Source organism: Anopheles nili, chromosome 2, assembly GCF_943737925.1.
Source record: "Anopheles nili chromosome 2, idAnoNiliSN_F5_01, whole genome shotgun sequence".
Classification (NCBI taxonomy): domain Eukaryota; kingdom Metazoa; phylum Arthropoda; class Insecta; order Diptera; family Culicidae; genus Anopheles; species Anopheles nili.
Window position 1 is genome coordinate 18,671,183 of NC_071291.1, and position 141,460 is coordinate 18,812,642.

Genomic DNA, 141,460 nt, shown 5'->3' on the forward strand with positions numbered 1-141,460 from the left:
GGCTATGGCGGTAGATATCATAGAGGTATCATCTTTCACGCTTCACTTGTTCATGTTTTCCCGCTCACTACAAACACGAAACCTGGGCGGCCTCCGTTACATGGGGAGGCGCCTCACAGCACTCACTCAAACAGAGGCACTCCCTTGTCCTGTTATGCGATATTTATTTTCCTGATAGGTGCGTCCCCCAAGCCGCAGGATCTTCAAGGATGATTCAGGATGCTCGAGTAACGAAGCTTCGATTTGCTCGATTTAGCATGCTTCCTGATTGATTGATCCTTCGTAGGAGGCGAGACGAGGGAAACGGGAGTGCTCTGGCACTCCTGACCTTTCCTCTCTCTCCCCTCCACGCCCACGCCATTCGCTAGGGATGGCCGCGGGCCGCAAGTTAGGCTGCTTTCCCTATCCATGCCCCAACCCGATTTATGGTTTGTTTTTTTTTTTTCTTTAAAAACGTTCACTAGGCAAGCAAATCTCATCTCTAGAAACCGTAGCGAAAGCAAACACTTGTTTTGTCCGATCGTTTCCGTTCCGAATGTGGCACCGTTTATCGTTAGCCGTAGCTAAAAAAAAACCTCTCTAGATGCTGTATGATGTGCATTTTGCTGGCGATGCTTAGAGCGTTTCTTATCCACCACCACACGTTCGATTTCCAACTAACAAACCACCCACACACAATCACACACGAAAAAACCCCGGTTGCCCGGTGTTTCTCGTTCCCTCGGCACCAACAAAAAAACCCACCCACCCACCACCCAAGCCACCCAAGCCGGGTGGTGCCACACGCAGGGAACGAGAAGCAGGAGGGCAAACGGGACCGGATCTAGCGGAAGATCGCCCGATCGATCGTTTCCGTGTTGTCGGATTGCATCGGATTGGATTTTGAAATGGTCAACAATAGTTCAATAGTTCGAGTGCGCTTTCATCGCAAGTCCTTGCTAAAAAACAAAGTAACAAAGTAAATTCTTGCTTCCCACCGCATGAAGGTACACAACCCGTTTTCTTGGTAGATCCCTTCGCACACGGGAACGTAGTTTTGTGGCGTTTTCCGCGATTCGGAAGCGGTGCGCCACAGGAGCGCCGAATGCTCCGCGCGAGCAGTTTCGCAGGATCGCAGGACCGACCGGTCGGACCGAGCGTGCGAGTGAGAAAAAGAGAAGAGAGCGAGAGAGAAAGAGAGGCAAATTTGATCATGAAAATAAATATGACAAACAGCAAAAAAAAAATACACACGAAAACACACTGTACATAGATTTGACATTTTGTAACATAAAGGTTCCTGGTCCGTAGCCACCAGTCCGGCACGTTCGCCCTCGCCCAGTCGCTTGGATACGCAGATCAGTGCCCACCACCGGTGCAATCGTAGAATACATCCGTACGGTACGACTAGTCTCGGTCAGCGCTCACGGTCCCCGAGTCCGGCACGGCTGCAGGAGTGGAGAGAACGGGAACGTGACCGGTATCGCGAAGAAATCGGTGACTATCGATCGAGTGAACCGCCCCACCGAACAAACTTTCACTAACATATCTCCTTCCACCGCCCCCCCCTCGCCTCCTTCCACGATCCTTCATCCAACCCCCACCCCGATGTCGATTGTACTTGTGCTCTTGTCCCCTCTCAAAAATCACCCGGAACCGGAACCACAACCAAAAAAAAAAAAAAAAAAACCACCGAACCAAATACCAAAAACCAAAAAACCACAACCGAACCACCCCATGCTGCGATGGCTTGCCCGCCTTGTCCCGCCACCCCGGGTACGGTACGCTTGCCTGCAACGTTTTTTCTCTCTCTCCCTTCCGATCCGCAGTGTCGCGCCCGTACATCCAACACACGTACCCAGTATTACAGTCGCACCGCGACTTTGGCCGCCGGTTACCACCGAGACCGATCAAACCGACGACGCTGCAGCTGAAGTCCACCAACATCAACTTCCCGCAGCTCAACACGAGCCCCACGCACGTAAGGGACCCACGCAGCGAGCGGTGAACTAACGCTTCGTATGACCTTCATATGACCTTCGTTCGAATGTCCTTCCAGCAAAACCTGCATCTCGCGCTCAACACGCACACCCTGCCGTACAGTGTTCACTCGCTGCCGGGTTCCCGGGGCGACATCCCGCGGGATCCTCGCATCTATCATCACACCGAGAGCGAGCGTGATCGCGAACGCGAGCGGTTACGCGAGCGCGAACGCGATTACGGCTCGCGGTACGTCTTCCGGGACACCGAGCGCGAACTGTTCGAGATCGAGCGGGAACTGGAGCGGGCCCGCGATTCGGCCCGGGATACGGAGTACGAACGGTAGCCTGCCGGCGCAGCAATCGCGCAAGGATGCAGCCAGACTGACTCGCGTTCTTTGTCCTTTGTTCCTCTTGCAGGGTGGAACCGCTGTCCTACGAGCACCTGTACACGCTGGGTCGAACCGGGGGCAGCTCGTTCGGTGCGTCGGCCCTGAACGGGTACAAACCGAAGGTGGGCATGCACTCGATCTACTCCGAGTCGGACGAGGGCGATTGGTGCTAGCACCGGTTAACCGACGACACCACAACGAAACTACTGCAACTGTCCAACTCCAGCACTGCCAAACCGGTGGCGATCGATGGGCACAACCGGTACGGTGTCCTGGCCGCAGGTGCAAACCGGGTTTCGGTCTGCAAGGGGTCACCAATCTTCTGGTGGATTCGATGCAGCCGATGGGCGTGAACTGCTACGTGCTAGGCGAAGTGAGCTTAGGCGCACACCATGCGGCAGGGGCTTTGAAACCCTTCCGAAGGGTTTTCCTTGCTGATGGAAAGAGATCGATAAAGAGAGAGATCGACAAAGAGAGAGAGAGAGAGAGAGAGAGAAAGAGAGAGAAAGAGATAGATAAGCATTTGTTCCATCCATTAAAGCATTGTGACGAGAGAAGCTTCCAGTAGATTGGTGGCGCTTCCGCACGGGAAGAGTTGTTTGAAGGGCGAATTGAAGGGCAGAATCACAGACAGTCGGTTGCCGCCAAAACGCCAATCAACGAAAGGCAAACTGTGTGTAATATAGCAAGCGTTGTAAGCGTCCATCCTTTCTTCGAGCATATTTCTTTCGAAATCACGAGCGAAAACCGTGGCGCAAACGTTACGGAGGGAAAAGCAATATTGAAACGTCCGGAAGCGCTGGACGCGGAAGCAATCTAAGTTTAAAACGCACCAACGCGGCTGCTTAAAAGCTCTTCGAAGGGTATTATTTTTTTATTTACCGTTCACTGCAAGCTCACCCTAATCCGCCATGGTGGTAGCACATCGAGAGGAAAAGTATTATGTCCAGCTTTGGATTCCGCAGGCGCTGCCAGGACGCACGGTTGTTGTTTTTTTGTTTTACTTCTGCGGTGTGGTACGGAAACACTGGGATCGTAGTTTGTAGCTTTGTTATATTGCGTTGAGGGAGACAGAGATTGCGATATAATTAGCAATGTTGAAACTGCCCATCACAACTCACACTACCCAGCTAGGGATCCTTGCGTTCGTTACCATAGTTACGTTCGTTCGATGCCACCCTGGATGGATGGCAGAGGAAACACCGTTCACGTTTGACTATCATGCGTCAGCTGAAGAAATCTGTTCAAAAGAGTGGACCTCGTTTCGACGCGTTGTTGCGCGGCCACGTGCTTCGGAATAGTATTTTTTCTCCGTTACAACCTTAGCGGCAATGCTGCTCCCGTCGGTTTTGTTTGCAAAACATGTTCACAACCAACCGTTGGTGTCTCTTGTTCTAGGAATCAGTTGGCGAGCGAGAAAACGCGCGTCTGGTTAGCGTTAGGAATTGAGGAACGTTTACATATGTATGTAGCAGCGAATATCACACTAGTTGACTGTTTTCCAGTTTGTTTTTTCTCTAGCAAAACAATCATATCAATCAAACCGTTCGTTCAATTTCAATGCCAATTCGACATTAATCGACGTTAAATACGCTTGGTTCGACGCTCGTGTCATGGTTGCTTCAGTTAGCAGCTCGTTTTAGCCGAACCTGTGAACGCAAACCGTTGTTCACGGTCCAACCGAATCATGCAGCATTAGTGCTTACGCTTAGTAGTATGAAACGCACCGTAGCCTTCGCACTCATAGAATACTCGAGGCAGAGAGACATAAACGACTTTGTTTATGCTACCATTATGCGTTTTGTAGATAGTTCATAGGTCTCGTTGCAAGGCAGAGTTTAAATAAAGCTTTAATAATGAAGAAAAGAAAATCACATCCATAACCATAATGTTGTAGACCGGTAATGCGTGAGTAGTGAATTGAAACCGTGAGAGATAGCAGCAGCTGAAGCGTTTGTCGATACAATCAAAATCGATTGCTTGAAAAACAACATGAGTGAAAACTTTGCAAATATCGGATCGGTTATAGCAATAGCAGATTGATTAGATCAATGCCCGCACGCTGGTGGACCATTCCCGGCCACGGTTTTGCAATATAGTACTATTAGGACGAGCGGAACAAGGGAAATGTTTATAATTTGGTTTCCTTTGCCAGCACCTACGCAACGCTCGTCAGTCGGGCGATTCAAAGCCAGTTTTGATGTTTGTTACGTTATAATATTATACGCGTACATTTATCTACATGCCAGCCAAAGTGTCCGCTCAACTGGGCCGAGGACACGCACGTACATGAAAAAGAAGAACACACATAAACACATACCCTTGTGCGAAGCCATATAGCAATGGGCATGAAATAGTTCTATTACTTTCAATACTCACGAATAGTACGACGTACTAGAGCAAAGAGAAAGAAAGGGAAAGTTAGAAAGAAAGGGTAAGGCGAAAATGTTATAATAGAAGCAATTGAAGCAAAGTAAAAAAAAAAGTTGAACATGAAACAAGCAACAACGTCGGCAACAGTTTAGCAACAAAACAACAACAAAAACACAACAACAAAAACAACAACTGGAAAGTGATAAGATAACATTTAGATATTAGCTAAAACAACCAATTTAGTGCTAGTTAAACTAAGCTAATTCAAATCGACCTCCAACTTGCCGCAATTTAGGATAAAAGATAACTCATAATACGAACCCTCAAGCGAACCTCCCGGGTAAACACAAACGAAGCAAGCAAGAAAGGAGAATACAAACAAATCAACTCTCAGCAACATATTTCAAGCATTACAATACTACGCGAAAAAGGATAACATTGCAACAATGCATCACATGCGCACAAAACACACTCACAAAACACACTTATGTACGCAGAAAACCTGAAATCATGATAATATTTAAAGATGCCAGAACATAACATTTAATACGCAACAAAACCAATTGAATTTTCACTAGCTAAACGAAATTCCAATTTCTCATTACACTATGCCGTAGAGTCGCGAATGAACTGTACATACATATAGGCAATCGAGCTAATCGTGGGTAGTCGTAGATTGAAAGCAGCTGCTAGACAAAGGTACGTTAAATCTAAAGGAAATTTATTCAGCAAAACTTGCAAATACCTAGAATGATGACGGGCGTGAGCACCGCACGATGGCAAAGGGTACGCATTTGACGACATATTCAAGAGTCACATTTATTAGACATTTATTCACGCGAATGCTTACGAGATATAAAATCGAGTCCTTTAGCATTTGCCGGCGCATGGCTTGGCCCGTTAGATTAGGCTCGTTTCGATTGCTCCATTTCCGTTGCCTTCTTAAAGGGACGCGTAGCGGTTCTGTTTTCCTTGTTGTTTCGTATGATGAACTCGAAATGTTTAGAAGCGTTAGTTCGTTGGCATTTCTAGTGTTATTTCAACCGGTTAGCAGCCGTTAACGTTCGATCATGGGCTATAATAATAGCTGACATGAACTGTTCACTGCTTGGTGTTATAGTGAGTTTACGAGCTGGTATGCTGTTCATCACTAGCGCAACAGTTTGCTCTCGAAAATGTACACGAGTGTTGCATACTCAATGTACAGACGAGCCAGAAGAACTAAAACCCCTACCATGCGATGCGGGGTTCGAGACGGAATAGTCATTCCTACTGCCACTCGTCCATAGTGTAGTATCATTTTACCTTCGAGTTACTACCATCTTGTTTGCATCGAAATCGTTTGTTAGGGCGCGGAAAATCAAGTGAAGAATAGTATAAACGTAACCGAAGGTTTTAAATTTGTAACGAATGGTATTCTTTTGCCTATGGGCCATTGTTCCCCTTTCAGTGTTTATTACGGATATTGTCTGCAGAAACTTGCAATAAATTGCGTTCGAATGAGATGGTGCCACTGGCGCTACCAACATAATCGCAATCGTTTAATGCTCACACATTTTAAAGGATCACAATACCAAGGCGTCAAGCAAACTGAGAGAAAAGGCCAGAATACAAAATTACGATGTTAAGGAAATCATAAATTGTGATGATCACTACAAAAGTTGTAATCTTAGGTAGCCAAACTACACCTCGTAGGAATGGGCAACAATGTTGAGTAGGGAGCGATTCAAAAGCAAACAAAAAGAAAACCGTTATATACAAACAGCTGACACTAAATACGATGGGGCAGTAAGCAATTCGCATTTGAGGTTGATTATTAGTTGCAACTGTATGCAAGTGGTAACAGAGAAGAGTTCTTAAACGCGATTCGGACGCATTCACAGCATTTGTACATTTTTTCACTATTTTATATTTAGCAATATTTCTGATGAAAAAAAACCGTCGAAAAAAGAAACTTACAGAATAATAAAAATCAATTTGAAACGACACGTGCTTGTTTCGGAGACTTCTACTTCTTTGACACTCTTATAGTTTGGCACATCGTGCTAGCTAGGTTCCAATCTATTTCCAGTTTGCTCGGTCTATGTCTGTAGCTCTCCAAGTCCTGTAATCTTTTCAGGATTTACTGTAAGGATATTCGGCCAGCAAAACAGCGTAACAAAGTCGTGATTCATTCTTTTCCGTTGCACAAAGAGAGAGTCTGAGGCAGAGGCTGATGATTTGATCAAAAAACCACATCGCTATGATGTGCATATATGAACTCTTTTCCGTCTATTTTAAAATCTTCTTTAATATCAGCATTTCTATCACGCTGCACCACATGTCCTTTTTCTTATTTCCCGCGAACAACAAAGCGATGTTTTGCATTCCTACCCCTCTGTCAGTTGTCAAACCGATACATCAGTCATCGAACGTTCGACGGAAAACGCAAAAACTTTATGAAATAGCACAACTGTATAGTTTAAAATAAATGCTAGCTGCATTGACATATATTTGTTCTCATTCTCAAGCCGTTAAACCAAAACAAATCAATAACCATAGATTAATAATAATTTACCATCTGCATGAACTTATTGTGCATGTTCGAAAAACTGTCCTTTCACATCTGACGTTTGTTATGCCAAAGGTTCGAAATATATGTGTATGTGCAGGAATTGTTTTGATCGGTGTTTTTTTGTTGGTAAAGCCTTTTGCCAAATTGTTAATAAAAAAGGCTAATTTGACCTTTTGTGATTGTTGTTAGTTCGACATGGTGCTAGAAGATAAGAGGTTCAGTAACCCATCATTCAGTGTAGAGCAGCGGCATTTTTATGCACGGGCTCTGTGCGACACAAGTGTTCGAAAACAACTTTCTTTCGTTGTTCCTAATTGTTGCATTTTACATAATTAATTGTCTGTATTTCGGGTTGGGCATTCCCTTGTGTGTAAAATACACAAATCAAAAGTAATTTCCAGCGATAAATCATTAGCTAAACCATGCGGCATCGCTTAACTGCCGGTGGAATAGTTGTGTATACAGGAGATACAAAGTATCCGAACTACAGACAAACCCCACTCTCACTAGCAGTTTTAGGTCAGTCGTATGCCAACAGCTTCAAGGGTAAGATCTCCGGGCCCTTTATTCGGCCACTGGTTGCAAAGGTGCTAGGAATCTTCGTGAAGGGCTTCGTGACTGGCTCGTCTGTGTAGCAATTATCAACGAGCACGGCAACGGAAAGGGCCACAAATTCAACTACCGATCGTCCGTGCGAAGAACAAAAAAGAAACAGGTGTTTATTCGTTGCTGTACTGCTACCGCTGCTAAACCCTTTCAGTAGTAATACCTCTCGGTTGTTTTCCTAAAGCGAACATCAACTGTACCCGTTCTGGTACACCGCGATTGTGCCGTGATTGTTACGACGCTCAGCCATTATCAGTTGTGAAAAGTGCCACCATGGTGTTTCAGTGCGACGCATCAGTGATCCAACGTGGCCAGCAGCCTGGTAACGAAACGGGTGTGAAATGGTGCTAAATTAATGATGTGTACGCTGAACGTGGTTTACCAAATTGCATCCAATAAACCCGCCAATATCGTGTCGCCATCATGGCCATAGTGCGCGTAATGTAGCCTCGGCATCGAAGCACCGCTGGCACGCTGTCATCGAATAAAAAAAAAAGGCCGTGTGATTAGAAGCCAGTCGTCTCGCGTCACCCATGCGAAATTGAAATCAAGAGTGAAGTTACCGGCCCTAGCAACCGGAACGGGCGCGCCTGCTACCATTGCGAGCCGCCCTACCAAAGGTCACCGTAATTTTCCACCACACAATCGCACCAGGTCGCATCGCGTGCATCGTTGCTTTTTCTTGCATACCAAGTGCACGGCCTCGGCACGGCGGTGCTTTCACGCCGGAAACAATGGACTTCGTCAACCTGCTGCTGTTTTGCCTGATGTCGTGCGTGATCGGCGCCGTCGTGATGCTGCTGATCCAGTACTACGCGTTCGTGCGGTACTTCCGGCTGCCGGAACTGGACCAACAGGAGGAGGACCAACGAAAGTCGGCCTTCAGCGAGCGATACGTTCTGCCTGACGTGAGTAACCGACGACTATTTAGGATTCCCTATTTCCGGACCAGTTTTTTCGCGGGGTTTCCCTCGACCCAGCGGAGCGAGCTTTCGTTTCGGGTTTCTTGGAACCCTCTTCTGTCCCAGGGACAGGGACAGAGAGAGCCATCGGACCGGAAAGTGGTGCGCGCAAAAGCACGCTTTTATCGGCGGCAGTGGCGGACGTTCGTCGAGGAAAAACACGCACGAAAACTCGTGACCTACTTTCGCCGCCCTTACACCGGAGGCCTAGTGCCTGCTGGGGAGGTTGATGGATTGGGTTTTACTGCTCCGCGTGAGCGTCGTGAAGACACACATATTTTCGGTATCGCACTCGTCGCCGCCGGGTCCGTTCCGGTTGAATGACGGCACATTGGTTCGATGCTGATTGTCCTCCTGATTGCACGTTGTAAGCAAGCTCATTCGGATCCCTGGAATCTAAACGGTGTGTTTTTTTTTCGTCTTCCATATCTTCTTTGCTTGTTTGTTGCCTGTAAAACGCTGTCCCTGGGCAGATTTGTTACTGCCCTCGAAAGGATCTTTTAGCTTGTCTTCTTCCAAAACGCCCGAAGGTCTTAATTTGATCAGTCACCGTCGATTGCGTTGCTTTTTCGGTTGGATTTGTGGATCGTTAGCTTTACGATGTACCCATTGCTTGGATATGAATTAGAAGCTCGGGATTTCGGGATCATACGTGGTACTCCCCACAGCATGACGAATTACACAGCTTGAGCATTACAACCGTTGTTTCAGAACCGCCCTTGGATGTGTGTGCTCTTACCAAAAGTTGCGTCCGTTTTTCTTTCGTCGGTCGGGAGCAGAAACAAAAAAGTTACTTGCGGTTACTTTCTCTCAGGCTGCTGCGATGTGAATTATGAATATGAACCTGTTAAAAGGGCCCGCGGGTAACGCCACACACTGCAAGGGCGTTAGGGTGGAGTTTAGCCACGTGGAGCTCGTTGCGATTTAATGAAGCCCGGGATCGATTTTGCACGTACGCCGGTGCTGCGACGTCATCATGGGTTTAAAGTGAAGCATTTGCGGAGTGGTCCTTTTGGATACGTGCCACTTGGACTCATGTAAAAGTGGCACTATCGTCGCCATGTGCCAGTCAAACACTCACTTTCATGCGCCCCGAGTGTCTCTGTAGAGGACACGCGGCGTTTAGGTTCCGTGCCGGCGTGCGCAAAATTTATTCTGTTTATTCAGTTTTGCAATTTAATTTAGAATCGCGGAATTCGTAATGGAAAGCCAACAAAAAGTAATCCGAATCCGGTCCGTTCCCTGTGCGGGTGTGGCGCGAAAGTTCAAAGAACATATGCCGAATAATCCGTACTGCTGAACGCGGGGCCGCGCGCCGCATCATCTGCGGAGAAGGAGCGAGCAAATATTTATGCTAATTTATATTCAACACCGGACTCCACCGGCAACTGATCAACAGGACGGCTTTAAATCTCGTTGCTCCGGGTGCGCACCGTGCCACCGTCCCTCGAGAAGGGTTCGAGAACTTTTGCCTTTCGCCTTTCGCATATTTCCTGCCCGTCCGATATGGGCCAAGGGTTTTTCCGCCCCCGCGCAAACCCGGTGGTGAAAAGTTGGACGAAAGAATGTTTTTATCATGCCACGCGGTTGGTTGGAAATTTCTGACAAATCCCAGCCAAACGGAACACAAACCGAGGAAAATGGTGGTGAACCAGCAGTCGAGTGAATCTCATCTCATTGTCACACGGCGGTGGCTTGTGCTCGGGTGATAAGACCAACCCATGTGTGCCGTTCAATCGTGCGACGAAACTCGTCGTTTTGGTATGGCTAAAAACACGGTCAAACTTTGCACACGAGACCGTGTGTTGAGCCGAGTCGACGAATTCCTTGGGATGAGATTAAAGCAAAAAGGCGATGGGAAAAAAAAACAAATAAGTTTCGCTAAAACCACACCCACCCTGGGAGCGGGCATAGGTTATCAAGAAGTACGAATGGGTACGGCTGAACGGATGAATGAGTCGACTCATCCTGTTAAAAGCTACTACTTGCCAACGGTGTGCCAACGCACAGTGGGGCGGCTAAGAACGAACCGCGGTCATTAATATTTTGCGACGGAATTTTGTAGTGATTTGCGTCGGATCACTTCGAAAGTTGTTGTTGTACATAAAAGTCATGATTCTACGTATAAGTATTAACAGAAAGGTTTACGATTACTATGTTTTTTTTTTGTCAATTCACACGAATGTTTAGTCGGATGTTATTCTAACCAGTGGTAATTCATTGGTAAGGATGTATCCCTTGACAAAATGGTCTTAGAACATTGAGCAGCACCAGGCGCCTCCACCCATAATTCCTAGGAATGTATAAGAGCTTATTTTATGCTGGATGTTGTTGTACAGTCGATGCAGAAGGTGTAACATATAATATCAAATTCAATTTAACATGTTGCATAATAAAAATTCTCGCAAATCAGTTTGCTTAGCAAAACAAAGTATGAAACATACTCTTTAATATTTCGATTTCTTGTATAACAATTTATGGTTCAAACCGATGGGATGTGATTGATTTTTTTCAAACCTTTTCGACCATCACCGTCCCACGGTGTTATGGGCCTGATGGACGCAAAATCTGTCGTCCTAGTTGCGATGAAGGAGGAGGCACTGTTGGTTCGGAGAGCGTCCCGGTTGCTCAATTTAGCTGATGCATGAATTGGAAAATATGCTGAACAAAACGGAATGGAATGAAAGGAGTTTTCAATCTAAAATTAATAAATCCCCCTCAGGTACCAGCAGATTAAAGCCGCTGCTCCGCCGGTGCACAGATCCCCCTTTCTCTCCACAGAAAATCATCTCCATCGTCTGGAGTTGCTGCATTGTTGCGTCCTCCCGTCCTTTAGGAAGCAGGGCGAGCGAGTTCATTTTTCCATTCGAAAGGATTGAGAATATCCTTCAGCTTTTGTTATTCACGACAGGAGCTTTGCCAGCGTAATGGTGTGTTTTTTTTCTTCTTCACTAATATCGCAAAGCCTTTTCTTTTCGAATTCCGCACCTAGTCATGGTGGATAATGCAAAGGGCATTAATTTTCTTGAATTGTAGTTGGATGCCGGCAGGTACTTGGTTCATTCGTGATTGCTTTTTAATAGCGGTGACACCATCGCGAACCATCGGGTGGTATGGTAAATCCGCAACTTTATCGCTGTCCTTTGCTGGGTTCGCAGGTTGAACACCTTCCTGACGTCATAGAGAAAGATGCGTGGTTCTGTCTTACATAACCTAGCCTAGCTCTGGGGGCTTTTTGTCAGGTGCAGTTTCACGAACCGACCGTTGCTAGCTGGCGTTGTTGCGTTGTTGCGCTGCGAATGCGAACCCCAGTCGAATTCACAGAATTTCCGAAAGCTCTCACAAACATTGCAGCTCCAGTTCGACAAACATCATTAAAAACGGGACACATCATTTATGCGAGCGGCAGTTTGGTCGCTTCGCTCATTTACATCGTTCATAATTTGAATTTCTGCCGCCGTCTCGCCATTCCATCCGGAAGGACCTGCGGGAATTGCTCCCTTCCCAGTGGAGCGGAAAGCAGATTTAATGTTACGGCGTGTTTTTTCTGCCCTCCCCCGTTATGCTTGTCTCGTTCTCTCTCACTAGTTCTAGCCGTCCACGGTGAGGTGTTGGGTTGAGTTTATTTCCTGTCGCCTTCTGCTGCTCAAAGTCCGGCTCATTATCACTTTGGTTTTATGGCGGTGAGATGTCGCACGAAGGACGTTTTCGTTTCTGCTGCTGGAAATTTAACGATTTCCATCTTACCCTTTTCTTCCGAAGTGGTTTCGAAACGATGGCCGCCAGTAAGGGGTAGTCGTTCGAAAGGAACCTTATGTGCCCATGAGGCGGACCGATGAATGCCGCAGGGGTGTAAATTATATCAATTTCGTGCCAGAGGCATGGGCAAAAAATGTCACACATATTCCCGCTAGCTGTAAGCTCATGGTCGAAAGCATATCTTTATTCTTGAACGTTTTGGCCGCTCTTTAATGTGCTTTCACAAGAACACGCTTTTTTTTAAGGTTGAACTCTCGCACCTAACATACAAATGTAAAGCGCATTGTGCAACGGATAGGAAGTAAAGGAACAGGCATTGCTGCAATCGGTAATGTGTGTTTGTAGACAAATGATGTCGTATGTTTGCTATCAATTATTTTACCATCTAGCACAAGTTGGATCCACGCACGATCACGAATTTTATCGAGAGGTGCAACATTAGTTCAGATTCGAGCATTCCATGCTTCAGACCTCCGATTGGTGCGATGACTTTGCACGCCACGCAGAGATTGTGGGCTTTGCTCACACTGCTACATCTATCGATGGTGTCCTGCCGTGGCTTTGGGATGAACATCGACAACAGCATACAGTCATCGGTCAACAAACCGCCATCGCTCACCAAACCGACGGCTGCTTCATCGCACATTTGCTTCCTTCGAGTTGTGGTCGATACACCGGCGAATGTTTCACTCATCATACCCAAACGCGTGTACGACATGGACAGTAAGCTCGCTGGGCACGAAAAACTTCCCGAAACGTTTAAAAAAATTGTAGAAACCGATAGCTGCATTTCCGTTCGCGTACAGTCACAACTGCAGCAAAACTCGTCCAGCATCGTCGAAGCAGAGGTGACCATATTCTGCGGTCTCAAGCACGTCGTCCAGTTCCGTGCGTGGGTGAACCTGCAGAGCGGGTGCGTGGACCTGTTCCTGGAGAACATTCGCGTGGACCTAGAGCGCTGTGGTACGATAGATCGGAAAGATGCCAAATCATTCTACGAAGTACTCTTCAAGCAGGCGAGTTGCGTTGGTTTTAGCTTTGGGTTCGAATATACGCAAACACTGAGCGAATCAGTGCGTATTCCAGAGCATAAAGCAGAGGATGTAAAGCAGTCGACTGCCTCTATCGAACATATGTCGAAATGCAGCTGCACCGTGGTGAAGGCCGCGTTTAACAAACTGCAGCAGTGTGTCGTCAACGCTGACGGCAAGGTTACGAAGATTGCCGTCAGTACGTCGATCATTCTGGCGATCGGCGTCGGGACTACCTGTTTCCTCATTATCGTCTTGAAGATGTTCAAGAAACTGTCGAAATTTAACTAGGGAAGGCAGTTCTGCAATAATCCGCTCAATGATTGATTCGATGCGAAAGGGGGGGGGGGGATATTATTTCTCTCTTTTTTTTGTTTGAACAATCGTTCAAATTAAAGATATTCGACTGCGGAAAATAAAAAATAAAGATTAACTGACGGTTCAACAGTTCACGTGTAACTAATTCGATTGACTCGACGCACTCATGCGCTTGGCGGTAATTTATCGCGCTACCGTGAACAAGTTCATCATGCCCACGGGCGGGCTGAATTAGTGATGAGCAAACGTGCGCAACATTGCGCCTGAAAAGCGCCGGCCAACATCAGGCGACGCCAAGCGAGAACCACCCCCTTGCCGTATTGATCTTTCTCCTGTGTTTGCCCGCGTATTGTTTCGTCAACCAGCAAAGCGATCTTTTCATCCGAATTGAGCCTTCGAGCACAAATTTCATAACGGAGATAATTCACTGAGCCCGTCCTAATTAATTACCGTCACTCGTGAACAACGGCAGCCGCTGCCGTGGCATTAGGCGCAAGAATTTCCGGAGGCGTTCAAACGGGTCAGCGGAAAGCAAACATGTTGCTTCCCGGAAAATGTGAGCTTCATGACGCGCGTGTCCTTGGCGAGCTGCCCGAAGCCATCCGATAGCACGGCGGGCTTCTTTAGACGAGAGCGTCTGGGGGCGTCTGTGTGGGAGAATTCAAAGAAAAATCTGAAGCGAAAAAAAAAACAGCATCAAAATCAAAAGATGCCCTCAGATAAAAGTGGCTTCTTCCCAGAAGGGTGTCTTTGGGAGGGAAACTTCAGGCAAGCTTTCTCAGGGACATGGGCGTATTTAGACGGCCAGCGGTGTTGAAGGTTCTTTCAGGCGAATGTTTTGCAACTTTAGAACAAAACTGCGTGCAATATTTCACCTTGTTGGCTCCCACGCCATGCGAAAATGTTTGTAAAGTTGGTGTAAATCCAACCCCAGCAGGTCCGGTGGGTGCCACCAACATGACGTGTGATTAATTTCCGTAGAGTTATTTTTGGAATTCAGCATTCACGAACTGCTTGCCAGCACGAAACCCACGCGTAAATCTGTGTGCTTTTTTTTTGCCGCACCTTTTCAAATTGCACGTCCTTTTTTGAAATCACACGTAGCCCGTTTCCTAAGCATAGATGCTGGTGGTAAATCCTCGTTCGGTGGTTAAGTTGAGCGCAAACAAAACTGACTCACGCCACGTGGAAGAAGATATCCTGCTGGGTTGCTGGGGCATTATCGTTGCGTGGGTTATCCCTGATAAGGAAGCAAGCGCGAGCGAGAGAGATAGATGGAGCGTAAGAGTTAGAGTCCTGTCGTCAGGGCGGCTGTTACATTGTGCCTAGTGATTACAATCGTTGTCGCTAGGATAGTTAGCGTTTCCAGCGTGCACATACGAGCAATTTGTGTTGCGTGTTTCTAATTGGATTCACTGAGTTTCCCTTTTGCCTTCCGCTCGCTTGCTACAGACGTTGCTGGAAAACATCAAGGCGCCCGATCAGGAGAGCAAATCCACAATAATGGCGATCAATCTGATACTGCAATTTCTGTACTTCGAGCTGCGGCAGTCTAATCGCGTACGCAAGTGGTTCCATCGGAAGCTATCACTGGAGCTGGATGAGCTGATAAGTAAGACGACGACGGGCAAGCTGTTTGACAAGCTTACGGTACGGAAAACCAGCTAAAGCGTCTAGATGCATTTGTGCCAGCTGTCGTCAATTTTTCCTTGTCTTTACAGATCCGAGATCTCGATTTGGGTAGCCAGTTTCCGGAGATAAAAAACTTCCGCTTGCATGCCGTCGATCTGCACCCGGACGAAGGACACATCGAGAGTTTGGACGTGCTGCTGGACCTGCATTACGAGGGTAACTTCCGGCTGACGATCGACGCTGACATGGTGTTGGGAAAGAAAGGCTCGTTGGCGTTACGCGTGAAGCAAGTGTCCGGTTTGGCGCGGTTACAGTTCACCCGCAAGCCGTACACACACTGGTCGCTAAGTTTTATCAACGATCCGAAGGTGGAACTGGACGTGCAATCGCACTTCCAGGGTCGCCAGATGCAGTCCAACATTACTAGCCTCATCTCGAACCAAATAAGAAAGGCGATCCGTAGAAAGCACACGCTTCCCAATTACAAACTAAGGTAAGGAATATCCTTTTTACTAGAGGCTAATCTTGACTATCATGAATGTGTTCTCTCCATCTACGTTTGCAGATATAAACCATTTTTCCACCGCGTGGAAGAGGATTACGATATGAACGAAATCATTCCGAACGGTACGCTGGAAGTGACAATCGCGGAGATATCGCGACTAAACGCTCCGATACGTACGTTGTCCCACGTCTACTGTACGCTTACGTTGGCACACATGCCATGGGTAGTGGCACGTCAGCAAGAGGATCAAAACGTCATGATCGTGTCACTGGATGTCGAAATTCACAAGGCCAAGAACCAGCAGTTTGGGATCGTGTTCAAGCAGATGGAACAGACCGTGCTGATCGACGCCGTCATACCGAACACGCCAGCTTCGAAGGCTGACCTACGGCGGGGTGACGTGCTGCTGTCGATACAGGGCAAGCGCGTGACCAACATCAGCCAGGTGCCGAAGGTGATTAAGGCCCTTAATCGGCCGATGTTTGTGTTGCGTATCGAGCGGTTAGTTCCGGGACAGATCAAAAACGATGCCCTGCTGGACGATATCGAGGCTGATTTCGAAGAGATAGATCCTAACTTAAACATCACCTTTGTGAAAAACGTGGAGGCGGTGCAAATCGGAGGTACTGTCAGTAGCGGCAGTAGTACGGGACTACGCGAGAGAAAGCTTGTGCGCCGTAACTCAAAGGATAACAGTGGCGGTGAGTCAAGCCACTCGAACACTCCAGGCACGACGCCAGTGAAAAAGGCGTCCATTGCACCAGTGAGCCCGCTAGAACCAACGCCCAGGAGTAGCTTCTCCGATCCGTCAGGTAGTGGCGCAGGAAAGACGAAAGCGAACGTGGACGGCTACCCTCAACATTCGTCCATCGACGCGGAATTCAATTCATTTATCCGGTTGGATGATCCGTGCACCTTCCAGTTGATGGAAAACTACTCCTACCTTAATTTGAGCGTGTTCGGTAAGAACAGTGACGAAAATAGACTGCTGGGTTATCTCAACATCCCGATCAACAGTATTCTGCTGGAGTGCAACGAATCTCACCTGGGCCATCACTTGAAAAAGTATCCCTTGCTGCCTCCGGAAGCAATCGATGTGTGAGTGCATTTCGTGGCTGCACAGTCACGTTCTGATGCGTCAGGCGCATTACCTAAACGTTTGCGTCTGTCTCCTTTCAGCTCGAACCATCCGCTTTCCATGCAGTCAGGATTCGATCAGAACTACTGCTATGGTGATGTGCTGCTGTCTTTCGTGTGGAACGGAAGCGCGATCAGTCTTGGCAGTTCTTCGGGCAGCAAAATGACGAATGCGGATGGAAAGAAGCAGAAGCTGATCACCATCAGTCGAGGGTCGGCTGATAGGTTGGATGACGATCGAATGGATGGTGTACTGGATGGGAAATCCGCTGGAATGGGCTCCGCAACCGCAACAGTTCAAGTTCAGCAACCGCAACCACAGCAGCAGCAGCAGCACGATTTCATCCGAACGCATTTCCACCGCACGACGCAGTGTGATTACTGCGGGAAGAAAATATGGCTGAAGGACGCCGTGCAGTGTCGTGATTGTGCTATGTGCTGCCACAAAAAGTGCATCAACAAGTGTCAAAGCTCTACCATATGCACCGCTAACGAAGCAGCCACGGCGGCGGCGGCCGATCGGCCGTCGTCCTCGTCGTCGGCGACAACTCCCGGTGGATCATCCGGTGCGGGTGTGTTACAGCCGGAATTCAAACTAACCGAGCCCGAATCTCCCACAATAGAGGTGGAGGACTTTGTGGACATAGTCGAGGAGCAACAGATGGTGCCGAAATCGAAGCTCGAAACTCATCGCCAGAGTTTTAGCGACCTGCTGGTGCAAGGCCTGAAGCGCGTCAATTCGGCCAACAACCTCTCGATCCCGACGATGGCCGGGTTGAATCCGAGCAGCAAAAGCCTACCACCGACACCGCAGCACACGCCACGCAAACAATCGCTGGCCAACGTGAATGCGAATCCTTTCCTGCTGGTGACGCAGCGTCTCGAAAGCTTGCCCGAAGACGTCGGCGAACTGAACATGGAGCAACTCGTCGATTTGACGGCTCCCCTGATCGAGTACGGCCCGTCCGACACGCTGATGGCGCTGGCGAAGAGCACCAGCAAGACCATGTACGGCGAATGCGAGCCTGACGTGCGAACGGAGAAGATCAACAAGCTGGTGAGCTCCGGCAGTGGTACTAGTGCATCCCCGGTGCGCCGTACTCAATCCATACCCTGCACTCTCTTTGCAGCTTTCCAAACTGCACATAGCGCTGGATTACGAAACCATCAACCAGTCTGTGCTGAACGCGACCAAGGACAGTAGTAGTAGTAGTGGTAGTAGTGTCGGAGGTGCTAACCCAAACAGTAAAGGTAGGTCGAGAGAATCCTAGTTTTAACCACTGATATTCAATGTGACGTGTAGAGCAATAACTTTAGAAAGGCTTTGAGGAGAAGGAGAAATGTAAGCGTTGTGATCAATCCGTACCATGGCATGTTACTTAGGACATTCGAATCAAATTTTTTTAACGATCAAAAGATCATCATTGACGAAGTGCATTGTGATAAACTTATAAAGGCAACGGCGCGCAATAAGTTAAGCTGCAATAAATGTACACCCGGCTTTAGTTGATGTTTGTGAAAGTATGTTTTGGTTTATTGTTTCATTGTACTTTTTCCAACGCATCATACATGAGAACACCATTTCACAAGCCTTAATTTGTTTAAATACAATTATAGCCTGTGTTTTCGTTTGGCCATTAAAAAAACTTGTTCATCTGCATGCTCAATATTCGATTCAATTTTTCATAAGATAACCCAATTACACAAACATACTATAGGCGTAATTTTAATCTTAATTTTTTTCTCCTTTTCTTTCTACTGTTTTCGTTCGGCTGTCCCGACCGGGACTTGCTAGATATCGCCGATGGAAAAGCGAAGTCTGCAGTGGAGCAGCAACACGATGGCACAAGATCGGCCTTTCTGGCGGGTCAGTCCGAAGAACGGGTCCAAGCACTGAGCATCATCATGCTGCACCTGTGCTCTGGACTGCAGTACGTCCAGGGTAATCTAGGTCAATGAGAATAGCATTTGCTTCGGCAGTACTCGCTGGGCTCGGCAATGCTAGAACCGGTCGGTACTACCAGCGGCAGGTTTCCGATTCGTCGCCAACGAACGCAGTTCGACGCAGGTCCGGACTTGGAAGTGGACAAGTCCGGCTGCTCGCTGGCAACTGTCGGCACCGGAAACACTGCTGGTAGTAACGGCGGTGGTAGAAAGAGCCCCTTCCGCTCGCGTCGCCTTTCCGTCTGTCGCAAACGTGCCCTAGGTATTTTCCAGCGCTCCGCCAGTGTCAGTGCGTCATCCAACGCCACCGGCTTGAAACCCGAAAGCGCCAACTAACCGTTTGCTTCAGTGCATTGCCTTGGTAAAGCTTTTCCATCACACATTTTTCGCATGATCGCATCCTCGTAGAAGCCATTCGTCACATTCGATATTGATGTTTACTCAACGTAGAACTCTTCACCACGCTCCTGGACGGCAAGTTTACACACAGCTTCTAACGTCTCCCAACGCAGACGATTGGTTCGAATAAAAGATGCTAGTAGTTGCTAACCAGACGGCCAAATTCAACGACAACTCTTTTCGAAATCTCTATAAGCTGTGAGCGATTGCAATGAGTTTGTAGAACACATCAGCCTTAAACGTGCTCTCTAAACGAAAGCTAGTGTAACTTTAAGTTAGAAATTGATACGAGTTTTTCCGCCAAAAACGATTTTTTCACCCCCCGAGACAATGATCTTATTGGTCGCAGTAGATATATCGGCACAATAGTAGAACGTGTATGCTAATCTTTCTTAAGACTGCTAAACGTGTGACAAAACTAATCAAGCACCGAAACCAGCACAATCTCCTTACGATGGAATTGATCACTTGTGCGGAAATGTGTCCTTTTCCATTTCTTCTTTTCGCTGTCTCTCTCTATCTCTGTGTCTATGAACGTGTATCTTCCAACAATAACAAATCAAATTCCCTCAAATTTAGGCGAAAATCTACTCACACTGGCGACGTGGGAAGCAGAGCTACTGCAGAAGCTACTAAAGGCGATCGGTAAACCACCGGTCCGCCGGCATTCCTTTTGGAGAAGGAAATTTAAATTGAAATAAGGCTGTTGTTTGACTTAGCGGTTAGGTTTAGGTTTATGCTAGGATAAAACAGTTATGGTGCACTGAAAGCTACGCGGAAACAAAATGTCTGACGCAGCAGTTCTTAAACTTGGTTCCTTTGATGGTCCTTTCAGTTGCTTGTGCAAGGATATGCTTTAACAAAAATATACGTTATAAGGTATGGTGATATGAATTTAGCTTAAGCAGGATGCCACTGGTGCAAGTTTTTTTTTATGTTAGATGGTCGGAAACGGCACTTTCACAGTACAGTATCTTGTTTCGTTCATTGTCAACGGAATGGTGGGACAAAAGTTGATCTAAACATGAAAACAAACACTTAAAAAAATCGACAACTAACTGACATAATGTTACCTTTAGGTAAAATTTAGCACGTTCGTGATGATAATAGCGAAGCACCGTTCATTTTAATCTAACGTTCTAGCTAATACTTTCATCATCTCTTCCGCAGTACTATATAAATTTCGTGTTTTGGACGTGTTGTGTAATTGTGCTAAAATCTTAAACTTTCTTGCAATTAAAAAAATGCCAAACCGTAACGTTTTATACCGTAGGGTTGTACACTATTGTCTATTGTGAATCTGACACACTCTCGTCGTAAGGACTCTCATCGGTGAAGGCCGAATTAGCTAAAATTACCGTGAAACCGGTGGCCAGGTGTACGAACATGAATCAAAGAATCATTCAGCAAGACTAATCTATTTGAAATATTAGCTCCTTCACTCAGCCGCTTCGTTAGCGCAATGCATCACACCACAAGTTACTATAGGCGTAAATAGCGGATCTTTTACATACGATCGATCAGATAGCACATGCACCGCGGTTATTGAATCTCTCTAATTGCATTGCCAATCGGGTTGCGTCACATTTACTACCGCCGTAAGATAAGTGATAATGTAGAACGAGCATAAGATTACATACACCTAGCTTCCGTCCGGCTGAGCGTGTTTTGCTCATCCGGGTTGGAATGATTTCATCACTGTTTTAACTGTAGCTGTGCCCTGATGGGGTTGAAAAGAAAACAATTACCATCCTCGTTGTCGGTTCGTTTCAATCAACGTACGTGGTTTCATTTCGTGATTACTGATTCTACAACCCCCCCCCATAGTGATACCGACGGTACGACAGTTTTTAACAGATCATAGCCACTATTATAGGAGTAGCACTTTTACCACTATACAGACAAAAAAAAGCACGTTCCCAGCTATGTTTGAAGATGATTTATGTCTCTCCTGACGTGATTTAAATTCAAGGATGGTAGCATCAGAACGAACGTGAAATGGGATGTGTTTGTATTCTCGTGATGTTTGGTTGGTGTTTGATTATTGACTTCTATTGTATCTCGTGCATGGATGATCGGACCTAATAACCCCGTCGACATTGATCGGGCACCACTAGCAGATTAATCTTACACGCGCGTTAGGATTTGAAAATAAACTAAATCTTATACAAAGAAATCTCCCCATCAAGCGCACAATTGTACCGTGAAAGAAAAACACAGGCACATCTTTTGCATGGCTTTATGCCGGCAATGGTGTGGGCAGGTTCGCGAACGGAATCGAAACAACCCCTTAAAGAAATGTTCGTCCCTTCGTGCAGTTTTGTCCACATCGAAAAAAAAAAATAACCACCCGCGCGCGAATGCGTAACATTCCGTGAGCCGTGTCGCATGACAGCGCCCATGCGAACCGCGTTCGTCCATTCTCATTAACAATGCGCCCGCGTTGGGTGTTTTGTGGTGTGCATTTATGTGGCATAACTCGCATTCTCGAACGAAAATGCACCACACGGCCAAAACGGTTCGCGGACCATCGATTCCCGGCGCGCCGTAGAGCATCTTTTCCGGATCACGCCAACGTGCGATCGCGCACGGGTACACGCGTAAAACCGTTGCCAAACGAGTCGCAAACGCGCCTGGTAACCGTTGGACCTTTCGGCGTTCAATCTGGTGCGTACGATCGACGACACTGTGGTGGGAAAAAGGTGAAAAGCGTAACACCTGACCCACCGGTGACGTGCGGTTATGGCTGCCGTGGGGTTTTTTTTGGCGCAAATAGACCACGACGAGCGCGTGGTCCGATTTATCGGACGAATGGCGATGTGCTCAGTCGGCACGCGACATGAAGGACGAGCCAGCGGGAAAGCAGCGACGCACTAGAGACGTTCTAGAAAAGAAAAATCCCCCCACAATCACGAAACCGACGACAGACGTTGGAAGGAGTCTATCTCTCCAAGTAAAACCACCTCCTAATTGCTCGTTAAGGAGCTGCTTTTAATAAGCTAGATTTCGAAACGTATTGGGTCGCGTTTAAACTGGAACAAAGTAAAACAGCGCCGCTTGTCGACATGTGAGCAGCAAACAAAAACCCACAAACAATGGCTTTCTTTAGCGAGATGGGGAGGAAAAATCGCCTCTCCCACACGGTACATCAGTCGAACCTTGGTTTTCCCTGAAAACGACACCCGTGAACAAAGAGCTCGCCGGGGAAATATTGTTGGAAAATTTTCTCAATCTTCCTATGGCGACGCTGGCGGGTTCAAGGTGCAACCCGGTACCGGATGTCGCAAATATTGCAAATGGCTGGGAAATAATCGATGAGGTGTGCTGACTACTGTATGCCTCTAGCATCCTACCGGTCAGGCGTCATCGTACCAACGTGGGTTTCAAGGTGATTTTGGTACGATTGCAGCGAACCCGTTAATACGTAGCAATCTGACCTTGCAATCGCTCTAAGGAAGCGTTGCATAAAGCTGATAGAGGCCCATAACTGCTGGTGTTTATCGCTCATTTAGGTGCTTCGACTGATAAGCCACGTCTATTTCAATTCGTTCGTTACAATATCGAAGAAAGACAAGTATAAAGATGTCTTTTCCTGCGGTTAGCTCGATGGGAATTTTAAACTCAATCGCTCACAGTCGCGCCACTGACGCGCGGTATTTTGTTCCTTTTAATATCTCGTCCCGACGCGTCTCCATCCCAGGGCCCATGGTTCGCTCAACAAGGAAGGACACATAGGAAACCCCAATCGGAGCGTCACGCTACGAAACCGTTGGGTCACTTATCTGCCAAACGCGTCCATCGTTAATTAGTACATAGTAGTCGAAGCTGTCATCACAACTACTAAGTCACCAGCCGCAGCGCAGTACAACCCGCCGGCACGTCAGACACGTTTGTCGAACACGAGTCTGCGGAACCAAACAAAGATGATGGCGTCCACGCACGCACCCCACCAACCCCAATCGCAAACTCAACCCCCCATCCCTTAACGCAATGGGCATGAGTTATCGTCCGGCAGTCGCAGTTGGCCATGATGCTCGCTTTGTTTTCGTGCTATCTCGCTCGTTCGACTTGTGCGCGTGCTCTTTCGCACTAACGGTCGCACCTTGCGTGCACGATCACGCGTTCCCGATCGCGCGTTTTCCGCCTTGCGCTATGGACCACTTTTCGCTTTTCTACGCGGGCGTAAAATGACGCAAAATAAGTTTCCATTTCGCGCGCACTCGCTTTTCTTTACGGCGAGCTATGGCGTGTTATTTGTTGTTTTGTTATTCCCCTCCCGTTTCTCAAGGTTTTCCCGTGGTTTTTCCTTTCGTCCCGACGGGGCGGAAATCTCGCGAGAGTCTGGTGTAGATCGCAATTGAAACCCCCTTGTGGTAGGACGGTGACCTGCGGTCTGGGGCCGTCCTGGAGAGGAGTTTTTGCGCGTTAAAACAAAGAGGGATTGCGTTGGCTGCAACGCAAAAAAAAACAGGCGAACCTTTTTCGGATGGACAGCTGCTGATTATTGGCATCATGTGGCACGAACGTCTAGTGGTGTTTTTCCGGTCGTAGTTTTCTTTTCAAGCATGTCGACAAGTTATCCACCTTCTCAACACGCATATATTATGTAAAGGCAATTGAGCCCTTGCTGCCCTAAACACCCAATGCCATTTAACGAGTTGCGCGCCATTTAATTAGAAACATGTTAGCTGTTCAAAAATGTCCCATGTGTCAATGTCGATCCAGCTTTCGTCCTCAGACGTCCCAGGTGGCAACCCAGAACAAAGTTTTCCACCCAAAATGCGATGCGCAGTTTCCTGTGCGATTTTTCCTCTCCATCGCCCCGGGAAAAACCACACATGCACGGGAGCCTGGAAGGCGGCAAACAGACCGAGGTGAGACGGATTTTCCACCACACACACACGGTGTGCAAACAACCCACCCGAGGCCAACCAGGCAGCCAACCGGCCCCGGCTTTGTGTCGGGAGTGTAATTTTGGAGAAGAAAGGAAACCATCTCGCCGTCGGATCGGGATATGTGCGCAATGTAGCTCCCATAATTAATCCTTCACCCGTGCTAGTTTCTAGCGACGGTATGATGCCAAACAATGACTAATCGAGCGGCAACCATACACACAGCCACAGCAGCTTGTCCACAAAGCGCCCCCACCCTGCTCGCGCGCGTGTGAGTGCATTGCGCTAGGGGTAAGTTTGGGGGTGTAGTAAACATGCTGCTAGGGCTTCGAATCCAACGGCACGCGAGAGCAGAAATCATTCGCGTTTGAGCGGTGAAGCAGTGCACATGGTCATCGTAGTCATCGTGTCGGGATTAGCAAAAACCGGAGCCAAGTGTCGAGCGAACGTTACTGTTTCGTTTATCTGTCCAAACTCGTAAACCCGGTGCACCGGTTTTTTTGTTTTGCTGTGGCCAGTGGCAAGAGAGAAGCTTGGTACGGAGCCAAGATTGCGCCAGCCAGTGTGGCAGTGACGAGCTGAGAAGTGGTTCCTGTGTTTCCCCATTTTTTTTGGCGACAAAGAGCGATCGCGTGCTGAAGAACCGAGGGCTTTCGCAGAAAAGGGCCAGTATTGTGAGAGAAAAACAAAAACTGAAACCGCGAAGAAAGCTAAACAACCGAAAATGAGGCCTCCGACGCATTTTGGTAATGATATTACCAACACCGAATCGAACGGTGATGAGCAGAACAACAACAACAACAACAACGGCAATGGTGGAAACAATGGAGGCAACAATGGTAATACGGGCGGAAGCAATATCGTCGAGCGGTTGACGCAGATGGGGGCCACAATTAACTTCCCCATTATTACGGGCCGCGGTATCATACGTGTCGTTGAGCGGTGTGACGATGCGAAGGAGAACAACAATCTAGGTGAGTGGATGGATGCATTTGCGGGAAGATGTGAGTGAGTGTGGGGTGCAACAACGAAAAGTTCAAACAAAAAAACATCAACAAACACCAGGAAAAGAATCGGTTTTCAGCACGGAAAGTGTGCAATGGAGAATACTACCTCAAGATACTACAGTTTCTTGATCACGAATGAGCTTCCAAGACGTCAGTTGAGAGAGAGACAATGGTCGAATATGCATACCTACGCGTATGTCTCTTTCTCACACGTTCATGTTTGACGCTTTGTTTTGTCTTCCTCCAAAAAGGACCCCATTTTGCTTTGAAAAGGGCTTAGTTTTTCTTGGAATTTATTTCTCAAACCCAGCTGGTGCTGCTGCTGCTGCTGCTTGCGGGTTCAGAGTATACCCATCTCAACGAAAACACGTCTTATCGATGGAAAGGGATTGCACAAAATTCGACCGGCTCGAAGCCTAAAATTTCATCAGCCTGCTCTAGACAGCGGGAGCTCTAGCGTGATAGCACCAGTTCGTCCAGTTGCGTAGCGTGGTTGCGTAGCCACGCAAGCCATCCAAACCGCAGTTGCGCATTGCTCCCACCCCATGCCTTGCCCCACCCGTGGCCGTATCTGTGTTCTTCGCGATCGTGCGATCACTCAACCGTCCAACGGTCGTCTAGGAGTTGTGCTCGGTTGGGTTGAATTTTGGGCGCTACTCTTCGAAAGGGTGGCTCTGGAAGGCTGTTAGTTAAGCGATCACCGTTTCTCAACGCACGCCTGCCACCCGCTGAGGGTGGTGTGACGTTGGTTTTTTGTGTCCGCGAAGCTCTGAAGAAAAAAAAAAACATTCCCCACTGCCTAGGGGTTTCCATTTTCGAGGTCAGTTGGGTTGGACTTTAAATTGAAGATCGCGCGAAACGTACGGTTGTTTCGGTCGCTGGTCGAAGGAGATTAGCTTTACATGGAGGATTAGGACGTTCGCAAATTAGCCACTCATCTGTTCCCTTCATTTGCTGCTGACGAGAGGATGAGAAAGCACATCCCTATTATTGTACCAGCTATATTTATATACGAGCCCGCGACTCTCTCGATGCCGTAACGGTGTTAAATTGTAATCAGTGGAGGCAAGGCAATGTTGCCTTCTTAAATCGTGTCCGCATCTCCCCACACCCCGTCCGAAGGCCCTTTTTCACATCGCGTGCCAGCCGGGGCGTTACGTTGGCAAACGAAAGTGAAATCAATCCCATCGTGTGCGCGCTCATCCCACCCCAAAGGAAGCCCGATGGGCGATGAATCACCAGCGCGATCGCGCCCGCCCGGATGTGTGTGTGTGTGTGGTTTTCCACCTTTCGCTGGCTCGCACCAGCGCACGATCACTTCCCGCCCAACAGCCAATGTGCATTAGCGATCGTGCTTCGTGCCCTTTTTGCTGCGAAATAGCCACATGTTCGCAGCGGTAGCTTATGCTGACTCGGTTGAAATTCGCATTCCCCCGGCTGAAGCATTAACATAACTGGGTCAAGTTGGACCGCGTTCGAGGTGAGCTTTTTTTGGATGGAGCGCGATGTTTGGAGCCATTTCTCTCGCACTCACCATTCGGTCGGGTATCTCCACACGTTTGGTAACGCCAGCCCGCGAACGAGCGCGCATCCGGTGGCGATCGGGGCGTAATTTGTTTGTTTACAAACAGCACCCTTCATGCGCCCAAAACGTCCAAACCCCCACGAGCGGCAGTGGCATTAGCGAAAAGCGGCGCGCATTGCGCAACGACGAAACACCAACCATTCGGTGTAGAGAAAATCGCCTCCAGCCGAACGTATGGCGCCTTCCTTACTTTGAGTAACGGGTTGAGCTTCCTGATTGCGACCCGCTCGCGAGGTCAGTACGCTCGCGATCGACGAACGGTAGGTTGCCCCGTGTTGCCAACCTCATAAGAATTAGCCCTTATAAGGCGCTACCAGGGCCGCACACGCGGAATGGTGACCGCTGGGTCGGGTGATGTCGCAGATCAGAGAATCGTGAGCAGAGTGCCGTGTGCTGTGGTGCTCATAATTCAGTGCCCCTCCCGGAACGGGCGAAGGGTTTCACCGGACGATTAAGACATCTCGGGGAGCTTCGTGTGCTGGCGTGTCCTCCAGTTTTCCTTTTACGGTGTAGGACCCTATGGTGATGGCGGAGGGATGCTGAAATAGGCAAAAAAACACACACACACAACCGGCTGATGATTTATGATGATGAACTGACGGCCGGTCGAAAGCGCCGTATCGTTTGGGCGAGGTAAACGCTATCGCCACCTGTTATTTAAATTTGCGAAAATTTCAGTATTTTCTTTTCGTAACACTTAAGCCGGAAATCGTTTAAACAGTTAGCGGCAAGCGTAATAATGCTGCAAATAAGCTCCCTAACCCATGTGTATGAAGTGTCGAAAAGCGATCGCTACGGCTCTCGTGGCGAGGTTCGAGCTGAGTGAGGCATTACTTATTTATGATCCAAATCGAATCGTTGGTCATTTGGATTAGCGATGATGCAACTCTCCACCATCGATCGAAGGCCAAACCCTGCACCCTGTGGATGTCGAACTGCATCTAATGAAGCTTGCCGGGGGATAATTTTCTACACTGCAACGACAAGTGCTTCCTGAAACTGAGGTGGCGTTGTTCGAATGACAAACCGAAGTGCGATCGCTCCGAGCAGCGGTGCAGAAATCGAATGGAACAATAATCGCGTTTGTTGTGGTGCTAATTTTAAGTTATTAACAGACCATTTTAATCACACTTAGAAGTGCAAAATAAAACACGCTAAACGCTAAACTGAGGAATAAGCTAAGGTGTGTAAGATTGACGTTTGGAGGAATAGGGTAGCTTTTCACTTGCTGCTTACACAGGCCAATAGATTCCAACACATTCCCATCGCTGGGAAGTGCATCGAAAAGAGTCCACGATGGGATCGCTGGGAACGGCACTTTGGCCACATTTTCGCAAACGACCTGCTCACATTGCTCCACCGCGACCGTTGTGCGATTGTTTTCCCCTGTGGCGTTTTTCGCTTTTCAGCTCTCCGCCGGACACAATGCACCAATGAAGGGATTGCACCAGAAGTCGCTCCAGATTTTGCGGTCCATATGCACGCGCGTGTGCTTGCGTAATTCACGCTGCACTCCGATGCGCCACGAGCCCTCCAGCGCACAGTGTGTGTGTGTGAGTGCACACGCTTTTCTTAGCACGCCACTCGAACCCCCATCGAGGCGTTTGGCATTCATTTATTTATTTATTGGCAGCACTTTAGCAGCAAACCCGTGTGCCATTGCGCGGCTGGTTTTTGGCTGGCCGGCGAAAATCCGTCGATTGAATAAGCCTGATCGGGAGCGCCATTTTCCACCCCAATACCCATGCCCGGGGTGGTGTTGGTGCCGCGTTACATCAGCGACAGCAAACGCGCATCAAAACAGAAACGGAAAAACCCGCGGTTCGGTGGTTGGCCTAGTTTTCCACCGCCGGTTTAAAGCGGTTAGAAGGGTTTAACGGTGCGCTGCTGTCGGGCAGTGGCAGTAATTTCGGGTCACTTCGATAACTGGTGGCATTAGGGGTCGTCGATCGAGATCGACCTTAAACCAGTTGTGGCTTTTCTCGTGCACCTTTTCCTGATCGATGGGCTAGCGCGGAGGCTTTGAAATCGAACCCATTGCTCCGTGCGCGCCGTGGGAGTTTTGAAAGCACCAGCACAAAGTAGGCGGATTTTTCTTTCGTCTTCTGTTTCAAACTCAATAAATAATATGGCACGCTTGGTTTTTTTTTATTCATCCATTTGCCACCGCGAACAATGGAACGGTGAACGTTTCATAAATCGCTGAAGAGCGCGTAAAGTTATTTAAGAAATGGGAATGGTGTTAGCCATCGCAGGAGGCAATGGAGGCTCGCAGATGGATTAGTAACCTGATGGCAATAAAAAATGACAGCATTTCTTATAAATGCGCTTTGGCGCTGTTGGTGACTCAATTCTTCAAGTCGTTTGCACGATACTTTGTCGGGGTTTGCTGATGAAAGGCAAGAAGGAAAAATTGTAAACACGCCGTCAGAGAGAACGATCATCACATGTATCCGCAAATGCCCCAGCGCATGGATTGTGCGGTCAATCTATGTGAGGAACGTCGCTTCCTAGACCCAGGCGATGTGGTTTATCTGATGAAGGTTTATCCCGTTCGAAGTCGCTTCTCCAATCGGCTGAGGGATGCTATTTTCCCCTATTAATCAGTCTAATCAACCATCAGCATCGCTGGCGCATCGCAGGATCGAGCCCGCGTGGAAAGGCGTGATGTCTTAACTTGCAGATTGTCCGCAGATGTTCCATCTGAGGCTGAGGCGGTGTCACGCCGCAGACTTTGGACGCGGTTTAATCGCGATCCAGCCCTTGTATGCTCGATGAAATCAACACACGGTCCATGCCATGCGGAGCCATTCGCTTAATTTCACTTTCCTCCTTTGCACCCGGCACGCGACCCGGTGGGGGATTTAAATTTAAATTTTCCCTTTTACGAATGTAAGCCGTGCGGTTTGGTGGCTTTCGTTTTTTGAGTAGGGCGCCTCACCATGCGCTAACACGGCACAACACCGATGGCGATGGTGCGATAACGCTAACACCGTGGGGCTGATGATCGTGCACGATCAGGATTTGTTTCTTTAAAAAACAATCGCGAGCAGACTGGTGGATATGAGCGACCACGTGTTACAACATGATAAATTCAAAATAAAATTATGATGCACCGGTCGAATTACGCTCGTGCATTTATCGAATTAATCGAATAGGGCCAATGTAACAAATCGAACGTGAAAAGCGTGTGTCAAATGGTTGAGGCCCGGTGCCGAGCGAATGAAAAGTTATCGAGGTCATGGGGCTGTTTTCCATTGGAACAAGCACAGTAGGCTGTTTTTCTTGCGATGACAGCGCGTGAAAAACATGCGCGAGTCGGGAAAATGTAAATGTCGTCTTTGTAATGATTCGGTACAGGGACGCGAGAATGAGCAAATGCGCTTCGCCTTCCGGATGGGATGCTGTGCCAATTTACGCTCTTTCCCAAGTTCGTCTTAAGCCGTAACGGGCAGCAAAACCTTTGCGCCGCGGATCTTGCGTTAGTGTAAATAAACTCACTCCTTCTCCCAGGGGGTTCTCTTTGTGTGGCGACTTCTCTCGAAAGGGCGGAAATTATTTTCCCGTGCGTCGTCACATCCCAGAGTTCCTTCTGGTACCCCTCCCTCCCCACGGCTCACCCCAACGAGGAGGTGATTTATAAATTTTCCGGTGACCGACCGCCGGCGTGATGATTGCGCACTTGCGGAAACCCGACGGTGAGCCCCATGGCCGCCACGTCTCTTGACGCAGCGGCTTCGGAAAAGCGGCTTTCCCGCTGACTGTTTACCACACTCGCCAGAGAATAACGCATCAACGGCATCCAGTGCGCATCGCGCGATGGAGAGCTGCGCAATGCGCGGTGACTGATGCGCGTGTGCGTTATGGCACGCCAACGGCTTTGTGTGTGGAAACACATTCGCAGGCATTCGGTGCACGTGGAGCGATTATAGGCTGGTTTTGTGCTCGGTATCGCGTTGATGTAACTCGGACAATGTTCATGTTGAAGCCGCGATGTGCGTATTCCTCCACACTTCATGCACCGCGGCTGCCACAAAGCGCCGATGGCCGACGCTACTGTAAACCGTGGATATCGGAAGCGCCACGGCCGGATGATGGAAATGCGCGGAACATCCTGTTTCGCGGTGCGTTTTCGTCATTGTTATGCCGTTGCTTTATTGCCTTGCCGGCCGTTACATCCAATCATCTGCAAATTCAACTTCCGAGTGTTCCGGCTTCCGAGCGAAGCAAACATAAAGAGCAGCGCGGAAAAACATGCAGCCATCGCGGTGCCCAAATCGGATGCCTCGGATTGCAGCGTGGTTGTGGGTAAACATTTTTGGAAAACCTTCGAGCACGATCCATGGGTACTTGAGCTGTTGATACGTTATTCCAATTCGTTAGATCCGGGTCCGGAAAAGCCCTTCGTGATCGGATTTTCATTTAAGCAAACTCATTTACCGGATGTATGAGATTGGCGCGTGCTTTCCGATGGCGCTATCGGTTGGACCGGAATCGAAGTTTTATAAGTCATCAACGCACGTTGCGCTGTTGAAGAAAACACGCAGTATTACGTTATCGCAGAGTATCCTAGTCCATCGTATCGAGACAGTGTCGAGTGGGTCGCTTCGTGGGTAACAACGTGTTCGATCCGCGACAAAGACTCCGTCCAGTCTGGTGGACAGTGAAATTGTAAACAATCCACTCGCAATAGGTCGTTTCTTTGCGCGGTATCTTATGAGGGGTAATTACGCGCCAAACAATTTTTTTCCGCAGCGGTCGTTGAAAAGTCGGTAGCGGCAACAGCTCTGATAACGGTTGGGATCTCCAACCCATTTAACACGGCTCAGATAGATTGGCTTGCGATTGTGGTATCAAAGACAACAGACAATTTGCTTCTGCTTTGGTAGACTAAGACATGACTTACAGACTTGTGTTTACTGCTGCGTTAGTGCAGTGAGTCATGGATACGCACGAGAATGCTATATAGGTCACCGGGAGCATGATAAGATGAAGGGTGCTTCTAACAACATCCCATCGATTTCATGGATGCGTATCATTCACGTATCAATTCGACAGATGTTTTAATAGATGAGTATCCTGATAGTTCAAATAACAATCGATACGTGATCTACGAGACAAAGTGGGATATTATATTGTTTAAATCATAATAAAAAATTGAAAATACAATCGTGACACGTGTTCTTTGTCACCCAGCTTAACATGAACAAAGCTTTGAATATATCAACCTTTAGCTATAAACACAATAGCCCGCTCAATGTAACTGTCATAGCTGGTTCTGTTTACAACATCAGCTGTTCGCGAATAATAAACAATTCGATGCAACAAGATCGTGCTTAACGTAAACAGCTAAGCAACTTTAGTTTCTAAACAATTGTTTAGTTTAAAAGTAGTAGAACTGACTTGTAATTGAAGGTTGTAGCTATGGTGAAGAAACGTGCTTATAGTTTAATCAAAGACATGTCTTCGTAATTCAAAATACAACACCTCGATAGGTCCTAAAACTAGTTCTTTGCATTATTCAAATATTTTCTAAAGCAATTTTGTTTCTTTCGCATAGAAATTATTCCATCGGAGAGCGTGCGTTAGCTACTTCTCCAATTGCATCATCGCCTGTAATCTTTTTAACGCGCTCCGTGCGTTGCCTGGGCTAACGAGCTCTATCTGATTAGTGGGTGGAGTAGTCACCTCTATTTTTAGCATCACTTTCTTCGGCGCTCTGTCAAAATCCTGTTTGATGAAAAAGTGAATCGGTACAGCGACATTTTTAGAAAATTGAAGTTCTTGAGCATTAAGCAAGTGAGGATCGTTTATCGGTGCTAACGGGTTGTCGATTGATATTACACTGAAATGGCGTCAAGTGTTGCAAAAGTTGTAAACCGGTGCGAAGAGGCCGTAGAATCTAAGAATTTGAGTAAGCCGTGGCAAATGGGACTCAAAGCGACGTACAATTTCGTTCACTTACAAGTTCTCTAATGCATGCTCTATTTTTGCTTCGCAGATCTCTCGGAATGTGAGCTGATCCAGGTGCCGGATGCTGTCTACCATCTGATGAGGCACACCGAGCTGAAGACGTGCGATTTGAGCGGCAACGTAATAACTAAAATTTCTCCCAAATTCGCTGTCAAGTTCAACCTTATCACCGGTATGCATGGGACCAGTCGAAAGCAACCAACAGCTAGCTAAATTTCGCCCTTTCCCACTCCGCAGATCTCAACTTGTCGCACAACCAGATGGCCAAGCTGCCTGACGAGCTGGCTGACTTGCAGTCGCTGCAAATGCTGGACATTTCGCACAACACCTTCATCACACTGCCCGCCGTCGTATTCAAGATGCCAAAGCTGCGCGAACTGAAGGCGAACAATAATGCGATCATCGACATCGATGGAGACGAAATTATCACGTCCGAGTCGCTGGAGGTGGTTGACCTGCGGCACAACCCGCTCACGCCAATGTGCCACGACTTGCTCAAGCGGGCTGTCGTTTCGTTTCGAATCGAGCTGTCGGAGCGGGAGAAGGAGGATTGGGAGGATTTGACTATTTGAAAAGTCGCTTCGACGGGGTGTTGTATGGGAATTCAAGCGCTTTTCCTGCCTTCAAAACTAGCTTTAGCCGCTAATCGTGCATACGAAACGTGTGCATCCGCAGAGAACGTTCGGTGCTTAGCAATCATCGTGGTATTACTATCTATTCTGTGAGAACTTTGAGGGTAGTCAGAACACTTCCGGCTGTATGTACTTATGGCAATAGTGGAGAAACACTGCACCACGAGGCCAAGCATAACTCCGCGTTGTGCTCGGACGCAGCTCGATTCATGCGTTACTAACCCGCCCCACTCTCTCCCATACGTATTGTGTATCGATCTTAAGAACAAATGTATTATACAATATTTACAAATTAACCATCCACTAGCGAGTAAGCAAACGATTACGGATTCCTTCTGCTCGCGATCCCATTCCGCCAGGAAGTGTCCTCGTGTTGGCACGCGCTGTTGATTTGATAGAGATTTCACGAGTGCATCGAGTGCCGTGCGTCCGGTATAAAACTGTTGCATTCTAGGAAGAGATTTTGATCTAGTCATTAGTTCACTTCAGTCAGCTTGCAGAAATCCTCGCACCACGTGCTCTATCGCTTGGCTGTGTGTTACCGTTAAAGCGATGAGCACGAAGGACGAACGATTTGGCTGTGGGTGATAGCAGAAATTGATCAAATATTTTCTCGAACCGTGGCGCGCTTAGTATCATCTCAGAAAAATGTGGATTGCAGACAGAAACGTGATCTACCCCGTTAGGAAAAAGGGGAAAACGTGACGCGAGAAGGACATCCCGAAATGCGATAGGTTGTAACGTATGACCATGGTGGTCATAATGAGTGATATTAAATAAGTCAATTCGTGTTTACGTAAATTCACTTTCTAGATAAAAGAAGGATGCGTGACGGAAGTCATGGCTGTCTTTTTATATCGTTTTGAGATTGAAACGCGATCAATTAGAATTAAAAAAGGGAATTGAAATTCGTGCGCCCCAGTGCTGTTGATAGCCAAAAAGGAACGGGTATGTGACCCTTTTCAACCCGGAAAAGTGCTCACATTTACTACACCTTACGAACGTCAGCCGTTCCTGCCAATACGTCATCGGATCAAAATGTGCAATAACTATGGCGTGCGTAAATTGTGCGAACATGGAATGATAAAAAAAGGAATAAATTTTTTGCTTTGATATAAAACAAACAACTTGGGCTCGGTGTATTATCTCCAACTCACGTAGGGTGGGTAAAAAAGAACGCGAGAAGCAAGTCAACTGTTTAACTAAACTAAAAACTTTATTTGTTTGCTTGCTGCCACCATAAAACGATCCACTGTGGGGAAAACGGTTGTAGGCTCTAGCGAGTGTAAATAATACGACGGTAGTAGTTTTTGCAAGTAAATACAGCTCAGTATAGTATATATATGTTTGCTTTGTATCTCTCTTTGGTTTGCATCATTTCAACCATGTAACATTGTGTGGAATCGGTTATTTCTGCAGTGTCAATTCTATGTGTGTCACCGTCAGGGTGCTGTGCGGTTCCGTTTGCGACGATCCGGTTCTGTTTCCCTCACGCTTTCTGTATAGCTTTGTAAATCTCATGTCAACAGTGTTCGACGGAACGGAACAAATAGTTCTCTGGCTAACTGGTAGGGCTAATCTGTAAACCTCCTAAACTGTTTCCTGCCGCCCTTTTTTTCACGTTTTCACAGCGCAAGAAAACAGCAAGAACAACACGGTGCAAAAAAGCTCCTCGAGAGAAGACAAAACGTGCTCGCCAACCTTGCGGACGGCGATCTTCTCCTCTAAGGAAGCTGAAACAACCGACCGACCAACCGAGTGGTGGCCACTCGGGATGTGATTTCTACTGCTCCCGACGGATCGGTACCTACGCATATGTATAACATTATGTGCCACCGTTGGTTCGGGTTTCTGGCCTCTATATCTCTGGATACCGTGGATAATGCCAGCGCCACGTTGGCTAAACTCCCATCTCACTACATCCTATTCGCTAGCATCAACTGCCGATGCATTCTGAGCTTCTACCCTGCCCGAAGAATGGTAACCCCAAAAACGATTTGTGGCAAATTTTCCAACGCCGTGGCATCGTTCCGTGCCACCAGCAGTTCCTACAGATAACAGTTCTGATACAACACTTACGATGCGGTATATTTATGGTCTGTTAATACGTAATGTGAGAGTGTGATTATTTAGGGCCTTCGCATCATAACCCATCGCTATGCTGTAATATGTATCGATAATCAACGTTTCCTTCCGTGCACCTCGGTCTTGTGCTCTTGCGTGATCAGTCATGTGATCAGTCCATACAGTACGTCCCAAGTACGCTCGCATATATCCAACCTCACTCGTTTGGCGTAGAAATTGTCTTGGTTCGGATGTTCCGCCGGTACTGGATGTGACCATTTCAAGGGGCTCAGTTGAATTGGTCCTTCCCGGTGGCTGTGGTGTCCCTGCGCAGCCACGCAAACCGAACACCGGAACCATAAAACCATTTCATGGTGGGCCACCCCCGCAAGCAAGGGTGTTGCAGTTTGCAGGACCCGTACAATAAATCTGCAATCTGCGTTCGAGCTGTTCGGGAAATGAGTGACGATGAGAATGATGAATACCGATGCTGTCGCGAAATTGTACGTTAGAAAAGCCTCTTCTCAGGCGTATCAGTTCCTTGTGCGTTGAGACGATCCATTCACTTGCGTCGCGTCATTGCGCCATCCCTTTCCCATGTTTCAGCCTTTAACTTATCTAACATCAGCAATGCCTGCCTTCCCGGGTTCCGGGAGGAAAATGCACTCAATGATGAAACCATTTGCTAGGGGTAGTATTTTTATAAATTTGTTCCTTCTTGTACGTGGCAGCGCGAGAGAAAGAGAGAGAGAGAGAAAGAGAGATGGTCGGGTCACGTCGAACCGCTCTACAGCGGCGTCAGAACGGAACTACGCAACTCGTCCTGCTCGCCTTTATCCTTCATGCTCAGCTCCTGTAGATCCTGCTGGATCTGATCGAAGATGCTCAGTGCTGCCGGAACCTCAACCTGCTCAGCTCCCTCGGCTGCTAGCTGGCCGTGTGGCGTTTCGTCCGATGGTGACAGACCATCTTCGTCCTCCTCGTTTGAGCACTGCAACTGCCGCACGCGTTCCTGAGCACTTTCGCTGGGTCGCGTGATGACGGCAGCCGCGATGGCCGCACTTGGGTGCATCTTTGTCGCGATCGCGATCGGTTTCTTGGCGGGATCGTTACTTGGGTAGTGATAGTGGTGTGATTGGACGTGTGTTCCGGTCAGATTTGTCAACGGGATACGGTACACGCGCAATGGTTTCCCATTTGTGGCCCCATTCGAAGGGGACGTTTCGCCTTCGGTTTGTTGCGATTTTCCGAGGTTCAGCGTAGGCTGGCGGATGAAGGACTTGCGCGTTGGTGAACTCGGTGACGTACCCTTCACGATCGTGCTGTTGCGTGGGGAGTTGGGTGGAACGGATGCTTCACCAAAGTGCCGACAGAGGTCCTTCGTGTTCGGCAGTGGCTGTGCACCGAAATGCTTGGCCAGATCCTTGCTGCAGGTCGTCGTCGGTATGCTGAAGGATGATCCTGCCTCACCGTACGAGTTGCTCTTCGAGATCGGGCGCTTCAGGTCGTCCACAGAGAGTGTGACCTCTTTCGGTTTGTTGGGCTCCGTTTCCGCGGATTTGGGATTTTGTAGCGATTTTGCCCGCTGAATCTGAGGCGTTGCCAATCCACCAGCACCACTTGGTGTGTCAGCGGAGTCCTGTTCCGTGGTCGGCGCACCGGCTGAATTTTCCTCATCCGAACTCAACCGGCTCCGGCCAGGACTGGTTGATGCGTCGTCCTCCGGAGCCACACGACTCTCCTCGATGCGCGGTTTGTTCATCTGCTCGTGGTCTTCCGCGTCGAGACCGCGCAGTTTGGCACCTTTGGGAATGAACTCGGGGGCGGTTGTCACGAAGAAGATGTCCTTCTTGGACGTGATGAGCTGCAGTTCGGCCATCGTTACCGTGTGCACCAGATTACCGTTGACCAGCAGCCGGATCTCCATCGTGTCCGGTGTGAATGCGATAATGTACGGAAAGGCGCACACAACTGATGAGGGTGGCGTGTTGAACTGGAAATCGAACTCCGTGCTGTTGTTGCACTCCTCCGAGAGCTTCTGGAAGTGGCAGGTATCTGTAAATCAAAATCGATCGCAGATACATCTGAAATCCGTCTGGCCGCTAACTCTCTCTCATTCGCATACTTACGGTTGTAGCACAGCAGAAGCTCCGTGTCCTGACCATCGTACAGGTCCAGTGCTGCCACCAGATGTGTTTGGGAGCGCTTGAGCGTGTCCGTTTCGTGCAGCTTAGTCGCGTGTCCCGTCAGCTCAGAGACGATCTCGAAATGATGCCGATAACCGACGCATATAAGCAGCCCAGCGTTAGGACAGGACCCCTCCAGGACGGTCATGATCGTGGGTGAATCGTGCAGGTGGATCTCCTTCAGGAACAGAAACCCATCCACGGTGTCGTTATCGCTGTTCGGACACCAGGACGTCCACGCTGCCGTATGTTTCCACTGGTAGATGAGCAACTTCCGGCCAACGGCCACTGCCATCCGAAGGTGAGCCTCACCGGCGCGGGAAATCGCATACATATGGCACCCACGCGTTTTCTCGATCCGGCGCTCCTTGACGTCAACTCGCGATCGCTGCACGACTCGATCGTCCGTGAACTCGTTCAACCGAAACACGTGTATCCGGTGGCCGTCCTTTTGCACGGCGGATCCACCCCGCACCAGCATTATACCGTGATCTTCCACCACGTTCATCTGCTTCACGCACAGCGTCTTGTCGAACACGACCCGGTGCGTTTGGTCCTCCTTGATGAGATATGTACCCTCGTCCGATGCGAGGAAAAGCTGATCCTGGCCCCAGCTGTCACCGACGAGATCGTTGCGGGGTTGAAACGTCGGGTAGAAGCAGTGCGGCTCCCAGGGTGGACGTTTGAACACGGTCCCGGCCGATGCTATGCTTGTCGGTGCATCGCCTCGCACGATGGCCTCGAGCTTGAGCGCTTGGCCGATGCGCACGAACTCCACCTGGCGGGCGTCTTCCTTCAGCTTTGACGTTCGTGGCGCATCGTACAGGACCTCCGAGAATGCTCGCCTATTTAGCATATTCTGCAAGGGGAGAACAAATCTTACAGCTACGTTCATAACATCAGGTCATAGAATCTCCGCCATGTTGAATGGCGTGGCATGGCCTACTAACACTCAAAAAAGTCAGACATAACCTCACACCATTGAAAGGTTCGTGCATTCGCTAAGCATATTATTCCGCACAAGGACGAAATGCTTGTTTGATAACGGAATGGAATGAAAATATTCGTGCCTTTTGCTGCCCATCGAATGTAATACTTTCTCGTCACATTCAGCCACCGTGAGCAAAAGCAATCACGCGCTTCAAGGCCCGTGGGAAACCTCGTCCAATCTTACCATTTTATTGTCGTGCACATATTCCTCGTACAGGTCCTTTATCAACATTTCCAGCGTCCGTTCGCGCTTCCTGGCGAAGGTCGGCGTTTGAAAGGTGGCCTTCTCCCCGTTGATCAGCTTCACCAGCAGAAAGTCCCGGAAGACGGCCGGGTCCTGGACGGTGATTGCCGCGTTTTTTCGGAACCGTTCGTGGCCGTGACGGTTTACGATGATGAAACCAGTGGAAAGCAATAGAAAGAGAGAGAGAGAGAGAGAGAGAGAGAGAATGAGAGAGAGAGAGCAGAAGAATGAAACAAATGGTGATTCCCAGTGAAGTAGTTTGATGGTTAGATGAGTTTTTGGGATCGCGAGGATGTTAGATAGCGTCCTGGTTTGGGTGGGTCAGTTGTTATTTCCGGAATTTATTTTACTTTTTGCCCATCAGCAGCCCCTGAACGGGAACAGGCAGTGATGGAGCTGAGCTCCGTGATGTTAATGGATCGGAAGGGGGACGTATCTAAAACCATAAGGAATGCCGCGATTTGCAGCCTGTTGTGCCGATGGCCTTATGTAGCTCTTTGATAGGTTACGAAAGTGTTACATCATGTCCATTCCTACTCTCACAAAAAAATAACCGTGTGCTATTATGTACCGTATCGATCCTGCGGAAAACCTGAAATATTTCAACTCGCACTTGATGCCCACTACACGCTCAAGAACGCTGCTCTGCATGATGATTTACTGTTTTGTTCGCGTTCGCAAAATCAAATTTTCATCCTTTCCTCAGGACATTCGTTTTCATTCTTTTTTTTTTATTCAATTAGCGCCTGTTGCCGAAGAGTAATGTACGTGTAGCAACGCAGCCCCGGGCACTAATGCCCAATGGTTTCGGGATGTTTGGACCCACGGGAAAGGTTCTCCGTTTATTACACTATATTTATCACCCACTTCTTGTTCATTTGTTTTTGTTTTCTTTTTCGGCATGGCTTTGTCTTAGACTGTTCCATATTCATTTACGGCGCGGAACCGTTCTTTTATCCAGCGCGAAACCGTGCCTTAGGTGGCGAATGTAACAAAGGCGAAGGAAGACCTCCATTATCGTTTGTTGCGTCGACGTTTGACCGCTGTTTCGTGTGCTTCATTCCGAGCGTCTCTCGTGGAGCCACTCGCTCTCTCTCTCTCAGGGCAAACCCAACGTCCTTGCTAGCCCGCTGACCGGAAAGCAGCAATAATCCGTAATAATCCATCAGCCAGTCGTACGGATCAGACTTCACAGACGGATTGCCGTGGAGCAGAGATTCCAACAGCCCGTCGGAAGCCCGCTTTTCGCGCATCAACCCTCATGACGAGGGACAGCCACCGCTTTGTAGGTGTCAGTCAATTTGTTGCGGTTCATTTTGCTTTCCCCTCTCACCGATTCCCACCTGTGTTAGGGCACCCTTACCAGCACCCTCACCGGTGTCCAAGTCACGTGATGCGTAGTTTTTTCGCCCCCACAACGCGTGGTGGTGTCCGCATTTTCACGCCCGCCCTTGTAACCGGTCTGACAGGGACGGCCTTGAAATTATAGCGAGGACAATTCCGCACGAAAAATGGCTGGAAATGGTCAATTAGTGCGAATGAGATTTGCATTCCCGGACACCCGGGGTGTTGAGCCCGGGATTTAGTGGCTTTCACCACAATGTGTTACATTGGCACCTGGCGAAACAGACACGACGTTTTTGTTACTGGTCACCGGTACAAGCAAAGCTTGGAGGAATTTCACGGTTTTCCCGAGCCGGTTGCGTTACGATCCGTCCGTAGCTGGGCGCCCGCTTCGCAGGGAAATCCCTTTTTGAATAGAATTTAATTACCAAGCACCCAGCACCAAACGGGGTCATGGTGACGGTCGTAAAATGGTAACGGCTTAACCGAGGACCAGGCTCGCTGACTTACCTCGAACTCGGGCGGATTGGGCAGCGTTGGGCCGAACGGGGGAACCGTTTCATCACAGTAGACGGCCAACCGGTAGCGCGTTCCTCGCCTCGTCACGACGGCAAACACATCTGCAGTGGCACAGGGAACAGGACATTAGGATGGCGCCGGAAACCCTCACCGTAACGAACATGATTTATGAGAAAGCGATGCGTGTGGAATGATTTGTGTGCTCCTGCCGGGGAGGGCAACATTGCTGCTGCCCGTTGTAACCGGGAATGGGTACAAATTCGTTCCCGTTACATCCGGGCCGTCGTTGCGATGTGGCTTTCGATATGGGCTCAATAGCTGGGGTTATGAAGTGTGCAACCCGTAAGCCTCGGCAAAATGACGACGATCGAACGATCAGCCACGTGGCACGAGTGTAATCCACTTGATGGTGAGATTCGAGTAGGCTATGGGAAAATTTAATTACGTCACATCGGCAGTGACGCCACACATCAAAGCAACCGATGCTTTCGCTTGTACTTACGCGTAAATTGACTCTTTACGTTGTTCGGTATGAACTCCGTGTCCTCGCCCGTGGCGGCTTCGTCGATGAAAACGATGTTGACGATATCGTTGCCGATGTGGCGCTTCCGCTCGACCTGCGTCCAAGATGGCGGTGCGTAAGAGTGGGGGGAGGAGGGCGGGCGACGAGATCCGATCGGAAAATGTTACAAAACGCCACCACGAGGGAGGTGCGGATGTGCGAACGATCAGACAAGCATGAAAATGGCGAGAGAAAGCAACGCGCGTTAATGACGATGGTGTTTTACATTAGTTTGCAATAAATCTCCCGTGCATAATGACGTAGGCCGGCTGTCTGGATTCGCATGCAGATGAGGCTTTTTCGGGAGTTTTTTACAAGAAGTGAGAAAATTAGCAAATTATGCAAGGTTCTGAATAAATTAGGCAATAACATTAGTGAGCTTTAAACCAGATAAATGAAGATTCTACAACTTTAAAACTCTGAATTATTTTCAATACAAAAAACGCAATAATAGGTGTGAATGCTAGTGGAAAACTGTTCCTTTTAGATCAGAACACAATTCGCCCAGCACGCACGGGAAAACAACCCACTGTAGCCGTTCCGAACGATCGTGCAAACGTCGACACGAGACGGTGTTATCGTTGACCTAAGGGCAACAGTATTAGCGCATAAATTAGCTGCTCACCTGCTGCCGATTATCTCTGCTGAACGGGAGCAGCGTCGATACGTGGAACATTATCTCGTGCCCCTCGTACAGCGTGTAGGTCGAGTACCTTCCCGTCATGTCGCCTGAAATACGCAGCCAAGATAAGCCCCGGCGACGGGTGACGTTGGTAAATTGCTCCCACTGTACGGCCGATAGAGCGGACGTGCCTGAGTCCTGGCACCCGGGAGTGTTTAAATTTACTTACCCTTCACGTCCAGCCCACCTCGGTACCGCTCCCAGTCCTTGAGGCGAATTTTTTCACCCAACAGCGCGAGGAAATCGTCGAAATCCGCACTTCCCGTTTCTGGGGCGAAAGGGCAAAGGAACAAACATGCGTGGTTGCTATTTACTGGCACACCAAAGGGCCACGAGCTGTACGCGCGGACACCTACCATTGCTCAGCATTTCGTCGTCCAGCTTTTGGCCTGCCTTCATGTACACCACGCCGAACTTGAAGTTCACCGAGCCCTCCTGTTCCTCGAGCAGGAGCAGATCCTTTTGGATGTCGGCGGAGAAGATTTCCTTCGGTGATTTGTTCGAGTCCATCAGCGTGAAGTTGGAGAGGATCTGCTTCACCGTCAGCTTCTGCTGGGGGTTGTACGGAAGTGCTAGCTTCTGGGCGCCCTATCGACCGATGTGAGAAAGAGAGAGAGAGAGAGAGAGAGAGTGAGAGAGAGAGAAAGGATGAACGTTAGCACAAGAACGCATTAACCGCATTTCGTCGTGGCGTGTGTGAACATCGCAAACGGGGGTTAAAATTAAAACACGTCCCTTCCATAAAACGGGTCGACGCTTGTACCGAAGAAACTCCCAGAGACAAGGGCTCGTGCAGGCACGCGTGGAAAAACATTGGGCTTCAAAAATTGCTCGGCAAGCGGAATGGGTGCATAACGTGGAAAGCGGACCGGGGGCACATCAAAGCAACGGAAACATGCGAAAAATTCTATCTCCTACGTCGAACGGTGTGGAAAACGCCTTCGTTTTCGTAGGTGAGCAACGGTTTGTTACAACATGTCGTTCTCGGGAAAACATTCCGTAGGAAATCGTAAACAAATCGCCTGGCAGCGCATTCTTATTCTGCTTTCCGGTGGCGGTTTGTCGCAGAACGCGATATGCAAAAATATGGAAACGTGCGAAGCATAAATCAATACACGATTACGTTCTCCTTGAGAAAATCGTACGGATGTAAGCGTCACCGGTGGCGTTTTTTTTTCTCCGTGGGAAAACAATTTTCTTCCACACCACTCCCGTTTCGTTCAAGCGTGATCGTACAGCTTGTTCTCAAAGCACTCCCATTAAAAATAGAGCCCGTGCCATTTTTTTTTCAAAACACAAAGCCAATGGGCTAGTTGGTTTGCAGCGGATTTAATGTGCCCCACATCGCCTTGTTCCATTCACCGGAATGCCACCCTAAATGGGATAAGTCATTCAAAAGCTTTTCATAGCGCACCTGTGAGCCGGATGTTCCTCACAAAATAGACGTCCGTTGTCACCGTTGTTCTCGAGATTTAAACCCATGAGACATCCTTCCGGCTGCGGGTGTGTTTATCGTGTCGCTTTCGGTCGTTCTCTTTTTTTTTATCACCAACGATCAAATGCGCAAATAACCGCTCTGCTATTTCTGATCCGTGAGTCCCACCGGGACCGGGACGGCTCTGCCATCGTTGGTCCGAAACGGAACGAAGGAACAAGCACACGAGCACCGGCAAACGGACCGGAAGGGATGGAAAAACTTTTCGACAATGCACAGCTTTCGGCCCTCTTCTCGTGGGCGAACAACCGACAGCCAAGAAACCCGCCCCAAAAGCTTGCGACAAGCATCATGGTGGCAGCTTCGGGAACTAATGGGCAAGATAAGAGAACGCGTATGAGTGAAAATGGCGTCTTGGTGAAAGGGGGGTGGGGGCTTCCGGTCATGAAGTGCCACCCCCGTAGGATTGGCTACCTGGCTCTTTGCTCCCGGGGTGCGTAAGTACGCCACTCGTGCCAAGTCTCTCACTATCTTTCCTTGGACTCCCGAGGTCTACTTGATAAACGCTGACGTGAGGGCTCTGCGAGCATAATCATGCTTATCACGAACGTCTGCATCGACGAGGGGTAGCCTCATTCGCCGGCAAAAAAAAACCAGCAGCCATTGTGTATGTGCGCGCCTGGTGGCTCGCCTGCATTTGGTTTTCTTTCCGACAGCGATTCGCATTAGATAAACACTAAGCTCGGAATAATTAGTTTCTTTATCCGAGCGACCCATAAGGCGGGATGCTGGCCCGTTTTGCATACACCGCAGCTGCCAGATTCACTCTGTGTCCCGGTTTTGTGCAAGAAAAATCCTCCCAAATGGGAAGGCCGATTGTATACAGGAAGAAACAAGCCTCCCTCACGAGAGGATCCAACTTTCGGCGAATGACGATAAAAGAGAAAGCCCTCCATCTGAGCGTCTTAAGGACTCGCGTCCTGAGCTGACATAAGACTTGGCTGGTCGAATGGTTCAATTACCTGCTTCCGGAACAGCATCACGCGGTACAGTGGCATGCACTTGCTGCCGGAGTCCTGTGAGACGATCGACAGAAAGTACGGATTCTTTTCCGAATCCATCCCGACGTAGTTTTGATGCACTGAAATGAGATCGAGCGGAAAAGGGTAAGCTGCCGGATGGTGAAAGTATCGCTGGGATTATTGAATGTGACCACGCCAGTGTCGAGCGAACGTGTTAAAAACGAATCACAACGAATCGAACTCAAAAAGCGACGGACTGAATCTAATTGAAAATCAAAACCATAAAAGTCGCCCGCTACCTTTTTGCTCCGGCGGGCCATGGGGCAGTTTTGAATGGTAAAATAGACTAACCGGTTCCCATCCCATGAATACGGAATTCACTTCAACCGAAGCGCGAAACGGAAGAAAATTGAAAAAGAAAAAAGCAAAATGGAACGATAAATGCTGCATCATACTTACATTTTCCCAGAAAATACTTGAAGTACCATCGTGTTTGATGTTCGGGATTCTCCAGGATCGGGATGCTGGGCGACCCGAAAACCTTTTTCGTGAAGGATATGGTTTTTGTTGTTGTCGATAGATACATTTTCCGTTCGGAACGTAGTTCGTGTTGCCCGTATCGATTGCGCCCGTAGTTTGTCGATGGCCCATCCCGGCAGCACATCGGGTGAAAAATGTTGCAGTTGAGTTGTTGGGCCGATGTTGTAATGGCGAACGAACGTCGGTTAGGGATCGTGTATTTTGTTGTTGTTGTTCAGGCAGCACGACACGCGCAATGAAAAAAAGAACAAGGAAAAGCAGATGGAGAGAAGCAAAATGAAAATTGGAAATTATTCATCCGCACCATTCGTCGTGTCTTCAGGCGAACCGGGCAGAAGCAACTCCGAAATTTTCCCGCGCCTTGTCAACTCTACAACACCCCACGGTGCAGGCAGGCACTAATCGATACGAGCGGCTACCGAGGGAGCACTGGGGCACACTTTCGCGTCCTTTCGTCCTGCGTGATGTATTGCCTGTCACGGGTGGTGGGAAATTTCTTGTCAACGCAAAGCCTCGCGCCGGAAGTTTTCGATTTGTTCTTTTGCTGGCACTTTCACGGTGCCATCGATGCCAATTTGTTGACATCCGGCAAGGGTGCGATACGTAATTCATTCAAATTACTGACAAAGTTATGGGAAAATGTTTCTTCGTGTCGAGATTTTCGTCCACTCTCACACACCCCTCCACGCGTAAGTAAGAGAGGAGGAATCGAAAAAGATGAACAGATCCGCAACATTCAAAAGCTTTTCACGAACGAAGCATGGTTTGGGATTGGGCATTGGGTTAAATTGATTTAAATCGCTTGGGATCGGCTTTAATGTGAAGTGATAGAGTGCGGAGAAGGTGGTTTATTTTTGGATTAAAATTTCTCGCGTCAAATATTGACATTAATAGAGCAGCATCGATCTCGAGTTGTTACGGCACGCGGCTGCTTGGGTTGATAAAATGTAAATGTTGCTAGTAAGTTAATATTTAATCCGTACAAAGTTTAACCTTTCGCTTTATCTCTCATACGACAATTAATTAATCATGACAGAGAGGATTTTGGAAAGAAGGAGTACCGTTGGTCCTTGCTGCTGGCAATCGCAAACACATACTTACTTCGTCTTTTTCCGCTAATGATTCTCCATTCTCGAGCCGAAAGCGACGGCAGTTGGGATCCAAACCATCAATCTCTGACTGGGGCAGCTGTAAGTGAGAGCAGTGAGAGTGGAGCGTTAGAGTAAGCTACCCAATTTCATTATGCCTGATCGTCCATGTAACCGTAAAGCCACTTTGCGATGGTGCCCAAGAACCCAAACCGCCCGACACAATAGGATTCACAAATTGACTATGAGTCACTCGAGTAATCATCCCTGGTAAACCACCTCGCAGGCGTATCCTTTCATTAGAATCCATCCCAACGGGGATGGAAAAGAAAAGTAAACGGGCAAAGCACGTCGTTTGTCGTCCCAGTGAATAATTAAAAACTATTGTTCTAATGCTGCGCGAAATTGCCGCTTCAGCAATTATGATGTTGAGCTACCCTCCAGGTGGGGGCTTTAAGCAAACGTTTCCCCAGCCCTGAGAGAGGTTGGTACACGCTGTCGTCCTGCCAAGCTGCATGATAGCAAGGATGGAAGATCACTGATCTAATATGGAAAGGTAGATTCGCCTCGCACGGTACGACCTCACTCGCGGTTGGTTTTGATGCTGATCTTCGCAATTCAAGTCGCGTTTTATGATTCACCGTGTTTAATTTTGCTCGATCGAAATGGCTACCGTGCAGCTTCGACCCGGCAGAATAGTTAGGTTTTCTTTTCCTAGCGCTCTCATTTCTATTCCTTTTCATAGCTCATCAGGTTCATAGCTCCTGGCGGGCACATCAAGCCTAGGTTACGCGAACCGTTCTTACGAGTGGCGTCCATTATTTTCTGCTGACGCGCGAAAAACGCCACACGAGGACTTCACTATTCGCGTACAAGCGCGGGCGCGTCTATCTGCGCGAGGAATGCATAATTCATTACGCCAAGATTGCCCTTTCGGCATGGTAATTCGGTATGAAGTGTGTGACCAGGGACGACATTGTGGCTCGCAGATGAAGCGCCACTTGTGCAAACTTTGGTTCCACTTCTTCCGGCACACCGGTAAGGATCGCCAAGGACGGAATCAGCAGATTCTTGCGATTGAAGCAGCGCCAGCAAGATCGGCCACGAGTGGCGTACAATCGCTAGGACATACGCGACACCATCGTGCGCACCGTGGCACCAAACGAACGTTCACACACGGTTACTGTGGGTGCCAATTCGCTATGTAAAATTCACTTCCAATTTTCCAATTTCCCATCGCTGATGAAACCGAACCCGCACACCACGTGCTGACCGCTTTTGCTCACACCCACGAACCGCAACCATTGAGAACGGTCAACGAGATTCCGTTCCTTGCGTACGTCCTTGTGTCAGACGCGCCAGTTGTCAGTAGGGCGCGTGTTTCGGATTTCGATCGATGCTAGCGGAACCGTTGCGGTGATGTGATCCGTTTATTGGAAAATCCTTCGCCGATGGGAGACACCGTGTACCGTTTATTAAGTTGTGGTCTTAAACTTGCACCCCCGCTCTTGCACTTGAACCTTCCGAGAATTTCATTCACTTCGTCGCTCCTTGCAAACATCCTTGTTACAGACAGCAGCCTCACCTGCGCTCTTGTTCGAATGGTGTGAGAAGAAAATAGTACACAATTGATTGTTTTGTTTTGTTTTCTTCCTCGGAACGCCATGTGCAAAGAATTCCGCATCAACTTCAGCTTGTTTACGCAAGCTTAGTTCAGTGGCAGCGTGGATACTGCTGAAGGAATTTAAAGAATGGCGTGCTGTGCTATTTGAATGTTTTTCTTTGCGTAGGATAGAGAGTAAAGGATGAAGGCTTTCAAAAATATTAACCTCAAGTAAATGATAGATTTTTTTTCAGTGAAGCAAATCCCGAAAACAAGAGCCAAAAGGAAACATAACATACAATTCCATCGTTATAATCATTCAATCAACTTAAGGTAATTGAACGACCTCGGGTAGTTGCAGACTGGTGACTTCCAACAATAAACAGGGAGAAATCAAACAAGTTCTATCTTTAAACATCGAGACAACGTCCTAGCGAGGCTGTGGCATGCAATGGGTTCGATTTCTGGCACATGAATTAAACATAGATAGGAAAACGTCGCTATACGTCACAACAAGTGTCGGTGGGGGAATTTGACGGCAATAGAAACTTTCCCCTCGAGAAGGAACGTTGCGATAAAAAGAACGCTTCAGGAAAAAAACACACACACAATTCAGCTCTCAACAAAGCGAACCGAGCGAAGGTTCCGAGCCTGCGAAACGTACCGTACCATCCACCACATGATAGTTGCTAGTTGGCAGCTTGCATAGTTCGACGTGGGCGATATAATCGGGCTCGTTTCATTTCTTTTTCTCCATCGTGTGGTGACACGCTTGTTGAGGGTGTGCTTGGTGGAGAAAAAAAAAATAGCCAATTTTGTCACAACCACACATTTCGCATGGGTTGGATGGCTTCCAGCTTCGCAGTTTTGCCAATTCTGCTTCGGCCCTCCACGGGTGGAATGGCAAACGCAAACGCAGGCTCTTATCAACAGGTCGGTTTTGCTGTCAAACTGTACACCGTGAGCCAGAGCAATGAATGCGAACGCGCACAGGAGGGCAATTTTAATTTTAAATTGAACGAATGGGCTAAACCGGGAATGAAACAGTTTTCCAAACAGATTTTAATTAGGGGAATTGCATACAATGTATGCCTTTTTTTTTCGTTGAAACCCCATTCTCATGAACGGCGGCCTGACATTGCTACATAGTAGAAGCTCTTGCAAGAAGCGGTGCTAGCGATTTCTAGTCAGAGTAGTAAATTTGCATCCCTCGCAAGAGCCAAAACGCTGACTCATAGTCCCAGTGAAGGCCCAAAAGGGATGCTTTCTCTCGCTAGAAACAAAAAAAAAGATGAAAACATCGTGCCAATGTGCCAATTTGCACCCGCTTCGTGATGCATCGCTCACGCCGCCCGCCCATCGGAAGCCAATCACCATAAAAGAGATGCACCATAAAGAGTTCAGCGACATCGGGGTGGCGCACAGGCCGCCGCTGGCAACCGTCCCGTCGGGTTGCCGGGCAAAAAGGAGAAGACCGATTAAAATCAATTTTAATTGAAACCATTTAACCCGCCGGCCGAGTCCGCGCGCCGGCCCGCCCGGGAGTTCTCGCGAAAAATGGCGCCGTCCCAGGCGTTCATTGATGCCAATTGATTGACACGCGGGCGCTTCACGCCGACCTCCGTAGGCTAGGACCCAAGGAATGGGGTGTGGGTCGTGAGGGCTTGTGGTGTTGGTCGGCGGGTGGCTATATAAATATCATTACCCCTTCGCGAGGCGCAACATTGTATGGTGGCGTCGCGTTTGGCGCAGTTTGCACGGGACGGCACTTGGTGCTTCGAAGGGTTACTTTTAACATTCGCGAACTCGGACTCGGACGTCTCGCTTGGCTGTGAATCGGACAACGGTGTAGAACACGTAGAACGCGCCGGTGCTCGTGCTAGGGTGGATTTCCGGTACCGGAAAGGACGAAATAAAGGCTGTGAGCGACTCGTGTGCGAGTTAGGTGATAGTGTTGCGATTTTCACGCGATTCAGGACGATTAAAAGCATCTCCTGGGTAACCAATTAACAAGATCAACCGACTGATCCGAAACCACCGTCACTTTGAACCGATCCGGTGCTGTAGGTGTGAATCATGAAACCACGCGGTTCCTGTTATCTGGCGCGTGCGATGCTGCTAGTGTGGCTCCTGAACGTACCCGTGCGTGGTCACGAGGATGGTTCAGGGATCGGTGCACTGGATTCGATCGGAAAACTCGACCATCATCTACACGACAGTCAGCCGAGCAGCAGCAGCAGCATGGACACGGACGAAGGCTTCGAATCGGCAGAGCTTACGACCGGATACAGCCACTCGGAAGGATCGGGCTCACCGTTCAACCATGTTCATCGGCTTCGGTGCCATGCGTGCGAATACCGCAGCATGTACTCGATGGCATCGCTTAAATCGATCAAGGCGCACGTTCTGATGAAGCTGGGTCTAAGTTTTCCACCCAATCGGACGCAATACCCGGAGGTACCTCAGGCGATCCTGAACATGCTGAAGCAACCCGAGGGCTATCGAACGCCGGGTCCGAGCAGCGATGACTACGGCTATATGAATGACGCACCCTCTGTGCCGGCCGAGGATGTCGAGGAGGACTACGAGTACTATCCGATCATGAACAAGATCTTCATTCTGCCAACTCGTGAGTAGTGGTTGGGTTCAAGGAACGCTCGTACTAATAGGATCGCGTGTCCGTGTTTCCATCTCCGATTTGTTCCATTCGCAGGAAAGCAAACCTCACCGCAAGCACTCGAATCAGGCGGCGATTAATGTGATCAATTTCCTTAACCTAACGTTTCTTCCTTTCAGCTGGGGATTTTGCATGATGATTTGATATATATTAATGCACTTCTGACACAGTATGCTCAAATAACGTGCGCTCTTCTGTTTCAGCAGCCGGTAGCCGACTGGCACCGAATGATTAACATATTTCTCTCATTTGTCTTCCTCACGAAACTCAAGCAGCTGTTCCGGGATGACCCGGAGGCCAGATGGCGAGCAGATAACCATTAAGCAAGATCGTTCGGTCTCATATCGTACCCGTCTTCTCGGAAGGGCATCGTTTGTATGGATTCCTTCATGAATGGGCGCGGTTAAACGTTGAAGGGTTTACTAACTCCTTTACGGCAGAACCGAATTAATCGACATGCTTAATCAAACTGGGTTGCTCCATGGAGTGGTTTTTCTATCGCATTCAAAATTATAAAAAAAAAAATTGACCCCACAAGAGACGGAAATAAAGCGCTGCGTTCGAGAAGTAATTACTTATTTTGGGTGGATATATTTTTTGCTTTCGTTTTCTTGTGTAAGGCGTAAAAGTTTAACGGAAGATAGGTTTTATCTCACCGAAAACGAAAATTGATCGAACGAAACTCGAACGGAATAAATTATTTTTAAACACGTTTTGTCGAATCACTTTAAGGTGGAAAATGTGAAGACTAAAATCGGCTTTCATTGAAACATGAAATAATTATATTCTCAAGGGTACGTGAGTTGCTGGCACGTGACATCCGAATGTACATTACCTGATCTACTGAGCCATAGTGACGCCGTGAGAAAACGCCCCTTCTCGATATGAGCTCGGTGGCGGAAGTGCTGCAAATAGAAGCGAAGAAAAAATAAACGACCAAATTAATGTTATTCACACGAAGGAATGGGATACTTTCTGCAAAGTGCTTTGCCAGATCCACGACAATCCCCGGGCGGATTTTCAGCAGGATGATCCCTGTGGGCGCTGGATAAACTGGAAATACCCACAGCACCGCAAACGGGAAGCACTCAAACGGATGAATGGTGGCATCGAAGAGAAACCGCAATGCTACGCTAATTGGTATTAAATAGACAATTGCAGGATCTAGCGGAGGGAGCTCAAAATTTCAAGAATCGGCACCAGCCTCCACGAGTTTGCTGAAAAGCGCCGGCAAACATAAATGTGCAAACAAACAAATAAATTTTCCGACGCTTTAACCGCTCCGCCTAACACGCAGCCCGGGCCTTCGGATGGCCCTAAAACCATTAATCAGTGTCACCAGAGTAACCGAGGGAATACGGCACGTTCGCCAATGATACGGTTGCTCTGGGCCAACCAATACCCTGATGCTGGTTCCCGAGCACGACGGAGCACGTCGGTTCCCAAGAAACGGTGCTGCATGAAATGAATGAAATATAATTCAGCTACTGCGGTGGACTTTGGAGACGGGTTTTCTCGCGATCCTCGTACCAGATAGTTCGCTTTCTCGAGCCTGGTAATTTTATCTCCACTCAAGAGGCATTTAAACAGCACAAGCACCCCGTAGAAGACCTCGTCCGATTGGATGATGGAGCAGAACCCATGTTTGGCTAATCTTGATTTGCAGCCGGTCCCCTTTTTGGCTTCTCTTTTCGCGATCCTCATTGCAACTACGCTCGTGCAATCCTCCACCAACACCATTATCGTAACATCTGGAGCAACAATTGCTGCAGCGAAACGATACGTTGTGCTGTGTTTATATGTTTTCAAAAATTTCAGTCATATATTCAAAGGACTAAATGCAAGGATAATATCCGCTAGAGTGAACAATTTTCCACTCGCTCGAAACACCTTAAGGATGCAAGGATACCCATAGTTGGGCCTGACATGCGAGTTTTTCTGCTCCAAACACCAACAAAAAACATTCGCCATCGGCCAGAAGTCAAGAAAACCCGTAAACAATAATATACTTTCGGGGCTTTGCTGGTCGTGCGATACGGCTTCCGTTTCGGGACCACCCGACTAGTGTGGGAGCGTGTAGGCTTTGATGCTGGTCCATGTTTGTGAAACGAAACACGAAACCCGCACCGAATGGTTGTGAATTTCGTTTCAATGATAGAATTACGAAGCACAGGGATTACGTTTGCCTCACCGAGTGAGATGAATCGTTGGTAAGAAAGAATGATATCACCTTCCGTATGGCTTACGTTACGACGGACGGACGGTTTTTGCTCAACAAATTCCAAATGCACCATTGCGATGTATTTTGCTCACTAAAAACTACTCTAAACCAAATGAGGAAGGCTTGTTTCGATTCGTTACCTAATTGGAGCCATCGAGATGCTCCTCACCAAGCCTCGTTAGTTCCTGTAAGTGAACAAACCCGAACCATCGAATGTGTGTGAGTGTGTGTGTTAAAAGTTTCCTCGCATTTCCGGTCTGAGGATGTTTGGAGCGTTAAACAACGCATCACTTCCGTGAATGTTCATGACGCAAAACAACCAACTTCGAAACAACTTCGCTCGTGCTCACGGTACAATGGGATATTTGACGAAAGATTTCCCGTTGGATTCGAACATTCGGGACGTCGTGATGCCTGCGGTCGTAATTCGGGAGTATAAATAGTACACCAAGGCGAACATGCAGCATCCTTGAGCGTGTTCGTGAACGCCCTAGCAGCCAATTCACAAAAGTTCGAGCATTTAACGATTCAGACGGACCTCGCCCTCGCAGGGAAACCACACGGGAAACACGTGCAGTTAATGCTCGTTTCATCCCACTGGCGGTACGGCAGTTGTCGAGTTTTTACGACCACATCACAGCATCCTGGCCGGCGAGCTGTTAGTGGAATAAGTTGAATTATGAATTGATACGTGGCAGCGAACGAAACGAACAACCATCAGTTACGGATGCGATCACCAACCGCGACACCACGGTAGTGTTTTAAGATGCAATGGGTGGTGAAATAAACCTGTTAAATGTGCCCACCCATCGTGCGCCACAGCCACGCAAGGCATACAGCAAACTTACATTACACTCGACGCGCGTCTCTGCAGGACCCGCAGCGCTCCAATGTCCCGATGAGGCGCACGCGGTGGTGGCGTGAACAAACTCTGGCTCCGATCCCGCACGGGATCCGAGTCCCGGTACGTCCGGAAGATGGTGGCTATTTTCAGATTGAAGCACAACATTGTCCACCGGGTCCAGTCCGGTACGATCGCGTCACATCATCGCACACTCGCACGTTGCTGTGGCGATCCGCACTTGCCACGCGTAGACTCAGCAGGAGCGCAAGGCGATTCAATGGACGCCAGCAGGCTACCGGTTGGTGGACGGTTTTTTTATTATGTGAGTCGGATGGTTGATGCGCTGAGAGAGCAGCAAGTTGTCGTAATGTTTGCCCGCTGTAAATTGCACCGTTACCGCTAGGACGCGTTCACTTCCGCCCGACCGGGACACTCGTTTACACTCCACAGGGGACGCTTTATGGTTGGAATCACTCTAACACGGTTGTTTACTTACGGAACCAATTTTCTACCACGCGGTGTCACTGTTTACGTTCTAATGGTCCACGCGGCACTTGTCGGTGGACGTTCTGCTCCGTGCGGCCTCCGACCGACGAATATATCGCTTACCGAGCACGGCGCGAAGATTAGTCGCCTAGCTCTTCATCGCCAAAGCGTCACCATACGGAACCAAATGGATGTGTGTTGCATTATTACATTTCATTTTCGAATACCGGCACGCACGCAGGCGGCTACACGCGTTGTTCACGAACAAAGAAGACAAAAAAAGGCTAAGCAAAAAAGCACAATAATGGCAGCGTTCCTGCTTCGAACAGCTGTCAGTTTATGCTGCCCGGTTCAGGTGCCCAGCCACTTCCGTATCGAGCTCGGTGTCGTTATTACTGGGCGCAATGCCCACAACCGACTGCTGGCGAACTTTCAGCAGCCAGTTGCCGACTCGCAGTACGCCTTTTGTTCCGAAGCGAACGCAGGATGCCGACGTCGAGAAGAAGAAAACTCACTCAGAAACTGCGGGGGCGATGACGCGCGTGTAGGGCGCAGCAAACTTTGTCTTTCTCATTAACTACCGCAACCGATTCCGATTTCACCCGCTGCTGTCAGGAACAGGCTCGGGCTGGTTAGAAATAATCGCGACATCGGAAAACCACCCGGACCAGCTTTTGCTTGGGGGAACGACGCGCAAATCCGTTGCGATGGGCGAGCTTACGTCAAACCGGGCCCAATCCTTCGGCGTGATTGTGAAAATTGCTTCCGTAATCGGATTCCATTTCGATGCCGCGTGCTCGGTGCATATGGATGCAGCAATTAATACCGACCGGGCGACGATTATGAATCGACCCACGGTCCCCGAAGCGATTACGGACGGGTTAGTTATGGTGGCTGAGCAAGCGAAGGATGAGCACGCCCGAGAGCCGCTGACAAATGAGACAGGCCTTTACGGTTGAATGACGTGCGGTGCATTAGGCAAAGTGCCCGTGCTATAAGCAAGCCTCTGTACATTTACTCGCATGTAATGTTGCTCATTACACGGTTAATGATAATTAACTGATACTTCAAACAACCGGTTAGCAGCTCGATGAAGAGGCAGTCCCGATTTCTCTCCTCAATCGGACTACATTCAATACAATACCTATCAGAATGACTGCTTTTGATCACAAATAATACGAATATTCGTGGATTCAGATTTCGGGCGCGAATCACAACCTTATCTTTGTTGTGGACAATACTTTGTTTCATTTATGTTTATTTTAAGAACGATCATCGATCCGACGACACGTTGACGAGAAACGATAGCATTGCTCCAGAATCAATTTTTGAGCCAATTTGCTACACGTCCATGGAGATAAAATTCATGAGCTCCTCATCAAAGCACCGAGCAAACGTCGTTTCGCTTTAATCTATCCTCATTTCTGCATCACCATGGCTACGCTAGCTATACAGGGCGTATTTTTTTCCTTCCGTACGATTCACGAACGTATCGCAGGATGTATTCTCGGGAACACTCGCCTTAAAATGCATGCAAGTGCAATGTTTGCTCTTTATCGAAGCGATTTTTGCACCCAGTTGGTTGAAGCTTGTTCTTGGGAACAGAATGGATACCTAGGAACCAGATATCAGACAGTGCGCTAGCAAATGGAGAGGCTGACAGGATCAGCAGGTATGTGGTGAGGTTAACTGGCACGTGGGCAATGCGTTTCCAGTGCTCACGATTTATCCTCCACGTGGCGGTATTGTGCAGTGCAGTTCACTGGAAAATTGAATACTGCTTCCACCCACTCGTCGTACGAATGTATCGTACCACGTCAACGTCGCATTCGTTACATATGATGAGCTGAGATTATTTATGCATGCTTCTGTTGGATTTCGAATAAACTATCCCCTCTCTTGCTTTGAATCGATTACGGATGATATAAGCCCCTTTTCTGTCGCCTGGTTGTTTGTGCAGTTATGAAACTTTTGTGTGTGTAGAATCCCTTGTGCTTAAATACACTGATTTAAGTATTCGCTTTGGTACAGTTTTTCTCGAGTAAATATTTTGCGAAGCAATGGTTTCACCCTAAATTTGCTGAGGTATGAAATTTGCATTTGTTAAACATTTTAACCCTGTTCTCCCTGCTGTTTGTTAACTTAATCGTCTTATTTTAAGGGTATGTAAATGACATCGAAGTTTTGAATGAACTATTTTGCCATCCCTTGGACAGGATAGCTTGCTTAAAGCTATTGCTATGCTCGTTTCGCATAGGAGTCCTGTCAGTCACGCCAGGAAGCCATCCCATCGTTGAAAAGCAGCCAAAAACAATCAACCTAAAAATGTGTCAGTAGCACAGGGAACACAAAGGCCGAAGCAAAATCCCATAGCTGCTTGCCTCTGGTCGCTAGCCACTGGTCCGAGGAAAGAGGGCCAGTTTTTCCACACCACCAATGTCTGGCTTCACCAGATTCACCCATTTGCACGATGTTTACGCAGTGAATCGATAATGCGACTGCGGGTCAGGTTTTTGCCACAGTGTAGCACATTTTGGCGTCCATTAAATGCCTATTATCAACTATCCGCATCGGCACGGAAGTGCATCGTTCACCAACCCAGCACAACCCCTGTTTGAGCTAAAGTTTTTAAATGTTTTTCGTTTTTCATTTCAACTCCCAAATGAGCTTTCGAACCAAGTACGAAAATTGAGTTTGTGCCTTCACCCAAATGGGACATATTGGCCACGTCCGATCCCTCATGGACGATCCCGATGGCACCCCGTTGGCACCCCGGAAGACGACAGTAAAGTACAACGACCCGTTGGCACCGTGGCTGGAAAAGCGACCGGATCGAAAACCCGGAAAGCGTACGTCACCGACCGTTTGGGGAGCGATGAAAGTTTACCACCAATTTTTGGCATGCGCTTCCATGTGGTTTCCAGCTGGGCCAAAAGAAGACCTTTAAACTCGGCCCCGGACAGGGCTCCTGTCGGTTAATTTGATCTTCCGCAGGATAGCACACCATCATGTTTTCCGGGGTTTCGGGAACTTAATTTCACCACAAGCGTTGTGCCGGGCTCGGAAACCACTAAGAAAGAAGTTTTTACCAGTTTTACAGCTAGTTGCCGCTTGCGCCTCGAAAACTTATGCTAACTCAGTACGTTTGCTAAGCGACGAATTTGAATAAAAAACCTCGCAAACATTGAGCTGCACATGAACTTGGCGTGTTATAGCCGCTAGCGTTCTACAATCGAACAAGCATGAAACCAAAGCAGAGCTCTTTTTCACGAAATGCCTTTCTAGTTTACAACTGTTCCAGAATGTTTTTCATCCTGTGTGTATGTGCGTAGACATCAGTTTCAGCGCTCTGAAACCAGTGCTTGAACAATCACTCTACAACACGATGCACAATCACGCTCGGATGAATAAAGTAATAACACAAAATATCGATGGCTATCGATGCTTCTCTGACCCTGACGAGATCAACTTTCCCACCATCGAACGGGATGAGCGTGCTTTGGAAAGAACGGCTCCATTGGCAGAACGAAGGATTCAATTTCTTCCTTTCGAAGCGGCTCAACATTTTTCATCTCCAATCGTGGGCTCTTTTGGATGCCTTCGTCGGGTCAATTGATGGATGGGTTCGATGCTGGGCGATAGTGGGTACAATTTCTTCCGACGCTCACTGCAGGTAAGCGGAGCTCTCAACGAACAACGAAGAAAGATTTGCCTTCCGTTCGGTTGCCGAACGATTTATTGATTGCTCCGCCGGTTCCATCCTTTCAAGGGTCGAACTTTTCGAGAGTTGGCGGACCCAACATGGCCAACATTGCCGCAACGCTCGAGATGCACCCTCCGGGAAGGCTAGGGCGTGTCGGCGATTATCTTCACTGGCGATCCGGTATCGTCGAGAATGCTTCGAGGGTAACAGAGATATTGCGGTAAATCAAATACCAGATCAGCGCGGTTTCTCGATGGCCACGGTAAGTTAGTTACCACTCAATATTTTCCGGTAGAGGAGAAAAGTTTCTTGACAGCTAACTACGTGCCAGACGATGCGCTTGAACAGGCTGACATAACGCTGTTTCAGGTGGACTGGAATTAGGTAACTAAGGTAAGGTTCATGCATTCTATTTTACAGTTTTTGCATGATGTCCTAAACATCATGGATAAATGCTCGCCGTTTCGTGTATGTATAATTCTTTTTTACATAAACATGCATTCTCGCCAGGCGCCCTAATCATAGCTTAACACGTTGACAAGATTGTCGTTACAGCGATTGGCACTGTTGTAATGACAGTTTCTATCAAGAAAACCAGCAACTCAATTACACTTCACGCTCGTGAGTCACATCATTTAGCGCGTGTCGCGCGACCTCCGACTCGTACCGCTGGAATAGTCATCCACAATGCCATCAAACGACGTAAAAGTAATCCTCCGTCTATGGCAATGACGAAAGCCACCAGTCTTTTATCGGGCTGTAGTTCGCATCGCAGACACATGCGGCATCCGAATCATCTGTCTCAATTAAACCACAATCATGACTATTTCATTTAATTCAATTCCAGCTGAGTGATACACCCACGAACTACCGCGTAACGAGCGTTGACAATGGTTTGCTTGTTCGGGAAGCGCTACAGCGATGCTTAATTCATATATTGCCTGAGGATTCATTTCCAGAGACCCACACTAGACGTCAACTTTCTCTATCTTATCAAATATTTTGTGCTGTATGCATTATTCAGGAATATAGAAAAGCTCTCACATATGCTAGGATTCAGTTCGGGAAAGCTGGGACATAGTCGCACCTAGAATGTGTCTTATATGACAGATAGTTCCTACTCGATGCTTAGGTAAAAACAGAAACAAGGAACCTCGAAGGTATTTGTTGAGTAAGTTATTTATTGTAGCTCGTCTTTTGTGAAACTCGGTACTGACACGGTGAAACTCGGAAAATATTTTTTCCGGAGCAAAACATGGCACAGAACGCGACAAGCGACAACGATGCAGTTGCTAGAAGTTTTCTACTTTGATGTTGGGCGAATCATAATAAAAAGTATTTATGAAAGAGTTTGACACTTCGTTGATGAAAAGCCAAGCGAAGGAGTGAAAATTCATTAGATTTTAACCCAAACAGTTTTATAATAAATAATAATAAATATATTTATATTAAAGCAACTGGCGTTGATAGCCACTTCAATAAGTATTTTAAGGTGTATAGAAATATAATTTTAATCTCTGTACTGAAAATTTACACATTTAGAGAAAAATCCTAATTTCTGCTTCTTGTATGGGTGAAAAGTGCTGGGCGTCTCCATCATGAGGTTTCAGGTACTGGGCGCCTCCATCATAAATGCTTAACTTTGTTGAAAACATTGTTAGTGCTGCAAAATTTCAAACGTTTTTCTAATAATAATTATTAATAAAGCACAACACAACTCGCACAACATGCTTCTTGTTAGCTAGTTTTACTTTGGCGAGAATTGAGAAATAACCCGTCGAGTCGGAACGAGCGTCTTTCTGTCTGCAAACGACAGGTAACGTGGCAAACGCTAAAAAAACTCGCTGCCATTCTTCTGTAGTGACACATGATCGAAACGCTCGCATTTGTACGAGCTGTCTGGTCCACGTGAGGCACAGCAAACGATGGAGGCCGTGACGACAAATAATGTTCGACTGACAATGACGTAATCGAAGCATATTAGTTAGTCACAAGCAAATATGAGGCATTTTGGAAATTAGGAACTACTGCAGTCTAGACTTCACTGTTCACATCATTACTTTTAACCAGTATTCGAGTGTCGGTTAGACACAATTTTGTAAAATTAAACCGTTGCGTGCGTACTTCAATAATTAATGATGATTGAAAACTCCGCCAAGGTATCCTTTCACTCGTGTTTCCATTATTTGGACAGATCAGAAACCAATATGTTGGTTTGAATCATGCGAAGCGCTGGAAAGCGCCCATTAATAATCTAAACGCTGCTTGTTTTTGCTACACATATCAAAAAAGCACTCGTTATGCGCATAAATTATATCATTTAATGGAAATATATCATTGATGATCCCATTCATTATCGATCAAAAGCAAGCTCTCAGTTATGAGAAGAATAATCTGATTCTCTGTCTACAAAAAGCTAAATTGATGGATACTGTTAATTTATGCAATCTTTCCAGAATAATATGGAAAGTATTTAACTTTACACAATGGTCTTGAAAATGTGCGCTGAAATAAGTATCAGTATTCCATTTGGCCTTTTTCCAAGAACATAATTTTTTTTTCGGGAACAGATTGAACATGCTCATAAAGCAGAATCGATCCAAAGCGTAACGAAATGGAGAAAGTGATACAGCTGGGTCCTTTTTGGTGTGTTTCGGATCACAGTAAAACAAATAGCAGCACTTCATCGGAACATGCATGCTCGTTTAAAGACAGAGAGAAAAGGGAAAATTTCCCTTTCCAGCCACTGCAGACATTGCACCAGACAGTGCCTGGGGGGCTATTGCCTTTGGTCCGTTTGCTGTGGACATTATGGCCGGTATTCGGCCGCTATTTCTGAATATTGATCGGGTCAAATGTGTGTCGTCTAGCAACGTAAAATCCACACACACAGGACGTATTTTAGGAGTCGACTTGGGTCTGTGCAAGCTTCGAAACACATCGAATCCTGCTTCTCCTTGGCATTCCTAAGCCCAAACCGTTGTGTTCTTTGACAGCTGAAATGGACATCCGACCAGCAGCGTTTCATGTGTGAGGCACTAAAAATAAATCACAACCACGGACCGCACTCGGGTCCATCCGAAATAAAAGAAAAAAAGCACAACCACCCTGTACACTCCATTTTCAGTAGGTACCCAAGACTGTTGCAGTTTTTTCGGTGGTTTCTGCCACCATGCCAGTAAGCTTTCGTTTTTTTTTAAAGCAACGTGGGTTTGCATCACTTTCCACTCTGGCAGGCGGTCGATAGTTTGCTGTCGACATCCGGCGCCTAGGTTAGTTTGCCTTCGTTTCGCTGCTCTGTGGTTTTGTTCGTTTTCCTGTTGTCAAACCAGCGTATCCGACCGACGCGGAAGCGGTGAAGCGTGCTCTTTAAAAATGCACCTCGAATGTCGGAGAGGAGGGACCAAAATTTAAAATTCCTTGCCCGGGCAGGGTCCCTTTAAAAACGCTCGCTCGTTGTGATAAAGCACTCCCCCGGTGTGCCGGGCTGGATGATGATTAATTTAATATTCATTAGCGAATGTCTGCGTTGCTCGCGGCGGCGGCGGTGGCTGTGGCCCTTGAGGCCCCAATTGGTGGTCAGAGCATAATAAACTGTTTCGGCGCAAATTATCACCTTCAGCAACGCAAGATGCGAACGTAACGTTAATAGATTTCCAACAACAGGACGCAGCATTCATGGCTCGCTCCATCGCTGTTGGGAAATTTAGTCGAAACAGATTTTGGCATTTTCGCACAATGCCAGCTTGAAGCTTGGCGATGGAGCGCTAAACCGTGGGAAAAAAAAACCCGTCAAGTTTGAGCTGGGGAAAATTGATTTTACATCCTGACGCCTTTCTCACCGGCTGAACCGAGGCCAGCTGGCAGGTTTCGTGGCTGCTGACACTTTCGTTTTTCTTCCGTCACATGCTCTATCAAACATCCATTAGCGTGGGATGGACGCGGTTTAGCACAAGCGACACAACAACACCGTGCACCCCGACGTTACCGGAATGGAAAAGTTGAACCGAAGCTGAATGCTAGCAAAAACCAGCGCCCTGCATGCCGTGCGGCACTCAAATCGTACAAAACGGAAAACTTTCCCAACCAACGGGCGTGTGCACCGATCCTTGCCGTGCTTCCCACACTTATTCGCTAAACCCCTTTCCCGTTGAAGCTAGGTGCTGCTTGAAGTTGAATAGACATCAACCGGGAGATGAGACAAATGGATGATGTGTTGATGGAGGGCGAGAAAAAAAAACACACACACGCACTCACAGTTCGCAACCGATGTTCATCTTTTAGCGCCACTTTTCCGACCACCGCCGAAGGTAATTAAAACTTTGACCCTTCGCATGGCCGAACGCATTCCACTCACGAACGGAAAAAGGATACATCGGCATGGTTGCGCTGTGATACGGGAAATTTTTGCGGTGTTTTACGCTTCAAGGCTTGCGTCGTGCGAGGGCGTGTGGGGATAGACCGAGCACCAAAAAAAAAACACACAAACCCGGATAAAAAGGGGTTCAGTTGATTTAGGGTAATTTGCTGGGGGCATGCGCGCGCGCGAGAAAACGCTCGTGAGAAGTTATTTTGTTTTTGATGTTAGGAATATTTGATTTAGCGGGGTAATGAGATTGGGACTGCTTTATTGGGAAAATATTCTCCAGTGGCTCGGGTTTTCGAGCGGTTTCGCCTAATGGGGTCGGTGAGCTGATTGCCTTCGACGGATTTCCTTTTGTAGCCTTTCTATCTGCACACTTTGTTGAACGCGAAGATTGAAATTGAAACGAATTATACTAAATTACACCCATTCAGTCGGTGAATCGCGGTATTTTTTGTGAAGCTCAATTCAATCCATCATAAGATTTCTTCTACACCGGTTCGTTCATAATTTACCATGAATAAAATTATGCACTAGAATTTATTATTCTCTTCCAAAAATATCCCAATTCCTTATTATTGTTATGGTTTTCCTAACATACCCCCATTAAAAAAGAGGGCGGCCTTCAAAAGCACGCCGTGAAAACGATTACTCGTACGGTGAATCAACAAAGCTGGTCGGAATTATACGAACATTTGTTTGCTTTATCCCACCCCTTAACCACGGTGGGAGCTCTTGTAACAATTGTTTACCCATCCGAAGGCAATTACTGAGCGTGGTAATCGAATTTCACTCGCCACTATCAACACGTGACAATCGCTATCGATCGCCGGATGGCACGGGACCACACATTCCCATTAACCCCGCTCGAAGGGATGTCGTTTGGGCCCGCCCATTCGCGTTTTCCAGCCCCGTGAGCGCATACGATCGACGATAACACCCTTTGATAGCATTTACGTTGCGAAGAGAAACCGCGCCACATTTTCATACCACGCGTGTGGTAAGCATTCGGCGCAAAAATCAATCTCCACTCGCTCGATGGACACCATCGTTGACACCCACGGTGTACGCGCAGGTGTTAATTAATCTCATTCGCAAACACACCCACCGTTTCAAACACGACGTGACACTAGTTGATGGCGGGTGGAATCGAACCTGTTGTACAGGGTTGGCTCGGTAATTGGCTGTCGAAACGCGCAGCGCTAGCAAATGAATATGCACATGAAATATGAATACCCAACGGATCGCTTGGTGGCGTCTCGGGAGCTTTTGGAGGGATAAATTTCGATGGATAGTGCCCACGGTGAGTTCTTATTTCACCTCAAACAACCCTGGCATGCCGTTAGAATTGCTAGTGAGCCATTGGTTATTAAATTATGGGATGGTTAATTGAAATCCGTTCAGCATCCATGCGGTGCACAAAAAGTCACCAGGCCGTCTCACCCCGAAATCCCAACTGGTCCAAACGGTGGGCTGAGGTGAATAAATTATATATACTCAATTATACGGGGCCAAATCGGAGTACGGGAACGAAACCACCCATTGCCTCGAGCGGTGCCCAGCACCAACCAGCATTGCCACCGAAATTATGTTGCCTTTGTTCGATGATTATTAATTCAGTTCTGCTGCTGCTGCTGCTGATGCAACAAAAGCTTTAGTGTGGTCGAATGCAAGAGCGAGACTTTGGTCGTCGTTTTTTATCGCTTCACGGTGGAAGTGGCACACAAGAAAGAACGAAACCTCACACAACAACCAACTGTCCATCATGTGCCCATGGTCACGAACGAAAGCAGACGCGCAACGAAGTGCTTTCAATCAACGTGAAAATTCAACCTAATCACGGGCGTGAATTAATGCGAATTCAAACGGTTGGATTCAGAGCAGCACTCTTCACAGCTCTCGTCTTCTCGCGCTGTACAATGCTCGTGGCATGTTATTTGTTTGTTTTCATTTTCACACCACGCTTCGTGCCATCGAATCAAAGATCACAATTTTTCGGGGACAACATGTGGTCACCTTGACTGATCATAATTATACGGCTCGATGGAAACGAGCGATATTTCAATTTCACTCCGCACTAACGCATCAAAACAGTTGCACCGCACATCGATAATACGTCGCCAGTCAACACCGAAACGGACGGAGCCCGTTACCGAACCGCACCGTTCGAAAGCTCGTGGAATACTGACACGAAATGGTTCGCCGAAGCCAAAGCCAAGCTTGCCGAAATGTGTCCACTCATCCTTCTCATCCTTCCCTGTAGGCTCCGCGCTTCGATCCAGGGCGTCTATCTGACACGTCACGGAAAGGAGGGCTATAACGTCATCGATTAGTAGTGGCGGCGGAGTGTTTGTCGCAAATGGCATGAAGCAACGAGCAGGGCTGAACCACTGGATAGCGCGGGCGCGGCACGAAGAAAAGTAATGACAGCAAAAAATAGCAATAAAATCAACGAACGAGAAGATGGGATCCTTTTATCGCGGGGGTACCTGGGTGGGTTCGGAAAAAGGTGTAAAGTTTAGCGTTCGATGCTCCACCACGACAAAGCATTGCTTCACCCTACACGATGCGGTACCGATGCGGGACGCTTTCATTCATGTAGATATTGGCGAGCTTCGGGCGATACGTAGAACGCACACGAACGCGCACGGTCACACTCATACATGACCGCGCTTCAAGGATACTCTCATCGGTTTGTAAACAAACTTGCCCTTCCCGAGTAAAGCCACGTGTTTGTGGGAGAAAAAATGAGGAAAATCAGCTAAAACATCGCGCTTCTGTGCGATGAAAACCGTGTGGGGAAAGCTTCGAGTGACTAGAGCTTTTATCGCTCAGCCAAATGTAGCCTACTGTTGAGTGCAGCTTTTCCGAAGGAGCACCACTATGTTGGGAAACATTTCACGGTAACCATTTGAAAAAGTGAAATATTTCATCCTTGCAGGACAATAGCAATCAACAACGATAAGGATTTTGAACATACCTATTTGCTTTCAACCAGTGCACATTATTGATCATGAAGCTTACCTGCAATGAGAGGGAAAAAGTTTTAGATTACATTGCAATACACATAAAAAAGATGCATTTGTGTTTGGAGAGCAGTGAGCGAACTAATCAGATTATTTTGGCTCGACCTCTCTCATAAATAATAATAGATTCATTCTGTGAATAATAGATTCATTTGGAAGATGTACTTAAAATGTACAGCATTCAACAGGACAAATTTCAGCTAGTCCACTGGCAGGAGGATGTAAAGGAAACACTGAAACTTCAACCAACTATAGTCTCGTGGGAAACGCCATGGCGCACTACAATTGATTATGCATAATGTTTGATGGTCGTTAGCAGCTGCCATTGTGATGCTGTTAAATGATTAAATTAGGCTTATTAGTCTATCACTAGGGGCGAACGGCTCCTGGCAGTGCAAATTGAATGTTCATCGAGTAGTGGTGTGGAGTGAAGGCCCAATCGTTGGATACATCACGCTTCCAATGGTTGGAGTGAATTTCTGGTTGGCGAAGCAACAGTGTGATGGTTCGCAAATTTATTCAAGTGCACTTGCTCGAAACCAGATCGGGCATATTTGCTATTCCACTTCCCTGCTACAACACTGCTCATAACCACTGCCCGAGTTGCTCTATGTTGCATTCTATTGAGCTGTCCGTTGAGCTATTGCTGGCACTGCCGTGTGTCATTTCGCAAGCAAACACACCTCTCGACTCGCTCGTGAATGGAGTGGTGAATCGGTAAATAAACGTGTATGAAAAACTATTACGCGCAAATCGAAACAAGCGCACCGGGAAATGATGCAAATTTTATTAACCAACTGTTCATTGCGCACTTGTTTGACAGAAGTTTTATTACTGCAAAAAAAAATTAAATGTACGCGGTACAAACTATAAGGTACACAGCGAAAAGAAACTCAGTAGATTTCTGCAGTGTTTTAAATCAAATTTTGCATAAAAAAATATTTATCCCACAACACCAATCACAACGCATACATGGTTGAAAAAAAATTCCCTGCGGGTTACATGCAACACAAAATGAACATCCCCAAACCATGATTTTGTATGTATCCGATAGGCAAACCGCTAATGACACCGATTGCGGTTTGTTAGCAACGCGCTTCGCATCGTGTTCCACTTTTGATGAAAGATATTTTCCCGCGCGCGCGCGCGCTCGATCGCCTCCGGAAAATCGCTATTGTGAACCAAGCCACGTGCATGTCGGCCAAAAAAAAACAAGCAACGAAATAGAACACCCCAACGGTCAGTGAACACGAAGGATGGGAGGCAGCGAAAAAAAAACAAAAATTCGAGAACACACCAGAAAGGGCTCGGAAGCGTAAGGGATGCAATGGCTTAGGGCCGCCTGCCACCCGCAAATCACACAAATCTTCTGTCCCATTTATCAGCGGTGATGATTAACGGATCCGGTTGCTGGACTCCGGTGCTGAACGCCACCGGCGGCATCATCCAACGTGCTGGAGATGTCTCAGAGGACGATGACGCCGGCGATGGGTTCAGAAATGCCCATCCGAATGGAATTCCATTTATCAATGTAGTATTTTTGAGCGACACTACATCATTCGAACAGCCGGGCAGTTGTTTGGGGCTAAATTTCCCTCTCACCTCTGCTTGACCAGCAGGAGCTTACACTCCTGTGGCGCAAAGGTGGAACCTACCCAGCAAATGGAGCCGCAGCTCATTCAGTCCCCGTGACTAATGGTATGCAATAAATTCGACGCATTTTCGGCTCACACCACGCATCGACAAATCACAAATCGACACCAGCTGGCCTGCCGCTTCACAGGCCATCCATTTCCCAAACTTCCCACGCCACGCATCTCACCTGTGTGTCCCGGTGGCGCTTTCGTGCCACCGTTCGATAGAAATGCTGCTGCTGCGTGATCGAAAACGCTCCTGCTGCAGCTGACGAAGCTGACGCAGTTCCTCCCGGTACGCTTCGAGCGGATCGGGCACTTCCGAAGGCTTTCGGCGTGTCGCAGCAGGTGCCGATCCATTCACCGTCCCACGCACCGGGGACGTGCTTTCCGGCGTGGAAATCAATCCCACCGACGAGCACGACTTTGGGCCGGTGATGCTGGGAAACATCTTCTTCGATTTGCCAAACCGTGGGGACGATCCAAGCAACCGATCGCCGAAGCTTTGCGTGCGGAAAAACTTGGGCGATGAATGGTGTGAGGAGGTTGCCGTCCCCGGTTGTCCACCCCTCGAGGCTAGTTCGGTTTGGCGCTGAAGCTGCTGCTCGTCGAAACTTCCAGCACGAAGGGCTACGCTTTTGCGGCGTCCTGCCGGACTCGAGCACGGACTACACGGTGGTTCCATTGTGAGGCCCGTCTTCGAGGTCGTCCTGTTTGATCGGGACATTTTGCTTGCGAATCAGCGTGGAACGTGAATCACGTGTGCAAGCCCACATACGCTTTCGGGCGGGTCTCGTTCCACCCCCGTTTGGTTCCTAATGCGATTATAATCGATGCGTTCGGCGAAAATATTGATTCTCATCCACTCAACGCGCACTCTAGCCACACCGGAAAGCGGACGAGCTTTCTCTTGTTTATTTTTTTCTCTCTCTCTCTCTCTCTCTCTCTCTTGGTTTCTATCGCCCTCTTTTTCGGTTCCCACACACTCCGGGGGTCGGAAGCTGAACTTCACTGAAAGCAATCTGCCTTCCGGAAACTCGCCGCTCAACAGCGCACCAGGCGAGCTGTAAATAATCTAACGCACACACACACACGTGCGCGCACGCGTTCACACGGCCAGGAAGGAAGGATGCACGCCAACCGACCGTACACACAGCGCCGACTTCCGGCTCTCCGGGCGCAATCTTCCGCGAGCCCGATAATTAACAACTTCGACGATCCATCAGCCCGTTCACGACTCGCTCGGTTTCGTCTTCGTCCTTTATTACTTCACTTGCTGGCGCATCACATCCGCTCGCATCGGTTAAGATTTGCTGGTGGGTGGCGTTGGTGGCGTGGTTTTCATTATCCCTGTCCCGTTCCTCACGGGCGTGTGTGTGTGTCTAGTGGGTTTTTTGTTACTTCCAGCTAAACTTCGCAATCTCCTTGCTGAAAAGCTTTCGTACCATCGACAGCGGTTGCCGCAGAGTGCAACGATCGATCTCGTCGGTGGGTGGGTTTTGGGCCGCGAGGGTGGCCCATTGTCCATTGTTAACACGTTTATTGGCGCTATTTTATGTGACACAGCATCGTAGCCTCAGGTCGCAAGGCTGTCATACCGCCGTTCAGTATCGTTACATTGTTACACCAGCGATCCTAACGATGATGGAGCTGGATGTGGTTAGGGAAATGGTAAAAAAAGGCGGTCCAGGACACACACACACACATGATGGTGAAGATAGCGAACCACCTACACAAGGGGGCACCATGCATCGGGCGGATTGGAAGTGGTTTTGTTTTAATCAAGCTCCCGAGCAAGTGATGTGCGGATCTTCTCCACCCGGCGAGATGAAAAAGCATAATCATCGTGCCATCACAACAATGAGCCCCTCGCTCGAGTGCCCTCGGAAATCGCGATACAAGGACGCAAGGACTTCACGATCGATTTTCATGCCGAACGTGCGAGCCTTTCGTGGCGTGCTTGCCAAGTGGGTAGAAGGATTTTTTTTCTTCTGTGTGTGAGATTGTGAAGTCTTTTCGTGGTCGCCCTCTTAAACGCACGGTGCTCGGTGGCGTCGCATGTGCAACCCATCCAAAAAGGACGTTGGTGCAAGCATGCAACGTCAGGTGGTTTCGCGCTACAAATTTCCATTAATTGCTCCTTCGCGTGGCAATTCAAAGGAACCGCTAACGAGCAAAGGTTCCGTCGCAACCCAGGCGGAAGTGAAAAATGAAGCTGCCAGCTGCTCGCTGCACTAGACACGCGTATTCACGGTTGTCCGCCTCTTTCAGGTGCACCGCGCGACGCAGCGCGTGCAAATAGCATCTTGATGGGTTTTTTCGTGAACTTTAATGAACCGTGACGGTGCCGCTGACGTGCGCGATGGAGAACGTAATTTCTTCTTTGCTTCGTGGAGCTTTGCCAGCGCACGGAAGCGCTCGGATTTCGCAGGATAATCTGCTTCAGTTCCGAGAACTGCCTGTAACGCGAAGAGTGCCCCAAATCCCCGCTTTCCAGGGCCCAGGGCGTGCGGGACGACCGGGAAAGGATTGTTGGATTGTGGGATTGCAAAATCGATGCTAAAGCCATAAATCGAATAAACCAATTTAACGACTCTCGTTTCGCTGAGCATGCAAATGCGATTGCGAAACCATCCGCGCCGAATCGTGCCCCGGGGCCTCTGACAACTTTCTTCCAAAGGGTTGCAACAGGCGTGAAGAGGCGCACCAACCCTGAACTGTGGGGTGGTTGGAATGGTTACGAGGCTATTTTAAAGTCTATATATATAAACCCTCGCCAGAACCCGCGCCAAGATGATGATGGAGTTAACAAGCCGTTTAGCGTTAATTCGTTCCACTTCGGTTGAAGACGAACGCAGGTCTCGCGCTACAAACCATGGCCTGCTAGATGGTCGAACGAAACACGACACACACTATCACATGCACACCTTTACACTACTCAGATGCATATTTCACGGGCCACCGAGGTCGTTTAACTGGCGTTCTTTTCCGCCTCTCATAACTCCGGAAGGCGCATTCCTCTCACACACCGCTCACCACACTATCCACCCTCACCCCGGTAAGGGGGTGAAACCCGGTGGTTAATCCTTTCGCTAAATATCTCCACGGAAACACGCGGAACTCCCGCGATGCTGCCGGCAGCATCGACGACAAGCGACTGCGAGACCACAGGCCACGACAACCCGCCGGCAGTTGTCTTTGACCACGACACCGGCGGCGAGTCACGGTGGCCCCTTCGGTCCGTTGGTACGATGGCTCAGGTTGATCTATTCAGCGGCGGAATAGAGACGGTGGAAGCGGCGGCGGCGACGGCGGAGCGAAAGGATACCAGCCCTGGCGGTATCGTTCCGTCCCGTTTCCGTCCCGAAAACCGACACGGCGCTGTGGCTTCCTGTTGCTTTGAGGCTCACGCACACCACCCCAAAACGTGGGGGTGGCGATCACGAGCCACCCCCTGTTACCTCCGAAAAATGGCGGAAGGATCAAAATGCTGCCCACACTACACCACGGCACCGGTTGGCCATGTTATCCTTTTTTTTTTCGCTCGAACGGCGACAATGTGTCCTCCCGAGTTTTCTCTCTTTCTCTCGCTCTCTCTTTCTCTCTCTCTCTCGCTCTTCCGCTTGGTTGCATGCTCGTCGCCGCCTGCTAGAGTGTGGGTGAATGAATCCGTTGGAGCCCCACCGTGGTTGGTGTGTGCTGTCATCTTTATTGTGTGTCCTTTTATTTTTTCTTTTTGCTTCCGCTTTTCGTTCTGCTTTATTTCAGCGCTTTTCCCCGCATCTTGTTTTACTCTCTTTTTCTCTCACTCTCTTCCGCTCCTTCCACGGTTCATGTTCGAGGGTGAATCGAGCCGTGATTTGGGCTGCGAGCGCGCACACTAACATGTCGTGTTAGGATCGAAGTAGCATCGGCTGAACTCCTGCGGTTGGTCGTTCGCAAACACGCGCGGGTTCGGTTTGTTTGACTTCCGGTAATTGAGCTCATTTAAGGGCAGCAGATTTTACCTGCCCTTTGTTTTGGCCCCCCCCAAGGGTGGTAAAAACTATCGCTGTCCCGAGAGTCGACAACTGCCGGCCCGAGATAAAGCACACAACATTCATTTTGGCGTGCCGTCTGGGAGGGCACAAAATTATGGAACCAATTAGAAGTAATGTACCGTAAAGCGCGCACATTCGCCCCTTTTGGGAGCAACCTTTGTGCTTTAGATAAATCTTTAAAATACGAGTCCGCAGCGTAGGAAGATGAACTGGCGATGCTTTTGTTTTTTTTTGGGGGGAAACGTTTAGCTTTATTGCATAAACTTAACACAACGAAATGCTCACGGGTAAAATCTCGACCAACCTAAATCAGTTCATTACGGCGCGTGTTGTTGTTACTTCCTTCTTCATTCTCGTTCTGATCCCGTCCCAGCAGCCCATTTTTCTTCGTCGATTTTCCAGTCCCACCACTCCCGACTCCCGACGCTTTCGTCCTTGAGCTCGCATCTCGTCCCCGCGCAGACAGCACGGCGACCGGAACGGGCGTCGTGGGGTGAGAGAAATCCGAAAGCATATTTTTATCGCACTACGACCATATACGAGCTGCCAGTTTTATTATTATGCTTGCCGCCGGCCGTGCCACAGGTCCGTTGCTTATTTATTTTTACGCTTTTCATCCGAGCCGTTTCTTTCGCGAGTTCGGGCCACGATGGCTCGGGTTTCCAGGACTTTTGCGCTCTGGCCTGCGGGAGGCATCGGTGGAGGCGGTTTAAGCCAGCAAGGACACAGCGGCCTGTGTCAGTGTCGGCGACATCGACACCGGCAACAATGGCATCCGAGCTGCTGTCAGCGTCAACCCGAGTTGACGTGTGTCGCTGCCCCGTCTGTTGCTGGAGCTTTCAGTTCGGTCCTCGAACGGTCGCGTTGTCCTGTCCATTACGTTTAATCTGCATTTGGGAAGCACTCATCCGGGTCGGTTTGCGTACGCTTTTCAATAACCCACGCAGCTGAACGTTCCTTCGCGCGGGCTTATCTGAAGACCGGAAGCCATCGGAGGAGTTTTCCAATTCCGGGAACGCACCGTCGCGGGGACACTCGGGGATCATTCTGTGCAGCCATCTAACGATGATTGACGGCTAGTCTTCCACCGGGAGGATGCCACTGAGACGTCAATTCATCGTTTATGGTACGGGGGCACTTGGCATACCCATTCGGGTGGGGTCAAATTGAGATGAATCTCTTTACTGCCCTTCAACCTTTAGCACTATTTCTGTGCGAATTTAGCTCCCAAGTTCCTGTGCCACAAGTATGCGCCAGATAATTAACATTCGCCACTCTGCTCTCGGTTCTTATCAACCGAAGCCATCGAGCAGCTGATAAACAGACACCGAGAGTTGCGTCTACTCGGCCGTCGCTTGAGTTATTAATCATGCAAATCGAAAAGTTTACACTGCCCGAGACCACTTTGCTAATCACTTTGCGGCTCTTCCACCGTCCGGCCCGTTCGGCGCAAATCGAGTGAAATTATCTTAATTACTTTAGACGCTTCTTGGGTTCGCTTCGGTGCGATTGGATTGCTGATGGCCGATCGTGTCGAGTTTCGGTAGACATCTTCTTCCCTAAACAAAAGCCCACCACTGGACGCCAGACGGAGCTAGGCGAGAGTGAGGCGAAACAGTTCAAAGCCATCCGTTTCTGATTCAGCGGAAAGTCGGAGATGAAAGTTTCACTTACAGGCCTATATCCGATGGCGTTTCGTGCCCCTTTTCATCCGTTGCGAAACGATATGGTAAAAGCACACGCGAGGTTCTACCACCGGGAAGGGTGTATCAATGCCGAAACCCCGAAGTGCTGAGAAGTTCGTCGAACTCGGGAGGACGAAAGCCAACAAGACGATACTTGTTGATAGGTGGCACATTCACCACCGGTTTCGACGTGTGCGGGCCTAATGGTGTGGTGTGATCAAATAAACCCGTTCAGAGTGAAATTGGTCGCCTTGAGCTGTGTGTGTGGGAGTGGGTGAGCGAGTGTGTTTCGATGAATTTATCGACTTCCGGTACGGTGTGGCCTCAGCTCCCGTCACGGTTCTTTGCGTTCTCAGGAGGGCTGGTGTTTTCAAGAAAGCACTGCCACCATAAGCTCCCGCTTAAAGCCCACCGGTTTGGGGACGGGAATCCTTAGGTATTAGGGAAGCTCTACGTCAGCATTCCAGCAGGGTGACTTCCACCGTGAGAGTTCCGTTCGATTTTGCCGCTTTCCCACGTACCGAAGGTGTGCCGTCTGATGGGATTGTTGCTGTTGCCTGCCGGATCCCTGCCACATCGTTGTTGCTACAGTTTACTTTAATTGTTTTCCTTCACTTTTATCGCTCGGTCTTCGCTCCCGTCACAGAGTGTTGACTCTGTCACGTTCGGTTGGGAGTTTTCCCGTTTTTTTTCTCGCTATTTTTCTCTCCCCCCGACTTTGTTTTATGTGTCGTGGGCGCGTAGGTTTTCTAACCGGTTTCAAACGGGCCCGCGGATGGGGCAACATAAATCAAAACCCCAGCTCCGGAGCCATTTTCCATTAGTGTTGTGATGCGAAGGATTTCGGTCTCTAGCGGCGCCTTTCTAAATCTCCAGACAATACGTTCCACCGGGTGGCAGCCTATCTCGGTAAGGCTACCCCGTGAAGGCGAGCCGGTAGTTGAACCGATAGAACAAACACCAAACCGGCACTGGTTGGGTTCGAGAACCCGCCCAAAATGACTCCACCAACCGACGTTTCCGTCCGATTCGGCCCAGTTTACAGGCTGACAGGAAATCTAATTTAGCCGTTTTCACAACCAATTTGGCGAAAAATCGACCACCGACCGGTACAGGGTAGGACGAACAGGAACCACAAAACGGGTGGCCCCTGGCCATCCTGACCCCAGGGCGTGAGAATTCGACGTGGGTTGTCCTGCCCACGTCGTACAAAATCAATATCTTCCTGGGAAATCGTCCAGTGGGAACGAGCACTTTAAGCGATGTTGAGTTGTTATTTGATGTCAGAAGCATCAAATCACGCGAAACAATGCCGAAAGCTCTAGATGAATGCACCCTGCTAAGCTATAGCAGTGCGAATTTCACGACCATTTTCACCACAATATCACGGACTCAGTTTGGAGAGAAGGATTCTTTGACGGGCTGGCGATGTGCCCAAAACATCGACATGGTCTTGGTTACAAAAAAAGGAAACGGTTCTGGAGACGAGCTCGAAATGACGACTTATTGCTTATTGACGGCGCAATACTGGGAACTGATTGCATTACCAAATGTGAGCGCGTTATTTTGTGCCGGTAATGAAGCGAACGGCAAGTGTGCTTGCGATGAAGAGAAACTCATTTGGGACCGATCTATAGCTACCGTGGGGTGTGCTTATTTCAGCGTAAGCTCTCCGGCACCTAGTAAATCAAGCAGCGCCACACTTCCTAATCTCATTGGACATGTAATCGTGAAGGTGTTGAATGTTGTTCTCTCGATGTGCTGTATAAAAGTTTATTTGTTGGCTTACCTATAACGAAACAAACGGGAGTAACTTTTATTAGTTTGGAAACAAAATTTGCTGAAGGCACAACAAAGTATTATTGGCAATATTATTACATCTGATGTATCGCAAATTGCAATGTAGTTTTACGAGTTTCTTATTGATATTTAAGTGTTGTTTTACAACCACGCAATATTCATTTCATTGCTCTGGTTAGGTAAAAAATAATAATAGGATATCGATTACATCATTTGATACACCATTTAGATGATCAAAATTGATGCTTTTCGGCACGTGTAACTTAAGGAAAATACGCTCCATGTCCCAACTAAACCATGATTGAGCGGAATTAGATCGCCTAGGAATAACCTGAAACAAATCGAATCAATTACCCCTCGGCTCGTTTGGAAGTATGCGGTTCTCACCACTCCTCTTTTCAATACTATTTCCCGCCGATTGATGGCATCCCAGCGCACAGAGAATTTCTGCCCCTCACATCGCTCACGGACATGATTCAGCAAGCAGGCTCGTGCCATCGATCGATCTCGGCTTCTTCCGGTGTCGGAAGCTCGGTTTCCGGTTGGCTTCAATCGATATGAGCGCCGGTCGGGGCGCTCGACATGGTCGTGAATTGTGCCAAACAAAATTAATAAAAAAAAATGTGTATACTCATCACCGGAGGGCGCTTATACGGCTCACCTATCGATGTACGCAACCCAGCGTAATGGCAACGACACTCGATTTTAACTGAACCGCGCTCTGATGATTGATTTATGGGTACACCGCTGGCGGCAAAATAGATTGATTGCTTTCTCACCTTTTGGTGGCATCTATTTCTTTTATTTTTTTATATTCATGAAATCCACCCACCTTTTTAGACGCCCACAGTTAGGCTGTGATTAATTACCTACCCAAGCGGGTATGCTTGTATGAGGTTTATAACGCTTACATGAACATGACGGTTGGCGTCTTATCTTGTGGCGATCAAATCCTCGATAGCGGTGTCGTAGAGAGATTAGTAACCGGGATTGATTACATTCGATTATGTGGCCAATCAAGTGGCAAATGGTGTCACTGGTGTAATCAAATACGCAGTAAAAATCAACGTGCGTGTGGGGGTTCTTGCCAAGCAAGCATACCCCAAAGTAGAGAAGAGATCGTAAAACACCAAACACTCATCAATTGTGCATGGAGACGTTTCCCCTCGATTGCACGAAACATTAAATGTCATTTATCTCCTTTAAAAATACCCTTCCAGCGCACCCAGCTATAGTGGAACACTCGGGCGAATTGGGATCTCAATGTAAATCCTCACAAAAGCTCTTTCAAGCGTAAAATCGGTGCCTACGAACGACCGTAATGATAGGCAAGACCATTAAAATTAATCCAGAATTTTGCTCAAGCGCACAAAAAAGGCGAATTATGTTCATATTTATTTTAAAACACCCACCCATGGAAGCAACCTTCGACTAGCCCATTTAATGTAAAACGTCTCGGAACAAAAGTTTTGGGTTTTAGGTACTATACGATGCCGGGGGTTCACAGTGCAGCGATTGGAATTGGGATACTTTAGTTAACACTCATTATTTGCACAACAACATTTGTCTACCGCTGGCGGTTTATAGCTGAGATGTAGTGGAAAATTGCTTAAAATAGGTAGATTTTTCACAAGCGCGCTACCAACCTCAGAGCAATTGAAATAGCTTCGGGACAGAAAATCCTTCGTTACAAGAAACATCTTGCTCCCAATATACTTTCAACGCAAAAGGGACCCCATGGGATCCTATTTGTTGCGCTATTTTCCACGGAGCGGAAGAGCGAAACATAAATTTCCATTTTTCCGCCCGTGAAGTAGGCTGAAGAAACAGCCTTTCAGTTCAGCACAGCGATCCGTTCATCCATTTTTGCCGCTTTCAGGGTGGGTCGGTAAGCAGCTTTAGGGGGTAGGTAAATAATTTATCATCTCTCCCGGGACTACTTTTCGAGCGTGAAAAGGTATCGGTATTGGTAACGACCTTACCTAACCGCCGGTGTTCGAAAAGGCGAGTAAACGAAACACTCCATTCGACTGCGGTTCAGCAAGAATGATTTATTCCTTCGTAATTAAAGCTCCGCTTCAACCATCTGCCAACGGATGCTGGTGGTGCGCTTCTAACTGTTTGTCATGATGCCACACGTTTATGTCTCGCTGTTGAGCCACAAAAAAGTAAGTACTTCGATCGCACAAAGCCATACCCGTCCGTGACTGCTTCTCGAGTCGCGTGCTTGAGAACCACTATCGTCCGGGGATCATTTCTTGGGGAAAATATTATTTTACCCCCGCGCTTTGCTCAATATCCATTATTCGACATTTTGTTGCATTCTCCCGTGTTTCTCGCCTGGCTCTCATTATGGTTTGCATTTTGTGAATGACGCTAAAGCGCTGAGTGAGGAGATCACTTTTTGTCCATCCTCTCAGGTACACGGTGGATAGTAGTTAATCCATGCATACTGAATGCAGCACAATGCGCTGCAACGATGCACTTTCGTTGGTTCTTGCGCTTGGGAACTATCAAACGAAGCTCCGCTACACACAGCCACACACACACAAAACCCGTGCGCCATATTGTGTGATAAAAGCGAGACATAAAGTGAAAAATCGGAATGAGAAAACTTTACAGCGATGCAAAATCCCCTTGACTGGTGCCGGAGCGCTTTGTAGGGCGTCAATGCACTGCGCCCTGCTCTTTGGGGTAGGTTTGCGTTCCACCATCAATTTGCAACACTTTCCTGTGTTCCTTTCTATCGCACCACCGCCATTTCTCACGCCGCCCTTCGGGTGCGAGTTTGAAAGTTCAATATATGTAAAACGCTAAAATCCCATTTTGAAGCGACGAGCATCGCACTAGCGTCCGAAGGATGCGATAGAAAAGCCCCAATCCGATCTAAAGCTTGAGGTAAAATTGTGTTTCACAATTCTTTCGCTGGCATGTGAATGGAGAGTCTGCAGAGCAGCGCAAACGGCACCGTGGATGGCAGTGCTTTGATCAATGCGTTTCAATGCAATCGAAATCGAATCAAGGATAATCTCGACCTTTCGACTCGTGTGGTGAGTTAAGTTCTTTGTGTCCACCAGCATCCTTATCTACCGAACTGCTCTTTGTTCATGCTTCGTCAATGCGAGCGGTGTGTTCATTTGTATGCTAATTAGTGCATTACATTTCAGGCAATCGTTGTAATGTTTCTTCATGTTCGAGCGAATATCCTGGTTCGTATCGATTTGCGGCATGGCTTTTGTGGCACACTTACGTTCATGTTTTATACTTCCGCTGGTCTCCATACCAAAACGAGATAATGGACGTTTTCCGTTGCAACTTTAAGTTAAATGAGTTAAGCAGTTGCACCTTTATGCAAATATAATATAAGTTATGCAAAACACTGCCTATTAAATTTAACATGAGTAATCATATCATAAAACAAACTCTTTAATTATCTTAAATTAAATGTCTTACTACAAGCTTTTTATACGGATCCACATTCTCTCAAAGCTCGAAATTAATTCATTTAATCTGCATTCTTTGTTTGCTCGTTCGCTCAGCTGCCTCAAGCATGATTCACGTTAATTAACTATGCACTTTTTTGTCGTACTAACCCAAGAGCTATCACCACTGTATCGTTTTGAATATGCTCTCGCCTACTCGAACTATCAGAGAAACTTTTGCATTGAAAATTTTGCCTGAAATGGAAATTTATGGGTGTAGCTTGTGGAAGCAGAGCAAATTCGCTTCTCTTACGTATTCTCGCGATTACCATTACGAGCCAAAGTGCTGCAGCATCAACCGCACCCTTGTTATTGCGCCGATGCATCGCATGTGCTTCCAGAACAAAGGCAACCCCATATGACGGAAATGCACCAGCAGGTACACGAGTTGCGTGTGTTCGAGCGGGCATGAATCACGAACCATCGTTCCGAATATTCTCTAACCAAAAATCCTTAAACTTCTTACGAGAACCGTCTGCATTAGCTAGGCTTGGTGCTTGTGCGACCATTTCTGACATTTTTTTTTATTCGTCAATGTCGGAGGCTCGAAAACCATCCAGGATAGGCATAGGACATGAAAAGAGCTTCCATGGACCTGAGAGAAGCTTACTCCTGCCAACATGAGCACGTGCAGGCACACCCGTATGTGTCACTGCTCGTAGCAACCCGGCCGGTTCCCTCTTGATTATCCTCCCAAGCCGGCTAAGTTTTGCACCAATGCGGATCCGACATCGGTTGGCGTGAGCTAATCCAAGGACATAGTGCTCTAATTTACGGTAACCGCAACACACAAACACAGCGAAATCTTCACCTACGACTCGAAGCTGGGGACGGAAAATCAACCACTAAAAACATCCGTCGTAATAGGACCGTTAAATTTAACCTCAACCATCGCACGTACAACGTTTTCCGTCGCTGTGTGAGTCCTAATCGAAGGAACGAGGAGAAAGGCCGTTTGAGGATCAAAAAATTAACACTTCGTTTTAAGTGGCGTTCGAGCGGAGCGTAACCAAGCGCTGAAAGGTTGTCAGTGGTTTCACAGACCGGATGCGAGGCTAATTCGGACCCAAGTCTGCTGCCAAGAAGCGATAACGCAACGAACGAGGTGGCTCATAAACCTTCACGCCATGATGCCACAAATACGCATTCCAATTTGGCCGCCATAAAGGTCGACAAGGACCCTTTTCGTACACTGGTTCATTGCTGATGAGCAGCAGTAGCAACTCAAACAGCGTCGGAGTGCCACGAGATTGTACTTGTTTTGTTGTTTCAAGTAGGATCTCATAATAAAAACTATGGATCGAGCCCATATAATAATCTCGAGCTTATCAGCGCTTACAGCAAAGGCATATTAGACCAAAGGTGCCATCTTAGGCAAAAGAAATGATTGCAAGGTAAGTACTCGTAAAAAGCACCATCAGGCTAAGTACATTGTAAGCATGACTTGGGAGTTAACGTGTCGGAAAGACAAATCGAAATGGACCTAACAAATCAATACCAATCGCAATCGGAAGTGAAAAAGCACAGCGAACGAACAAACAAACAGAATCCCAACGTTCAACAAAGTTTCAATGATCGAAAGAAAGCAAAGTTGGGCTAGCTCTTTCCTTTTCGTTGGAGCGAAAGAAAGAACTATGAACGCCATCGCGATGGAAAAAAGTTGTGCTACTGCGACTCGCAGCGCAGCATCTGCAGTACTAACGAGTCCATGCTATGCAAACACGCGTGCTTTGGACTGCTCACGATGTCATTCATCAAACGGCAAAGAAAAGCATCCGTAGGGAAATGACTTTTGCGATGAAAACCTAAAAGGCTGACATGGTTGTCTTTCAACAAAGTTTGCCCATGAAGATTTTTATGATTTATACCATTTTTCTGTGATTTTTCAGGTAGCAAGATGCTCTTTTCAGATAAAGCTGTAGTAAATCATTTATTATGAAAGCATTATAGTATAAAACAAGAACATGTTTTAAAGTTTTAGCGTTAAATTCAATGTGATACGAAAACGCTATCATGAAGAACATCATATTACAATGCTTTTTTCTGCCGCCAATCTCATCTTTCAATCGTTCCAGAAACATCAAAGGACATTCATTTTAAACACACCAATGTTTCCTATTTATGGCGATTTGATTTTCATTTGTTTTTTCATTATTTTACTTGATTCCGGCGCCACAATGATTGAGAAACATAGAATACTGTACTTTTTAAAGCAGCCTAAAAATAAGTTGAGATTTGGCTTTAAAACATTATCACATTCTTCTTAAGCACTATCATAAACCCATTCTTTTCAAAGTCAAGCATATCATTCACTGCTACTAAACTGTACATAACGCAAGTCGTTACAATTGAATGAAAATGTCAATGCCTATAACAACATATTCAAATATCAGCAGTGGCATAATAGACAACAGTGTCATAATTCGAATTCCTTACACAAAAAGCTGTAGAGAAACGATTAAATTATCGCTTCAATTTCATGTTTCACTTTCATCAAAGAAAACTGACCACCTTTTCTTTGATGCTGCCAAGGAAAGCCCCGCGCTAGTCGGAAATAGCATTAGGCATCCCTTTCATAACTCAGTTGACGGTTGGGGCAGTATTTGTGTTGTAATTAGATACGGCTTAGCATAAATCTACTATCCCTCCTGTCCCTTATGCTGCGTGGCAGCATATCAGATAGATGTAACGGGGCGAAAATTAAATATTTATACTTGCCCGCATCCATGACGGGAATAATTAGATTAACATGGACTGTTGATAAAAACACTGGTTTTGCGGCAGCTGAATTTGGTATGATTAGTTTCCTAAACAATAATTTGACTATTTGCTTAAATAATTCTAAGAAAACTAATCAACTTCTCCGTATATACCTTAACTTGTTTTAATCACAATTTGATTTTGTGTTTATATTATTAAATATAGTCGCAATGTAATATTTTTTTACATCTCAAAACTTCGTTCAAAGATAACATCAGGGATATACCGGACTTGCTAGAAGTGTGACTCGCAACAATGCTATCAGCTATGTTTTTTGTTCATTGTCACGTTTCAACTCAGCTGAGAATGATGTGTTGATGGTTGCATCATTTTACTGTCGGCTTATTGTCCCGTCCAACGAACGCCTTGAAAGGAACAATGATTGTTATCTCTATTGACACGAGCGATGGCAACCCACGTCACTTCGCACTCGCTTGCTATCAAACAACAATAACACTCTGGGGTGAACTACTAAAGCCACTGCTCATAACGAACATCGTGACACGAACGCACTGTATACTTGCGGCTGGATGTTGCAAAGATCAACTCATACAAAAATTTCGTCGTGACAAAGCACTGGATAAACTGCTAGCGTTTCAGAAAATTATGTTTGCATCCTTTGGCATTTATTTTCTTAATGTTTTAGATGAGAGGCTTATTTATAAATTATATAAATATAAAGTAAATAAATGTTTTCTATCTTATATATAATTGAAATATGCTGCTACTGTTCCTCTAGCAAATAGTTTTAAAAAGAGGTCTCCGTGATGCATGTCATCAGCTGATGGGTCAATATATTTTATAAACGATCCTTCCGTAGGGAAATGAAGAAACAAAGCAAAACCACGTGATTTAATACTGATGGAGACGCCTGGTTGTTCATGAGCTTTTTTGCTATGGAGACGCCTGGTCACTCAACACCAATTAAGGTCGCTCAAAAACCGTAACGATCATGAGATTTTTTTTCTTCTCAATATCGATTGATTGGTTCCCAAGGTAGTGACAAACAACTTCGCTATGAAGTCTCGTTAGTAACCAGGGTGAATGTTGACCATGATAACTAATGCTGATAGGACGCAGGATCGATATGATGCAGCCAACCGAATCAATATCATTACGATTGTATGTTGACTTTCTCGAGCCGCACTCATACTGTAATAACAAACCTTATTCAACATGATTGGTGACCTTGCAACACGCTAATCAAATGATGAGGCAAAGATCATATTTCCCATAAATGTAACTTATTATGAACTTTTATGGTTGGTTTTTAACATCAAAGAAAAAAATCGTCCAGAAAGCAATCAGTACAATCTCTTTTCATCGTAAATCATCTGTTAATCTCCTGAAGTTGCTTTTGATTTACCAAGTATTTTGTAACTAATTTTTCTCATACTTCAAAACACCTGCCGATAATACGCTTTACAGAGCTTTGTTTATCTTCTAGCAGTGTCAGGGGTTGCGAACATTCAGATAAAGAGATTACATAATTAGCTTGAAATTTTTCGGAAACCAAAAATTTTTGCACTAAGCAAACTCAGCAATTGTTTTAAGAAACTTGTATAAAATATTAGCCATAAAATATTCAAATTGCTACAAGTGTCGGAACCTTAACCATTTCACGTACTATTGTTAATATTGCTTCATTTTATTCTAATATTTGGACTGTCATTTGGGTTAATGGATATAAGATTCATTATGCTCCATCAATATTCATGTAAAAACGGTTGGTTTTGATTATATAACATAAATTTCAGATTCATCATATTGCAAATGCAAAGTGAAGCCTAAAATGTATATAAAAGTCGAATGATTTTTAGCATTTTATTCCACGTCGTAACGTAACCTGCCAATATAGCATAACAATGAAGGAAAAAAGTTAGCGCATGTTACGTCGTCCCAGTTCCCATGACGCTCCCGAACAATTCAGTCCAAGGATGCTCGATTTCACCACACGTGCACACGTGAAACGTTCACATCCCACAACACACCCGTGAGCGAAAAGTATGCTAGAAATTCCCAAAACGATGCCAACGTGTACGGGCGTGTTTTATTGCATTTGTTGCTTCTGGCAGTCGCCGTTTAGATTTAGGTGCTTCAGCTAGGCCAGAGTCGTGAAGGTAATGTTTCTTTTGGCTTCCGGCGAGCAAACGCGCAACGAGTCACAGATGGGAATAATTGCCCGTGGAAAGGTTTCGTTGACTCTCGAGCAAACATGACACGAGTATGATATGCGCTGGTGCGGAAAAAGCAACAGCTTTCCATCTCGGCATCCTTCCATCACCAGTGGGACAAAAGTCCTGGTTAGCTAGCGCACATTGATGTCAATTCATTTTCACAACGAACGCAAATGTTTTGGAGAGCGATACTGGGTAGTGGGAAGTATACGAACGATCTGCGATCGTAAAACCGCGTCAGGCAATTGGGTGGAAGCGATTGTGCCGATGATATTGGCAAAGTTATAATTGAACGCGTTTTCGTTCTGGTTACGAACGAAACTTTACCCATAGCTGTGCGATCACGTAACTGTACACAGAGAGCATAGATTTCAAGAGACTTCAAAGCCTAAAAAGCGGTGCTATCACAAGATTATACCGGAATGATGGATGGCAAATTTTAAATTTGTGCTTGTGAAAGCTCGATATTCAAAACAACGACAAGATCAACCTTCATACCGAAATGGAAATTAATGACAATCTAAGCAGCTGTTTACGTTTTGACCAACCGTTACGTTTTCCACTCCAGCGGGCTTATTAAACGGATGTCATTAGCACCATTACTTATACCGCTTGTTTCGTGAGTTGTAAGCAATCAGATGGCTCAGCATGAACGGCCGGTGCGTGTCACAAGCAGGTGCGGCTTGCGGCTCGACCAGTCACTGGCCCCAAGCGGCTACGAAGCAAGCAGCCCACAGAAGCGTAGCGAAAGCGAGATAAATGTGCCCAAATGGCAGGAACAAAAGAAAAGAAAATCACCCAAAGCTGTGCCGTTCGACCGTACCAGGCTCCCGTGGGAGGGGTTTCAGCGGTTTAGCGAAAAAATCGCTCTCTGCGGGATTCAATTGTTACAGGTGTTTTGCGCACATAATTCCATTACGCAATCACCGTCCGGCTGGCAAGTTCGGCAAAGATAAAACGATAGCTGCTATCAAGCTCGTCCGTGCTCTAACAACCATCACCAGCCACACAAACAGGGACCACTTTAAAGGGAAAACTTTTCACCGCATGAATGACCAACCGAAAGGGAAGGCAAGCGAAACCAGTTAAACAAGAAGGTTTGCCAGAAAAACACACCCCAACCTCAGGGCAGTTGTACCACCTGGCTCGGCTAGTAGCTCATTTTTTGTTTTCTTTAATCTTACTACCGTTCTGCTAGCGCAAGTTCGTTAATTCAGCGTCGTTCCTGCTGGGTGCTGGGAACTTACCTTGGCGCTACGTAATCGTTAGGATGATACGAAACGTTCCGGGTACCGGCCGTGTACCCGGAGGCTCCAGCACCTCCCGGTCGGTCGCTTTGTACCATCTCCCAGCTGGTGATTCGAATGGGCCAAACGATCTGACCGAAGCTGTCACGAATCAGCGCCTCCCAGGACGAGTACGACGGTGACTGGGAGGACGATGACTGAGAGTGATCGGACTGCAGCCTTTCGGAGCGCTGCAACCGGGCCCTGCGCCGAGGAGACAGTGAACTTTGCTGGCCGCTCGTAGGGACCGCAACAGGTTGAGCGGATGGGAAACCGGATACCGCCCCGGGCATGCTGCCCTGTGCTGCGGGTGGCTGGCGTGTTGCATAACTTCCGGCGCTTGGTGAGGTCGCCGTCGTACCGGGCGACGGCAGCGTGGTGGAGTTTGGAACCCCGCTATCCATACCGAGGACGACTGCTGCGACGATGATGATGGCTAACGACGCGCTCTGGGATCGGTTGCGATCCTGCGTGCTAAAAACGGCACCCTGCGTGCAGCCCGCGCAATGATTGTCAGTTGCAAAGACTCACACACAACGCGTACAATGTGGGGCAGCTACGTCGTACGTGCAGTCGAGTTAAGAAAAAAATGGGCCCTTTTTCCAATGGAAACCATCCATAGCCTGCGGTAAATGCTACTACTAACGCGTGCAGGTACGCTTTCACTCAGATACATTCACTTCTGGCGTCGTATCCGTAGTCGTCGGCAGAGGAAGTTGTTTGTGCACGGATGCATACAGCATAATATGCATTGTTTCTATAGCACAGAATTTCCCCTCGTAGTGTAGGACTCCAAAGCAACACAGATGCCACCGAGTAGCCGTGCTGGGCTTCACTCAATCACCAATTCCCTTCCGCTTCGGATGACTTCCGGTACGCACCAGGCCGAGTTGCATTCACTCGTCCTAAACCACAAGAACCACCGTTGCACCGCACGACCACCTCTCCGTCACTCGCCGATGGCCATTTTCATTCCAGGACAATGAACACTTTGCACCGACAACCACCGTCCAGTACCACCGGCCACTCAAGTACGCACCCCTTAGAACAACACTATAAATCAGGGAGGAACTTCGTGGTACCACTGCTAATCGAAAGTTGCCCTCGAGCGCTACGCTCTTTGGCCGTGGTGCAGTGAACCAACACCGATGAGGTCACCACGCTGGCAGCACAACCTCACACTGGACGGCCACTAGGTGGAGGTATAGAACACAAAAAAGTAACCGCTGCTAGCACTCACTCCAAAAGGCGGAAGCGCGCGAGAACAGGCTGCCGTAAGAAAACTGCTTCCACCACACAGCGGCATAAAATGCTCGGGAATGCAATAATCGTAAACCAGTCGCAAAATAGACCGCGACGATTCCCCACCCGGCACTAGCTGTTGTAAGCGTTGGACGCTTTGTGTTTTTATATTTAAAGCGGCTTATAAAGTTAAAGTTACGGCTTAAAACAGGCAAGCCCCGTAAAAAAGTTTCAAATGAACCGGAACCGGATAAAACGAATATCGAAAAAGCACCGTAAAACGCTTGTTGCACGCAAAGCCAGCCTGCGGAAACAAACAGCACCGTCGATATCCTGTGCACAAATAATAGTGAAATATGGCGTTGGAAAGGGGTCACAATAACCGGGCACCAGTGGAAAGCAGACCGCTACCCAGATCATGGGCTTTATCGAGTTTTTTTTTGTTTCATGCGCTTGTTTGGTATATTTGTTAAAAGAAAAACACAAACTCTCTCACACTTCCGGAAGCGAACGGAGCCGAACTGCGGACAAACACAACCGTTACCGTTTGCCGATCGAACGCGAATGCCAGCTGCTACAACCGTGCGATGCTGCAGGACGCACCGAGCGTTTATCAGCACAGCGGCAGTACCGAGTAGCGGCGGGTCGGTCGGTCGGTTCAGTATCCCAAAAATGGAGCCACCTTTGCTGTGTGAAAGCTCCCGCAGCAGAACGAACGGTCGTGATGTACGGTGTGCGAAGTGACGCATCTCGTTCGGAGCCCACTGGGTTGGCTGGGCGACCAAAATGGGCTAAAACAGCCAGCCAGCCACCGAGAGGTTGCGGTCACGGCCATCGTACGGAACGCTCAGCGTACGTAGAGAATGCTCGTTGTGGTGGAATTGGGTAAAAAAATCGAGTCCTTACCATGGTAGTGGAACGGCTAGGAGTAGTAACGCTTGTTGCTTTTACCATTCGCGTTCTCATACGGGTAAGCCTGCTTCCACACTCACCGCAACGAGCTGATGCGACAAAATTACTGTGAAACGTAGCACGTGCTTTCGTGCAAGAAAGAGTAACACTCCGAAAGCTTTTGCCAGACGGCGAATGGAAGCTGGAAGCTTTTCCATATCGAACAGGGTGGCTCGAAAGCTTTGCGCAGTGACGATGAAAGTGACATTTTGTGTGTTGTACGACATGGCAAGCACTCACTGGATCGCTGGACGCTGTGAGTGCTTTTTGTTGTGATTACGTTTGTACTGAGATCCTTCCAGGAACGTACCATGTGCGAGGAGTTCCTTATTTTTGTTACCTCTACTTCCGCCCCGAAAGCTCTTTTCAGAAATGTTACTGTTTAGGTGAAGCTAACGCAACTTAAAATATTTCAAAAGCAAGCTAACTAACTTTTATGTCTAGTATTATGGCTAAACAAACGTTTAAAAATCCAATCAGCAGTGTGCATAAAACGAATTTAAACATCCCACACATTTGGGGAGGAAAATACACTTTCAAACGAGTGTTCCGAAGTGTATTATAATTTCCTGACATACCTTCGTAGGATGCTTCCACATGGGACGCACGGAAATATCTCGTTGGGGAAGAGGCGAAATAAACAGCCTGCGGCTCTACGAACACTCCATCTGTCTGCTTGCTGGCACACTTGCGTAACTGTGTGAATGGGCGCGATGTTATTCCTCTAAAAACCACGAAACATATCGCAGCGCTTTGATCTTTGCCCATCCGGCGAAAGGTAGATCGGGTCGGCTTTTTACAGCTCTTACCCACCTGTGTAGCACTTTTTGGGAGCCTCAGCTTTGCCACTACAGAGCAAAACCTCAGAAAGTTTATCTCGCCAGCTCGATGATCCCTATCAAAACCGGGTGAGTTGGGTAGTGGTGGAAGCTGTGGCTGCGAGACCGGAAAGTTGGCAACTTTGCGATCGAATAAATGGCTTTGCATAGCCCCCGGGATCTATTTCACTAATGAGTTGATGACCCTCGTTCGATATTCCAGCGAGTGGGTTTTGGCTGCTCCTAGAACGCCCTTGAAAGACCGTTCGCTTTAAGGTGACGTTCGAGATGCAATGGTATCGAAATTTGCAATGCAAAAATTGCTATCGTGTGTGTTTGAGTAGTGCTCGAATTATGTAAGCAACTGAACCACCTTGATTCGAAATAATCAAATTCCCGTACGAGTAAGCAGACGATTGGGTTCAGGAGTACTACGAATGCTTCACCTAAAAGCTTCCATAAATTGAGATCGTTCCAACCTTTCCAATAGTGCAAGGGTACCACCGGATGCCCGCTGTATTCTTGTCACGTACCTTCGGGACAACACTGGCCCACAGATTGCACCTAAAATGAGGACAGGAAATCAAAATCAAGCCCCACCCGGGTGGCATAAATCGCGTTTTTCGATTAGCTTGAGTACACCGTGCTTCCAACGCAAAACGAAGCAACTGCAAGAAGATGGCGCATTGGCACTATGCAAAAAGTTTTTTGCTATTCCACTGCGAAATGCCCATTACGTAACTTACCGTCCGGTGGGAGTTTTTAAGCCAAACCAGCAATTTGTATTCAGTTGATTTTACACACACAAAAAACAAACGACACCTTTTCACTGCAGTGCAATAGAAACGTAAAAAGCCATCGCATAATGAGCGAATGAAGCGCGCTCTTCTAAATTCACACCCTTTCGCCGAATTGCCGAATGCTACTCTCGGTTGAAGCAGCAGTGCAAAATTAATCCCCTTCTCCGGCACAGGAAGTGCTAGAGGGCGGATACGGCAGTGTCCGTGCGGACGTGATGCTATTCGTTTCGTTCGCAGACGCGCTGCACCGCATAAAGATGGCAACGAGGAACGATCGCTGGCTGCTGATACTGCAACATTCCACCGCGCTTGCTTGCTCAGCTCGAGAACCTTCAACCGTAATCTTCTACTGAAGCTGCGAGGAAGCTTTTGCAGAGCCGCAAACCAAGCGTCGGCTGACAAATAGTGCTCAAGAATGTTTCAGCTGATTCCATCCGCGCGAGCTCAGCCAGCCTGAGCAAGATTTCCTAACGAACGATCGATCGAGATCCGCTGACAGTAGCCGTTTTTCCTTCTGAGTTGCCTACCCTTGCGGGTTCGTCGATTCTGGCCGTGGTCCTAGTTTGATGCATCATTGCTAGCGACCTGTGCTTGAGCCATCCACCAACGGGAAACAATTCACCGTCAGAACAATGCGTGTGGCCTCCGGGTGTGGAACCATGGTGCTCGTGCGCTTAATTTTAATGCCGTCCCCGAGCCGTAAAGATGGTGGAACTTTTCACAAGAAATTTCTTCATCAACAATCTGGCCAAAATGCTCACTCGTGCTCGGAGAAAGTGGCTCACTCTGGAATCTCGGCATCGTGTACGGTCTTGGTTATCTCACCGTAACAATGCACCGTCGGCAATCAGATTCTCGTTATCTTTATGGTATCGTATTCTTTGGCTTGTACCACTTCGGTGAGGGTTGCCACACACGTTACCTTACGGAACTGTGCAATCATTTTGTGAGGATGCTATGACAATTAGAAGATATTTAAATAAACGATAAAGAGATAAATAAACTAAATAAAACAATTAGAAGATATTCAAATCAACGATAAAGATATAAACTACCCAGATAAAAGGTTGATTTGCTTTCCATAATGTTAAGAGAAACTAAATAAACCACATAAGTGTGGTATTTGATGCGTAACAATTTCTTGTTAAAAATACAACTTTTATTATATTCAAGTACATGCTTTTATCAGGTGTACAGGTGTTTTATCCCAAAAGTAAAATTCTCAAGTTTTTTTTGCTGTAATGAATAAAATGTTAACCCAATATCCTCACTTGGTGACGCACGTTAGAGTAATTAACTTAATTCCCATCACCATCATCCTCTACTCAGAGCAGCGTTTAATGACATTGAAACTAATTCAGAACGAAAACGAGATCTTAATTTGCATTCTTTGTCGGCTGGGGGATTAATTATTCGATTGTTTCTTTTTTCTTTCATAGTTGTATCCCGAATGAGGCACAGTTCCAATTCAGAATTAACCTCCAAAGCACAGTGATTTACGTTAAAAATGAGAATAAAAATTTTTACATTTACGTAATTTTGAGCTATTAAGTCTGAAAAGAGCAGCACAAAATCACTACAAACCACTCATGTAAACAGATAGTGCCAGTATTTAATGCTAGTACTATAAGCAGCTCCTGTTTTTCATCCTTTTCACGTTGCTCCTTTGATCAGATTACGCAACCGAGGCGAAAAAGAAGGCAATAAAAAGGGTTTTATTTCAATGAGCTGGGTTCCCATGAGTAAACCTTGCCATCCGTGTTCCAGCACTTTTTTCATAGTACATTCTATGGAATGGAATATTTTTTATGGCTCTTTGTATAGAACGGAACCTTTTTTGACCCCAATAGCAAAAACAACGTCAACAACCAGGCGCCTCCATTTATTGAATGAAATGGAGACGCCTGGTTGTTGGTGTTGTTAATCTTTAAACAGATGAAACTGCTAAGCTGGAATAGGGATGTATCTGTGGTTAATCATTGTTTTACAAAAAAGCAACTAAACACATAGAAACTGTAGCTGGATCACCTTATTTAGGCCTACAGGCAAACGGAGAACTAAAAACTCCTTTATAAATATTTACTTCTGAACTTTGTTTGATACTGATAGGCATGATAGGCACTATACAAATACGTCAAACGTTTTATGTATAAGACACAGTAACACATCCACTCAGTAACATATTTGATAGCACTTAACGATGCAACAACGAAAGCAATATTGTGCGATAATCCCATCGCACAAACGTTCATAAAACAGCTCCGTCTCATCTCGCATACGCATCCCGGCTGGGATAAAGTGCCAATTGATTGGAAACGATTTTGTCTGCAGAACTTGAAACCGTTCGCATACCACTGGGCTAAGTTCGGTAGATTGCTCTCTTTTCGGTGAACCCATAAATGGCTATGCTGCTCGAATCCATGACGTATCAGATGGGAAAATATCGCCCAACACCCGTCGTGTCTTGTTTACAGATAAATGATAGCCTTGGCACCATAACGAACGGCACCCCTCAAAATCTACGCTCTAGCAGACAGACGGCGTGGTGGTATCGGATTATCAGCTCGCCGGGTGCTTCGGAGAAATGGGAATTATTCGATGAGTTAGACATGCCGACCCGGCTTAGGAACTGTGCGATTGTGTGCGTACATTCTTTTTATTTGTTAGCACTACATACGGCGTTGATGCGCATTCGATGAACGATAAGCGAGCACGATCGGGCTACAAAAATGCTAAAGCGCAGCATTAAATTTGCCGTCTGATGCCACGGGGCATGCTGCATACGACAGCTTTCCGCAGTCGATATATATTATGGGTTTGCTACTTGTTGTAATAAATCAACAAGTCCTGTGGGAGTCTAAGAAACGAAGAGAAAAACATTCTCCCAACACACCAACAACACACATGCATGAGTCTGAAGGATATGTCGTGAACAGCGGGCTATCGATTTATTGAAACATAAATTGCACTCTTACACTCTGTGACCAATGACGTGCTTTACACACGAAAAGCGTACGTATTTTATTTTCCGCTGAAGGGCGTAGAAAAGCACATAAAAGCCATAATTGAAAAGAGATTTCATTGGAATCTCATTTATAGAACTCTAAGCAACACTGCTGCCGGCAATAGAAGCGCTTCCATCGAGTTTGAGTGCAGTGAGTAATCGTTCACTTTGCATAATCAATTCAACAGCGGGGCTTCAACTTGGTTGAAAGTAAAACACATTCCCTACACGCACGACCCTCTCATCCGGTAGCCGTATGGTGCTATGGTCGATTACTACGATTAAATTACCATGCCACCGTGGGAGAGATCTGGCATCACAAGGCGCACCGAACATGTTAATAGAAACCCCTGTTGCCAGCATTGTGGGGTGTGATTAAAGTTCACAACGTCCCACTGGCAAATAGCTTCCACTTGTTGGCAAACAAGTGCGATCTACAAGTTGTGGTTTCTCTGTTTCAGAACAACGTCGAGAAAGTGCAACAATTTGTATATTACAACCTAGTGCAAGAGTAGCAGCAGATTGTGTGATGGGAGAAGAACCAACTCGTGGCGTTGCGAGAAAGAAAAAGCGAGCCAAAAACAAACTATACGCTCGCAAGCACCTATCCACACATCCATACGATAGGGCTGTGGCATCACACGCTCACGATTCCCACACTCGGTGGCATGATGATTGATGATGGTGAAATCCAGCTCGAATCCCTACAGCGCTGGTGCATTCGTACAAACGATCTGCGAACGAACTTGCGATTGCGAAAGGCCCCCGCTACGGTTGTCGCACCAGCAACGGTGAAAATAAATAACTCACTAGCACAGTTCCCATTTGTTGAGCCGCGGCTAAAGTTGTATTAAAATGTCAGCAACATGCAACAGCCAACCGCCACAGCTCACGCTATTTTTCCATAAATAAACACCACATTGATTCGATTTCCTGGTATGTTACCCTCAAGTCACTCAAGGTCAATTCACAGTTTTTTTTTTATACGATACATAAACAGCTCGCAGACACTCTCGAACACGATGCACGAAATGTTCTCCAAAAATTTGTTTTTATGCAATGCAAACAACATATTCACCTGCCACACACAAAAAAAACACGCACAGACACGGCGTGAGTACAGTATCGATTTTTGCATTTCATCTCGACAACTTCACACTGACCTACATTACGGACACGTACCATCCGTACCGTACGCTGGCTCGGCGTGGGTGCAGGAATAGCGGACGTACGGTTTGGTGTGCCACGTCCAGCATCGTTAAGGCGTGATGAAGTACATGTCTAACACGGTGTGCTGCAATCCACCAGTGCCATCGACCGACCGGGCATGTCGTTCACGATCCTCCCCGGTCGTAACGGTAAACAAACGGATGATAATAGCAATCGTCACACTAGGTCGCACCGGAAAATGATGCCCCGGTTCCAGAGTGGCCGATATTCGGGAACGCCGGCTGATCGTTCAGCGTTCGTGGAAAAGCCTGCCAATTTAAGGTCAACAAGCCGGAACACGCACTAATGTGTCTGACAGAAAAAGTGGAACGTATCATGTTAGTCGGCCATCTTCATCAGCATCAGGGGATGGTTGAACGGTGGACGAGTTCAAACAGGCTAGATTCATTAACGGCTCGTTAGTTGCATTGTTTGCATGCAAACTGTTGTCAAGCCAGCGTTAAAATAACTGTGTTGCGAAATATTTTTAAGCCTTTTTTTTCTATTTGGTGCTAAGCAACATTATTTTACTGTTTTTCAAACGACTCAGGCCCCAACATAGAGCCAGTGCAGAGAAACTGAAAGACCATATAGAGAATTAACCCGGTTTTAAGTACTACATTCTTGATGAACCCCTAAAGTACAAACAGCAGCTCCATAGAACGGCACTCGTCCTCGGTTTGAAGCTATTCAACTCCATCCGATTAGCGAAGGTTGATTTCACAGAACCAGTAGCACAGAGGGCAATTAGTGTCGTTCTTCAATGAATTGAAACAGCACCGGTAGAGACCGTTTAGCTGCACTCGATGCACAACATCCCTTTCGTTGATCATTCCACACGCCGGTACCGAAGGATTACGGACACTGCTCCCATCGGCCATACGGCAGATGGACCGAACACTGGCATTCCATTCATGTGGTGCACGATATGAGGCACTAATAAATTGCCAATCGATTTTGCCATATTTTCCCGAACACACATACAAATGCTCGCCTGCCAGATTGTGCATTGGAAATGGCGCTCGAACGAGGTCAAGTGCGTTGGTTTTCCCTGGAGTATGTGTGCTCTCCCCCGGAACCCGATGGCACACGGTGGTTTATGGAGCAAAGTGCACGATGGATTAATTTACTGCTAATATAAGCCCTTTTCACTCGAATGAGCGAATGGTTTTGACTGATTTCGGTGTGCTCACTCACCAGCACCTGCCAGAAAGCGTCCTGTTGGAAAACATCGTCAATCCTTCTTACCGAGCTCAACGGCTTACGTTAAGCATGACAAATATTATTAATTTATGTTGAGCTGGTCTGCTTTGCTTCATTAAAATTTTATGCCCCCAAATTCCGGTAGCAAAACTTTCGAATGACTCAACGAAATGAAATTACAGAATATGCCCCTCGTGGAGTGGTAGAACTTTCACTGGTGCGCTCGGAAAAACACCGGCACTAGTAATAAATAAACCATTTACCTCACCGAGTCGCCCACCCAACTGATGAAGCTTTGTGCCTGGATTCGCCTTGCTACTATGGTCGCTCTTTCCGACTCTCCTCGCAGCAAGCGAGCTAATGGAAAAACCATCCAAATCGTCGGATTATGGTCGTCGTCCTTGCATCTAATACGATTGCACTCGAGCGAGATTTAATTTCCAATTTAAAAGATTTTCTACCGAATGCCCCGTTCATCGTACGAGCGGTGAAGGGGCGTTCCGTTTCACACCTGGCCATTGAAGGTTAAAAGGTGCGACGATGAAAAGGCCAAAGAAAGGTTCGAAAGTCGGACAATAGGTGCTCGTTAGATGATGAAGTATATGCCTCTCATAGCCCGCAGTGGTAACAGCGGATTTTATCTACGATTTTATCACTTTTATCTGATAGCTTCTTACATCGACACAAAAGTGAAGCTTAAAGGTTGGACCTTTTTTTATAAATGGTTTTCCCCATTTTGATGGGGTAGATCCAGGACTGAACGAATTGATTTTCAATGCTCTTAATGGAGTACAAATGCGATAGGTTCAAAATTTTTTTCCCCTTGAAATATCGTCCATTACGTATCTTCATTAGCGCCGCACGGACACCATGGCATAACAGTGCTGAAGACAAAGCGGCGATCCAGTGTTGGGCCCAAAATTACCAAACGTTCCGCTCCGGCGCTTTCCATCGGATCCCAAATGCGTTCACTTTAATTCGACCAATTTACCGTGTCCACTGTAGCCTATCGGCAGACATACAAAACACGTCACGATGAACGGCTCATCATTTCGTTCCATCCGTCGGCCTCCAGGGCGGTTTAATTTAATTTGACCGTTTCAATTGGATACCGTTCAGTGCGCTTCGGCACAGCTTAGCCGAAAGACTTTGCCGTTTTTTTTCTACTTTATCCTCATTTTATCCAAACTCACGAGATAAGCAGGCCTTTTAGGAAAACGAACAAGCGCCCCAAAGCGGACACGGATACAGCAAGGATGCTAGCGAACAGAAGAGCAAAAGCTAAAATGTAATATAGGCCCTCGGCGCTCAATGAGCTTTGTGTCAAAAGCAAACTCAGGAACATTGCAAGGGGAGTTCCTTTTGAGCGAAGGATCTCCGTCTCACCCTACACTCTGCCATCTCGAATATTGAAACCTCAAAATCGTTAACAAAGTAATATACTTTTTTTTTCAACCCACGTACACCACGCTTGTGCTTCTCTTCTGCTGTGTTGTTAAAATTAGACAAAGCGTGAAACGCTTTCACCTCTCACTCCGATGGTTCCACATATCGTCATGTAACTTTAGAACGAAAGTTAGTGTTCGCTATGGGAATCACTAAAAATCCTGGTTGAAAGTTTTAATTGAAAATTCCGCTACTTCGGCAATGAAAAGTTCTTTTGAAAAAAAACACACACAAAGCGGATGCAATCATACACCTTGAACGGTTTGTAAAAGAATGTTCCGAGTAGCATACATTGGGAGGGAAAGTTCTCCAGCAAAGATGGTATATTAAATTTAGTCAAAATGATTCAAAAAGAACTATCATGAAAAATAGCAACAGCAAAGTATCATAACAACATAATTTTCTCACGTTCCTGCCAACGGACAGGAAACCCATTAAAAGTGACTTAAAACAGTGATAAAATTTGGATCTAAGCCCTTGATGTAAAACTTTGCCTTTTTTATGTCTCCGGAGCTCTGGTCAAGCCGTGTGCCGCCACCAAAATGACCCGACGCAGAAATTAAATGCGGAAGCCCTCACAAAATAGGGATTACGTCGACCCGCATCCGCGCTACCGCGTAACTCGTAAATTAATCTCATTCGGTTCCGGTTCCATCACAACCAGCCTAACCATTTGCGTACATTTTCTAACACGATGCTGCAAAGTGACGTGTGAAAATTTTATTCTTTACCAAAGATTGCTTCATTACATTGGGCACTGACACGTTACAGTATATATTATGAACAGATTTTCTTTTCTACTACTATTTGAACGCTTTAAGCCACGCAACATAACCATTCGTTGGAAGGAGCATTAAACCACCGCAAGCTGACATTCGAGCTGTTTGCAGGATGCGCAATAATTACCCAAGGGAAATCGGTACACAAAACAACGACTCTTCGCTTGCCTTCCTCCTACGCAGCTGATCGAATACAAACCCAAGTCAAGCGAATCGCTACAAAACGAACGTGAATCGGATTCAGCCTCTTCTGCAGAGTGGTCGCGCTGTATCAGCACTTTGCACCCATCGTCGTACCTTCCGAGCGAAGGTTGAAACAGTTGACTCGCTCGATTCGTTTCTTCATATCCGTCCAACGCCCACACAGGACATGAGATGGCGTACGTGTGTGTGTGTGTTTAGGTGGTGAGTAAGGTCCGCAACCACTAGACCCATGGCCGCAATCTTGAAGCCTCCTTCAGTCTCTACTCAGGTTACCGTTACCTCGGGTGAGCCTCTTTTGGCGCCCGGTTTTGATAAGACAACGGCGTGGCAAAGTTCTTGACCTCGTTCCTCACTTGGTGAAGAACTGAGCGAAGCCTACGCTTCATTCGATTGACTGTACCGGTTTCCGGTGGTTCGGCACTCCTTTGTTTGCGCACCCGGTCGAGCACGATGCAGATAGTGGGTGTTTTGGTACCCCCTTACCAATTCAATTACGCCCGTGAATGAACTCGAGCTTGGCGAAAGTTCACACAGCGCACGTAAATTGCGTTAATGGTCGCAATTAAGCACGCATGGCGTTCCGCAAACGCTGCCTAATTTGATGGTTCGAGCATAACAAATTTATACCCATCACCTAATAAGCGGCAGCTTGGCGCAACACGTTTTGGGCGATGGCTCGCGAATTCCTCACTTGAACCGTAATCAAATATAAGTGCCTCCTTTGGTGATACTTACCAACGAAAATCGTGCCCTTTAATTATTGAAACATTTCCATTCCAATGCACACACACGCAAAACGCAACTGCGAATAGCATTTCTGCCCTTCAAAGGCCGCGCGATCGGCGATCGATTCTTAATTATTTGGAATCAGTTGGGGCGGTACTGTAAATGATGTCAGCTGCGTAAATCGATCAGCTACTGCATAGTAAATGAAATAAGCGCTAATGTTACCTCTCATCGGCACGTGCCCTGTTCGCGTCTGGTTCGTTAATAAATATTCAAATGAACGCCGGATCGATTTTCTCTGCCTCCACGAAGCCATTATCGTTGCCGCGTGCGATCGAATATCGCCCAGACCACGCACATGGGTGCGCTCGAACGTATAGTCAATAATCAACCGACATGGCTCAAACATGCACGATGCCAACAACCGTCCTCGGCAGGGTCAGGAGTTCGAGTTTCGCTTCTTTTTGTTTCGTCGCTTCCTCCCGTTCTCGCGTAAACAAATTTCCCCGAAACATTACACCCCAGACGAGCCTATATTATGCTCGTTTCCCGTTGGGCAAAAAGGATGCTTTCCGAAACGAGGTACCGCCTGCAAGCAAATTGAAACATTCCGAACAGCGACGCGCGATGAGCTCGTCATCGTCGGGGCGTATCGGTGATTTTGGCTGTGACTTCATCCGCCTCTGTTAAGCTTGTTAACCGGTGCTGAGCTCACGCAAACAAACCGATACCGAAGATGCCGATCGTTCTTAGCCCCAGTCGTTCCGGACAACCTTCCTGTGATGGCACACGTGCGACGTTCACTTTTACCTTCCCGTACGATTGACACGAATCCTTCCACGGTCTCGAGCTCGTGTGTTATTTTCCCTTTTCCCTTGATGTTCTTGAGCCTTTTGCTGACGTCATGCCGAAACGGATGCCTCAAATCTAAGACCCCAAATGTGGTATGGGATGTGTCTGTAAAGGATATCCCCAAGAAACCCCGCTCAACCTCACGAGTCAATGGAGAAATGAAGCACAACATTCGTGGGATAAATCATCAGCAACGCCAGCGTACGGTAGGAATGCGCCACACAACGCCCATTAAGCAAAGCGCTCGGTTCAACCTACCGCATCGATTTGCAGGCACAAGTGCGACCGGCTAACGATCCTCCTCCTGGCAGTCGTGTTTGGACGGCTTTTTCTGCTGCCCGTTCTATCACGGTTCGGTGCGCTTATCAGAGACCGACCCGAACACAGACCGTCAGCTGTCAACTTCTTACACAACACCGCACATCGACGTAACGATTATGGGCCTTTCGAAAGGCCGTCCGCGAGCATCCCAGGAACTGATTCGCTGCATCCACCCGAGGGCGCATCCATGGCCCACATACACATGTGCTGGTGGTCGGGATTTTTTTATTCATTCTCTCACTCCCACCCTCAGTTCGCTTGGGCTCTTGTTCTGGTCATTAGAATCATTCGCACGTGAATAAGTCACGTCAAACGGGCTCAACCGGAGTGACATGCCCCGGTGGGTTGGTTTGGGAATGCACGGAAGCACGCCATGACAGAAATCGATGCCGGATACCACCCACATATCGTCCTTGCGCCTAGCACCCGGGTCTGGTAGGCAGAAAAACAACACACCACCTCTCTCGAAGCTGTCGGTTGCCTCTCGTGCGAAGTACGCTCGACACGCTCGCATGCCAGCAGCCGCCCGCAGCGAACAAGGATTACCCAGCAAGGATAGGGAGTTACTTTTTTTTTGTTTCCTTCAATTTTTGCTCTTTCCGGCTCGGCATCAGAACACCTCACCGAGCAGCAGGGAATAGTAAAGTTCTACCGACATCTGAATACGTCGAAGCGTGGTGTGGCTTTATCGGTGAGTGGAGAAAAAGTTTTCCCCACCTAGCAGGACCTTTTACGGGGGTGGATGAAATGGAATAAAAGGACACACTCCCCCCGGAGAGTACTGGGAAAATGCGTTGGCAGTACCGAGAGGGAGCAGAAGAAGAAGAATAGGAAAAGCTTCACGCCAACGCCAGGCGGAAACTTTGGTGTGATTATCTCATCGCCATCATACGGCGGCATTCATTTGGGAAGAGGGTGCCCATATTCCGGCTGTCCCGTGGCGTCCGGTGGTAAGTTTCCGCTCGGCGGCTTAATAATCATAACTAACGTCACCTTAACGATACTGTCCAGCGTGAATCCGTGGTGTGGTGTGGCGATGGTGCCGACAATGACAGGACCCCCATTTTCTTTCCTTATCACGTATCAACGTCACGTGCCGCTGATTAGATCGGAACCGTCGCCATTTATCATTGAAACCCCCGTCCCATCGGGCGGGCGCGTTTACATTCCCTCGTTAGAGTGTTGATATTTGTTCTAATAACAGGCGTGGCGATGGGACATCGGAAACATCGTCTCGATGCATGATTTGAGGAGCTTAACTATGGGATGCCTATTCTGGTAGGGTGTTTTTTCAGTGAGAGAAAGAGTACCATAGAAAAACAAGCCCCTTCATGCCACAATCCGATGGTGAGCCCATCTGCCCGCATTCCCACGGAACCGCACGTCTTGGTGAGCCGATTTCATCATCATGCAGGTTCAGTTTGGATCCTTCGAGTTCCTTTTTGGAGTGGAAAACTATCTCCACGGCGAGCCGTTACCACAAACCCAGCAAACGCTCGAGTTGATCTGCGGTGCGCCATATGTGGCGACAGGTTGAACTCGTACCTTCGAGGCTGAGGTTCCGCCGTGGGGTCGAGCCCTACGACCCATCCCGGTGACGACGTGGCATTTGGGAGCTCAGGTGAGGCCTGTGTGCTCAGGTAAGGTTAACCTTTCATCTCATCATCTCGCTCATCCGGTGGAGGCATCCTTCGCGTCCTATCTTCGACGTTGGAGGGGTCATAAATCTGTTTCGGTTGCCATGAGCTACGGTCGGATTTCCTGCCGATAAAGCAACTCAAGGACAAAACCGACCACCGGGGCCGTCGTTTGGCAGACAAATGGCCCACCGAGTCCTCAGATGAATTGTTTCATTTATGGTTCTTCCCTTTTTCCCCAGAAACCCGGCATGAAGTGGCCCGGCCAGGGATGATTCACTTTATCTGCGATGGCAGCTGGCTTCCCTGGGCCAAAGACACGAATCATAAAACCCTAACCCTAGCCCTCGAGCATGTGGTTTTAGCGGCAAAAAATGTTTCTCGAACTGAAAAAGAACGCAATCGCAACCCCGTGTGCAGCTGGGCGGTAAATGCCGAGCCCGGGGACCATCGGCTTTTGCAGTGTTCTCGACGTTATTAAACACTGCCTCGGTACATCGGGCTCATATCTCTGGGAGGGCAAACAAACGTACGCCTACGGCCGACAGGCGAGCATATTGGCGGAAAATTCGGGCATAAATTCTGCGAACAACTTTACAGGCCCGCTCTCGTGTCTCGACGCAAACGACAGCACTGCCAAGGCGTCCGTTTCTAAGAAGCCTGCCAAACGCCACTGTCAGGAACGCAACAACACACGCGAACGAAAAGAGGGAGAACAAAAAAAAAACGGAGAGATATTTGAAACATTTTCCCTCGAGCGTTTTATTTTTCCGTACCATTCAAGAATGCCCGAGCTCGATTGCAGGCGCCCTCCTTCGAAGCTGTGGGCTAACCGTTTCGTTCACCCTTCGGGATCCCAGTTTCGTAAGAAGTTAAGCTTCATAACTTAACCCTTCGCTTGTTCGCAGAAAAGCAACAAAATACACCGCCCATTTACGCAGGGCATTTGGCATATTCGGTTAATATCACGAGTGGCGGGATTTCCACCCCAAAATGGTGGGGTTTTGATAGCAACCAGCCAGCGTACATGGTATGTCCCTCGGGTTCAACGGTTGGTATTTGCTGCCCCGTTTGGCACACATTAAAGCACCGCTCGTGAACACGTGTAGCAAGGCGACCGTGGGCCATAAGGAGGAATTGCCGTTTCACACCCTACGCCAATTAGCCTGACACACCCAGAACGCCCGGCTAATTGGAATGTGCGAGCAGCCACACGGGTGCAATGCAGCAGCAGAGTGCCCACCTATTTGGGGCAATAAACGCTGCATGGCCCGGTTCGAGCAGAAACGATCCTAATGAGCTGCAATATCAGTGAGGATGAGAATTTTCCAATTAATAGCCGTGCGTTGCTGATAGCGACGTCTTCTTGGTAATGCTGGGCAGCGCCTTGGAATCGGAATACCACGCTGAAGGACTTTCATGGTTCAATAAGCAGATGCTCAGTCGCTTCCGGAAAGCCATCAACTTAATACGATTGATGGTTTCGTCGTTCAAATCCTCTCCGTTCTCGCTCTCTCTCTTTCTTTTTCACGCCACCGTAAGCGTGTGGATGTTTAACGCTTGACAAACAACCATCAAACGCATTTATGTGGGTTCAAGCTTTATTTAAAAAAAAGCGCACAAAGCATTCGCTTCTGGCAAGCACCACTCGAGAACTTGCCACCTCACTGCGAGAAAACATCACCAACAAATAAACAAAAGTAAAGCAAACACCATCAGCCGGACAACACTACGGTTGGTGAAATTTTAAGCGCAAATAAACGACCAATCGATAAACGCGACCGAAGAGACGTTCCCGGACGGGTGCCCATTTTTATGACCAACTGATTGCCTCGCCAGCACACGGTAAATACATTTTATGTTGAACTTTTAAGCGTTATTTGCCACCCCAGACGGCAAGGGTGGCACATAAAAAAGCCCCGCGGATCGCGAACGGACATTTGTTGATGGCGCGAGGTGCAAGAATAAATAAAATAAATAAATGGAATTACCTCTGAGCAGTCGTTAAATCCTTATCCATGGCTCCGTCCGATTGCTCAGCGAGCTCACGCACGTGACGGTGTTAGCGGATCCTTCCGGATGATGATCACGACGCGCTGTACTCTCTTTCTTACTCACTCACTCACACACTTCACTAGATGGGTTTCGATGTACTCGCACCACGACCGTATCGTTGCGAAATCACTTTCCCGATCACTGCTTCATTATGTAATTTACATCACCCTCACGGGTGGCTCACACCGCACGATAAAACCACAGCGGCCGCAACAATTGTGCAATAACACGGCGACGGCATTTGATAGGATCGGTGGTGCCTTAATTATTCTATTTTTTTCTCGCTCCTTTTCCCCTTTTCGCTGCCACCACACCTATTGCACGACGTCAACAGCACCCTGCGAAGGTACGGTATCATAACAATTAAAATTTCATCCGATACGAAACACGACGACGCCCCGTTTTGGACAGGCGGCTCGGAACGTGTTGCGTTTTTACGTCCAATTAGTTTTCTCACCTTCGCCCCAACGAGTCTCTTCCGGTACAGTCGACACAAACAACGAGACAAACGCTACACAGCACCCTTTTCGTGGAGTTTTTCCTAATCACTGCTGATGCTGGCCAACCTAGACGCAACGCCCCCGAAAAGGACACTTAGAGCGACGTATGGTTGTGTGACCACGAGATCGGTCGATGGGACCTAGTTTTGTGCCGTAGTTTCACCTTTTTTGTGCTCTATCACTATCTCACCGGAACCCGGAGCCCAAAATTTCCGCAATCCTTGCGATTGTAGGGTTCGAAGCCCGTGCGCGAAGTCATTGAGTTCCTGAAGGAGTTCGGGGACGACTTCCGGGACTGAGCGTGTTGTATACGTATGCACGGTGGAACGCCACTTGACTGTCTAGAACATCCAACTTAAGCAACTAATCTAGCTGGTTCCGATTGCTAGAGAAAGTCGGCGCAAAGCAGAGTAACCCAAAAAACGCTAGCTCATCCCCAAAAACACACCTCGGGCTTGACGGACAGGACAACTACGCACAAAACCGCAGGACGTGATTTTTACCACCAGACTGAATGAAAATCTCGGCTTGTGCCAACCGCGAGTAAGAATCGAATCGACAGTGAAGCGAAAATGGAAACCAACACCCGAAATGCCACGCCAAAACAGCCCGTTCGTCCCGTCGGCTGCCGGTGGGTCCGTTCGGTCCGTCGGGCGTGTGTTGAGTTCTCTTCGTGAGGCCACTCCCGTGAGGTGGGACGGCGTTGGGCACGCCGTTGAGCATCCGAAGTTGTGCTAACGTAGCGTCCGTTAGTCCGATGGCCCGAGATACCGGCTATTTAAGACGCTCCATTCATGCTTTCATCGACCGTCGAGGAAAAGTCAGCGATTCACCATCACATCAATCACGCACCGGTCAAAGAAGGATGGCCTAAGGAAAAGACAAATCTCGGTGAAAGCAAATTGGAATTTAAGAAAAAGAAAATAACTCAATCTCATCCCACCGGTTGCCGCTGGTTTGCGGAGTGCTAATTTTGCGGCTTATGCACTCGAATTAATCATGAAAAATAAACGCCCCAGGCCCGCCGAACGACCAGCCTACTGCGCGCCTTCGGTCACAAAGATGGATGGGCTTTTCGCTCGGTATGGGCTCAAAGCAGGCGTGGAAAACGCCAAACGCGCCTCACGTGACGCACAGTTCGTCGCCTAGCAATTTCGCATGAGCTACCGCATCGGAGCTGAGTGCCGAGTGCTCGTCCTTTGTATAATCGCACCGGCAGACGGCGAAGCTTTTAATCGAATTCCTTCGGCTGGCCGAAGCTGTGGCCCGCCACTCAGCGAACCAACCGAGCGGCTTGTTTGGCGATCGACCAGCACCAGAGGAGTCCTTTGTTTGCCTGTGCGTAACGTACCGGGAGGGTCCTTTTTTGCAGAACGCCCGACCCGTGTTTGGGATGTGGTCCGGAATGCAACAAAGCGTGCCCTCCCGTTCCATGCATAATGTATGCGACAAACAGAATAGACTGACGACGAAAAGACCAGAAAATGAGGACCCCAACACTATGGCCCTCAAAGCACGCGGCACGGGTACGTGCATGTAATTTTTCATTTTGCATTCCCGCCAACCCAACGTCACGTCGCGCTCGCGTTACGCGGGCTCATCCTATACCGTATCGTACGGGCAGCGTTTTCAATTATGAAGCACAAATAACGCACGCGAACGAGCATCGTATTTCGGGCGCACGGCCACGGCACGCCGCGCCGTGAAGATGATATGCAAATTAACGATCGGTTTGGGAGGGAGGTTGAACCCTCATCAACCGGCGCCGCGTGGTGTGTGACATTTCACATTCACACGACGCGGCACGTGCTCGTGCGGTTACATGCTTCATTTCGCCAAAAATCAAAAGAAACACAAGCCAACGAATTGATTCCAGAGAATTCGAATTGAAAAGTTATTCTTGCCGCTTCTTGGAAGGGCTTGTTTCTCGGGAGTATGAAAGTGAGAGAAATTTTTAACAATAACCTATCGATCGATCTTCGGAGAACAATTTGGGCTGTTCTTTGTGCGCTACGAAAAGTACCATTTAATCTAAACATTTCTTTTTTACACAAAACAAAACACCAAAATGGAAGTGAATCATAACACAAAGGTATTTCTGTTTCCATCCGTCAGGTGCTTCCTGCAGGTTCGCTGGATCGATTCGCAAACGAAAGTTTCACAACGACCTTCTCTAGCTAACACGAAACGAATGAAGTAATCCTAATCCCTGTGGTTTATGGCGCCAGGAGCAATATCTTTGGATAACCTCATAAATACCACGTACCCCTTTTTGCCGTCCCTGGTCCTATCACAACATCGCGTCCTTTTCCTGCTTAGAACACAGCCGGCACTGGCTAATGGCATTCCTTGCCCGTTTCGGAGAAAAGCGTGTTGCGACGGCTGGGAAAGCTTATTGCTTTGTGTCTGTTCCCTGCCCTTCGTCCTGCCAGCCACCAGCTTCCAGTACGTTGGAAAATCTCACTGACCCCAAGCCGTCGCACGGTGAACCCTTGCGCTTTTCTCCCTAAAAATGGCAGCGTGGTTTCGAGTAGTTCACCGTTATCCAGTGTGTGTTTTCCAGCCTGTCAAGTACCGCACAGGCAAAGCTGCCAGTAGCGTAAGGAAGCCGCATAAATTCCTGCCAAGCATTCGTCGTCCCTTAAATCATGTCTTAACAACCTTTGGGATTTTTATGTGCGCCTCCCCTTCCAACCAATCGATCCTTTCTAGCGTCGTAATCGAGGCGGTCGCATTCTTTCCGGCATTATTGTGTCTACGGCCTCACGATTGCTGCTGCTTTGGTGCGAATTTGTACCGCACAAGGCCCTCGAAACAACATCCGGTGGGGAGGGTTGACGTCGATCAAACACGATTACAGACCGGAAACGAGGAAACAGTCTCTATTTCCTGCCCATCAACCTACTCCAACCATGTTGCTTTTGGGCGGCTAGAAACAATAGTTATGTTTTTTTGATCCTGTCGTAACCTTTCCGATGGTTCTTCAAACACCAATCAAGTTCATTTTGATTTTTTATCCTTTTTATGGAAGCAAGAAAAAAAATAAAAACCAGCTTGATCATGATGTTAGCTCTCCACTTTGAGCTAGTAAACTGCGTTACTAATGGAATGTAGAAGCAGCTGCCAAAATATTCTTACCGAGTGATTACCTATCAACGATCAATCGAGGAGGAATATTACGCCTGGAAAATGAAGTCTTTGCACCATAATTTCTCACCTTTTTTAACGATACTGCTAAATCATACTTAACATAGTTGTTTTTCGATAGGCTCAACAACATTTATTTTAACTTCATTGGCATAGTTTATATCCTATGCCTCTTTTTTTAAAATAGCTTTTTTAGTAACCTAAAAATTGTAGTACCATCATTGCCCTATGTGATAAACTTGTACCCAATCAAATTCTCTGCTTTCAGAAGTCTTTATGAAATGTTTTTTTTATATAATTCATTCGACCCTTTTGAAATGAATATTCACTACTCAACCCGGTTCGGGTGGTGCAGCCCACGGCACGGCTGACAGTTGTCCTAAAATATGCATGTCCACTTCATTCGAAATGGGATGACATTGATTGGAAACTGTTTCACCAGCTGCATGTGCGACTAACGGGTAACCTTTTTTTTTTTGCTACTCCGAAAATGACCTTCGTTTTTCTGGCCCGTTCTCGTTTCCTGTTTCCAAGCGATGGCACCATTCTGCAAAATCCAAAAGAGAGACTTTCATCCAATCCCGTCGACTCATTTTGCTCCTATGAACACGCAAGTACAGCCTTCGGAAGGTTCCGTAGACCGTCACAGACCATCGGCGGTAACAGCTATCGATGATGACAGTTTTTCCGATATGAGCTTTTCCATTTCCATACTGATTATCAACTCCTTATGAACCCTATTGGAGGGAAAAATCCGATTCAATGCAGTACCGCTACGATACCAGTGCATCAGACCAACGGCAACGTAAAACAGCCTTGTATCAATGGATAAAAAGAACGCATTCATCAGCTCCTGCAGCGGTTATTAGCATTCGAGTTTTTTCTTTAAAAAAATACGTTGGCAGTGTCAATTCTTTACTCTACCACTTTTTTGTTGCGAATTTTACCAATTTCAGTGTAACTTATCGAAATCTGTTTCAATGATACCCACACTATAACGTAAGCATTTCGCGAATTGTGACTATTGTTTTGCGTTACAATAAACCATTGTGCTGTGAGCGACCAGGCGTCTCCATCACCTACACTGTGAACGACCAGGCGTCTCCACCATGCGGTGGATGCAAATTGAAAACTATTCAGCCGGATTCTTTCTTTCGGCTAAACGCACAAAACGATTTGAAAAGTTCCTTGTAACGGATGATGAGCCGCCCCTGTGCTACAGGCTACTTCCCTTGTCCTTCCCTTATTCCCGAGGATGAGTTGTTGGTCATTTTTACAGCATTTCGAGAGCGCTGTTGCAAAAAGCGGTGCAACAAATGGACTACTGTGCAAATAACGTGCAGAGGATAGGCAAGAAAGGAAACCAGCGCAAGTCTTTCACAAAACCAACCCAAATTCAAACCGGCAACTGGTGGATACCACGTCACAACCAGCACCGAGTCGTATCATCAACAGGATGGCACAGTCACTGAAACAATGCCACGAATGTACCACCGAGCGGATAACACATCGCTTTTCATCGTATCTGCAGCACGTATCTGTGCCATGTCTTGTCCCTCGGTGGAAGTGGCGTTTGATGAAACCATTGTCGGGGCATCGGCGAAGAAACGGCCGAGTACAATGCGGTTCACATCCGCCCAGGGCTAACGGCGCATGGTTTGCGGAGTGTTGCTCCACGCCTCACAAAGTAGAGCAAGCATTCCGCAACTTCCGGCACTGAAATGCAGCTACCGTGGCACGCCGAGACTGGACGACGATTTGAGACAATCTGCCCGATCCGATCGTCCTCGTGCGTTGTATCCTTTTACGAGTTTTTCCGCCATCGCTTCCGAGCTTTGAGCGAAGGACTTGAGACAACGGCTGGCATAGAAGAGCTTATGTGGTTTTCTTTGTTGCTTTCCATCCCCCTTTGTTTTTCTCTATTTATGTTTTTTTTTCTTTCTCTATCTGTCGTCTTGCGCGATGTGCAACAGCTACAGTGATCGTTGGGCGCAATCAGGCGAGCCGGAGAAATGCAAGAGAAATTGATAGGAAATTAAGTTTATTCCCATCCACCCTGCGTTCACGTGGCCCATTCGCTGGGAGGTCAAGCGAGTTATTACAACAAAGGTTGTAGTTTCGAGAACTCGTCGCATTGACTTATTTACATTGTGCATGATTTTCTTTTGCTAGCCCGAAGGCAGCAAATCTCAATGGTTTAATTTGAAGCGTTTTTTAATGTGTTTGGGTTTCCACGCAAAACCACCAATCCCAAGAGTCCACCATCTCCAATTGTAGCTATTAACGTTCATCACTCGTTATTTTTTTTGCCGTCATTACCATTACGGCGATTACGGCACTTACCGGCACGAGCAAGCGTGCGATGTGCCAGTACAAAGCAGTTCAAAAATAACACCCATCTAGCGTGAGGACATCCGATACGGTGCTTTAATTATGATACGTGTGTGCGCCGTTTGAAATTACTATTTTCTTTCTGTAATGGGCCCTCCACGGGCGTAGAAATAAAAGAGGTATACCGTAATGGCTTGTAAAGTTTGTGGCGCAGCTTTTATTTTCCAACCTCGGCTACCGTGCTTTGACGCAGCTGTTCGCAGTTGAGATTTGAAAAGCACTAACCTTTCGCCATAGGGGAAGAGTTCGCATGCGTGGAACCTTCAGATCTCGGTATACGTGATTGAAGCCCCGTTCCCGGCGCACTCTCCATGCCCATGTATGTTTTCATTTCCGGTCATTCCAATCTGCAATCAACGTGCCTCACTGACCATCGGATATATTGGATGGTCGGCGAAGAAGTGCCTTACTGTCGTACTTTACGGGTTGTCAACACTGGTTGGTCCGTACGTTTCCAAAACGAACAATCACAAAATCTAACGAAATCACGAAATCCGTCCTGTTTTGTGGCAGTTATTAAAATGGTAAAGTTGAATTGGCTAGTCTTGACGAAAATATGAAGGGTAAACTTTTTCCATTTCCCACGCAATGTTGCTCAATTTTTTGCTGAAGCGCATGTGAAGTGAAACTCACGTCATAGTCCTGTTGTAGTTCAGGTGAATCTCGTTTATTTCCAATCGCTAGAAACAGAACTATCCCTGAGCTACCTGTTCGTGCGCCCGGTGACGAAGGCCACCCGTTCGTTAGCCTTGTTTTGTACTTTTTCTATGTAACATAAGCTCTTTTAACGGTATTACGCCCTTGTCAAGTGAGGGAAAAAAGAAGCATAATCAAATCCCACAGCTACCCTAAAAGGCCCGCTGGCTGTGTGAAGGGTGCATTTATAATTTCTCATTACCGAATCAAAATTTCGCAAATTAGTATCATTAATAAACAACTGTCGACTGCAGAGCTCGCATTCCAGATTGCGACACGGTGAGGGGTTTTATTCACTTTATACACCTCCTTGTAATGTACTTTAATTGTTTTTAGGCGATTGCTCTTTAACAGCACAGCTTTCGCAGTGGGATCTAAATTGCCTTATTCCGTGTTCTGCTCCTTGCGCTTTTGCTTTGACAACTTCTTAGTCGTCGAGGTGCTGGATGGCTCGGTAGTCGATTCGTCCTTTATTTTTCGCATGTGTTTTGTCTTTTTCCTCGGCGGTTCAGTGGTAGTCGTAGTCGTCGTTGTCATCGGCATGGCTTTGCCGTTCTTTTTGGGTTTTTTAGTTTTCCGCCTCGGAGGCTCGGTAGTCGTGGTCGTAGTTGTCGTGGTAGTAGTCGTGGTCGTAGTTGTTGTTTTCTTGGGAGTTTTAGTACGTTTCGCTGGCGTAGTTGTCCTCGCGCTAGCCTGGGTAGTCGATGGAGCCTGAGATGTGCTGGTGATCGGGTTATCCGTGCTTTTAGCAGGAGAGGTACTCGTTGGAGCTGCCGTGGTACTGGCGACCCCCAATGGCATTGTTGCTGGAAATACAGAAAAAAAAGTATCATTCACAAGTAGGCTGCACAATCCCTATCCCTTTATCAAATCATGTGGCATTTAGCGTTACCAAGAATGTTGCTCGCATCAGCGCTGCCGTAGTCAGCATAGCTGGCATTTTGTATCCAGGTGAAATTGCTGTAATCAAAGCTCAGATCCTCCAAGGGAGCACTCGTCGTGCAATTCGTGCACTCGGTAACCGACGTTTGACCAGCTCCTTGAAACGCATATGGTAAAAAGGAGTATGCCACCTGCAAACGTACCAGACGGGTTGTGTGAAAACATTTCGCGATATCAGCAGGAAGAGTCCTTACCGGTTGAGCAAACATATTGCCACTTCTGAACGAATCTCCCGCAATTACACCCTACAAGTAATGTTGTAATCATTCAAACGCATTCTGAGTGTGTAAACTGCCTTTTTCCAATATCATACCTGTGGGAGGACTGCTGGCGCCATTGTCGTCTGGGGAACAAAACGAATACGTTAAAAAACGGCTTATCATTGCAATAAAAAATATCATACTACCTGCACAACAACTGTTTGCTGAGTGATTTAAAGAGAATAATGAGAACATTAATAGTATTCTTTGTAGCAACGATGCTTTCAATACATACCGGTGCTCCTACTTTTTCATAGTCCATGATGATCAGCCGATAAGCTTTCTGTGGTAACATTAATGAGAGGTCTTAGCACGATTATTTTGCTTTTCTTTTCTTCATCATCTGTTTTTCATACCTTCACCACCTTGGCACTAGAAACGGTTGTCTGCCCATAAATGTCCTGCAGCAGCATGCTGATCGTTAGCAAACGCAGCGTCCATTTAGCGATTTTCAATCGTATCATGATGCTGATCTATCGGCTGCCCTGATTTGATCTATACTGATACGGCAGGCGCTGTCGCAACAAATCCCCAGAAATATGTAGCTCACTGCTTTTATTCATTCCTGGCACACAAGCAACGGCCCATTATAAACCGCTTTGATCACAGTAGTTACAATCGTATTATCACCATAAATTTGGAATTGTTGTGAGCTGTAGAGGAGAAATGAACGCATAATTATTTTACAATCTTCATCTGTTTTCAGGTGTGTTTCAAAACACGCAATGCTCTTTTTAATTGTCCCCTTTTGCGAAAGGAAGTGTCAATAGCTAATGGCTGGAATGGAAGAATTGCATGGGGAAGATTTGTACATGCAAATAATAATGGATTCATATCTAATAAAGAATAAAAATACGTATCTCTGTGTTATTCGTTTTGGAATTTTATTGATCACCATTTTAACATTACACATACTGATCATGATTCACAATCGATCAATCGTCTCGTTTTTGGTTAGAACAAGCATTAAGCGTACTTTACGGTCGGTTTGTATTTGGCTACTTCAATCTACACCGTTGGTTGCGTTCGCTTTCGCCTATCAGCTTTCGTGTACATAAATAAAATTTCTTATCTATCGCAGCGTATAAGCTGTTCGATAAAACGTCTACTGATTAACTGGTACTGGGCCGTTGTGTTAGAAGCCGGAGCAGCAAAAGCTAGCCATCCCTAACTCGTATGTGTTCTCACTCTCTCGCCTAACGGAAAGAAAGAACACCGAAATCGTTGAATCATAAACGCTGCAACTACTGGTTAAGTAAACGATACGCCACAACCGGCCTAAACGTTGATGCGTGGTTTGCTGCTACCGCTCCCCTGGGCTGCCTGGTGTCTCTGTTTGATGGCCATCAGCCGGTGATTACAGTACACCCGTAGAAAGATTGCCAGAAACACTATCAGCACGCCGATCACGCCAAGGGAAGAAATTCGGTGCTGGTAGATCAGGCAGGACAGCAGTATTGCGATGGCCTGGCGCAGTGTCATGATGATCGTGAACACCACCGCGCCAAAGGTAGCGATCGTGTAGAAGATGAACAGCTGCCCGATCGCAGACGAGATGGAAAGGACTACACAATCGACCACAAACTTCGGATGGTCGACGGCAAAGACAAGCGAGCTGTAGAACCCGCCCTGCATGGCGAGTGACGCTCCGGTAAAGAGCGTGCTGAACAGATTCACGCCACACATCATCTGGATGGATGACATCGAGTACGATTTGAACAGCTCACCCTGCCAGTTCGAAGTGAAGCTATCGAAGATCATGTAGAACGTGAGGAGTAGCACACCGGTCAGCGTCGTCATGGCAGTCGATTTCGATTCGTCCGTCGAACCGGTCAGGAAGAAGATCATACCGACGGAGATCATGACCGCGGTCAGGTATTCGTAGAATTCGTACTTGTTGCGTGAGATTATCTTGCCCATTATCATCACTGGAATGATTTTGCACGACTTGGCTAGCACCTGGGTGGGGAAGTTTACGAACTTTAGTGCTTCGTACTGGAACCAGGCGCTCATGATGTTCGAAAACGAAGCGAACGAGTACTTGTACAGTGGCGCACGGTGCCGGAACTGGCGCTTGCCCACAAGATAGACGGCAGTTATCAGGAAACCGAGCACTCGATTCGAGAACACTAGGAATTGGGAGTCTTTAAAGTGCGATTTGCGCTTCTCCGGACCCTCATACTCCTGGGTCATGATCTTTTCCTGCAAAACTCCCCAGGTTAGATAGGAGCCCATCAGCCCCACGAGACAGTAACCCATCAGCAAACACTCCTGGGCGGTGGTGCGTTTGCCCTTCCCACCACCAGGTTGACCGTCCAACGGGCGATCGCTGCCATCCGCCGATGTGCCAGAGAAACAGAACTTTACCAGTGCCGACAGGTGCGATCGTTCCGACCGCTCCATGTACTTCGTGCGTTTAGCATACTTGTAGATAAGCACTCCCGGTACGAAGATGCAGAGGTAGCCGAAGAGGTTTACCATCATTCTCAGCAACCAGGAGTACTCTTTCGATGTCCGATCAAGCAGCTGACTGAGTGATAGCTCCGCCTGGTGTACATCAACTCCACCGGCCGGAAGAGCAGCAAGGTCCGGTCCATCGCTGAGGGTTTCGTGCAGAATGTGCGAAACTAACCGTACGATAGTTACCGTGACGATGATGATGAACCTACGGAGATCCAAAAGCGCGATGATGATGATTAACGAATCTTGGGCCGGCAAACAATTAACCGTAACTTACAAAATTATTATATCTGGTATGTAGTTCCTCATGACGAATGGCGTGCGCGACTGCAGATCAGTTCTACGACGAAAAAATGCTCAGAGACATCGATTGTGGCGCGATCACTTCGCGAGGAACAATGATAGCTTTGTGTTGACACCACGTTCAGTAAACCTAAGAGCTCGACACGCGCTGTGGACAATTCCTACCGATGGTCTATGTTTCACAACAACATTCGCTTTGGAAACTTTACGCTCCTGCTTTTTGCACGGTACGTCATAGGGAAATGGAAACTTCTGCCTTGCTAGTCGCCCCAGCCTGTAAATGCCCGGTGACGATCGTCCGTTCTACGGAAGAATTGGAAATTTTGGTCACATATTCGATTAGATTTGTTATGAAAAAAGTTCGCGATAATGCCAACAAGGCTCGAACTTGAACGCAACGAAGTGACAGCTCCACAGCTGATGCAGCAGTCCGTGTGTGACAGCTGTGTCATCGGTGTTTTTGTTTTGATTCCCACCGCCAAGGCGTAATCAAAATAAAGTACTGTAAAAGAAAACAAACAAATATTTCACATCGTCGCGCAACGGCATGATCGTCGGTCCAGTGTAACACAGATATGTACGTAATTTCGAGTGCACTTTCAAAAACAGGTCTTCCGGTAGGATTGCACACTGCTCTTAGAACATCATCGGTAGGATGGTTGCGTTTGTACTGTGATAAATCGTCGTGTACCGCCGTACCACCGTCGGCAGGCAGCAATGACATTGTCAATGGCACCGGACAGGAGGTTCGGGTCCGGTTTGCACCCAGTCCTACAGGTAGCCGTCGGGTATAACCGCTGGGATAGTTGTTTTGCAATCCATCGAATATGGGTGTTATTTTGCAGGATTCATGCATCTTGGTGGACTTAGGACGGCCCTGTACAACTATCTCTTCGCTAAGGGGCACAATGGCAAATTTGTGCTGCGTATTGAGGACACCGACCGGGAACGGTTCGTAGAAGGTGCGACGGAGAAGATGTACGCCGATCTGAAATGGGCAGGCATCGAACCCGATGAAGACCCCTTCAAGGGTGGACCTCACGGACCATACACCCAGAGCCAGCGATACGATATCTACAAGCAGGAAGTGAAAAAACTGATGGAAGACGGCCGAGCGTATTACTGCTTCTGCACAGAGCGCCGGTTGGAACTGTTACGCAAAGAAGCACTCCGGCTGCGCCAGGTACCGAAGTACGACAACAAATGCCGGCATCTCACCCCGGGCCAGATCGCCGAACGGTTGGCGAAAAACGACAAGTTTTGCATACGCTTCCGGTTGCACTCGAAAGGCGACGAATTTACGGATATGATCTTCGGCAAGATCGTGTACTTCATCGCACAACAGGAAGGCGATCCGGTCATCATTAAATCAGACGGCTACCCAACCTACCACTTTGCGAACGTTGTCGACGATCACTACATGCGGATTACGCACGTTTTGCGTGGCGTCGAGTGGCAAATATCAACCCCAAAGCACATACAGTTGTTCCACGCGTTCGGTTGGCGACCGCCACAGTACGCTCACCTACCGCTGATCATGAATCCGAACGGTTCGAAGCTTAGCAAGCGGCAGGGCGACGTTCAGCTGGAGCACTATCGTAACAACGGCATCTTCCCGCAGGCGCTGCTCAACTACATCACACAGAGTGGCGGTGGGTTCGGGCGGGAACTGCTCGACATCGAGGCGCCCCAGCTCAGCGATCTGGTGCGACAGTTTGATCTGGACAAAATAAACGCCAACTCTAGTCGTCTCAATCCGGAACTGTTGAAGCACTTCAACCGGGCCGAAATACGACACAAACTCGAAAATGACAGCGAAGCCGCCAAGCGCATCATCCGCGACGTTACGGAAATGGTACGGAAGGAATTTGCCAAGGACGTGAAGCACCTGCAGCTCAGCGAGGAGCACGTGCGCGACGTGTTGAACTGGTCCCTTCCACGCATCGACGCACTGCACGATCTCGTAAAGACCAAACTCTCCTTTCTGTGGGTGCTGCCAAAACCAACGAAGGAAAAAATCGTCGACGCCGGTAAGTACGAAGAACGGATAAGACTGACTGGCAGAAGTTAACTCTGTGCTCTCGTTTTCTGCAGATATCTTGGCGGTTCTGGCGAAGAACCTCGCGGCCGAATCGGACGTACCGGAGTTCAACAAATCGGAGCTGAGCCGGTTCATCAAAGCCTTTGCCGAGCGGAACCACCTTGCATTTGAGAACCTCATGAAAGCGTTACGTTCCGGGCTGAGCGGACTTCAGGAAGGTCCGTCCGTCCCTGAAATGATGGAAATACTGGGCCGCGAGAAAACAGTCGAACGGATCGAACTGGCAGCGAGCAGACAAAAATAAAAGACGGGACGGGGCTGCGAATATTTCTAACGAATTACTGGTTTATTTGCGGTTAAACGTGTTGACACAACAGCTGGTGTATTTTAGCATCGTTGCTGTATGTATAATACACTACACGCACTGGGGATGCACCGGCTACATTTATGGGAGAAAAGATGTTCAGACAAAATGTTGCAAAAATATAGTGTTAATGCTAGTTGAAAGAGCTCCGTATGGCATACGGGATGTATTCTTTAAGCATCTGAACGCCAAGTTGCCGGTTTATGGCATCATCGCAAAGTGGGTTTTGCTAGAACAACTAATATAATCCATACTCATTCCCAATCCAAAAATTTCCACGAATAGCCACCAAATTCTCACACGCTTCTTCGCACACGGGTTATCTATATCACATGTAATTTATGTAAAAAAAAGATCCTACACGCTATCATTTAGTTATTGATACGCAGCTAAAAAATTGGAGTAGTTTGGCGAGGTACGCAGCTGCACATTAGAACTCGCGATCGGTAAGTATCATCGGTGCCACCAGGGTCCAACCGTACAGCAAGACACACATCCAGCTGGATACCATCTTTACCCACATGGACGCCGCGTTGGAGTTTAGTGTGTCTAGGGAAGAGTTTGGCCTGTGACAGAAACACACATTATTTTTAGTAAGACGAATAACAAATAACTCAACCGTGGAAAAAAGGAAGCACAAATACTCACTGGTACCAGTTTGTAAGGGTCATCATCACGTACAGCGAAGCCGTAATAAAGACGATATGGAACAGCGACCAATTGTAGGCGACAGCTTCCTCTTCATTATCCCGCAGCTCGTTGCCGTCACCACCTCCCGAAGATCCTTCGTCTTTGAGGCTAGCTGTAAGATCTTCATTCAATTAATGGACATTCGCCAACGGAGGCAAGGGTACACATTGACATCAGGGTGAGTTATAGTGCAATAGATGCCCCGGGAAAAAGAAACACCAAAAGCGATTTGCGTTGTGGTGGTGGTAGATCGCGTAAAAGACAGAAGAGTTAGAAGTTATGTTAGTTCCGCCGAAAATCACCAACTGTTGCTCAAGGGCAGTGAAGCAAAGTAACATCAAGGCCCACCAAAGTAGGGTGTTAAGATTAGTATAAAGCTTCACGTGTTTCTCACCTTGCTTTTCTGGATCGCTGAAGCTGGAGACGTTGCTGGCCGAGCGCAGGGACGAGTAGAGAATGCACAGCAACCAAATGACGAGTCCGATGATGCTTGTATTGTCGAAGTGCACCTTGTTCGATTTCTCGCCGATGATACCCAGGAAACCAGGATTACATTCCGCGTCCGGGTTGTTGGCGACCGCCGACCATGTCAGATAGATCGTGTACAGTGTGACCATAGCGCTTTGAAGCAATCCCGACTTAGGCTGGTGCTCCTGAACGCGTGGCATGATCGACAAAATGCTAACACCGAGGCAGAGGATCATGTTAAACGAAATGAAGAACTTGTTCAGCGAGCAGTCATCGTTCGTGGTGAAGTAAACGAACAGCAGTACCACACCGGTCAGTGAGAGTGCATATTGCAGGAAGGTGGCGCTGCACAGAGCGAGGAACCATCCACGGGATTCTCCTTCCTCGTAATTGCTCACCCAGACTTCGGCCCAGCAGTGCGCAAAGTCGATGATGTACACCAGCTGCACCAAAATAAAGGCGAACCCGCCAATCATTCCGACCCACATCCAGGACGGTCCGAAACTCGTTTCGGGTATGAAGAAGGCACCGATCGCGATACAGATGACGATCATAAACTTAATGCCCCAGAATCCGTTCTGAAGTGCCGAACGGGGATCCTTGGACGAGCGCACATTGACCATCATCAGGGCCCAGAGGGCAAAGAAGCACACCAGTGCGAAGCAGATCCGATAGACGGCCAAATAGCCGACTGCCGAGCTACAATCGATGGATATTCCCTCTGGAACGATTCCCGATACAGTTGACGACGAGTTCGCACAGAACGGTACCTTCTTCAGGAAGTCCTGCAGTCCCGGAGCTAACATGATGGCACTAACGATGGCGCCCAGTACCAGCATGAGGGCGTACATGAACCGGGTTGCGATCGAGTTCGACTTGAGGGATGTAGGACATAGTGAGCAGCATACAGAGCAAGCGGTTCCAGTGCAGCAGCATGCCAACTGTGGAAAAGAACAGAGAAAAATAAGCTCCAGATAAAATGCAAACGAGAGAGCGAGTATAACAACTTCGGGGAGATAATGATGTTAAATATCGCCTATAAGTTGTTTGCTTTGTATAACGTAGTAGAGCATGCAGCAGTCCAAGATCTCTAACCGTTTGTAATGCCATAATCATCAACTGTCTCTGGTGATGAACGGTATGACTCATCAGCCAAGTCGATAGTCTAATCAAATTACTGAGCAAAAAGGATCGGTGGTACTGGACTCGGAAGATTAGAGTACGAAGATTTACGGCCTTGAAGCCGTGACGAGAAGGCAGAACAATAAAAAAAAACAAACCCTCAACCTATCGGTCCTACTTACAGAGGCTGCTGGAATCAATCCCAAAACGGCTCCCATGGTTAATGGGCTGGCAGATAACTTTTAAAATGCTACACACGTTAACTGGAGTTCACTTTAAATGCTCAAAATCGATGTTGAAAATGGAAATTACGACTTTTTCACGGAGACGAAACAAACAATCGTTTCTTTGCGCAGAATAACAAAGAGCAATGACGTTTGTCAGCTAGAGGATACACCACCAGCGCAATCAAACAATTGGCTTTCTCGGGACAACAAAAGGATGTGTTTAATTCAAGTAATATAATTGCTAAAATTCTTTTTAATAATTTATATTACATATACTCGTCGAATCGGAGCTTTGTTGCATATATTTATGTATTATAGCAGTGCGTATAACCACTTGCTGAGTAGCTGTTCTGCCTTTTACTTGACAATCCAGTGCAACAAATCAGATTCTGACGTCGAACGGAGAAACGTCAAGCTGACAATCCTTCCATCTGCCTGCTTGCCGTTTTGTTGCCGAGCGCTCGAGCAAAAATAGTTTCTTTTCATAATCAAATTGATTCCGTGTGAAGCTCGCGCCTTCTTATCCGGACCGGATTGCTTTTTGGCCGCACGCCCATCGTTTCCTCTCGACGGTTCCCTCGGCTTAGCATCGATCATGACACGGTGAGTGCGGCAGATCGGTCCGATTCCCATAGCTCTTGGGGCCAGACCGCTCAACCATGTCTAACCTCAACAAAAATACTCCCCATATTTATGTGTACAAACTGTTGATCTAATTTCGTCGTTTCTCTCCCGTTCGCTGCTCTGCCAGGCTAATTCGCGAAGCACCGGCCAGAGCCAACATTGAGCTGGGCGATGTAACGCACCACAACCTGAAGCAGCTGAAGAAGATCAACACCGTCGTGCTTCCGGTGTCATACAACGACAAATTCTACCTAGACGTACTCGAATCGGGCGAGCTCGCCAAACTAGCCTACTACAACGATGTCGTGGTAGGCGCCGTATGCTCACGTGTTGACACCTCCGAGAACATGCGCCGGCTGTACATCATGACCCTGGGTTGTCTCTACCCGTACCGGAGGCTCGGCATCGGTACCGTGATGGTGCAACACATCCTCAATTGCGTCGAGCGTGACGGAAACTTCGACAGCATATTCCTGCACGTGAAAGTGGATAACAAAGGAGCGATCGAGTTCTACAAACGCTTCGGATTCGAAATTGTCGAAACCAAGCAGCATTACTACAAGCGTATTGAGCCGGCCGACGCCCACGTACTGCAGAAGACACTGACGAAGAAGGCGGCCGTAGCTGCGGCAGCGGCCAGCAGCAATCCTTCCCACCACAGTTCGGACACGGAAGATCTGGTAGCCAATGGTGACACGCACGAGCTTCCCGCAGGTACCGCGGAACCACACGGTCAGGCCAATGCCATCGCAAACAATCACTCGAGCATCCAAAACTCAACCTCGCAGCAAACGCAACCGGCACTGGAGAAGAACCGATAAAACGTGAACTGCTTGCCAGTTCCCAGCCACATCATCACCATACGAAGAACCGTTTGCCTCCCACCAGCGCGGGAAAGGAACTCTCGGAGCCAGAGTCCAGTGTTCTTCTCGCGCTGGCCGACGACGAGATTCGCTCTGTTTAGCTGTGTTTGTTAAATTAAATTCTGCTTACGCACGCGTGTGCAAACGCCCAGCGAAAGGGGCGCATCCCAGCATCATCATTACTCCCTGTTTAACGTAGATCGTTCTTCGACTGTGTTCCGAGACCACGGTGCACACAGCTCATCTCCTTCAGCTACTGTGTTTAGGACGCGTTTTCCGGCCACGCCGTCACAGACGAAGCTGGTGCACGCTCGCTCCTGAGGACATCTTAGCTCATTTGTGTTTCTGTTGTCACATTCGTCAGTAGTTAAGCGTAATAGTGTGTGGACACGATCATACGGCCCCGTGGATGGGGCTCCCAGTACAGGCTAACACAAAGTGAACAGACATCTAAACATAGGACGAATAAAGTTAATCAGTATACCGTAACCAAGATCGCGGCATCGGTTCTTTCATTTCGCATCCGAACAAAGCTGGACAGCTGCCTGTTTTGCGGTTCATTCGCCCGTACACCTAAAATAGACCCGTGTTTTTGCCGTAGCATAAGGTTTTATTCTTAGAATTCATCCATTACAAATAGATATTATCTTTGCAATCACACTCATCAGCAGCCGGTACCATTTAGTACCCTGCATGCAAGTATTCGCCGACTCAAAGTTCCCCAGATCATGGGGGCAAATATTTCCTATACACTCTCCAATGCTAACTTCCTTCAGTATTGCACTTTACCGTTGAAAACCTACAATCAATATAATTTGCACAAAAATGTAGGTACATTCCATTTCGCCGACTCCTTTTTTGGTTTGTTAATTTTGCCTTCTTTTTTATTGTACAAAGATAACGTATAGAAAGTATTGATTCACAGTACACAGAGAAGAGAGGAAACGCCACCTAGCTTTACTTTGGAAGTAGAACATTTCACAGTCTCGGCCTAGGCGATCGTCGACGATCGCAGTCTGCATGACCTGTCGCTTCGGTGTCGCCTCAAAACACTATTTGCTAGATTTCCTTCCCCGACATATGCCACTGCATCGGACACATAGAAGAATTCATTTTACGTAAATATATAAAGAACAGCTCCTTCACTGCTTCCCGACGAGTAAAAGTGTGATTGTATCGAATGGTTTCCACCGAAATACGTAAGGTACGAAGACAAACATGGAAAACCCAGTCTTGAAACGGAAACTTGTGTTTGGTGGTGTAAAGCAAATGCATGTAAGAGATTAGATTTGTCGCCCCGGACCTCGGACACGGATATGATGATGATTGACGGTGTCATGTGCTCCATGCAGGAGCGTTTCCTTCCCGGTTGCATTGCATTGAGCATTATGTGTTTCCCACTCCTTTACGATTAATATAACGTGTAACGTGTAACAACAAGATAACGGCATAAGCGTTGGCGCACTGCCTTAAAGTGTGCGGCCAGCATTGCCTTACGCCTTTGATTTAATTGTCTTTACTCTAACACGCTAATTTTTAGTTCGCTATCTGCTGTACGATTTGGGGCGGAGGGATGCTTTGAGTTAAGTAACGATCATGGGTTACACTTGGGATGTACATTGCATTTTCATTTGACCACATTTTAGCAACTCCTTCCTTGCTTCCTTTTAGGGAGATTCATAAGAAAATCATACCAAAAACTAGGGCACTAGTGAAGCAAAATCACAACTCAATCGGTGCTACCGTGCACCCGCGGTGGTTTCGACTTACGTTCTAACCGGTTACATCAACACTTTGTAAAGAAGATTCAACGTTCGGAGTATATAGCGTACGTGTAGATTGTGCTGCCAAGCAGCAGATGCGTGTTCACAGAAATATGGTCGCAAAATGTTTCCTTTAAGCGCAGAAAAAGGCAGACAATAAATAACGCTCCCGGCGGCCGGTCCCAATATCAGTTTTGGTGCTGTTGCAAAAAACGTGCAATAATAAAGCTGCATCGCGGTTAAACCCTACTGCAGAGAAAAGGCCAATCGGTTGCATTCGCATTACAACAACTCTCTTTCAAAAGGACGTTTGATGCGCTGCCTTGCTCGAAGCAAGCTGCTAATTTGCTACTACCTTACGTTTGGGTCCGCTCGTTTCCGATCCGCTGCATTCGCTCCGTTACACTCCTCCATCTACTAGTTCACGTAGGTATATGTATATAAGCCTCTGTTGAGCACATCCCGCATGCACTGCTCTTGCATCAGAATTCATTTTTGGTTTGGTTAGCAACTTTGTTCGTTTCTTCGAGCCGGCTTTGTTCGTTTTCTTTTTTCGCTTGACTCGGCTGGCAGAGCAATCGCTCACTCATACCGGGCGTCCTGGGAAGAGACGCTACGTTCGTCTTCCAGGCAGCACTGCCAACATTGGCGCTAACAGCAGCCCTGCTTCGTACCCGGATCATCCAACGTGGTCGGGATCTCGAGCAGCTCGGCTATGCGCTGCACGCACAGCTTTGATCCCTCGTGGGCGTCTTTGGAAATCTGTGAGGATTGCACGTTTTGAGAATTATGTTTCACGACCGTTCGAAGGACGATGGTGCGGTTTACTCACGGTAGCAAAGTTCAAGAATCCGTGCGGCAACCCGGGTAGTATATCAAGCGAAACGGATCGGTTTAAGCTCTTCAGTCTTTTGGCAAACATCACGCAGTCATCCAGACATGGGTCCAGGACAACGGTCTGCAAAATACGAACGCACATTAATTCCATCAACTTGTTCGATCCGGTCTGCGACAAATACTCACTAGAATATTAGTTGGGGGAAATTGACTCAGCACTTCATCGGAAGCCCAGTACGGTGACAGGTGGGAATCCTTCGGCACGTGGAAAATAAACTCGTCCGACGGACTGCGGGCTATCAACGCGTCCAGGTTGCTTTGCAGCTCGTTCTGCGATCCACCGGTGGCAATCGGCTTCGAAGCCGTTATGTTGGTTAATGTGGTCGATACCTTGCTCACGAAGTTACTCGCCGCCGTAGTTACTCTGCGGGAAATCAGCGAAAGAGTAGTTTGATTAACGACCTTCATTCATCCCGGTTTAATCATCTTTGCCCATACCGTTCCTGTAGATTCTGCACACTGATCGCCTCCCGGCCAATATCGAGGACAATGTTTTCCTCAGACTGCGAACGAGACACGGGTCGCAGAATCGGCTCCAGCTCACCGGCGGCATTTGTGGTCGTATCGAGCACGTAGCTGGAATGAAGTAGAAAACAGTTGTTACAGTCCAACGATCGAGGATCATCCGGGAATGCCCTTCCCAACGAACCTGTTGATGAAATTGGAGACATTCTGGTTCGTATTCTGTTCCGAGCTGATGTCGCTTGGCATGTCCATGTCCAGGTCGTCGATGACGGTGACATTGCTGCGCTCGGTGTTTAGATTGACCTGCTGCAGCGTGATAGGTTGCGAGTCCTCCTCCAAAGACGTGATGGTGTTGCTTTCATCCGGACTGATGATGTCGATGGTGTTGCCGAGACTCTGGCTCTTCAGTGCCAACGTATCACTGGCCGTATCGCTCACCGGACTCAGATGCTGGTTTTGAAGCTGCGCGGACAAACACAAAAAGGATAAAATGTAAACGTTCAAGCAAAAATTCCGGTCTGTTAACGAACCGTTCCGCGCGCGCAACGAACCCTTCCCGGACGTTGCGGAATTTACAGACAACGACGGCGACAGAACAAACACGCGATAACGAGGCATTTGGGGAGCGCGTTCGCCTTCCAAATCCCCCACCGTTATCAACCCACCCTGTCCGCGTACACGTACACGTAGTGAGGAAGTTACATCATATGATACTCGTGCGGATTTTATTGATTTCCTCACGGTGTCGCGCTAAAAATAGCACCCAACTGTTGGCCTCGTTACGCATCCGGAAAGGAATCGGGCCTTTGAGCCCACAGGGAACATAAACGACCGTATGATTCTGGCAAGCGATGCTGTTACACGAATGATTCCAATCACTTGTTGAGTCGCAAAAGAATTACCACCTCCGTTTGTCGAGGCGTCATCGCAGAAGGATGCTATCAGCCTCCCGGGAGGATGGGAACTTTGATTTTGTACGCGCAGACAAATCGAAACGAAAAAACGTCACGGCTGCTGTCTGAGCAACCAACAACTTATCAGCCAGCCCAGGCAGGCCCAGGTCAAAGCATCAGGAAGAATTCAGTCCATTGGCCGATCGAAAGCATGTGATTCCCGCCTTCCGCGGGCAGATTAATGTTCGCTTAGTTGACCCCAACAAGTGCGTCCGTAGAAATGCGCTCTTTCCGTTCCAGATTCGAAAAAGAACAAAACACACTCACCTGCACCGTGTTGGCGCTGTTCAGCTGCTCCCACATCGAGTTGTCGTCTCCGGAATCCGACCGATCGGGTGTCCTGTCGAGGGGTTCATCTCGATGGTTTCCACTGGCCGGAACCAGCGTGACCACGTTGTTGTTGCGCATCTGTTGTCCTGCATTGACGATCGCCTGTCGCTGTTCGTGACGCTTGCGGTTCTCCTCCAACACCTCGAGGCTAGGACACGCGTACGCCTTCAAGCACCGCATCATGAACCCGAACGGCAACAACGGATCCATCAGGCAAAGCATACGGGCCGGACTCGGTACGAAGCTGATCAAAACCGGGCAGTACGCAATGAAGATACCATCCGGTCGACGGATACCCAGCTCGATCGCTTTCATCGCACAACCCAGATTAAGGTTGGCTCCAGCCGAATCACCGGCCAGTATAATCCGCTCGCCCGTCGTCCCAAGCAGCTCGCAGTTACGCAATGCCCAGCAGTACGCGTAGAATACCTCCTCGAGAGCCCGCGGGAATGGTGCTTCCGGTGCGAGGCTGTAATCGATCGACAGGATGGGCACGTTCAGGTTGACGGCCCACTCACGCAGATACGACTCGTGTGATTTCGAGCTCTGCGCCACGAAGCCACCACCGTGACAGTGGAACAGCATACCCCGGCTGGCCGGATAGATGGTGCTACGCTGCGAGTTGCTCCGTTCACCGATCATGCCCTTGCGCTTAACGGCCGATATGAGCCGGGCCTTGATGGGGGCCGCTCCACCGTGGCTCTTCGGGATGGGAATGTCCACGAAAACGGCCGATTCGTCACCGGTCCCGGTTCCGGGTTTCTTCAGCTGGATCGGCTCGGGAGGAATCGTTATCACGCGGTTCACCTTCACCTTGAAGCCCACGAACGACGGGAGCGAGTGCATCATCTCGGACTCGGCCAGAAACCAAAACGCCTTGCAAAAGTCCACGTTCGAGTTCTGCGAGATGTTCACGATGCGGCGTGCACGCAGCTCCGGATCAAGCATGTACTTCGTGCTCGTGTACATCAGACTGGTCGCCTTCGAAAGCCGACCACCCTCGGAGTAGTATCCCTCGGAGAAACCCGCCATTCCTATCGAGATGAACTTGAGCAGCGGTTTGATGGAGTCACAGAACTGGAACCCAAGACATCGTCCGTAGAAGCAGTACTGGTTGATGATGCCACCGCGCGAGAACAGCTCCTCGACAGAGTGCGATTCGTCGGGGAAAAGGGCACCCGATTCGCGTGTCCATTCGCGCAGGGTTTGCGCGTGTTGCAGGCAGGTGCAAAGGCTCGCCATCAGGTGGTTGTAAGCTTCCACCTCCTTCACGTACAACGCCTTCCGGAACAGGATCGTGCTGCGGTTCTCCATCACGTATCGGGTAAGCTTAAGGGCGGTCTTTACGCAGCACTCGACGACGTACAGGAAGCTGCGAAATCCGTTCCCCGGTACGCTCGGATCGAAATCGTACACGTGCATGAACCCTTGAACTGAACGCACCAACGGTTTGGCCATCTCGATGTGGTCGATCAGCCCCACGAAGGCGCCGTGTAGTCGTAGTCCCGTTTCCGTGTCATCGCCTTCAAAAAAATTTATGTTATTCCGGCACAGCTCGATTAAACTGTCGAACAGCATCAGGGCTTGTGGTTCTTCGGCCGATGGAACCGTGGCCGTGCTTTCGACTTCCTGTTCTTGCGGCTGCTGTGACTGTTCCGAATCCATTGCAATGGCACTGACTGCAAGCGTGTAATCTCTCCCTACTCACTGCTGGTACTCGAATAATGAAGCAAGCTAGTACAATTCCCGGTGCGGCCCGTGCTGCGGGCTTATCATTACCGTATCACAGGGGTGCGCGTGATGACGAAGGAGGGTCATGCAATCACTCAGACAGTCATTCCCAGCGGGTTCGTTCACTGGTAGTGCTGGACTTTGCCTACCCGGATGAAGGCGATTCCTCGTGAGCCGGGTGGCCTGCTGCGATAGATGGGCGGAAAAAAAATTGCTGCTCGCCACGTACTACAGGCGCGATGACGAGCGATGTTGGACGGCGGTGATGATGATTCTGTTGCACTTTGCTTGGCTTTGAATGCACTGCGAATGCTAGCGGGAGCTGTTGCATCAGTCGCTACCGATGGTGATGACGAACGCGCTGCACGGGCACTGCACCCCACTGCATTCCATCGCGATGCACTGGGATAGAAAATGCACGCACATAAACAAACCGCGCACACACGAGCGGAGCGCGAACACGGTGTCACGTTTTCCACTTCAACGCTCACGAGACACCCGATGCGCGATAAGGACACCCGCGCTCACTGAATCATGTAATTGCACTGTGCTTTCTATTCGAGCGCGCTGCAGCACAATGCAAGCAGAAATGGAGGCAAAACAATTTTTTGTTGTGCAAACGCAAGCTTTAGTGCAATCTCGAGGCCACAATCGAATGGAGGGGTTAAGAATGGTCGCGCATGAAATGCATGTTAGCTGAGCGTGTTACAAACTTTCACCACGGACAGGCGGTATTGAATAATTCAGAAAAAAAACGTTTAATGGATGCTCGTTATTCGATGGCGTACGCGGCTAATGCACTGTAGGTGCTCCATGTCCACCATTTAAATTAACGAACCATAATTTACACTGCACAGACCACGACGATAATGATGATGCGGCGATGAGCTAATTCAAACTAACTTTAACTAATTAAATGAGCGCCTATTCGTCCTTCCGTCAGCTAGATTGGGTCACGATCGTGCGCATACGAACAACAGGTTCGTGGATGTGGTAGGACCCAGAAAACACCTCCAAATTGTATACCTGTTACTACTCTATGAATGTACTTATATTCTACAACAAAATACGTACAGATAGTCTTTTAACAACTACAATTCGGAATTCTGTTGCAAGTTTCGTCAACAGTTTCCAGTTTTGTTTTGGCTAGCTTTCTCAACTGACCAAAATTGACATATTCCTCTGTTTACAAGTGTCACGAGTTTAGTTTACAATAAACGATCAAAGATCTTGTAATGTATTTCACTTCTTTCGAAAATTATACAATAAATTTGAAGTCATTAAAGATTGTGCGTAACACTTAACAAGATTTAGATCTTCACATTATATTTAAATAGTAATATAGCAAATAAAAACGGCAATTGTACACCGTAGTTCTGCTACTCACCACAGGAAACATAGTGGCGCTAACTCGGTGCTTAAATTTGATTGCACCGTTCTAGGAGAGTATGAAACATTACAGAACAATTACAAATAATACTTTAGAAGGACCACGCTATTAGTCCACTTTTTATATGGAACAAACTTTAGATCAACAGTATTACTGACTTTTTTGTTCCATAAGACATCTTAACCGTATTATAGTGCAGAGTTTCATAAGGCATCTTAACAACGCAAGCCGACAATATGTTATTTCGAATGCGATTTTATCCCTTATCTAAATAAACTGAATAAAACATAATAACATGAAACATGAAGCTTTAAGACATTCCATCGCATGTTTGATGGCTGCACGGAATGCCATAATGGTTTTAATACATAAATCAACAACCCACGGTTCGATCATGTATCGGGTACCCATCAAGAAGGACTTTATATAAGAAAGCTACAGCCCAGGTGACCGTGGGAATTATTTTTAATAGTTTTACACAGTCACCAAGCTTACCGTGGAGATTCCAAAAATAAATCGTCCATAAACTCTAGCAACAGCTCGTAGCGTGCAGCGGGACTCTGGCCACGTCGAGGCGGCATTCTTCGAGACGTCCTTTTCTTCATCTTTCACTCACACAATCTCGTCCGTGCTAGCTCATATCGCCAAATCAGCCTTTCCCAAGGCGAAGCTAAGGCAGCGCTGGCGAAATGCCGAAAATAAAATCCCGAAAGCTTTAAGCGATTGGTTTATGCCGTGATTTACGGCAGTATTATTCGTCCGACATTGTGTCCGCTTGCTTTGTGCACTTTCTCCGCGTCCCTCCCGAAGGACCACCAGCCAAACAGCTGTGTGTCCTTACATCCTTACGCCATCTCCGCGTCTCGCCTTTACCCTCACTATCTGTATGCGCTATCTCTGTCCCGAAAGCGTCCAGCCAACCATCCAAGCGCCATGCGTACATCCCTTTGCGGGGAACCTTTGGAAAACTTTCGGAAGGTTTTTCGATGCCCTCGAACAATGCCAACTTTGTCAATCGATTTTCATCTATGCGCTCCGCCTATGCATCCTTTCCTGTCCTGCATCTCCGGCTCCACAGCAACCGGACAGTGTTTTTGTTATTAAATCAAAAGTCGCTTCCTGCCAGACATTCTGGTGGGAATCGGGGTTGGGGTGCGTTTTAAAATGGGGCGATTTTTTTGTTTGCGCTCTCCCTTAGTCACTGAGACACTGCAACCCTCTTTGCTTCCGGTTGGTGTGCACAAATCAATAACGAAACTATTCGCCCTTCCGACGGAGACGCTCGTTATTTTGATCGCTGTAGCGCCAGGTACAGCTCTACACCAGAACCACAATCAGGATGCTATTTTCGGGTGTTGGCAGCAAATGCTAGGCCATTGGCTTCAGCTGGCTAATTATGGAAATAAGTACCAGCAAATGACCACCAACGCCCTAAACCTGTGGTGCTCCTAAGCGCAACCCTTACGATTAGTATGCGGTTGAAAACATTCGCTCCAAATCCATCCCCAACGAGGGTAGCTTATCGCGTTCAAAGTATCGCCACCGTCAACTCCGGACTTGGAATTTCATTCCTTTGCGAACCCAGCGATGCATTCTTCACATGAGTCCGCTGCTGGCCCGCGGTGGATCCCGAATGGTTTTCTCGGTGGTATGTGACCCCGAGGAGAAAGACCCAACCGGGGGCAGCACTGATTCCGTATGCACCGTTCGCAATGCAATGCGCCGGCCAGGAATGTGCCTTCTGGGCATTACAGATTCATTCAAGCGTCAGAAAGCGGTTGTCTTTGAGGATATGTCCAAATGCTGCCGCTCGGTGGAAATTGTATGCGAGAAAACGATTCTCACCTCGGCCTCGGATGGCATCCGGAAGCATGGAAGGACTTTTCCACAGGCTCGGTTGACCAGCCGTCTTGTGTCCTTTCCACCCTCGGATTTACATACATTACCTTGCTGCGACGAGTGCGGCACACAGGTTCCGTAGATAAAGGGAATATTTACTCGGAAAACAACCCAACCAATCGGGGTACGGAATGGGAGCTTTAAGCTCAACCTCCGGAGATGGCTTCCGTAAGAACTGGGAGTCGGTGGATTTTTGCGATATTTTTGTCCAGGATCAGCAGGTGAAAGTATGATGTTTTCCATTTGATCCCATTGGTGGAGAAGTCACTCAAAGGCGCCCTGGAATTGTAGGGTTTTTATTTGTTCCATCTCATCGTTCATTGAACTCCGATTACACATCCTTAAGCGTTTGCGGCTGACACACACGCCTGGTAAGAGTGATAAGCTTCTCATCGCTTAAAATAAATGTCAAAGCCACTGTCACACTTCCATCAACTTCTGCGAATCCTTCGACAAGCACTCAAGTGAAGTGAAGTGGCCCTAAGTGAATTGGTGTGCCCTTCCTGCAGTGGTTTTATGGAGAGGTTTTTTAGCCTTCCTAAGGGAATGTGGCCAAACATTTGCCTTATGTTTGTGTTGTGTTGCCGGCGTTTTATCGTTCGTACGGTAATTATGATGGCTGCATTTATGCGCCCACTCGACGCTTTGGATGAGTGCGGGCTGACTCTTTTGCTGATGTTTCGGTGTGCCGTTTGAGTGCTTAAACGTGCGGTAGATGTATCAAGATTCTGCCGTAAATCTTAATCTCCTTGAAGCGACAAATAAGCTACCGTTTGTTGACGAGGGAGCTTCTTCTCTCCGTCAGGATTCACCCCATTCGCTAATCCAATAAATGCCTACCTTCCGTAAGCACCGATTCGAGTGGAAAACCCCCATAATTAGCTGCCTAATGCGCGTGTGGGTGTGTGTGTTTTCTTTGAACAAAACGTCCCCACCAGACCGTGGAACCGTAAGCATTTGCATGCGTTTGCTTACCGTTGCAACCCCCAAAGGGAGGCACGCGGCTCATTTGTGCAACCTTCCGGAGACCGAGGGCAGGACTAAGACTGCGTGAAAACTTCCGCGATACAACATCAAATGCCGCATTATCGCGGAGGCAAAATTTTACGAGCGTCAAAAAGCGCGCAGAGTGTTGTGCCGGCAAAAGGTTAAAAGACGGCCGCCCGCCGGGCGCTGTGCGTCGGGAAAAACCCAGTCTTTACCGGTGGTTTTGCTGGAAAAAGCTTCGCTGGAAAACTCTCCAGGACGACGGTGCAAGCGGGGTACCTTGGGAGCAAGGAAATCACGGAGAAAGTTGGTCCTGGTCCCGGTGGAGTTGTGCTCCCAGTGAAGCGAAAACTTCACCGTCCCAGCTGGGAAAGTTTCATAAGCCCTGGGAGTTATACGCGCCCGTCTATGTGGGTGTGGTTCCTCGAGTTGCTTATCACTGCACACTGATGAACGCGGCACAGCGATTTTGTCACTCAACGTTCAGACGGACAGGATAACGCCTCCCGACAGTGACAGCACATCGAGTTGATCAACATCTCGGTGCTGCTAATTCCGACGCACCTCGACAGCAGGCACGTCCTCAGAAGCCCGAGAGAGAGAGAGAGAGAAAGAGCACTTGGGTCCAACTTCTCAGACACCCGGACGCCGCACCTGGACGATCGACCGCTTTTCAACTCGCTGGGTGGCTCGAAGGGTAGAACAATAAAGCCGATTGGTTGAATAATTAATGTTACATATGAATCTTCTCGCTGGGCGCTTTGTCGAGGTCCTTTCTCGAGCGGTGCCAGGCATCAGAAATTCATGAAGCGGATACTATTTGTGCGCAGGCACCGGGATTAGGCGCTTCGGTATTGAAAACGAAACACATTCGCTCTGAATTGTTGTCAATTTTATTGAGGAGGTTTTTGCTGGAAGGAAGGTGGCACGAGAAATTGAACTCTTTTATGTGATCGTTCGCGCTCGCGTGTGTGTGTGTGTGTGAAATTAAATTAGGTTTTGATTGCTAGCGCGTCAGTCAGGAGTGAAAGGCGATCCCTTCCCGTAGAGGGATATAAATAATTCACCCCGTGATTGATGCTGAATACGCGTACCAAAATGATTGTAGTTTAATTCCCCCGAAATAAACATACCCTTTTAATGAAGCGACGCACGAATGAATGCAAACGCAAGCGACAACGATGTGCCTGGCTTTGGTGGCACATGATTAAAATCGTCGGCATGTGAGGATCGATTTTTATGGCTCCTCCACGATGCTGCAGCGGCACGCGCCCTTGACCATGGCAACGATGGAGACCATCTTCGTTTGGTGTAACAACCTTTTAACGGTCCAGCCGGAGATATATTGGAATGCTGCTTGGAGAGAGAGAGAGAGAGAGAGAGAGAGAGAGAGAGATAGCGAGAGATAACTTCCAACGGTGGCCTTGGAGGGCGCTTAGTGAGGATAGTGACCATGGTGCACGTAGCTGCACTTAATTGGACACTGAAATTGCGAGCAGCCCTATAAACAGGTCACGTTCGGACCCGAGTTTGGTCGGTTTAGCGATGTTTACCGCGATCCTTATGCAAAATGTGGCCACTATCAGCAAAGACGAAGCCGTAACCGACCGGTTGAGGGGACACTTTTCTCTAAAATGAGTCCCATTGTGATGCAATTTGGGGGTGTAAGTGAACGTGCGATCGCACGATGGAGACGCCTGGTGGCTCGTGGCCGTTCATCGCTATCAAGCGGATTTCTTTCCTCCCGGATGGATGAATAAACTATTACAACGCCTTCCCTGCGCTGACTGTGGTGATGTCGAAGCATTCGAGCTTCGAGCTTCGAGCTTCCGACATTGTCATAGTCCCGGAACTGTGGAGAAAACATACCATTTCCCGACCGCACACCTGTCAACCGGTGGCTCCGGTACCGTCTTTTGTCGAATCCCGGTCGAAGGGAAAGATGAATCGGTGCGGGAAAACAGGAAAATATTGTGCCTGGCAGCATGAATAGGGAAGTACAGGTGCAGCCGGTCGAATCGGCACGCCTCGATTGAACCATCATTAAAACGGTGATGGCAACGGAGTGGATGCCAACAAGGTCAGGACGACCGTGCGTGCGGGTGGGCATTAGCAGCTGATCTGTAACCACGGAGCATCGACCACACACCGGTACTGGTCGTGCATCTTGGTGGTTGTTATTTTCCATCCATCGGCAAAGGCACAAAAGCCGGCTCCGGAAAGGAAGCCTGCCCGTGCCGGAGTAGATTGCATTCGGTGTAGCGGCCGTTTCGTTGTGACATACGCTCGATACGAAGCCAAACTGGGGTACGGAAACTGGTGAAAACCGACCATCCGGTTACTAAACTGGCCACCGATCGATAGGAAATTGAATTTTGCCGTTACATGATTGGTTAAATATTCAGCGAGAGCGAGTGTGTAAAGGATTCCCGCTTTGTTGAAACGTATCCTGATTGAGCGCCTGGTGAGAGAGACGTTATGCTGCAATTAATAATGAGCCACTCTAGCAAAACGAAGCCCAATGGAGTGAATTGCAATCGGAATCGCGCAGCTAAAGTGAAATTTTAATGCATTTTGAGATGTTGTGCCCTTTCCACTATTGGCCACAAATTGTGTTACACGAGTGTGATTGATTTTTTTTTCTTCCCATCCATCCAACAGAACGATCCCATTGCAATGGTGCCGTGGTTGAGAAATGGAAAAAGCAGCTCACGGTGGCGTGATGCGCTCCGAAGTTGCTAATACCCCGAGCCGGCTTTATCATCTTTGTCGGGCACCGAAAGCACTCGTCCCTCCATTTGGTGGCTTCGCTGAAGCCTGTAGCTTGTCGAGGAAATTAAGGAGAAATCTATTTGCTCTGCAGCCGCTTGGCAGCGAGCGACGTTCGATATTTATGCCCACCAGCGAAAACGCCCGGAACCGAAGCGGAATGTGTGCCCGAGGCTTGGGGATTTAAGTTTTTGTCTTTATTTGCTCCTTGCTTGCTCTGTCTGTGCGGAACTTTTAGGAGATTATTTTGTTGTTTCACTGTCGCGAGCATTCGCGCATGTGGAACGATCGATGATTGCTGGGAAAGAAGAGAAACCCACAGTCAGACTTATAGACAGAGAAACTCACTTCCCTTGAAAAGATGCCGCATTAGACGTAATATTATGTGTGCTTTCGATAATGCAGTTCGCTAAGTAAACGAACAAAAAGCGTGGAATGCATAAATCTCACCCCACGACAAATCACTCGATTCATCCAGTGCCACTTATAACCTTTCTCTTGCGCCTCAAGGACACCCATGTTGCGGGGCAATAATTGAAAGCAGAGCAAGAAGGTGCTGGGTGCTGGGTGGTTGTGCATCGCACCACAATCGTATGCATGCATCAAAGTGCCGCCTGCGCCTTCATAAACACATCCCCCGATGGTGGCAATGATTGCATTACGTCCAACGGATTCAGCATGATTGACTTTCTCCCCGACAGCACACGGGCGCTCCCCACGGGACCGTGCAGCATATGGTTTTGTGCGACCTTAGTCCTGGTTACGGCAAAAGTTGAAGGTTACCGAGCGAATGCAAATGTTTGTTATTCTTCCGTTTTTCCATTAGCGCAACTATGAGGCAAATAACTGTCCGGGCTGGGCCTGCAGGAGGTCTCCAGCTTCGATGTCCTTAAGCTTCAGTCGGCCCAGGACGATCGCAATCACCATTTGCCGATTATGAACAGTGGGCTTTCTGTGCGGTAAACAAGTGGACAAAACTGACCATCGTTAAGGTGCATGTAAATGATAGCGTGCAGGATTCGCACCAATTATTAGACGCATCCAAGTGAGCATTGACAAATGGCACCATTTCTCCGCGTTAGTCAATGCACTTTTGCACAGCCTTCTGTGACCAGCGCATCGTGCTGATGCTCAAAGTCCGGTCCCATTCGTCGCCTCATCGACGCAATTAATTGTCCCCAGTGTTGGCGCGCGGAAATCAATTTCCCTTCGACGGGGGTCCTTCTATCTCGCTTCTCAATCGGTCAAGCAAACGCGTCCTGGTACACGATGTAAACGTGGGTTGCGGGATGACACCGAGCCTGGCGCAACCTATCACGAAACACAGCCGCACACGAGGCACATTATTACCGCCTGGCATTGATTGATTTCCCGCACGGACGGGGTGGCTCCCGACGTTTTCCCGGCGGTTGAGATGCGAGACGGCGCGCGGGAATGACGAGATAGTAAAATTACATTTCGCCACTTCTTCCGGGTGATTGAAGGAAAGAGAGAGGCGTGGGCCTTGAGACGAGGAAAATGTGCTTTTTCCCGACGACTCCGGGACTCGCCCTGGTGGGCCGTTAATTTGAAATGGCACGCTAAGTATACGCCGCAAGGTCGCACAAAAACGGAGCTCGCTCTGGTGAGTGGAAGAAAGAATGTTCATGAATAGAATAACACAACAGCTACATTTTTGATGTACCACAGTCCGGGCTTCGGGTAAGATGGGGGCGCAGGAACGTTTGGTTTTCCGCCCTGTTTCCCACCCATTAGCACCTGGCGTGCGTATAACCCGTGCGTGCGTGTGTGGAGTGATGGTTGGTATGGAATTCGCCGGAAACCGGCATCCTTTGCCCGCATCCTTTCGTCGCATGTCGGCGTGTAAAGCCAGCCAGGGCTACCATTATCTCACTTTTGGAAAATTCCTGACTTTCTTTTTCCATCCCACCGCAGCCAAAAAGAGAGACGCTCAGCAAAGATGCGCGCCAAGCAGATGGAACACATTTCCTACCGAGCTACCAGTGGAAAAGGGGTTGGTGAGCTTCCGGCGCACGGTGCGAATGGGAAAATTCACACACCCACCCACCATCGCACGAGGAAAACGGGTACCCGCGGGTGCTGAAAAGCTCAACCCACGGATTCCCAACGCTTGGGAAATGCGAAAAAGAACCATTACGGGGACAGCAACCAAAAACATCTTCAGCCACAGGCAGTGGCAGCGTGATGGAAAAACGAATCGCAGAAGCATTTCCACTGGCGCATCGTGCGCGTTACGCAACCGGCATGTCGCTGCGATTGGCGTATTATTGCGCGTTTGCTCCGGGTGGCTTCCGGGAGGCACATGTCGCCCTTTTTTTCATTTTGCGAATGCTCCACCAGGACCGTCATCGTGCTCAACTCGCTACCTCTCGGTACCGATCGAGATTAGAAGAGTGCAAATTTAACAAATTCATTTTCCATTTCCCGCCCACACTTAAAGTCACCCCCCCGCCAGAGGACGTTCTGCGTGCTTAGATTAATTCAAATTTTTCACCCATTTGCACCAGCTTAGGCTTGTTGGGTTGGATGTTGTGCCTCTCCTCAAAAAAAAAAAGAAAAGACGCCTCAGTACGAGCATCAGCTGGGCCGGGTTGTGACGCTGGGAGCTGTTTAATGGTTTTTTCCTGTTCCGAATTGCTTTAACTTCGTTTCCGTTTTTTTTTGCCCCGTTCCTTCGCTTTCCCACTTTTTCACTGCCACTCGCGGGTTGCGGCTCCATTTTTGTTGATCCGCTCGGTTTAGCTTCCCTTGGACGGTGGGTGGTGGTTTCTTTTAGTTGTGTTCGCGTTGTGGCCCCCGCCGTATGCAGAGCGCGTCGGCAACACAATAGGTTTGTACAACGCGAGCGAGCGCGGAGAAATAAAAGCGTATCTATCTTGGCAGATGACAAATGCAACCGACACGGTGCCATGTACAGCGGAACGGCAAGAGTTTCAGCGGTTCCGTCCCCGTTGGAAAGTGCGATTTCATTACCACACCACACCCTGGCTGCCTGGTGTGTGGGTGTTTGGGGAACGCATTTAAAATACTTTCTCGCGTCCCGCTCCCTTAGCGATGGGACTGTCCCATTGGGTAGAGTTTTCCCAAGTGAAGAAGTGAACCCCAAAAAAAAAAACAAAGAAATGAAACAATTCCAAACCCAGTGCACAACCGTACGGAGGAAGAGATGTACTCAGAACGGAAGGAGCGTGAAGTGAAGGAAAAATAATCGCCAAACCGAAATGGAAACATGAAAGTGAATGCATGCACGAGCAGCACTAAATTGTGCGGCCGCTGACACACCCGACGAGTGCAACGGAAAAGGTGCAGGTGGTGCAACGGTTCGGAATGAAGAAAAATAGCCCTCCGGAGCGTATAATTTGCCACATTTTACATTCCTATCCTTTTCAGCACCCGCGCCCGCGGTGTGCGGCCAGGCGAATAAAACATTTCACCCACACCAGGCCACCCTTGGGTGGATGGGGATGGAAAGTTCTGTTTATTTGTCCGTGGAAAACCCCTTCATAATTCAGCATCCCCGGCCAGGCGCTTTTACCAGAGCGCGCGCACGGAATAAACCAAACACACAAAATGCATCGCAGGCAGATCGGTAATGAACCGCGCGACGTTTATGGTATAATTGTGCAACTATCGGATGCAACCAATGGGGGCGGGGTTTTCCACAATCGATTTGTGATTTCATAATCCATATTCCAAGCCGGGGTAAAATTAGTTACGCACACACACGCACTCTGGGTCTGTTTAATGTGGCTTTATTTGCCGTTGCATTCAGCCAAAACCACATCAAATGCACACACACCCTATACAATATCGTACCCAACCACAGATTGGCCTGCTTTTGGATGGTGCAGCTGGACACAGCTGAGAGGGGGCTGCTTAGTGTCATCAAAATCCGATTATCCTTCGGGGTGGTACTATTTTTGTGTCGGTTTTTTTGCTTCATTTATAATACTTTTGCCTTTTTTTGTGCCAGCCGTTAATCACCTCTGGTCGGTTTTAGCCGTTAAATGGGGCTAGATTTAGAAGAAGAAGAGGGAAAACGCACTCAACCACTGATGGGGGAGCTTAATCTGGCAGTTGACTTGACAGTATGGGACATTGGACATGGATTAGCGGATTACACTCAATGTCGTTAATCCGAACGAGCTGTTTGAGGATAAAAGAGATTTTTTTTGATTTTAAAAAAGGTTTTGAGCTACTTTATCCGATTGGTAGCAGGAACGTGATTTTTTCACCCAATTTACTCTGCATGCGCAATGCCAAGGGTGTGCTAATTACGGGTAAATGTTCATTAATCAGCCACTCTCTTTTGCCACATCATGCCTTGCGAACTTTGTCCTCCCATGGGGCTGAGGTGCGATTTCGTTAACCAGCTCGATAACAGTAAAGTATGAGACAAATGGCTGCAGAGCTAGGGTCATAAATCATGGAAGTTTTTATCGATGGTGGTGAGATAGAAAGCCTGAAACCATCTCCTCGTGATTGCATCGTGCCAGCACCGGTCTTGTGGGCCGATAAGGTGAACTATGAACCTCGGTTTGCAATCACTGGACAGCACAGCCGATGTCCCTCAAATGGCTCATTCCGGGTTCTTACCGCCGGAGGAAAAAAGAAGCAATAACCCCGATAAGCAACAGACGGTGAGTGGAGAATCTTTTTGACATTTCATTCGTTATCTGCCACCCTCGGTGCAGGAGGAATGGAGTTTTGCGAGCTTCCCGATCACTTTCGTTAACCGCGACAGATGTTACTCTGTCACTGGGTGAAGGTTTTTTGTTTCAGATCTAGCTCGCAAACAGTAGAAAGATTAAATTCCGAAGGCTTTCCGAAACGACGTTTAGGTCGCGGTGCATTGAGCTAGCTAATTCTTCTTTTTTTGGCTAAATGTTATCGCTTAATGAAATACTGCTTGGCGGATTAACTGGCATTAACATCTATTAGTTACTAGGCCACCCCGAAAAGCTATGTTTAGTCAAGCTTCGACAAGTCTCACTATCAATTTGAATACTTTCTAGGGTGCGTATTCTCGGAACAGCGATAACACTTGGGAGCGCTGATAGGGGAGTCGAAAAGCAGCCGCGCCTAATTTAACGATCGCAAGTAGCGCTGTGATTCACGCGCCCCAAAAGGGGTTGATTTATTTGTGCGGTACAATTGCTCCATCATGAGTGTGCTCTTAAAAACGGTGAGTAACGGAGTACAGCAACGGTGTATGAGGCTATTGGCCAGGAAAGCTGATAACTTTGTACGTGACTAATGTTGGAGCTCAATGGAATAATAAACGACACAGTGATTGATGTTGATACGCCGTGGCAAATCGCTTGTTGACACTGAGCGCATTAAGAAATGCGAGTAATAATTTGCGTTTTGTGATGTGATATTTCACGAAAAGGAAAGCTTACCCTTTTGACAGTTCCATGAACCATCACACAGTAGGCCAAGAATATTCAAATTAAAGCCACACAACAGCTTGCGTTGTGCGCAATACATAGCGCATTTACTTACCATCTGTATACGAAACCTTTTCTCGTCCAAATTTCTTTCGCATAAATCAACCGCTCGAAACGAATGCGTTTAGTTTCATAGATTTTCTGATTTTATTACTTCAATTAGTGGTGTGTTTTGTTTCTCTGTAATGTGTTTTTGTTTTGCCTTTATCAACGTCCCGAGCATAAAACTACTCAACGTTTCGATTCTTTGATTTTTTGTTTTACTATCGCATTCTTATATTCTCTCTTTCCTCCCACGCCACAGCGCTCTCGTATATCGTCCCTTCTTCGCCTTACTGTAACAGCTCGCATTCTAATCGCGCTAAACATGTACTGTACGTTCTTAAACATTTATTTTAGGTATAGGTGTAGCAACTACGGTACGCCGGTTGCCGGTGCGTGAGCATGCTATGCATTTGCGAAATGAACATGTATAAATAGTGTTTCCGTCCCGATGGAAAGCTCGGAAAGCGCCCATCGCCCGTCGCACCTAATATCCTCCAAGGCGTTTGATCTTTGAGCTCATCTATCGCGGTGCATAACGTGCATAACGGAGAGGGTGTTTAAAGTCTCCCACCCCACCAGAGTGCGACCCCCTGTTAAGGACTATCACGACCGAAACCACATCGCCGCGTCAGTGCTTTAGCTCTAAAAATCGTTTCCTGCACCATTCCAACCCAACACACTGCACTTCCCTGTGAGGCTCGAATCGCTCGATACGCATACTGATCGCGATTCTTCGATGGTTTCGCGTGCTTGCTCGCGTTAGTAGCGTGCTATCGTTTGGTTAGCTCGACGCGATTTACTTTCCCTTTTTCCAGCGCACCTCACTCGCACCCCCCCGTCGGCGACCCATCATATGCTGCCCGGCGACCTTCGCCTCGTGGACGAGTGTTTGTGAATGCTCCCGCTGTACGAACTACAAAGCGAAGCAGCAAAGTGCAGCAGAAAAAACAAATGGTGCACCTCGCCAAACCAGTTCGCGGACAATGCAGCAGACGTTTGGGGGAGGGAATGGCAGCACCGAAAGGGGGTAATTTTATGCACCCGCAAGGTGGACGGTTCTGGATCGGTTGGATCGTGTGTCGACGCATCGGACCGATCGAACGACCAGCAGAGCTCTTCGTTCGAGGGATAACGCCGTCGGTACCATTGCAATGCTCAAGCTTTTGCTGGTTAGGTTCGTGATGCTTTACGCAGGTCAACGGACCTGGCGATCCTGTGCCGGCGGCATCACCGATTAACCGGTTCTTGATGCCAATTTTCCACGCCATCTGTCACTCGTGGAAGGCTCGCGCGGTCCTTGCGTGCTTAATTCGAACCCGCCGGGATGCAAACGCGCCTCAATGAGCCCCGTTTAACGCTGGTGCCCTGCAACGGTGCTATTATTTGGTCGGTCGCTGTCTCTCTGGCGCTTTAGATGGGCCGGAGGAAAATTTTATAACTAACCTCGCTCGATTTGCGATGAGAGATTCCGTGTGTCAATATCCGATGGCACGATCGGTTGTTCCGGGACTCTGTGTTTACCTTCGAGTTCGGAAAAATGCAACGCCAACATCGCCTGCTGCTCGCCGGTTATCTGAATGCCCGTTCAAGTTTACGTTTCTATTTGGCTGCAGCGTGTACGCACTTCGGCTCCCATGTAAATAGGCCGCCACTTCGACATCCGAGTGCGCCAGCCACTATTCCCTTGTTTTCTTGTTTACCCGGTAAAATCATTTGAAATAGAGTACCATTTGTAGAAAAATAAATCTCTCTCTCTCTCTCACACACACACACTTTTCCTACCCTGCCCGATACATAGTGTACACTATTTCATCCCTAAGCATGCCCTGTCAATAGAGAAAAGCGTCTCTCGGTCCACCACGTGGAAATTCGAATGGAAGAGCCAACGGCATATATTTGGTAACTGTTCTTTACACGGTACATAGAAGGCCTGCACTGCATGTAAATTCACGCGCCATGGTTACTACGGATGCAGTTTTGCGGATGTGACTGTGAGTTTTAAAAAGCGTTGCCAATGGTAACACAGAGAACAGCGGCGGCGCATCCGCAAAAGCACCATTATTTTATCTTCTTCTTCTTCTTCTTCTACTTCTTCGATTAATTGATTACACGCGCCACAATTGGGAGTGGGTATTGTTGCAATTTAAGTGCATTTAACTTTGCTTGGTTTCTTTCGTTCCGCTTTAACGCTAAACCTTACTTATCTACCACAGTGAGTTGAAGGGCCGCCGTCCCGCTTTTAGCTAAGAGTCATTTATGTATTTTGTATTTTGTGTAGTTCTCATGTCTGTGTTACATGTTTAAAGCATTATTACCAGTCAGTTTGATGAAAAAGAAGGTGAATTAAAAATAATATTATAATAATAAAATAAAAACTTATTACACATGTTTCCTATCATACATACACACACATTCATCGTACACTTACTTACAGCGTAGGTTTGTTTTCGGTTAGCATTCGGCCCGTTCGCGTATCCCTTGCGCTATGCGTGTCGCTCGACGTAATAATTTAGCTTAGTAGTTACTGCTGGCGCGCCGCATCCGCATGTACACATTCCTAGCCCCGAATTACCCTGTTCCGAATTTGTTTCATCATTTTTTTCCCTGCTCTCCATTTTGTTACTTTCCTAACCGCAAAAACCAAACCGGAGTGCCATCTACCGACGATGGGTTCGCGCGAGCCAATAAAGGAAGCCGAGGATGTTGCAATTCGGTGGGAAATTGTCACCTGACATAGGGGAGTATGTTGGCCGCTGGTTGCTGAAACCGAGTGCCAGCTGGGAATCACAATTATCGATTCGAGTTGGAAAAGAGAGCGAACGAAAGGACGACTGAGAAGAACATTCCGCGTCACACGTGCGAGGCAGGAATTAGAAACACATTAGGGCGCTATTAGTGATCCTTTTTTTTTGCCGGGCGGCATCACCATCATAATGCATGACCGGTCAATCACCAGCCCTCTCGTGAAATGATGCCCTCAAAAGCTCACACACCACCGGCGGGCGCTGATAATCGATTCGACGCACGATCGAATGTGATGAATTAATTTTTTTTGTTTTCCGTCCGGAAATAGAACCCGTGGGCGGCGGGAAAATAAGTTATCGCCAGGACAGCCGGTGCCGTGGTCGGGAACGAAGCGTCGTAAGACCTGTCAGTAGTAATCAAGATGCTAGAACACGCTTGAACGGCTTGGTCCTTGCCAGGCCAAAGGTGTCACGTCCGCCCACGGGACGGGTAACTTCTTCACATTTTTGGAACCGACGCTGGGAAGAAGCGTAAGGATGGACGAAAATAGACGCGCCTAGTCCGGTGGGGTGGGAAAATCCGGTGGAATGATTACATTTTGATTGCGGCCACCCAGTGGACTCGTAGTAAATGCGTCGATTTTTTTTCTTCCTCCAATCACTAATCGGTCACGATGGATGATCATAAAAAATGCATTGAACGGAGTAAGGTGGGGGTGTCCTGTTTTTTGCTCATGACAAAAAATACCACTCCACACACCGTACGAGTATTGAGCTGACTTTTCTGCCGTACGCTCGCAGGGTGTTACTTAAATAAAGCGCGGTAAAAGGTGCCTAATTATCGGCTGGTCAGCAACCAACACCTTCACCGGCAACCAACAACCAAAAGTAGCTCAAAGCGGCAGGACAAAGAACTCATTACCACGGACGGCGACCGTCGATAGCGGCACCGTCTGAACCATTAGCCGAACACAGACTAATGAAATCGAGTCGTTATCGCGGCCGTCCACTTGCCACTGCCGAATGAGATAGGACCACTGTACTGGGAAAGGACCTCTGTTGGGCTTCTTGATCGCTTTGCCGTTGCATTCGCTTCCAATTTAATCGTCAAACGACGCGAACTGTAACGAAATGCAGGACTTTTTTCACCTCATGCTCCCTGCATAGGCTTTAGAACGCAAGACCGGGCGTTTCGTTAGAAGGCTCCTTTTACGCTCATGTTACGCAGCGCTCATGTCGCTCGTTAGCGATGCGTCAACGACAACGTGTACAACAACGCCTCTGCTAATGTCCAACCTGGTCGGCAGGTCCTCCGGTTCAGGTGGTCCTATTTTAATCCTCACGTGTGGTGCGATGTGACGGTGTACACACACACGTCCCCTTGGCGTGTTGGAGACGTTAGAACGTTAGAAGTGAGAGAGCAAGAGAGGACGATTCCAAGCACCACACCACGAAAGCACGCTGGTCAACGTGAGAACCGGACCGGGGTTCTAAATGGAAAACCGGCTACCGGCAATGGCGCCCGTTGTGTGTCATTTGTCGTCGTATT

General features: G+C 47.8%; 10 protein-coding genes across 11 annotated transcripts in view; 5 read left to right on the plus strand and 5 right to left on the minus strand.

Annotated features, from left to right (window-relative positions):
* The window catches only part of LOC128722109 (voltage-dependent calcium channel type A subunit alpha-1-like), a 16,808-nt gene extending 13,623 nt beyond the window's left edge, over positions 1-3,185 (plus strand). The window contains exons 21-25 of the mRNA XM_053815938.1: positions 1-25; positions 1,276-1,476; positions 1,809-1,960; positions 2,039-2,301; positions 2,379-3,185. The exon at positions 1-25 is cut by the window's left edge and continues 136 nt beyond it. Of these exons, the coding sequence (XP_053671913.1) occupies positions 1-25; positions 1,276-1,476; positions 1,809-1,960; positions 2,039-2,301; positions 2,379-2,523 (786 nt within the window). The 3' untranslated portion in view covers positions 2,524-3,185. The remainder of the gene's footprint in view (positions 26-1,275; positions 1,477-1,808; positions 1,961-2,038; positions 2,302-2,378) is intronic.
* Positions 3,186-8,617: 5,432 nt separating this feature from the next.
* On the plus strand, positions 8,618-19,289 carry LOC128731734 (PDZ domain-containing protein 8). Its single transcript, XM_053824867.1, has 7 exons — positions 8,618-8,791; positions 15,406-15,603; positions 15,675-16,078; positions 16,151-17,188; positions 17,270-18,284; positions 18,358-18,478; positions 19,023-19,289. Exons 1-7 carry the CDS (start codon positions 8,618-8,620, stop codon positions 19,184-19,186), a joined length of 3,114 nt encoding a protein of 1,037 aa, XP_053680842.1. The 3' UTR covers positions 19,187-19,289.
* Positions 19,290-25,087: 5,798 nt separating this feature from the next.
* Positions 25,088-34,982, plus strand: LOC128720643 (leucine-rich repeat-containing protein 20). The gene is made up of 3 exons (XM_053814322.1): positions 25,088-25,436; positions 33,056-33,199; positions 33,265-34,982. Exons 1-3 carry the CDS (start codon positions 25,187-25,189, stop codon positions 33,597-33,599), a joined length of 729 nt encoding a protein of 242 aa, XP_053670297.1. The 5' UTR covers positions 25,088-25,186; the 3' UTR covers positions 33,600-34,982.
* On the minus strand, positions 34,861-67,619 carry LOC128720642 (GTPase-activating Rap/Ran-GAP domain-like protein 3). Its single transcript, XM_053814321.1, has 13 exons — positions 67,081-67,619; positions 51,451-51,520; positions 46,349-46,435; positions 45,167-45,248; positions 44,708-44,826; positions 42,607-42,838; positions 42,420-42,518; positions 42,194-42,297; positions 41,509-41,623; positions 40,998-41,107; positions 39,084-39,236; positions 37,853-38,768; positions 34,861-37,778 (listed from the first exon to the last, which is right to left on the minus strand). Exons 1-13 carry the CDS (start codon positions 67,617-67,619, stop codon positions 36,511-36,513), a joined length of 3,894 nt encoding a protein of 1,297 aa, XP_053670296.1. The 3' UTR covers positions 34,861-36,510.
* Positions 67,620-108,487: 40,868 nt separating this feature from the next.
* LOC128731186 (integumentary mucin C.1-like) lies at positions 108,488-109,769 on the minus strand. Its single transcript, XM_053824293.1, has 4 exons — positions 109,662-109,769; positions 109,541-109,588; positions 108,996-109,176; positions 108,488-108,909 (listed from the first exon to the last, which is right to left on the minus strand). Exons 1-4 carry the CDS (start codon positions 109,767-109,769, stop codon positions 108,488-108,490), a joined length of 759 nt encoding a protein of 252 aa, XP_053680268.1.
* A 482-nt stretch (positions 109,770-110,251) lies between these two features.
* On the minus strand, positions 110,252-112,410 carry LOC128730679 (adenosine 3'-phospho 5'-phosphosulfate transporter 1). Its single transcript, XM_053823754.1, has 2 exons — positions 112,043-112,410; positions 110,252-111,970 (listed from the first exon to the last, which is right to left on the minus strand). Exons 1-2 carry the CDS (start codon positions 112,072-112,074, stop codon positions 110,584-110,586), a joined length of 1,419 nt encoding a protein of 472 aa, XP_053679729.1. The 5' UTR covers positions 112,075-112,410; the 3' UTR covers positions 110,252-110,583.
* Positions 112,411-112,643: 233 nt separating this feature from the next.
* Positions 112,644-114,603, plus strand: LOC128731866 (probable glutamate--tRNA ligase, mitochondrial). Its single transcript, XM_053825017.1, has 3 exons — positions 112,644-112,845; positions 112,914-114,098; positions 114,163-114,603. The coding sequence occupies exons 1-3, from the start codon at positions 112,644-112,646 to the stop codon at positions 114,411-114,413; spliced, it is 1,638 nt and encodes a 545-aa protein (XP_053680992.1). The 3' UTR covers positions 114,414-114,603.
* Positions 114,443-116,971, minus strand: LOC128731867 (serine incorporator 1). Of its 2 annotated transcripts, none has more exons than XM_053825019.1 (4): positions 116,936-116,971; positions 115,558-116,572; positions 115,122-115,275; positions 114,443-115,039 (listed from the first exon to the last, which is right to left on the minus strand). In XM_053825019.1, exons 1-4 carry the CDS (start codon positions 116,969-116,971, stop codon positions 114,904-114,906), a joined length of 1,341 nt encoding a protein of 446 aa, XP_053680994.1. In that variant the 3' UTR covers positions 114,443-114,903. The 2 variants fall into 2 exon arrangements, with proteins under 2 accessions (XP_053680994.1, XP_053680993.1); XM_053825018.1 differs by having other exon boundaries at positions 115,122-115,284.
* Positions 116,972-117,447: 476 nt separating this feature from the next.
* On the plus strand, positions 117,448-118,939 carry LOC128721607 (probable N-acetyltransferase san). The gene is made up of 2 exons (XM_053815376.1): positions 117,448-117,583; positions 117,732-118,939. Exons 1-2 carry the CDS (start codon positions 117,576-117,578, stop codon positions 118,423-118,425), a joined length of 702 nt encoding a protein of 233 aa, XP_053671351.1. The 5' UTR covers positions 117,448-117,575; the 3' UTR covers positions 118,426-118,939.
* Positions 118,940-120,228: 1,289 nt separating this feature from the next.
* On the minus strand, positions 120,229-124,540 carry LOC128731196 (hormone-sensitive lipase). The gene is made up of 6 exons (XM_053824304.1): positions 122,813-124,540; positions 121,777-122,054; positions 121,566-121,703; positions 121,254-121,491; positions 121,063-121,188; positions 120,229-120,992 (listed from the first exon to the last, which is right to left on the minus strand). Exons 1-6 carry the CDS (start codon positions 124,538-124,540, stop codon positions 120,882-120,884), a joined length of 2,619 nt encoding a protein of 872 aa, XP_053680279.1. The 3' UTR covers positions 120,229-120,881.
* Between the last annotated feature and the right edge of the window lie 16,920 nt (positions 124,541-141,460).

What these genes read in the sequence shown, in the direction of transcription:
- LOC128731867 (XM_053825018.1), bottom strand. Translation starts at nt 116,971, where the DNA reads ATGGGAGCCGTTTTGGGATTGATTCCAGCAGCCTCT. An exon ending in GATTGATTCCAGCAGCCTCT is followed by an intron (nt 116,573 to 116,935) that starts GTAAGTAGGACC and finishes TCTTTTCCACAG; the next exon opens with TTGGCATGCTGCTGCACTGG. An exon ending in ACCCTTACAAACTGGTACCA is followed by an intron (nt 115,040 to 115,121) that starts GTGAGTATTTGT and finishes TTTCTGTCACAG; the next exon opens with GCCAAACTCTTCCCTAGACA.
- LOC128730679 (XM_053823754.1), bottom strand. Translation starts at nt 112,074, where the DNA reads ATGAGGAACTACATACCAGATATAATAATTTT. An exon ending in ATACCAGATATAATAATTTT is followed by an intron (nt 111,971 to 112,042) that starts GTAAGTTACGGT and finishes GGATCTCCGTAG; the next exon opens with GTTCATCATCATCGTCACGG.
- LOC128731186 (XM_053824293.1), bottom strand. Translation starts at nt 109,769, where the DNA reads ATGATACGATTGAAAATCGCTAAATGGACGCTGCGTTTGCTAACGATC. An exon ending in CTAGTGCCAAGGTGGTGAAG is followed by an intron (nt 109,589 to 109,661) that starts GTATGAAAAACA and finishes ATGTTACCACAG; the next exon opens with AAAGCTTATCGGCTGATCAT. An exon ending in ATGAAAAAGTAGGAGCACCG is followed by an intron (nt 109,177 to 109,540) that starts GTATGTATTGAA and finishes GTACGTTTGCAG; the next exon opens with GTGGCATACTCCTTTTTACC.
- LOC128731196 (XM_053824304.1), bottom strand. Translation starts at nt 124,540, where the DNA reads ATGGATTCGGAACAGTCACAGCAGCCGCAAGAACAGGAAGTCGAAAGC. An exon ending in TTCCCCCAACTAATATTCTA is followed by an intron (nt 121,189 to 121,253) that starts GTGAGTATTTGT and finishes CGTATTTTGCAG; the next exon opens with ACCGTTGTCCTGGACCCATG. An exon ending in GATTCTTGAACTTTGCTACC is followed by an intron (nt 120,993 to 121,062) that starts GTGAGTAAACCG and finishes CAATCCTCACAG; the next exon opens with ATTTCCAAAGACGCCCACGA.
- LOC128731866 (XM_053825017.1), top strand. Translation starts at nt 112,644, where the DNA reads ATGTACGTAATTTCGAGTGCACTTTCAAAAACAGGTCTTCCGGTAGGA. An exon ending in GTTTGCACCCAGTCCTACAG is followed by an intron (nt 112,846 to 112,913) that starts GTAGCCGTCGGG and finishes GTTATTTTGCAG; the next exon opens with GATTCATGCATCTTGGTGGA. An exon ending in GGAAAAAATCGTCGACGCCG is followed by an intron (nt 114,099 to 114,162) that starts GTAAGTACGAAG and finishes CGTTTTCTGCAG; the next exon opens with ATATCTTGGCGGTTCTGGCG.
- LOC128720643 (XM_053814322.1), top strand. Translation starts at nt 25,187, where the DNA reads ATGAGGCCTCCGACGCATTTTGGTAATGATATTACCAACACCGAATCG. An exon ending in GAAGGAGAACAACAATCTAG is followed by an intron (nt 25,437 to 33,055) that starts GTGAGTGGATGG and finishes TTTGCTTCGCAG; the next exon opens with ATCTCTCGGAATGTGAGCTG. An exon ending in CAAGTTCAACCTTATCACCG is followed by an intron (nt 33,200 to 33,264) that starts GTATGCATGGGA and finishes CCCACTCCGCAG; the next exon opens with ATCTCAACTTGTCGCACAAC.
- LOC128720642 (XM_053814321.1), bottom strand. Translation starts at nt 67,619, where the DNA reads ATGTCCCGATCAAACAGGACGACCTCGAAGACGGGCCTCACAATGGAA. An exon ending in ACTATGGCTCAGTAGATCAG is followed by an intron (nt 46,436 to 51,450) that starts GTAATGTACATT and finishes TCTCACTTACAG; the next exon opens with CTGCCCCAGTCAGAGATTGA. An exon ending in TGATGCTGTTCCGGAAGCAG is followed by an intron (nt 42,839 to 44,707) that starts GTAATTGAACCA and finishes ATCGGTCGATAG; the next exon opens with GGCGCCCAGAAGCTAGCACT.
- LOC128731734 (XM_053824867.1), top strand. Translation starts at nt 8,618, where the DNA reads ATGGACTTCGTCAACCTGCTGCTGTTTTGCCTGATGTCGTGCGTGATC. An exon ending in CGGAGAAGATCAACAAGCTG is followed by an intron (nt 18,285 to 18,357) that starts GTGAGCTCCGGC and finishes CTCTCTTTGCAG; the next exon opens with CTTTCCAAACTGCACATAGC. An exon ending in TGCTAACCCAAACAGTAAAG is followed by an intron (nt 18,479 to 19,022) that starts GTAGGTCGAGAG and finishes GGGACTTGCTAG; the next exon opens with ATATCGCCGATGGAAAAGCG.